The sequence below is a fragment of the Cololabis saira genome, chromosome 21 (assembly GCF_033807715.1).
Source record: "Cololabis saira isolate AMF1-May2022 chromosome 21, fColSai1.1, whole genome shotgun sequence".
Lineage (NCBI taxonomy): Eukaryota > Metazoa > Chordata > Actinopteri > Beloniformes > Belonidae > Cololabis > Cololabis saira.
Window position 1 is genome coordinate 20,041,504 of NC_084607.1, and position 144,179 is coordinate 20,185,682.

Here is a 144,179-nt window from a genome sequence, read left to right on the forward strand (position 1 = left end):
CTCGCATGGCGGCTGAGAATCAGATTCCCATATATTTACCTCGTCGCCTCGATGATGTTTAATGTCAGACTGCAGGTAAGTTGTTTTTAGACACAGTTGATGTTACTGGTTTAGTCAAACTTCCTGTATGTTGCCACCTCTCCAGAGGATAGGAAGAAAAGCCCTTCTAAGTTGATTAAACTAGAATTATTTTCTAGCCTAGATTCAGTTTGTGTTATTACAAATGTTGTTGATTTATTTCCTATGAATGAACATCCACAAAATAATTAGATTTGAACTATCAATTTGACCCAGTCGACACTATTTGTCTTTATTAAGCTACTTTGAATGGGTCTGTGAGGTTACTAAGCTTCAATAATATTGGCTTTTCTTATAAAAGGAAATGTATTTCAACCTATAGATGTATTTATTTTTTTCCAATTTCCTTCTTCACTTTTAGTCATAATGCAAGGATATTTTTTATTACTGGAAAATGTAATTGTCAGTGCACATTGGTGTCAAATTTAACTGTAAATGGAACCTAGTTGAAGACAAATTGGTTTACTTGAAACCAATATTTAGCGTGGGCTTTTGAAAATTATTATTATTATTATTATTATTATTATATATTAATGTATTTCTAACTTAACTCTTTAAAACCTGACACTTGAAATGATGCACAAGAAATGCATTGTTTTTTTTCTATTTAAAGGTATATTATATGTTGAATTAAAACCACCTCCTATTTTGTCTTTAACAGTTTGTAAGTAGTATTTTTTTTTTATCTTTTCAAGTACATTGTTTGTTTTGATTACTTTCTATTTTTTCATATATTTTTCTATTTTTTTTTATATATTTAACAAGTATTATTTAATTTATTATGGGGGTGGTGCAGAAGTCTCAGAAATTCACGGATCTATGATGCATCCGGCATTATGGGGTTGAAGTTAAATTGAATTCGACATTTTGCATTTCAGTTTAAGAGATTTCAGTCATCAATTGATCAATTGATATTAAATAATTACTGACATTTGCTCCCATGTTTAAAAGTTACCTGCTAGTTCTTCAGCTATTGTTTAGTAAATGGTTCAGTTAAAAAAAGAACAAGGTTTTGTTTTAAAGTTTCAGCTGAGAATCAACATAAACTACAGCCTTTAAAATAAACTTAATATCTTTATGACTGGGCAACTTTGAATCGACTTCGGAATTGGAAAGTTTAATTATGTTAAGTTTATAGAGCCTGACACTCTTAATCTTTTTGCAGGTCCACATTGAAATCCACTGAGCACTAAATGTCTGCTTTTGGATTTCTAACAAAGAACAGTGAGCGCTGCCATGATCCAGCCGTTCCGAAACACTGGCTGATCCTGCACGGGGATGTGTAGGAAGAGGACACGTTTCCCCACCAGCTGGTATGACAATGCAATAAAGTGACGCAGCCGCCTGTATCCGTTGGTCGTCGTCACTTGAGCCCGGTGCCTTTGCCGGTGAAGGGCAGTAGTGATGTCTGCAAACACGGGAGAGGGCGAGGATTGATATGCGGAGGGGAAGGAAGCCTGGCCGTTACAGATCCAGGAGCTGCTTGTTCAGAATGTGAAGATTTTTCCTCTGCCTTTTCCCGTCTGGATAATAGGGACTACAGCATGGAATATGAAACCAGATGAATGTTGCTGTGAAGCTGCTCTTTGTTGTTTGACATGTATGTTTAGTGGTCACTCGCAACTAAAACCTGGAAATATTTCACTTTTATCTGTCTCCACAGCACGACATAAACAAGAAACTTTTTTTTTTCTCCTCCGTTGCTCAGACACTTTATTTGACGTTAAGTCTAGTGATACAAATGGTACTTCTTTTTTTTCTGTGATAACAGAGTCTGGTTAGGGGATGACCTCACACCTGCGTCAAGTGGAAATCTTTTGAGTGCAGTATTATTGGGAACAGTGCATGTTTTCATAGTTACACACACACACACACCTGTTGTCTCATTCACTGTTGTTTCTAAAAATCAACAGCACTGGATAAGTGATTGTGATTCAAGAACTGAAAGTTTTTTTTTTTAAAAGCTGCATTCATCTCAAGATTGAATTTCAGTGATGTGAGATTTTTGCGGGGTTTTGAATTCAATGAAATGAGGGTGGGACAGATTGAACTCTGGTAGAAATAAATGAATGAAATCACAATTCTCAACCTTTTCATTCAGTGTAGTTACATCAAAACGCTGATGTGTGTGTGAAGACCTTATTTAACCCTTCTCTGAACTCTGGTCGAATTCAAAATATCAGTTAAAAGTGTAGAAAAAAACTGACTATAACAAAGGAAAATATTTGTTCCCAAATGATTCAGGACTTATCAGAAGTTAAATAATAATTGATTTAGACTGTCAGAGACCCAAATCAAGAATTAAAACATGACTAAAGATAAAGAAATAAAAGCATTTCACTTATGTAAACATGCCGTTTGGCCTGTCCTCTGATGAGTCAGCGTGATCTGTTTCTTTTGCTGAAATCACTACCTAGCTACAAAAACCTCAAAACAGGTCTGTTTTATGACAGGCCTTTTACCCAAGGGGTAAAAACACACACTGTGCTTAAATCACTGCTCAGGGTAATGACACTTTGCCATAATGATAATATACAGTAGTTCCTCATATGTGTCTGCTTGTATGGTTGTTGAGTTTCATTTTACATAGTTATGTCCACATAAGGTACATTTACAAGCCAAAAACATGTAAAACAACATGTTAGAGTCATGTGGAAGTTTGTTATGTCACTTGTGTTAGCAGCAGTGATCCACTTCCAGTGAGTGTGCAGGAAAGGCGGGTATATTCACGCTCTCAAAACTGAAACTATTACAGCATAAATGGGGAGGTGAAAAAAAAAAAAACAGGCACACGCTAATTTTCATTCCAAGGCTATCTGATAAATGTTGAAGGAGCTTGTCCAAACATGTTTCAGTGCACCCCAACCTAACAACAGCTGTACACAACAAGATCAGTTTAAATGCATATACGTAAATGGATATGTATATGCAGTCCAGTGGACAAGAAGTGTTCAGATCTTTAGTTAGGGGAAACTTTAACATTAGCTACAGAAATGCAAAGCGACACAGGGAGGGACTAATGTAATGTCCACATTTTGGACAGAGACGGGAGATGGTTTGAGAGAGGAGCTAAACAACGCCATCTAAGTGAAATGGAAAAGAACATTACACAAGATGACGAAGCCTCAGGTTTCACCTATCAAATCCCTCTAATACAACCTTGAATCTGCTCTCCAGCTAGTTTGTCACAACAAGAAAAGAAATACAGTTCCCTTCGCTCGAACCATTTAGGATTGCCATGGGGAACATACAGTAATTTACACCAACATACAAGTGATAATAGCAAAATCCTTTTAAAGTGCTATCGTAGGTGCGGCCTCTTGCTGCGAGAACAGTTTCATTGGACCTCATTATTGATTTGGTGAAGCTATTGAATGCTGCTAGGGAGGACAGTTACACCGTCCATCTATTTTGTTTGGAGCCTATCCCAGCAGCCACTGTGTAAGATTCTTACAGCATAATATGCTCCAGACAGATCACCAGTTCATCCCCGGACTAGAACAGAAACGGACAACCACACTCAACAGGTATGTTTTTGAACTGTGCAAGTGAAGGCAGACTATGCAACCCTTCAAAAGAATAGACATATTTTAGTGTAGTGGTGATCACACAGAGCAACCCTGTATTGACTTGGAGTGACCTTAACACTGAGGGAACAATTACACCCTAAGCTAGCTGCCGGCGGTTTAAAGATCTTCCCCTCCTCACTATTTATTTTTGTAATGCATACCTCCATCAAATTCACATCACAGGCTGCAAGGTATTCACACAGCGCACAAAGCTAAGTCATCTCATCAGTGGGCTGAATAAAACATTGATCTGTGCTCGTGTTAAACCCCATCCAAGATGTGACACATGCATTTAATGATAAACGGCTCAGTTGTAAAGTATAACAAAAAAGCCTTTTTTTTTTATATTAGAATTGGATTATAGCAAAGCAAATGCCAATATAAAAAGGTAGGACCAAACAAAAAGTTGCATCATACTTGATCACTAATCTGTTAGGTGTTGTTGTTGCAGCACTTGTCCACACGGGGGCAGTAGTTAATCACGGAACTCGACTGCCTTCATGTCTCTTGAAGCTGCTTTTGAAAATATGTATTTATTTATTTAGCCAGTCTATTTGAGGTAGAAACAGAGAGACAGAAGGATCACAGAGGTAATGACCCCGTGTTATAATCACAGTTCCCCTGTTACAACAAAACCAGCTATTCATGAATTTACTTTTATATTGTTTTCAAAGCCTGTCACTAATGGATGCATTTCTTCCCTGGTTCTCTTTCATTAAAGAAAAAACAACAACAACAAACAAAAAAATAATCTAGGTGATTCAATCCTGCGTGCACACACAGGTAATGAAGCCATGTGAAACGTTTGATCAGGCTCTTCTCTAATGCATCGATAGACTGCTTACAGTCAAATTCAGTGAAAAATGTTCCCAGCAAACTTCCTCTAACTAGTCACTCTGATGCCAGGCTGCAGCATAAAACCATCAGTAGTTGCCAAGGCAACTGTGTTTCTCAGCGTGATAGACAAGCCCTGTCTGCCCGCGCCCCCTTTTCTGGGGGGGGGGGGGCTTTCTGAGGGATTTGTTGGGGGACATTTTTTAATGGGGTTATCATAGAGGACTGGTAGAGAGAGAGGGGGAGAGATCTACAGATGAAAGATACATTGGGTAATCTTTGCCCTGTTTTTGCAAACCACCATTTGTACCCTTGGAAAAAGAAGGGGAGGGGGTGGTGTGAAGATAAAGATATTTAGCCTTTGGCATCTGCAGAAGCAGCTCACATGTTTTATTGAATGAGTGTGAAAGAGTGATAATACTCCAAGTGGAAATGGCTTGGATTCAATCTCAGCTGAAATGCAGCCTTGTATATATAGGGCACTTCCATGCACGTTATTTATTAACTTCAAGAAATTACTTTTTTGAGAATGAGGGATTTGGGTTCTTTCACTTAAGAAATGAATGTGTGTGTGTGTTTTTGGTTAAAGGACCATATATTTCCAGTCATTTGTTTTTTGTATCCGCTTGTCAACAGCGAGGTGCAGGGAGTGTCCTGGACAGGTCACCAGTCGGCTGTACACCCTGGACTGGTATATTGGTGGGTCTTAATTGCATCCTGTCATCAATTAATCTGACATGCACGATTTACGATGGCTTGAGGAAGCTGGAATTCCCTGCAGACCCTGGAAAAACTTCCCAAAAACTGGAGCCCTCCTAAGATTTGATTGAGAAACCTTCTAATTGTGATGCAGCAATGTAAACAGATGCATTTAATTTAATTTGGTTCAATCTGATTAAATTCTGCTAACCTGTTTTTCCATAGGTAAAGCTTCATTTAAAAAAAAAAAAAACATGTTTATTGGCTTTCTTGCAAAGCTAAATGAGGCATCTGATACAATTTTATTTGTTTGGGGAAAAAAGCCCTGTCTCAAAAACTGACTCAGAAACTTAACAATTCACTGCTTCACAACTAATGACAAACTCAACTTTAATACAGTTTTGCTGTAGAGTTAACAAAGTTGGCTTGGATGTTTCTTCCCATTTTTAGCCCTTAAACTAACAGGTCTAACTGCGCTCCATTAAAACTATCTTGCAGAGGAAAATAAAACAAATACAACAAAATCAACCCTCTGTGTAAGTAACTCTTGAACTAAACCATCACCCACACTACATATCTGAACCTTTACCTCATAGCACTTAAGTTTGAAAAGCTAAACTGTATACACGTCTACACTGTGTTTGACAACCAAACAGGAAACAGTTAAACTCGTAGCAGCTAAATGTTGAGTCCCAGCTGGAATCATTTCATGACAACCCAGCCTTTTATCGATAAAACATGAGAGTTGTCCACGCTCGGAGAATGGATTACCAAATGTAATCAAACATTAATCCAGATTATTTTAGCTCTGATGCATCAGTACTTAAATTCTGATGTACATTTAACCCGCTCACCCCCAGTTTAAGGTTTAGGTTGAAGTGTGACGAAGAGCATCACTGTGAATCGGGTCCTTCTTGTGAACAGATCCGCATCCCTCCTTCTACTTGAATGCTGTTGTCTGGAGAGAGGGAGGCATAAGCAAAGCGTTAAAAAGGATGATATCGTGTGGTGATGAGCTCCAAGCTGACCTGAAAATTAAATCAAAGGAGTGGGGGAGGAAAAGAAGGGGAAGCAAAAGAATGAGAGAAATATGGAGGAAAGAGGAGGATGCTGGAGTTCTTACATTTGCAGTAGTTGCTTAGTGGGCTTGAAGTGGGTCATACATGGTTATGAAAATCATGTAAATATGGAACTATTTTGGGAGGTGCTATTGTAACATTTGGATGCAGTTTAACATGAGCTCTCCTTCTTGTAATTAGAAAAGCTTTTGATTTGTTTTGGACTACTTTTCTTCAATAAGAGATTATTAAAGTATACTGTAAATGTTTAGCCATCAACACTAGTCCAGATGCTCCAGCTTTTATTTGACCCTCCGTGTTGAACCCCATCTATGCTGAATCGGGAAATGAGTGTTTTTAAATGATTTTTCTTTTAGTTTATGGATCAGGATATCAGATTTAGAGCTCATCTCAAAACTTGATGAACTAAATGCACAGCAGTGACATTCTTGAAAGGCATAACCTTTTTTGTGTTGTTAACTGATATCAGGTTTTGGAAGATTGTACTTGAGAAGGACACACACAATTTACAGTCTCCGGTATACACTGCTGCCTTTGTGAGTCCAAATAAAGGCTCCACTCATATGTCCCTGGATTAAAAAGAAAAATCAGCTCAACTTTGCCCTTCAGTCAGATCCTAGCAGGAAAGCAGGGCCCGAGACGCAGAGCTGGTTTTTAAACCACGCAGGGAGGAAATCCTGCCACACTTAGTGACCTCTGTCACATACAAATTAACCTTGTCACCCTCCACAACAGGAAGGATGTGTGAGACCCCGTCAAATCCCCATGTTTTAGTCTGTGTCAGGGCTATTGGTGGAATCACACAGGATGATGTTTTGGGAACTAAGCACCAGTGGAAACAGACGGAGATATCACCTACCACGAAATCTTCCTCAATAAATATTTAATTCACTTTGCCATCTCTTCCTTAGTTTAACAAAATAATATCTGCACCGTAATGTTTTGGACCTGGTTTAATACCCAGCAGCATGCTCACGATCAAATTAAGCCTTTTTTCAAACTCATTGGAAAGAAACGCATAAACACCATGAATATTTGGACCCAACTGTTTCAAGATTTAGAAATATTTCACAGAAGATTTGAGTACTCGGACTTCCTGGTGGCACTTAAACCAACAAATGCACAATAGAAGATTAATCTTCTGCTATTAAATGTTTGTGTAATCAGAATCAGAATCATGTTTATTTGGCCAAGTCAAGTCAAACAAGGGAATTTGACTCGCTTATTTTCGCTCACTGTACACTAAATAGGCAAATAGGCAAATGACAGCTCTTATTAACATATATACAATTTAAAAAAAGTGAAAGGTGCAGCAGTATGAGATAGGAAGAAATAAATAAAATAAAGTGGGTGAACTATTATAAATAAAGTGAAGCGTGTGTATCCCATAAAATCACTTCAATATTTGCAGAGAGGTTCATCTTAAATATATTTACCGGGAAATGTTTTGCTTTATAGTGAAAGATTATGAATGAAAAAATAGGGGCGGCAGGTTTTTTATGTGTGATTACATTTTAGGGGGTAGGGAGTTTTAAATGGAGGGGGTGATCATCACCCTGTGGGCATTTCCGTGGCGACTGGGGCATGTGAAGTGGTTTGACTGCTCAATCAGGTCACTTGAAGTCGGTCAGGAGTACTGCAGACGTTTTCCATGATGGTTGTCCTAATCCACCAAATGTGCTCCCCCCCAGGGGTATTTACCCCCTGCAGCTCAAGAGACGACCCACACACATGGTCACTTCAAGCCATTCATGTTTTGTTAGTGGCCACTTTTTAGCCCATGTTTTTTTAATAACCCATTGCAGCCCTTGACTTTAAAACTCAAATTTCTGCACCTGCATGTTTACTTTTGTTGATCACTGTCGATATTTGGGCCACAATGAGGCTCATTTCAGGAGTCTGAAACGCATAAGGATGACATTTATGAGGAACAGAGTGTATTTGTGTGCCAGTGAGATAAAGACTCAATATGAATGCATTTAATGAATCTTTATATATGGGGGCTCCGTTAGACAAGAGTGACATAAATCACCAGAAAAAATTGATTCATCTAACCATTTTCAAAAGCAATTACCTAAATTATGCATAAAACCTATTTACCAGTGTGGCAAAGAGAGTATTTGGATCAAAGTTTGGCATGTGTGTTACTTTGCATCGATCCTCTTAAACCTGTTTTTTGAAGTGAACAAAAACAAAACGCTTCTCATGGACTTTCCCTTGATTTTCCCCTCGCTAAACATTCCCCAATTCCCTGTTTTCTCTGGTCTGGTCAACATCAAACCAAAATGTACCAAAAAATCCAGAGCAAAGAGTGTCGAGTTTCTGTTTTTGGTTTTCCACTTTACAAAGTGGTAAACATCTCCAGGAATTAAGTTTCCTTAAAAACACATGGTTATATCTTCACGAGAGGTGCTTCCAGCTAGAGCGCAGCGAAAACAAACACTGCTTGTATTCTCCCAGCCTCACTTCCTGTCCAGCTCCCACCACTTTTATCCAGGTGCTATAGCAAAGTACATATCAGTTTTTTATTCTTTCACTCAGCACCAGACTGGATTGTATGTTGAAAAAACATGATTCTTTCACTGATGTGTATGATCCTGTCGTCCTTAAAGTCTATACCGCAAATGATTGTATTGTTTTAATAGAATGACCTAATATCTGTTTGCAGAAATGAATAGTAATTCAGCTTATTACATTCAAAATAAGAGATAATTTTCCTCCTTAATCAAAGTCAATACATGTCAGGACACAAGACACAGTGCCAGGGGGACAGATTGTACTATGGATGGATAATGCGATTTTGTTTAGCCTTAGAATTAAAACATTTTTCTCAACGTGACACCTTTGAATAAACGAATGAATACATTAAAACATCTGCTCATGCTTGACCACTTGAGTAATGTGCACAGGAAGTGAGAGCCCCTCCTTCTCTGTGGAAGCAGGAATGCTATAATTGAAACCACGTGTGTCTAAGAAACAAGCTCTGCAAATATCTGAGTGTGTGTCATCTAAAAGTGAACAGAAATTAGTCTTGCATTCTGAATGGTAAACTATTTTGGGTTTCTACAAAGTGCAGACACAATATGCTGGCTCACAGCCTTTTTCATTCATATGATATATCACTTCCTGGGGATCTGCAGTGCTCAGCCATCATAGGATCATTTCAATAAAGTAGTAGACCGAGACCTCATACTTAAATAAAGGTTTGGTATGAGAGCATACACAGTATACACACACACACGCACACATGTATATGTATATATATATATATATAAAAAATTTATTTAACTACTACACAGTTTCTAGTTGCATTACAGATTCAATTGTAATGTAAAATCATATAATTATATCATAGAATGCTGTTCATTTTTTTTAATATATACCATTTGCCATATTTACAGGGTAACTTGGGTCTTATTAGATTAAACTGCTTAACATAATACAGAGTATTCCAATAAACTGCAAAAACTACACCAGTATAATGCCTTTTATGGAATATATATAAATAATATACATAATCCACAAATTGCTGTAAAGTGTTCTGCATAAAATAATTTCAGGAGCAGATGTGACAATTTCATTGAATTACCTATATATATATATATATAATATATATATATATATATATATATATATATATATATATATATAATATATATATATTTATATATATATATATAATATATATATATTTATATATTATATATATTATATTATATATATATATATATATATATATATATATTATATATATATATATATATATATATATATATATAATTATAAAATTATAAAAGAGAGTGAGAGAGAGAGAGAGGACGAGAGAGAGAGAGAGAGAGAGCGCAAAATTGGGATAGATTAATTCCAGTGGGATATGACTCAATATCACAAGATACAAACCATACAAACATGATCGGTACAGTTGCAGTATAATTTCACCGGAGTCACGTGAGGACTGGTCAGTGATGATCGCTGACGCGCACAAGTCATGTATCGGAGCTGAGATGAGATTAGCGCCTAACGAAAGCGTTCAAAACATTATATTCACAACCATTTCCTATTAAATATTTCCAAAATAAGAGCAGCCCGCCCGACGAACCATAGAAAACTCCCCGAAGAAAGCACCGTGCTTTTATTTTGATAACAGATGGCCATACTTCCGGCATGTGTCTGACGGCGCATTGACCTGCTGCATGAGCGGCTCTCCCGACGCGAGCGGAGTGAAGGCGCATTTGAAGGGATAACGAGAGCTGCGCCCGGCCAGGGATCAGTGAAACACTGTCTGCTGCTGCACATACACGTCTCACAGTTACTGACGGACAGCCAGGCGGACGCCGGAGGACCACAACCGCGATCTGAGAGGTGTAAATGGCCACATTTCCCAAATAGAGACGCTGCTGCCTGCGAGAGTACCTGTGTATCAAATGGGTCTTGGAAATTAGGACGTGCGTTTTTCCCGTGAATTAGACTCGACGGAAGTTTCTGTGGCAGATTTTTGGGAGATTTAGATTTACTGTCTGCAGTCATGGACGAGGACAACCAAGGTACTTCATTTGTTTCATTCAAGATATGATTATACCTCTGATTTGTATCTATTTGCATCTGTCAGACAGCGCGTACCTCAGTATAATAATATTGTAATAGTCAGTGTACTACTATTACTACTACTACTACTAATACTCAGGCTATTCAGTTCATTTCAAACACATGCAGCAACATAACATCAGCGCAAACTGTATTTTCTCGTGCTAACATCCTAAAAAGGAAACTCCCTCACTAATTTAAGAGGTTTAATCGGCTATGTTAAGTTTGTTTAGATATACAACCCTGAGAGTTATAATTTACGTAGACACAACGCACGATTGTTGCATTTACTTGTTTATTTGTGTTTATCAGGCCCAACAGGTCCTCTCAATGGAGACCCAAACACAGCTATGAAATACCTATTTATGTATTAACTTATGACAAAGGCTCTGTGTGCATTAAAAAAAGGTCTGATAGGGAAGGATCATGGCAATACACCACAGAGAAAACTTTGAATAGACTTGGGGGACGTTTTAGATGGGTAGTACATTTGTGAAATACACAAGGATACATGGAGTCAATATTTTTGCTTTAAACCTTTAGCAGTGAACAGATCTGTAAAAGCTTTTTCACCCACTCTTCATAGACTGAAAGATGCTCAAACTAAAAGAAACATGTAATAGACAGTTTGTAGTTGTCTTGCATGCCTTCCTGGATGTTTCATTGAGGATCTGGTCCTGGTGATGTAGTCCTGGGACCCTGTTTACCATGTATAGTAATTTCATCTATAATATTGACCAGCCACCAGTTACCCTCAGTTTAAGAGGCCAACCTGTGCCCCCCCTTTGACTCCACTCCTGCTTCAGCAAACTCTTTTGAGCTGGTTTATCGAACCCACACATACACCGTGGTGTCAGTTTCTGTCAAGATGTAGCCCTGCATTAATCTCACCTCCGTAAATCAGTGGTCAGTGGGTTTCAGCTTCTCGTGTTCGCACCTTGCAAATCTCCAGGATATGACTAATTGCTGGAATACAGCATGCGCGCCACACTTGGGCATAAAGCTGTCATTGTGCTGTGTTGGGAGTTCTGGGGCACACGTCACCGTGGCACCACAGACAGACATATGCTGCTGGGAGAATGAGATGGAATAGCTGACAAGCGTCAGGAGTGAAGAAACACACACTCATGCATTCATGGCTGCAAGATAACACACAGAAACACAAATGGCATTTCTCTCCCCTCTCTCTCGGGGTATTTTTACTGGGAAGATAGTTAGCTGGATGGACGGATCATGACCTAGAATGATTAAAGCGTTTGTGCAATTTATTCAACAGTCTGTCCTTTCATCTGAAATAAATAGTGTCCTGGATACTGCTGGAAAGGAAAGGCTGCAGAGCTCCTTTTAATTTTGCATAATTTAGAGTTGTGTGCAGTTTCTTTCTTAGCAACTACACACACCCACTCATGAGCCCACGGCAGAGTAAAGACCCAAGTTAGTGTTTGTGTATGTGTCATGCGTCAGGGGTCAGGACCAGGACCAAGTACATGATACGGACTCTTACTGGCTTTGATTGCAGATATGAACCTGTTCTGAGTGATGAGGTCGGTGGGTGACATTTCAGTTGAGAACATTTAAGCTCTGGCTGTCATCGTTCCCAAAGTGACACATTTACTTTGCCGTGGTCACAAGTGGGGCCAGAGTGAGGGCTGAAAAGTGACAGCCATAATGAGATATCGCGTGTCAGAAGGAGTGCGAGGATGGAGGAGCATGTGTGACTGACCACACAGAGTAGAATTTAGTCACCGTAGTAGCAATGGTGGGATGTCTGAAAGGGAACGAGAGAGTTAGACTGGAGATGTGGGTGAGTGTAAAGATGAAGTGCCAGAGCAAAGATGGAAAATTGCCAGTGAAGTGTGGAGCCTTGCCAACGAAAGACGGTGAGCCAGAGTAGCAATGAACTAGATATTGTTACTGAATCAGTTCTGCAGTGTATTACCGGAGTTTCTCTCAGTAAAAGCATTTCTAGTCTGTCACAATTAACTCACTGCGCAGAGAGTGGCCATCCATAACTATCTATCAAACCAGGTCATAATTTCAACAGGGATTGGTTTCTGCTCCTATCTCTCACACTGTGCTTCTGTTCTTCCTGCTTGAAATATTTTCATTGTTTCAGAAAGATCCCTGAAACCAATATCTTGGACGTGTTTGAACCACACAGGCCGTTTACTTTTGCCGCTTCACCGTTGTGGACTGCCTGAAAGTCCTCTACAGACCTTTATAGCTTGTAGAGGGTGATTTCTGTCGACTTTTGGCTGTCTGAACTCTCCTGTCAGTGCCACTAGTTGGTTCCCATTTTTTGGATCCAGTGAAATATCTGAGAGGATTTACATTCCCTCCTTAGTTTAACATGGTTACAGTCATTTTATGAATCCCCTGTGCATTCTTCCTCCACAGCCATAAAACTCCAAATTCCAATTTCTTCAAATGTTTCCTTTGGTTTATGACCGTCCACCTCCTAACTAATGACTTTCCCATCAGTCTCAGCTGTAGTTTCTCTTCTTTATGAGGTGGCTGTTTGTCAGAAAGTAGAACAGGTCATCTACTAAATGGAGGGTTGGTGATTGACCAACAGTTTCTTCAGTTCACGTGCCAGAGAGTTTGGTCAAGATGTGAAACCCCAGAGTATCATGTGATTAATAAATGTTCTCAGTGTATATGAATTAAAGTGGTTCGTGTAAGAAATACAAACCACTTTGACTGGTTGACAATACCATAAGAGTGCTCTTGTTGTGTCCTGTTTACCTTAGAAGTCCGAAGTAGGAATGATGATCATCAATCAATAAACGTTGCAACTGGTATGCAGCCAGAAAATGATGATTGTTAGAAATAATGATTCAAAAAGAGAGAAAAAAGCTGTTAATGGCATTTAGTGGATAGAAACCATAGCAACATGTCTGCTGATTTAAAGCAGCACAATGTAACTTTCAGCTTTTGTTGAGTCTGGCGTCTCCTTTGGACAAAAGCGGTAGTGCTTTACCAGTAGTGTGGAAGGGTTCCTACCATCCACCTCCAAGTTACATAGTGCCAGTGAAGGCGATACAGACCCCTCAGTCCATGACAGAGGTGTCATTAAACCTGTTGTAAGTTGATGTACCATCACAAAGACTCTGGAAATATTATATTAAGGTGGAAAAGTTACATAGTGCTGCTTTAAAAAAAAACGGACAGTAGTATGTTTATGTATGGCTTAGTATGAATAGATTATAACATAATTTATAAGATTAACATTATTGTGTATTGAAAATGATTTTAAAGTAATGATTGTGTGCATAAACCCAGTACAAACACAGTTATGAAACTAATAAATCAAGTGCAGACCTCAGACCACAATCATCTTTTTTCCAACCACAGGAGTCGCCCCCTGCTGGCTAATAGAAACAATGCACGTCAAAGGTATCTTCACAATGGCTTCACTTTTTAGACCAAATCCACATTTTACATCCCGTCAGTTAGACACCCCCACAGAGCTGCCGGCACGGCTGCCAAGACTCACACCTGCCTCAAATCATCCCTCTTCATTTCTTTACCTTCTCTTGTTCGTGTTCATTATCTGTTGTTGCTGAAGAATGTAACAACTCATCTTTGCAACGTTGGTCGTACCGTACAAGCGTCATAGTGATTATGTCTATAGTAATCTCCCTGACATGTTTGACATTCAGCAACACAATGCCCTCTGCCACAATACTCTATCAATGAACAATAGGCCAAAAAGAGCTCGTCAGGCTTTGTGACAGAGTGTGGCTTATTGAAACACGTTCTTGCTCTGCATGAGTGACTTTGACAGTACACATATACTTCTTCCACCGTTTCACTGTACACTTTTCATTTCTTGTAGAACCATATTCAGTGTGTTCAGTGGAAGCTGTATGAATGATGCCCATATGGTATGAATCAGGGCATTTATGCGAGACACTCGCTTCACTGAAGGGCTTGTAATGGCTTGTAATTTTTGGCTACAGACTGCTCTATTTACATACTCTGTAAATCAGCCCTTTTTACTTAGCAGGTTAGTATGTGAATGTGCATTTCAGCATGTGGTGTGTAGGCTGAATGTACGCTGCAACCAAACTCAGGTGATAAGAGACTCACATGATGATATGGATGTAGAGATCTCAGTCATTGGCCGGCATCAGGACATCACCGGCAGCTTCCTGCCATGTGTAGATTTGGGATCTGGGGAGTTGGTTGTGCAGATGCTGTATTTCCCTTGTATACACTGGTCTCTAAAGAAGTTAACACGGGAACATCCTGAAGCTTTAAATAGTATTTTCAAGGATTGAATCATCCTTTGCTCGAACCTTTTTTTTACTTCTTTGTGAAGGGTCACCTGGTTCACCTGCACTAGGGATCTAGAGGATTGTGGCTTTGGGGAAACTGATAGAGCATGGATGTTTACGTCAAGCACGAGGAGGCTCCAGCAGGCAGCCTGTAACGGCTTGTGTGCTTCCTGTGTGACGGTAAAGAACCTGAGGGGCCCTGCAGGATGTCAGGGAGCAGCAGTCCAAAGTTGTGCAAAAATATTTTATATCCTGACATAAACAAGGTTTATGCACTCAGCGGGCACTACTGTCAGCTATAAAATTATAATATTTATCACTGTCAAGACTTGGTGCATTTGTCTTTGATTGATGCTCATCATCTGAGAAAAATAACACTCCTTTTTATTTTAACATCTTTGTGGTGGCTTGAATAGAGTGAAGTCAAAGACTTTTGAAACAATGAACACTTCTGATCAGGATGGATTCTGCATCGGGTTGAGTCACAGAAATGCTTTGAAGAAAGTACTTTTTCCCTAAACAAGATTCATTAACAGTGCAGATTAATCCGAAATGTGTGGATTGTAAAACATGGGTTGTATCTGCCATCACGTTCACTTCTTCTATTGGAATTAAATGACCATAAGAAAGATACCAAGGTGTACATTACATGACTGTATGAGTCAACAAACTGCAAAACTGTTAGATTGTTTGTGTCTTTGATGAATGCCTTCTGTAAAATATAAATCATGTATTATTCACTTCAATTGAATGTTAATATGCATATATGCTACACAATTACATTCAATCCATAAGTGTTGCAGGCTTCTCAAATAATACAATATGTTTAAAAAAATATCCAGAAAATAAACCAGACAACTACAAATATATGCTTTTTTACATGCTTTTCCCCTCTTGAGAAATGCCGCCATAGTTCAAAACAGCAATCACTGGACGTTTATTTTCAGTCAACTGTAACTTTTCTTTTTCTTTTCGGTGAGTGGTAAAATCTTCATTTTTATCTCAGTGTTAGAGGAACTTTGGTTAATCAATAACTCTGGTGTAGATGGACAGGTTAATTGCAGACACTGAGCCCGGTTTGCTCCCTCACACAGCTTTCTTCACCTACTGAGTTTGGTTTATATCAAGCTTAAAATGCATTCATACTTAGCAAATTAAATTTGGCTTATTGTCTAAGTTAACTAGTTATTAATAACGTGTGATATTTAGTGGCTTAGCTGGCTGGGCTGAACACGCTCATCGACTGTTATGTGTATTTGACAGACTCCATCTGGTGGGCTGCTCCTTTGTCTCTCCGAGCGGCCCACCAATAAAACCTGAGCAGGTTCAGGTTTTATTTTATGACTCATGAAGGTAGACGATTAATTGACTCTTAGAGTCTCAAACGCAACAAACCATAATAATATTTAAGATCCTTTGGAATACATGAGTGACATTTCATCTTCTGATTGAACTCAAGAGAGCAAACTTTTACGTCCCAAAATGTTGAACTTCTCCTACATAATACGACTTTACTGGCTTTAAGGAATTCTGAAAGGATGCAAAGCAGTGGGATTTGTGTTGATTTTATTTGTTTTACCAGTAAAAAAGTTCTTCATTGCGGTTTGTAAATGAATTTGTGTCATGTATCTTCAGTTAACCAACTGATGTTTTTCTTGCATATTAAGTTCTTGCCAGTGTGACTCTCCTCTGTTTACGATTGTATGTCTTCATCTGCTTTGACTGTTGTGCCCTCTGGCTTCTCTGCCACACCGGTGGCCATGCACAGTCAGACTCGTGGCACAGTGGCTGCTTCAGAAGTGAGTGGGGATATACAAAAGACGCCTGGCTTCTGTGCAAAACTACTTACTGTAAAGACACAAGTGTGCGTGTTTCATCTATGACCAAAAGGTCAGTGAACACAGAGGGCCCTTGTTGAGTTGGGCCTTCCAAGGATATCAGATAGCACATTATATCTACACGTGACATCCCGTCTGTGGCTGGAGTGGGACTCAACAGACTTTAAGACGGATTGACTGATATGAAAATCTCAACTTTTGGGATTTAAGTCTCCTTCTGTGCATGGGCCACTGCAGCAGTAACGTCTTAAGTTTCATGTGAGCATGAGATGTGTGCATAAATCCTCCTCGACCTGGATTCTGGATTAAAAAACAATTTCAAATCACTTGAATGATGACAGGTCATACTTTTTGTCTGAGGCAGAAGAGGAAAAAAACAATTAAATGGGTTTTTAAAGAAGTATCCAGGTTTCTCTTCATCGACCAATCAGAGCAGGACAGTTAAAGACCATGGCTCAACGAGGTTGCAGACTCGGATCTGCGCTTGTATATTTAAAACCATCGAGGGGCTTGCAGAGGGTAGATGTGGGGTAAAATCGGGATATTTTTCCCTCCTTTCTGAACAAATCAGGGCTTGCTTAAACTCCCAGATGGCTACAGTACTGAAGTTAATTTCAGTGGAAAGATGATCAGATCCACTTTGATCTTTGTCTGTGTCTTGATTCATCTTGGTTTTGTTTAAGAGCCGGTGTGTTTATGTGCATGGTTCAGGACTGTGTGAAAGGGAAGAGAAAGCTGACCAGAGTGGACAGGAAAAGGGAGTGTTGGAACTATTATGTAAGCGCACAAAGACAGTTTGACCTGCAGGAAAAAGGTGCATCCCCCAAAGATTGCTTATTAATCCAGAGCCCCATACTCTGTAAATGCAACACTTTAAGAGTTTAAGACTTTAAAAGTGACTTAAATTTGACTAATTCATGCTGTGTGTCCCGGAGGAAAATGTTCACACTGTCGCCCTCTGAACTTACTTCTGGTTTCTCCATCCAGTTCATCACATTAGTAATTCCTAGACCCCTAAGTTGATTAAAGCACTCTGAGGAGAGTTGTTTTATATTTCTATATATTTCTATATTGACATAGATTTTCAGTTTCTGAGTGATAACTGTGGTTCACTTTTCACCTCGGTTGTCCCCATCACACCTTTGGCATCCAACGTTAGTGTTTTGTCTCGCCTCTGACTGGCCTTTAGCCTCTTACCACCTCTCTGTCGTCCCCCTAAGGCCTGCAGGACTGCCACTCAAATGCCGGCGAAGCTCCAGAAAGGGATTTGTAAAAGTCAGTGATTTATTCATGAGGTCAATGTGTCAGTTAACTACAATAGAACATTGTCAGTCTTTACCATATCTATTTAAAAAAAAAAAAGAAAATATGCAGTCATTATTCTCCAACCCACTCCATTTTTTTTTGCTGTAAGATGCTGTTGAATGATGCAAAATTAATTAATCTTTCATACTGCAAGAGGATGAGTGTGACTGCTTCGACGGTGCTTTGAAGTAGGCTGATGCTGTTCCACGCTCCCCATCAATGGCTTTCTGAAAATGAAAATGACAGCAGTGCTCTTTTTGTGATGGAGAAAGGCTACTAAGAGCACAGCAGGAGGACTATAGAGTAACCTGTGATTGGGTGTTTATGCAGTAACGTAGTTTGTACAGTATATGCCTCGGAGATGGAGATGAAAATGTGCGGCGGTTCCACAGATTGAAAGAGAGACAGATCGCTCAGATGCTCAAAGTAGGTTAGTGGTGCAAGGCTCACAAAAGCACTACATGCATACCTTATGGGGTTCTCTAAACAGCAAAGTCACATATGTTTATATATACATGTTTGTGCAGGACGGTGAGTATGTACAACTGGGTATGTTTGTATGCTTTCTCCCACGAGGGATAAGCTTAGGACGTGAGGCCTCATACGCACACAAATATAGGAGGTCAAGTGGTGAGGGATATAGATGAGAGTTGGAGGATTAGAGGTTATGGCTCGGGCTTCTGCTGTCACTTCCCCACAGGAGCGCTGAAAAACACGTACGAACAGGAATCTGCCTCGACAAAAACGCAGCGCTGAACAAAAAGAAACGGGAAAAGAAAGTGTTTTAAGTCTGTCATGAGATTTATAGTGTGCTGTGTCACCAGGATTTTCTGCTCCTCACTCCTCATTTCAAGGGTCTTTTCCTTTGCTCTGACCCTTACATTCTTATGTTGTTTTCAAGATAGTATGACCATATTGATGTAGTGAAGACTGTGAAATATAAAATGAATGGCCTTGACATTGCGTTGGTCAGGGGGAGGGGCTCCTAAATCCATACCAGGACAACCGAAGCTTGACTCATGGCCCCACTCGCGGCGCTTTCACCTGCCCTCAGCTGCTGTTACTACACACACTTTCACTGCTTTGGGCACATTCTCACACTCATAGCACATAACTCTTTAGACATCAACATCGTAGCTCCCACAGATGATGATTGCTTATGACTGATAATCCGAACAGCTTTCAGCGGGTCACGACCATTGAAAGACACACATATAAAGTGGGTGTAAGGGTCATCTCAGAACGCTAGTGATATACTGTGGTTCCTGAGCCCAGGTTCCTCCACATATGTGTTCAATATCTTTGTTGTGATTTTTCATGCAGAGTTTCCATCAACATCTGCGGCTGTGGGTGCCATGCGTAACCTTAAAAAGGTTTATTGCTCTTGAGTCATGGTCCATCGAAAATGTCATGTGGCCAGAGGATCACGATGCCAGTGATCCATCACTGATCTACTGAAAAGCAGACTCTGGGTGATATACCTAAGTTGAGCCAAACATCAACGAGTTTTCATTGCCTGGCAACCGTTAGGAGGTCATACATATGCTTACTGCCACAAGGAAACGTTGGCTTCCTTGCACTTGTTAACCCTGGAGGAAGAGGAAACAAATGTGCTGCCCTTTGCTTAGATGAGAACATTTGATATTCAAAAAAATATGCTAAACTTTTACATAAGTGGATTTAACAAGGAAGTACAAGTTTGTGATTACTTTCCCATCCAGGTTCGGTCCTGCAATCTGTCATTGTGTTGTTTGCAGCCCTGTCACTGGTTGCTGGCTGTAAGTATAGAGCAGGGGTATTCAACTAGATTCGGCCGGGGGCCACATCTGCAAAAAGACTGTACGGACAGGGCCGCACAATTTGAAAATGTGGGGGTTTTCAAAATGTATTTTGCATTCAAAGACGAAGACTTATGTAAATATAATACATTTGTATTATACATTTGAATATATCTAGTTTACATATGAATTATGTATTAATTGTCTCCAGATTTAGTAATTGTGAATGTTAAATATAATATTCAGATAAAGAAATATTATTTTGAATGCAAGTTCATTTTGAAACCATGCATTGTGCAAACTTAATGAAATTGATATTGACCTACTTTTAATAAAACACGCCATAATGACAAAGCACCACTTTCCACCAAGATTTCCTTATTTGAATATTACATTAAGCATTGAGCACAACCATTTTAGTCCATAGTAGCCAGTTATAAAAATTTTATAAAAAAAAAAAAAAATAATTTTTCAACAAACACCCCCTTTTTGGAATTATGACCAGGGGCCACATAAAAGCTCCTGGCGGGCCGCATGTGGCCCGCGGGCCGCCAATTGAATATCCCTGGTATAGAGGATACATCATAAATGTCATGCTTACACAATCTAGGTGTATTACTCACGTCTAAAGTTTTTAAAATGTTGGCTAATCTTCTTTGCATTCATTTACTAACGTAACTGCCTCTTTTGTAGGTTTATAAGGTTACATTGAAGGGCCAGTAGTAAGTACTGATGGGATCCACATCTTGACTTACTCATTTAGCTCTACATCTTACAAATGAATTAGCCTGTCACCTAAAAACGTAACAGTGAAAGAAATGTTTGAAGAGACTGTGTACTCTATAATCCATCACACTGCACCATTGGGGAGGGATGTGACCTGCCTCATATTTTTTCTCCAGCAGGACACTGAGCTCAAACATACAGCCGGGGTCATAAAAAAAAAGAGCAGATGGTGGGTGGCCTCCAGTTTATCCTGATCCCAACATCATATTTATAGTTCAAGAGAGAAAACACATTGAGACAAGAACCGTCCCACCAAAACCCACACATTATAGTTATAAATAGGTGGTTGTAAATATTAATCCAATTTAAGTGAATGACGGAGTCCACACCAACACCGTAGACAAGAATTGACGGTAGACTGTGACAACAATGGTGCCAAATGATGTTGTTGTGTTTATTTTAAACACGTATACAGACACAAGAAGTGTTTGGCACTGGTATATTCACTCTGTTATATTTATCGTTGTAATTCTCGTAGTGAATGGCCCTTAAAGTCACAGGGAAACCGGAGATTATTGTGTGGAGTTGGCACGTCTTCCCTGTGCCTGCAGGGTGCACCAGCTTCCTCCCACAGTGTATAAGACATGCATTTAAGATTAAATGGGTTGCACGATGGATATAAGCTTTCTGTTTCTTAGTTTTGGTTCTTGATGAATGATGATGAATTGGCAATGTGTCCAAGGTGTCTTGGCCTATGACAGCTGGGATAAGATTCAGGCCTCCGTGACTTTGAACAGGATGTAGAACTGGATGGATATGTGGATGTGCTCTTGTCTGCAGAACGACAGAATCTGGAAAACCCCTTAATGCAGAACTTGGGATAGTGATCGTCTGACTTGAACCGCCCACATATTTTGTGCAATAAAGAAATCCTGGCTCAGCGTTTAACTCAATTATAAACTTTTTTTCTCTCTCTGTCCTCCTCCTCCTCAACTGCCTCTTCACCTTCCTGCTGTCTCGGAACAACATATAGTCCTAATATACAGCTGGGGGGACTCTTTGTCTTTGTGAACCGCTCTCCCTCCTGACGGTATCCTGGCGTTGTGCTCTTCTCCAGATTTTAGGCTCAAACCGTTTTAAGTTGCCCACACTGTCGCCTTGAATCAGACCTCGTGCATGTTCTTCTCATCTCTTAGGGGTCCGCCGTCTCAGACTGTGTGCATTTGTGACTTTGTTCATTTCCTGAATGGTTCATTTTTTCAGTTTTCTGGTGTTTGAACAGAGAAAGTTTCTTCACTCATGTGTCCTGACAGACCTGCACGCAGCAAATAGTCCTCTTTTACTTGAGACCTGATGCACTTTCATGGCTATAGTTACCTGCTACTTTTGCTTTGTTGTTGAGTATTTTACTCATGTTTGGCTTGCAACCAAGAATAGCAGGTCAATTGCCTGTTTGATGAATTGAGAAAAACTGGGTCCCTGATGTCAGACTGCGAATATCATAGCAGATTTGTTAAATGTCAGATTTAATGCAGACTTCCAGTGGGTACACTGATGAGTTATTTTCCTAAAGAGTTGATCCTTTCTTGTGGACGCTATGATCTTAAGGCTCCTCATATATAACAGATGAGGTCAGCATGAGAAAAGGTTACCATTGTTAAGAAGTTAAAACATTTACAGATGTACTTATTGTTACTATGGTTAGGTCGCTAAAAATGTTGGAAAAAAAACCTTAAGTCATGTCAATTGTTCTAAAGTATTTTCCCCTGGAAGGTGGAGATCACCTGAGAAAGAGTGTCAAGTATGGATTTGTCTGACCAGGGGCCAAGCCGACTAATTAGTCTGATTGTGTTTTATATTGTAAATGGGTAAACTGGCTGTCGTGATGGGTTACTTCATGTCCCCCCACCGGCAACAGACGTAGCTAGAGGCATTGTGTTTTTCGAAAGACGGACGTGTCTGTCTGTCTGTCTCGATGCCTCCAGGGAATTTCTTTAAATTTGGCACAAACTGTCGGATTAATTTTGCAATAAAGATTACATCTTGGATTACATTTATTTCAAAGGCTCTTGTATGGAATTTTTTATATTTCTTTTATGTGTGCAGCAAAGATGAGTTTCTGGTTCTTGTTAGTTTTTCTGGGATTTCCTACCCAGTAAATAAATCCAGATATATGAAGGACAAACATCTGTTTTCCCATTGTTAATAATCAGTCTCTTTCTCATCTGAAAGTCCTTCAAGGGAGAGCTCGCAAGAGTTGGTGTTAACCATTGGTGAAGAATCAATTGAGCTGTAGTGGTTTCCAGCAAAGGTGTTCGGTCCGATCCAGGTTTCTGTTAACTGTGTCAATGCAACATAATGGCTCTAATAAAGGAGGACCTGGTCGTGCACTGTAGATATAAAGCTCCTGGTAATAAAACACAGATGTTTATACAATTTTACAGAGATGAAAATATATGTATGAGTATTATATTGCATCTCTTTCAGTTTATCATCCTTGCGTGGCTACAAGTTTGAACCTTAGGGTAATAGATGAACGTAAACTACAAAAAACGTTTCATCATAATTCATATTTGGTTGGATTTGTTTTGTTAGATTTTTTTGTAACTCTTCATCTTCCTTTGCTAATATAAAAAATATGAAGAACATATTCTTTTTACATTAAAAGACCAACAAAAAGTAAATGAAAGGACCTAAAGAACATAAAACAAAGGATCAGGACTCATGTGGAGGAACAGAGCATTATCATACACGTCTGGTTGTGATTGTTGTGGTACACATCTCCCTGGAGGAGCAGTATCATCCTGGCTTACACAACGGCCTGCTGGGCTGAATAAAGTTTGCTAAGCTTTGGCTGATTAGGCAAATGGTGGTAGAGGGATGGATGAACTATTTTTTTTGGAAAGATTTTTGTTTCATGATTGTTTGCAGTAACATTCCACTACTTCTTTCTCAAGAAATAAAGACAAAGAAAAAAATATGGGACCAAACTTATGATTCTTCACCCCCAATTTAGGACTGTTGCCATTGTGTGAGGGTTTTTAACAAGGGGACTTTTCATCTCCTCTCTGCAGATCTGACTGAAAGACCTAACAAACATAAAACTCTCCAGGACTTAGTTCCAGCCGGCCCCCGCGCACGCTGGCTTTAGGGAGCTGTGTTATTGTGTAACAGGTGGATCCATCAGTTAGGAAAGTTCTTGTCTAGACAGGGTGTGGGATTATAAAGAGCATTACGTACAAAAAAGGAAGTGGAAAAGAAATTAGGGATGATCTCAAGCTGCCAGTAAGTGATCGGTGAAACAAAAATATGTTGAGATTGTTTTGTTTGCTTTCTCTTTGGTAAAACACAAACAAACAATAAAACTGTGCAAGATTATAGATTGTGTTATAATACATTAAAACTTGTTGAAATCCTTAGTTTTGATGGTCCCACAAAAAAAGCTACTAAGAGGTAGATTTTATTTTTTATTTCAAAGGGAAAAGACTTAAATCTAGCACATTAAGTACTTGTTCATGAATAAAAGACTGTCTCACTTCAAGGGATTGTGTTATTGAGTCGTCAGTGCTTTGAAGAATCAAACGGCAAAATTGTTTGATGTAAGCTCTGATTTTCCTTTATAATCTAATTTTCATAAGGGGAATGTTGTGGGTGTGTTCTCTGAGAGGAGATGGACAACAAGTAATTCCCAGACTAGGAGACAGTCATTATTTCCATTAAGGTGATGTTGCTCTTCATTCTGTAAATGAAGTAGACTTTAAATACAAGCTTTGTATAGCCTCCAGATTCATCAATAAAGCGTTGTGCATTATAAAGTAGCTTGTGTAAGCAAGTGTCCCCTCCAAGGAGAGCAGTGTGGTTGTTTTTCAGATCAGATGATGCCCCAGTTGCTCCTGGGGGTTCTAGAGAAGTTTCAAAGCCAAATGAGATGTGTAATCCTCAAGGGTTTTAGTGTGTACAGCAAGGTCTTGTTTCAGAACCTAAAAAAAATTCAGGCCAAATATACTCAGGAGATCTCCTAATCATACACCTGAACCATTTTAGCTGGTTCATTTCAACATGAATGAGTATTGACTCCACTCAGAGATAAACCCCTCAGTCTATCTTTAAGGCTCAGCCACCTCATCAACGAATCTCATTTTAGCTGCTTGTAGCCATGATATCACTACGTAGAAGAGAGAGTTGGAGGACATGTGATACAAAAGCTTTCCACCTCACCACTACGGCCCAGTAAAATGCCTGGATTTCTGCCGGTCCCTGTCCATCTCACGCTCCATTACACCATCACTTAAGTGCAAGACCAAGAGGTACTTAATGTTATTGGAAACACAGTGGAGTGGAAAATAAAAGCGTATGATTTTCAGTGTTCTGCTGATCTTCCATTGCGGAAACTAGTTAAACTGACATGTACATAAGCTCCATGAATCTATGGATAAACGATATTAATGTTTGTGTTTTTATTTCTAAGTTCGACTGGAGGACATTAGAGTGACCTTGAAAGAGGTCTTATCTGATACAGATAAAGTGAATGGTGCAGTTAGAGATTATGATCTCGAAGTATAATAATGAGCAGGAAATGTCAGAATCGCTATATGTAGAAGTGACTCAATGCAGTGATATAACTCTTCAAAAAGTTACTTCAGGATTGTAGCTTATGTCTTAATTTTAGTCAGATGTGTTCAAAACACATACAAAATTCAATTTCTAATTCCTTATTTTTTTATCCGATTCTCATCATTGTTAAACTGTATTTACATTTATTTATCAGAGCCAATAATCTAGTCTTCTAGTCACAATGTCACATGCTTTGGCTTGTTTTGTGCCTAATGTTTTTCCTTTATGACCCATGTTGCTGAAATTATTTTAGCTGAGGATAATTTGTGTTTGCTCTCTAACAAAATCAACACTGAGCTGGGTTGTATGTTTTCTCAAAGTGGTTGATTGTAACCTGCCAGAAAGTATTTTTCTGTCAGTGAGAAGACACATTGCCGTCTAATCTGATTGAAGCACAATACGTAGCACAAAAAGCACTTGCACTTCTGGAGAGTTTCTCCACAACAGGTTCCAATTGAGCTGGTCTGAATCCTGCAGTTTTTGCATTTATAACTCCTGTTGCTAATAATAAAAGCAGAAAGAAGAAATAGCAAAAAGACTTGAGAAGACTAGCAGAAGTATGTGAATTAAAAGTGCAGCGCAATGGATAAAAGACGGAAGGAGTGCAGACAAGCTGCTGGACCAGATTGGGTGGTTGTAGCAGCAGGAATGTGGACTATTTCCATACCACAACTGTCATCTGTCAGGAGTCAGGAGTTTTCAAAAAGACTGTCAGTGTGGGTGTGCATTTGCGTGTGGAAGTGCTTATTTGTGCACACTTGAGAGCTGTGTGCCACAGAAGGGGAAAAGACAATTACTATGCACAATTGCAGCTTGCATGAGTGGGAAACAAGCTGCTAAAACCTGGACCAGATACAGTATGGACTTTTACAGAGGAGATAAGCTTAACTCCTCTGCTGGCGGCTTGTTAGTCAACATAAAAGTTGGAAATTGAAATGAAAATTCAGTATGTAATTTTTTTTTAAAGGAAATTTAAAAAAAACATCCTTGGGGAAGGATATTTGCGAAGTGGGTGGGTTATGTTTTCACTCTGGCACGAATGCAAACATTAAAGTTCCCTGAATGTAAGAAATGAGTCATGTGGGGTTTTATTTGTCAGTGTCTCACCACCTCTACCAAACACACCTTACTATCTCGTATCATACTCACCTCAACTGGATTGCACATATTTGCTGGCTTTGCCAGGCTGCAATCCACCTCTGAGTGTTGTGAACTTGTGTAAGAATCCATCATTTGCGTGGGAAAAGGACTCGCACCCTTTTTGTGTTTACGTGGTTGCTAATGTTAGAGGAAAGGCCAGCCCCCGTCACAGCAGACATCCCCTCCATTGTCCTGTTGGAAGCCTGCCGAAAATCAGGAAGTGTTTCTGAGGTTGTTTTCTCTTTGCATTCACCATTACAGTCAAGACTGTCAATTTGAGAAGGATAAAGATGCTTATTGTGGTAGGATTGGCATGAAGGCCTTTCTCCTAAAATGTCCATACAGACTGGACGGGACAAGGCCTTGAGTAGTTTTCAGGAGCTACATGTACATGTTGAGTTCCAGATATAATAAGTTATTCTAGACTGTAACTTAGATAATGATCAGTGACTTATGCTAGGGACATATTTGAGATTGTGTAAGTGCATGAGTACATGACGAAAAGACCTGAAACAAATCGCTGTCATCTGCGGTATGATTATTTTGAATCTGACCTTCCTTTCGATGGTCCCGTGACAAGGCACAGTAGCACAAGCCAATAGTTTCAGTTATAAGAGAGTCATGAGATTTTATTGGAAATGATAGCTGATTATAACCATCACTGAGATGAACCTGATAAACGGAAAGTGAGTTACTAACATGTTTGAAATTCCTGAGTTACACATTTTATTTTCTGGTGATCTGAATGTCTGTCACAGCAACTGTGTTTTACTCCTACTAGTTTCAAAGACTAGGAGATATTCAATCAGCAGCCAGACTCTAAGCTGTCCCAATAATCAGTATGCTAAAATGTGAGTTCAAAATTAAAAATTAGCTATTATTCCTTTCATTAAATGATATTGTGTCTCACTTTCAGCATTTGATATGTTTTCTGATAAATCGAATGTGGGTTTATGAGATTGGCAAATCATTGCATTCTATTTTTAATTTACTTTTTTACACAGCTTCCCAACTTAAGAAAAGGGAGATTTTATTTTCCAAACAAAAACATGGCATGCTTCAGAAAAAAAAGCTGCTTTTTTGTTCGTCAATGGATTTGTTTTAATTTGAAGCAGCAGTGTCCATCTGACGCGAAATGCTCTGTGAGCAGGCTGCATCTTTTCACCAGACAGGGTGGGGTTTCTCCGGCCGGACGTAGCGCGTGGAAGGATCACGTTATTCCGGCCGGATCCCCCCCCCCCCCATCTGGCTCCCCGGTTGCCCAGAGGGGGCAGTATAGCCCAGGACTGCTGCATGTTTTTGTGAGGGTAGCTCAGACCGTGGGGTAGTTGAGCTCTGCTCCAGAAAGGATACCCGTGACCTCCACCCTACGGAGCACGTACCCCTGATACGTTACCTAAACCTAACTATTCGTGAATGGAGGTTGCACATGTCTGGTGTTCAACTGCCCCACAATCTGCAGCCAGGCACAAATCACGTCAATGTACGATGCTAGTTGCTAGGAGACCAAATAACTGTCTTGGAAGTAGTTAGCAGATATTAACTAGTTTTTTTTAATTCCACAGATGAATGCATGCTGTCTTCTCACCAATAACAGCTTTGGTGTCATTCATATTGATTAAGAGGAGAAGACAAGTTGCAGCAAAAAACACAAGGGCGTGGGGGCTGATGAATTTTTCAATCATATAGCCTACTACAGTTTAAGCTCATATAAAACCATTTCTTGTGTTGAAGAATATATGTTTAAAGACATACAGAAGAGAGCTACTGTGTGGAAAGACATCCCCAACAACTTGGGCTTAAGTGGTAGAAATGTGACTTATAAAAAACATTTTCCATGAAAATGTTCTTTTGAAATGATCTGCAGCTCCAAATACACAGTATGTTCGAACCCAGGTGCTCCTCTCCCCACCAGGATATCAAACTTCTCCTGACTCAGCCCGAAGTACACCTGGAAACAGCAGTTACACAAACACAATCAGCGTCTCGCTCAGGCCTCTAGGCCAGGGGTCGGCAACCCAAAATGTTTAAAGAGCCATATTGGACCAAAAACACAAAAAACAAATATGTCTGGAGCCGCAAAAAATGAAAAGTCTTGTATGTATAAGCCTTAGAATGAAGACAAATGGCGAAAGGCGAAATGTTGAGAAGAAAGTCGAAATCTCGAGAAAAAAGTCAAAATGTCGAGGAAATAGTCAAAATTTTGAGAAAAAAGTCGAAATGTCAAGAAAAAAGTGGAAATGTTGAGATTAAAAAGGAAAGGAAAAAGGAAGAAAAAAAGAGAAAAAAAAGAAGAAGAAAAAAGGAAAAAAAGAGAAAAAAAGAAGAAAAAAAGGAAAAAAAGGTCAAACATTTTTGAAAAAGCTCCAGGAGCCACTAGGGCGGCGCTAAAGAGCCGCATGCGGCTCTAGAGCCGCGGGTTGCCGACCCCTGCTCTAGGCCCACAACCAGTAAACGCCAGTGGCGGAGCTAGACTTTTAACCTTGGGGTGGCCAGAGGGGGGCCAAGGCTATTTCAGGGGGTCCACAGACTATGACAATGAATTAGTTTCTCGAACAATCAATTGTTATCGGAGTCGCTAAATGTTGAAATGTACATATTAAGCACAGTTTAAGTTTATTCACTCTGTACAAAATGTACAAAAGTACAAAAGAAAAAGCACCTCCCAAAAAATGTAACTACGCGTCGCGGCGACGCAGACCCAACGCAGACCGAGAGGGCTGTGATTGGTTTGCTTGGTAGCAACGCAGTTCCGGTTGCGTTGGTTTAACGCAGAACCATAAATCAGGCTTTACTCACTCAAAGTTAATCACTCACAAACAGAAACACGTAAATATAAGCGGCAACCCGAATTAAATGTAGACGTTAATGTGGAGCAGCCGTTGGAAACTGACAGTGGTGATCTGTAGACGCCATGAGATGTAACGTTAACGTTAGCTTGATACCCATGGCCCCGAGCACAACGATCTCCTATCTGAACACAAAAGTGATTTTAAAAAGTGACTGAGGACTTCACTGTCCATCAAGGATATGTATCCTTCTCCTCCTCTTCCTCTTTTTATTTTGTCAATCTCTTAGCCATTTTCAAGATCAAATTTGGCTCCAGGCACTCCAGCAAAGATAACGTCTGACCCTAATTCAAATCTTCCTCTTCTTCTGTGGCAATTCTTCTTCTCCTCCTAATAAGGTGGATTACAGATCTTTGTGGTACATAGCGCCAACTACTGTACAGGAGGGACATAGTAGTCAGGAGTCGCTGATTTCAAAACGCAACTGGCTCCTTTCGACAAGATGTGCGCGGTGCCCTGATATGTCAATCATCTGGGGTGGCACTTGGGGGGACCAATCAGATTTCAGGGGGGTCCAGTGCTACCCCAGCCTCCCCTCTAGCTCCGCCTCTGGTAAACGCTCCTGTTCTGTCATAACAGCACACGGGACCTGGCTGAACTTGCCTCCTAACCTTAACGCTCCGTCCCAGGTGTGGTCAAATGCTAGTGACCTGCTACTTTCCTGAGAAGTAGCGATTTTAGGAAGATAGTGAGATTGGAAAGGGAAAACCTACCAACTCTTTGAACCTTTGCTTAAAAATAGCAGATACCATGTGTCTTTCTTAGAAAACATCAGCTCACAGACAAACTTAGCCATCATTGGTTGACAAAAAGGCCAAGCCTGCAGGTCTGAACTTCGACGATGATGTATTGATCCTAACGGGAACAACAGCTCCCTATGTCATAATTTGAAAGGCCTGAGTAGTCAAGCATTGCTAATCTATGTGGCTGAGGCCGGGGTTAAGCAGGAGTGTTTATACACTTTTATAACCTAATATGGATTTCTCATACAACTGTCTGATCTCTATGGAAATGCACTCACATCAACACACATGCGCAGTTTCTTACACCTCCATGAATAATGTATCAGATGTCCAGTGCAGGATGTAGAGATGCAGTCGCCCCCAGAATGAAATTAGAAATTACTATTGCTTATGGTCCAAACACACAGCAGTGGTTTGTTAGCTCAAGCAGACTTTGTCTCCTGACACAATTTGTCCCATTCTCTGAACCAGCTGAGCTCTTCCAGCCAGAGTAGGAGGGATGGAGGAGTGTTTTACGCATTACAGACGTAGGTTACCCGCAGGGTCTCCTTGCTCCACAATTGCTGCTTTATGAAGCAACTTAACTGGAGCCAAGAAATGAGAGCAACTGTGACAGAGTGTAAAGATGTCCAGTTGGCTGGTATTTGTTCCTGCATCACTTTTGAGTCTTTCTTTTTCTCCTCTGTTGTCTTGGCTTTCTTTGTTTCTGTCACGAAGGCAGACGTTGCCTGTTTTCCACTTTTTTTTTACTTTTTTGCCTTTTGCTCCAGCGACCTTAACTTTAAAGAAGCTCACGAGACAGTAGTTATACTTTAAGCTTGACAAGGCAGTCTTGTTTCGTAGCTGGCCTTGCTTCTTGATCCTCTAATCTACCGTTTGTCACACAGAGATGGTAAATAAGTCATCCGTGGAAACTGTCTATAACAGGACAGGCACATCTAAGTGCCTGCCTAAGTGATTTTAGAACCATCTCTTTGACCTAACTCATGGAGAAGAGAGGTGGGAGGACAGATAAAATATCATTCTGGTTTAGAAAATGTAGTTCTTTACTGGTCTTCAACAGAAGAGACTTGTTGCAGCACTGATAAAACTGATGCTGTCTCCAATGCTGAAGTATTTATAAGACATCACTGTCTATATATTTATATACATAGATGATCAGAAGCTCGTCTACGTGACTCCCAAGAAAACAATCCCCTTCCATAGATGGATTTCACTCATTTGTAATGGAAATAAAAGAGGTTCTGATATAACTTTTACTCATAAAAGTCAAGCTTCAAGTTTCTTTCTCTAGTTAATTATAAATGTAAGGGCTAGGGGGATAGGAAAAGTGTCTAAAATAACCTCTTTTCAGCCTCCATATCACTACAAAAAATGCTGAATATTCTGTACATAACAATAGTGTATATTATAAAAGAAATGGCTATTTTCTCATTAACATCACCTGCACACATAACAAAGCCTTCTGGAACTAAACATCAAGAAACGAGGAAACAAGTGAATCCTATCAGGGTTTTTACAAGATTTTTCTTCATTGCACTCAACCGAGTAAAAGGGATTCTTTTGACATTTAGACAAATTAAGAGTGAGTCATGTCTCAGCTTTGCATTTCTCGCTAGACATGGTATTTATACCCCATTAACACTTGACCCACTTTACATTTAAGATATGACTAATCACTGCTTCAAGTTATGTTCTCTTTGTAGTTAGAGGGCTATTTGATATTATTTCTCTTTGCTTCTCTTTTGTAAAGTCTGGTGAAAGCTGGTGCGTACTGTGATTGTCAGTGTGCGTGAGAAAGACTGCGGTATCTGCACCCATCTGGATTTCTGCTCTCATGACCGACTGCTCATCTGCGATAACTTGAGCTCCCTGCCCTCAGAACATGATAACCTAATAGTCCATGCTACTTCTGTCACTTTGTCTTACAGAGGAAAACGGTCAGAAAGGATTGATTCAGACACTGGGAAAGAGAGATACACTAGATAAATACAGAGCAGCAATAACGCCCCCCCCACCCCATTTTTTTGATCATTATTTACACTCGTGGGAGGGTGTGCCTGAATCGCAAAGCTGCTTAGTGGTATGATTCAGTTTGGGGGATTTGAATCGGCGCTCACCCCCACTTGAAGCACCGGAGTGGAGGCGGACTAAGAGTGAGATGGAGGGGGAGTGGGTGCATGTGTGTGTGTGTGTGTGTGTGTGTGTGTGTGTGTGTGTGTGTGTGTGTGTGAGAGAGAGAGAGAAAAACGGCGTAGGAAAGCACAATCTGGTATAGCTCCATGTGAAAATGACCTAGTTCCTCCTGTTAGCTGGCTCTCAAACGGATTGCTGTGTTCTGCTTTGTGGAGGAGAAGGGAGAGTGGGGGAGGTCCAAAGAGGGGTCTATGTGTGTGGGGGGGGGGGTTGATGTGGCACACTTAAATGAAGGGATGAGTAGGTGACTTTTGGGACTTTTTGTGTTGAGTTAAATTAATGTCATGTGAATGAGGTGTAAATTCTGCACGCATGACTTGTGTAGCGTGTATTCACCTGTGTGTACACAGTCTGTTAGCACACGCAGCGGAGCGTGCACGCTGAGTGATGCGCAGATCTCCGTCGCTGCAGCACTAATGACACCAAAAGAGGGCTTGATGAGAGCCGACGATCAGGATTCCAATATTTGAGGGGGCGGGACTCGCCAGATGCTCAGAGGTTGGCTAGATGTGTGTCAAACACACACACAGGATGTTATTTGAGGAAATCATCTGCTTTTCAACAGGGAAGTTTCTGTGGTTCAAAAGAAAATTCTCCCGGGAAACTTCTTCCTCAAACGTGTTGGGCACTTTTAACACCTGCTTGAAAATTTGAGAAAAAAAAAGGTGCAAGATGAAGCGAATGAAGACTTTCCTTTTGAATAAGTTAATTAACCTGCATGAGACATTAACTAATTAAGCAACATTCTGCAGCAGTAATACAAGTCTAGATGTTTTATATTATTTGCTTAAATGTAAAGTTCACCCCTGAATCTTTTTCTCCCTTCTGGCCTCTCGTGTTTATACATGTTTATACATCAGGATTGTTTTGGTGTGGGCCGTCAACATTTGGACGCATCGGCAGAAGAGACATGTGCCTCATTTCCACTGTAGCATATGGGAATCAGTTTGTGCCAAAAAATGCATCCTGTTTAGAGTGTCTGGTCAGAAATTATGACCGGGTTACTCAAGAAAGTCCTTTGTTGTCTGTTGTGGTGAAAACAACATGTGCTTTCTTGGACCTGTTTTCTTATTTATGTGCAGAAGATGTGTCTTATGTTCATGACAGTGTGTCCAGGATTTAGCTCAGAAATGTACATTTACGTTTGTCAGATGACACAAACACATCTCCAGATGATTGAAACTGTTTGTGGTCTAACCGCCAAATACGGGAAATTAAGCAACTGCTTGCTCAAAATTTTGCCCTTTACATCAACTCTATAGACTGTTTGTCTATAAAAGATGGATTGTAGCCACAAGGTCTGAAGAGTTGGTCTGTGTGTATTCTGACTGCTCCACGCGATGGTCAAAAAAACCTCAGACTCCAAGAGGTTAAAACAGCTACAACTTCTCTTATAAAAAAGAAAGTCAAAAAGATGTTTTCTTAACTTTAACCGAAGTCACTCCATCTTATCAGCATGACTCTGACATTTCTGAAAAAATGTAAATTTCCTGAATTGATATTAAACTTCAAAGATATATATTTTTGTCCAAATTTCAGTTGCAAAAAAATCTAAATCTAACATTTTAAAAGCAGTCAAGTAGAGGGTTAAAATCACCGCGTCTACGTGGACCAGACATGATGAATATTAAATGTTGAGCCCCCCACTTGTGTGTGCTGACAGGACAGAACAGCCGTGGTACCTCCGATCTCAGACCTATAATCAGAGGTGGACAGAGTACTCGACCCCAGTACTTGAGTAAGAGTACAAATACTACTGGTCAAAATTTACTCCGTTACAAGTAAAAGTAGCTCAGTCAAAATATTACTCGAGTAAGAGTAGAAAAGTACTTGCTTTTAAAGGTACTTAAGTATCCAAAAGTAAATGCTTTTAAATTTACTTTAAGTAAAAGTAAGAGTAAATTTCTTATTTTCCACATCAGTAAATTACTATATTTTTTCTAAATTAATTTAAGTTGTAAAGTTTAAGTTGTAAATGTCTGTGGTTTGTCTGTGCCCTCGTTTTTTACTCGGTCGAACTCAAACATTGAGTTAAGATACGGCCAAGGATTTGGTGAAAGTCCCTGCTCCGAGTCCGACTCCTTTGACAAAAACTTGTGTCCAATAGGGTTTTAGGGAAGAAGAAAAAAGAGCAGACCTGAAAGTAACGAGTACTTTTCAGCCTTCCTAGAATTTTACTCGAGTAAAAGTAAAAATATTTGTCTTGGAAATGTATTCAAGTAAGAGTAATAAGTACCAAAGAAATCTAATACTCAAGTAAAGTACAAATCCTCTGGATATGTACTTAAGTACAGTACTCAAGTAAATTTACTCCGTTACTGTCCACCACTGCCTATAATATTAATTCTTATATCTACTACTTTCAAACCAACATCTGAGAGTTTATCCGCTCTTTCCTCAGACTAACACTCATCAATAAACTAAAATTATAGACAATAATTTCATCAAAGTGATAACACTTATGAAGAGAATATGTAATATGTAAAGCATCTTCCCAGTTGAACTGTGTTGCATTGTGTTCCCCTCAAAAGTGCACCCACCTGCTAGTTTCAATAAAATATTCACAAAACTAAAGGGCTGCAAAAATAATGGGGAACTATGAGCGCTCCTGATTTGTAGTCTATTTAATTCTACACTTTGAATGCGTCTATAAGCACACTAATCTAGGTTACTGTATATGCAATGTCTCGGACTGTTTTCATTGAACAGGTATCCTCTGTAAAGATTAATCCCTGACTCTGACTGGCTGGTCGGAGGGTGAATTAATTTAATCCATCCTCACAGCACTATTCCACCTTCTCTCTCACCCATGTGCTATTTAATTTTCCCCCACTCTCGTAGTGCCCGAGGACCTGTCTTTGGAGGAGAGAGATGAGCTGTTTAACATACGACGCAGGAAAAAAGAGCTTTTGGATGATATTGAAGTGAGTTACTCTGATAATGCTGTTGTTTGTTGGTTAATAAGGGTTAAGGGGAGGTGTTGCATGTTGGAAGATACTTGGTGGTCAGCACTGTGACCTGTATGCCACAAGGGGCCTGGTTTGATAAAGTAAACCATGTTGTTTATAAATAGGCTGAAATACAATTATAAAGAATGCAGTAAGTGATCAAATGAGTGTCCTGTGTTTGCAGCGGCTGAAATTTGAGATTGCAGAAGTGATGACTGAGATTGAACAGCTAACCTGTGTGGGGGAGAGGTAAGCTTTCATGGATTTGTTTGTCTATTAGAATGAACTGTTGCTGAACATACTGATTATTTCCATCAGGTTATTAGTTTGTTCTGAAGATATCAAACAAAAAAAGTGAAAGACCATTCCTATTTTCTGAGCAAAGTGGTGGATATGACTCGCCAGGCTGGCCTGTGTTAGCTCCTAGATCAGTTCTCAACATATAGGTAAACTCATTTTCTGGTGACTTGGTGTTGCAGATCTAAATAGTTGACTCTGTCAAGTGACAGTTTAAAGTGTGTTATAATAGATCCTAAAGCAAACACTCAAAGTTGTTTACATTGATGAACTTTGAGACTAAAATTCAGAGGAAATCAGAGGGAATTTGAAAAGAATGGAATACTATTTTTGCCTTAAAACCAGCTACTTCTCGTTTAGTTTACAGCTGGACTAATCATGAATCTGTCATTACAATAGCTACAGTATATAATAGAGTATTTTTCCAAATCAGTTACTACTTTTGCCTCACACCTGTCATTGTGTGTGTGTGTGTGTGTGTGTGTTGACATATCAATCATCCATTGTTTGAAGAGTGAAGCGGAACTGCCCGTCGACTAAACATTATCCTAACAGCCTGTATTCAGAGACCTTCGTGTGATTGGTTGTTGAGGTCGAGCAAGGCCATGTGTCGGGCTGTGTCTCAGGTGCAGCTGGTAAAGGGACTCGGGCTTATTTTTGGCACTCGCTGAAGCAACTGGGGCATCCACTGACAAATAAAGGTGGAGACTTCCCTGCGGCTTGTTTGAAAGTCTGTTAAGAAGAGGTGGAACGTTAAAACTTGAAATAATATTCTTCCAAATAGCTGCAGGATGCGTAGGGCTGAAGGAACATGCAAAAATGCACCTCTGCTTTTCGCAGATGGAAAGGGTTATTGCTCGTAGAGAATCGCATGTTGTCATGTTTAACTTTTTTGAACATTAACAGTTTTTCCTTTAATCACTTTCCAAACTCAGTGTTTGTTTGACAAAGTAGTAAATAAACTGTCTTAGAAAAGCCTTTAAAAAACTGATGTAGTGAGCAAACACAGCAGCCTGAAGGAAACACCACACCCGACTAACACGCGATGGATGTGACTGAGTCGTGTGTTTATCTCGCTTTTTCTCTTCTTTTAATCCCAGCAAAACCACACAAAGAAACAAACAGATCGCCATGGGAAGGAAGAAATTCAATATGGATCCTAAAAAGGTCAGCCAGAGCTCGAACTGTTTTAAAATCAATAAATGATACCCGTTGCGTTGCATTTTTATAGTCTGAACAACTCTTTTGAATTAGTACGACGGAGTATAAGGGCCAAACTAAGACAAGAAAAAATGGAAATTACGAGAATAAAGTCATAAAATTACGAGAATAAAGTCGTAATGTTGCGAGAATAAAGTCGTAATAGAATAAAGTCGTAATATTATGAGAATAAAGTCGTAATATTACGAGAATAAAGTCGTAAAATTACGAGAATAAAGTCGTAACATTACGAGAATAAAGTCGTAACATTACGAGAATAAAGTCGTAAAATTACGAGAATAAAGTCGTAATGTTGCGAGAATAAAGTCGTAATAGAATAAAGTCGTAATATTATGAGAATAAAGTCGTAATATTACGAGAATAAAGTCGTAAAATTACGAGAATAAAGTCGTAACATTACGAGAATAAAGTCGTAATGTTACGAGAATAAAGTCATAATATTATGAGAATATAATTTATGAGAACTCTAACAGGAAGAGCTTCTTCTCCCTGTGTTAAAATGAGGAATATTGAGCATCTTGTGAAGTTATATTTATATATTTATAATATATTACAACTTTATTCTCGTAATATTATGACTTTATTCTCGTAATTTTACGACTTTATTCTCGTAATATTATGACTTTATTCTCGTAATTTTACGACTTTATTCTCGTAATATTATGACTTTATTCTCGTAATTTTACGACTTTATTCTCATTACATTATGACTTTATTCTCGTAATTTCCTTTTTTTGTTTTTTTGTTTGGCCCTAATACTCCGTCGTAAATTAGATTTCAAAGCAAACCAGTAGAAATAACTGCAGTGTCATGTTTCAACAGGGAATCCAGTTTCTCCTGGAAAACGATCTTCTCCAGAACACCCCTGAAGACATCGCGCAGTTCCTCTACAAAGGAGAGGGTCTCAACAAAACAGTCATCGGGGACTACTTAGGGGAACGGTGAGCGCTCCGGATTTCCTTCTGTTTTCCTGCTGCCTTTCTTTTTCCAGTCTCCATCTGCACTGCCTGCACTCAGGCACAGACATAGAGCAGCAGGAAGTAGATTTTCTAGATTTATGGAGGAGAGCAGTGACGGGAGACCATGCCACTAAAATAGCCAAAGGAACATGTGGTTTTTATCGGAGGGTTGTTAGGTAGGCCTGTCAAAACAATGGAGGTGTGACGATACCTAGTCTAGGCAACTCTACAGCTTTGTGTCTGAAAGTGCGGCTGCCATGTCGTTGCAGGATTTAAACATCCCCCTGTAACCTCAGAAAGTACTGCAGCACTTTTTTATAATATTACCCAACAAGGTTTCTGTTTTCTTATTTGACATGTGAGTATTGAAAATGATCACATCTATTCTTCTTGCTCTCCAGGGATGATTTTAACATCAAGGTCCTCCAGGCTTTTGTGGAGCTTCACGAATTTGCAGACCTCAACCTCGTCCAAGCGTTAAGGTGAGCGGTTAAGAAAATACAGTTGAGAACACCCAGACTGAGAAACACATGCACGATGCTCAAGAAGAAGCAGCACGCTAAACAGCAGTGTATGCTTTAAAAACTCTGTTTTTGTGGCATCAGCATTTATTTGTCTTCATCAGAGGGGGACAGGTAGGAATGGGCGATATTTTAGCGTTCACGATATACCGTCAAAAAAATTCCTCACGATAAGAATTTGTCATCTCGCGGTAAAAACGATAAATTCCCGTTGATGACGTTTTTGTGTAAAGCTGATTTATGGTTCTGCGTTAAATCGACGCACAACGTACGTGAAGGAAGGAAGGAAGGAAGGAAGGAAGGAAGGAAGGAAGGAAGGAAGGAAGGAAGGAAGGAAGGAGAGAGTAGGAGGAAAGAAGGAAGGAAGGGAAAAAGGAAGGAAGGAAGGAAGGAAGGAAGGAAGGAAGGAAGGAAGGAAGGAAGGAAGGAAGGAAGGAAGGAAGGAAGGGAGAAAAGAGGAAGGGAAGAAGGAAGGAGAGAGCAGGAGGAAAGACGAAAGGAAGGGAAAAAAGAAGGAAGGAAGGAAGGAAGGAATGAAGGAAGGAAAGGGGAGAAAGAAGGAAGGAAAGGGGAGAAGGAAGGGAGAGAACAGGAGGAAAGAAGGAAGGAAGGGAAAAAAGAAGGAAGGAAGGAAGGAAGGAAGGAAGGAAGGAAGGAAGGAAGGAAGGAAGGAAGGAAGGAAGGAAGGAAGGAAGGAAGGAAGGAAGGAAGGAAGGAAGGAAGGAAGGGAGAAAAGAGGAAGGGAAGAAGGAAGGAGAGAGCAGGAGGAAAGACGAAAGGAAGGGAAAAAAGAAGGAAGGAAGGAAGGAAGGAAGGAAGGAAGGAAGGAAGGAAGGAAGGAAGGGAGAAAAGAGGAAGGGAAGAAGGAAGGAGAGAGCAGGAGGAAAGACGAAAGGAAGGGAAAAAAGAAGGAAGGAAGGAAGGAAAGGGAAGAAGGAAGGAAGGAAGGAAGGAAGGAAGGAAGGAAGGAAGGAAGGAAGGAAGGAAGGAAGGAAGGAAGGAAGGAAGGAAGGAAGGAAGGAAGGAAGGAAGGAAGGAAGGAAGGAAGGAAGGAAGGAAGGAAGGAAGGAAGGAAGTTAAAAAGATGGAGTTGAATTGGTATTTTTTTAATCGTCATTTTTATCGTTATCGGGATAAATGCCAGAAATGATCGTGATACATTTTTTAGTCCATACCGCCCATCCCTAGGGACAGGATGCTGTTTCTTGGTTGGCTCCAACCTTTCCTATGAGCTGCATACGAAACCTGTTTTTCAACTGAACATTAAAACTTAAGAGTTATTGACCAAAGAAATCTTTTACCTTCTTTCATCATCACAAGAAATTCAAAATGAAAGTGGTCCATGATCCTCAATAGATGTATTTATTTAAAATACATCTGAAAATAAATGACAGATAGGTCCTTTCATCTGCTGCAAACACATTGCAAAAACATATTTGTCCAAAAGTGAAAACCCCTTGTTTCAAGAAAATTAGAAGAAAATTTTAGACTTATTTTGCTACTTTTGAGAATTCTAGTTATCTAGATTTCTGCTTAAAATAAGGCAATTTTGACTAGATTTAGGAATGTTAGGCTTATTTCAAGCAGGGCTGTTTTTGCAGCTTATAAAAGTGCATGTCAACACATCTAATTTTTCACAACAGTTTAACTATTATAATGTGCTATATTTGTATTTTTGCAAATGAAAACAGGTGCATAATGTACCGACATTCAGGTGACATCAGATGTCCACATGTCTCTTACTGGTTGCTGCGTGTGGACCGGCTTGTTTGTAAGAGATGAAACTAGATTGAAAAGTTTTGATAACATCAGAGAGATGTCTCCCGCTTGTCTGAAACCGGCTCGACTAGTGTGCAGTATGAGCAAATACATGGTGTTGACAAAGTGTTGTTGGTTTTAATCACCGTCTTGTATCGTGGACTCATCCTGTTGTTATTTCTGTGTCTGGGATGTTTTCAACAAAAGACGGATGTGGATGTTGTGGATGTTTCTGCAAATGAACTGCGCGGTCAAACGTTTGTAATTGTATATAAGTCCTGCAAAAGAAGCAATCTTCAACTAAATTCTTTTTTCATCCTTTTTTAACATCCTTTTGATGTTAAGAAATATCAGAGACTTGGGGTTCTTAACTCAGCAAACCTTCGGCTACCATGAAACAAAGTTTGCGTTAATATTTCATGCCACTATCGCTTCTGTCGTTGCTGTTACAGGCAGTTTCTGTGGAGCTTCAGACTTCCTGGTGAAGCTCAGAAGATTGATCGAATGATGGAGGCGTTTGCCTCCAGATACTGCCAGTGTAATCCCGGCGTCTTCCAGTCCACAGGTACCACACTCTCTCACACAACACACACACACACACACACACACACACACACACACACACACACACACACACACACACACACACACACACACACACACACACACACACACACACGCCCCACGCACACCGCAGCAGACTCATGAGTCAGACTGGACAGATAACATGTGGCAGATAGACCACCTCAGACTCGGATCAATGCTCCCGACTGTCTTCTCCCACTAGACGGCTGGACTTGTTTGTGCTGCATAAAGCCGACCATGTGACCACAACTAGAGATTTTCCTCAAACAACTTCTGACTTCGCTCCACAGACATACACCATCAGAACGGCTGTTAGTGCTTTCAGTCAGATTCTGTCCTTAACTGAGGTCCAGTTATTTTACTTTCATTTTCCACTGCAGTTGACATATTGCTCACTTAGCAAGTTCCTCTCCAATCTGAGTGTAATCAGTATCTGTGTCTCCAGCGGTGATAATGACATCGATTCCTGTTCAATAGTTGTCATTAGTGCCGTCGTGCCTCGCTGTGCATTGTCTGCAGCTCCTGTGTTTAGTAAGGACACTGGCGATGGCTCGGGCCATGAATATTGATGCAGTGCAGCGGTGTCACACCCAGACTAAGTTATTGGTGGCAGAGTTGCAAATTACAGTCCGGAGGATGTTGACTGGGACAGTTACGGTGTGGATGGATGAGATGGAAGATTGGGAACAGGAGTTATGATGTGTGAGAGCAGTCGATCACAGAGGAGCGTGTGTGTGTTTGTGGTCATGACAGCAGGGACACTTGGCTTTCAAAGTGCTGTGTCTGGAAAAGGACTTTCTGTTGATTAAATTCTCTTTTTCATTAGAAGAATCTTATATTCGGTGATGAGAAAATGAAGTGATATATGGTTGACCAATAAATCGCGGTCCTGCTGTTGTTATGTAACACTCACTATGATAAAAACAGCTTTTTTTTTTAATTACCGTATTTTCTGGACTATAAGCCGCTACTTTTTTCATAGGTTTTGAACCATGCAGCTTATACAAAGGTGCGGCTATTCTGTGGATTTTTCTTCCACCGCTCGGGCGCTCTAACCGGAATTAGAATAAAAACTAAGACAAAACAAATGCAAAGAAGAATACGCTACTTCTTCTTTAGCAGATAGAAGTAGGTAGAAGCAGATTTCAAACAGATAAATAGATAAATAAATACCGGTTATTTTCTCTTGGTTCTGTCCAGTTTTAATCAGCAAAGTTGCTGCCGTGTTAAAAGACACTGTTAGGAAAGGATCTATTTAGGTACAAACATGTACATCATTTACAGTTCAAAATACTTCTGTACATGTAGTAAATGTCTAATCTAACAACATAAATATTTGCGGCTTGCATATCTTTTTTTTAAATAGAGCGGATGCGGCTTATATACAGGTGCGGCTTATAGTCCAGAAAATACGGGTATATGCTTTTATAAAGATGACTATGTTTTCATTTGGATTTTGAGGAAAAAAATATGTACGGACGGTTTCTAAGATTCAGATACACATATCTTTTACATAATTGTATTACATAATGATATAAGATCAACACTTTGAATCCTTTCTACTGTAATCCATAAACTCCAAGCAGGTCAAACTAAACGTTTCACTTGTGCAGAAATGAAAGTTTCCCGGTAATACTGTGTGCAATTACCTCCACAGATACCTGCTATGTCCTGTCTTTTGCGATTATAATGCTGAACACCAGCCTCCACAATCCCAACGTTAGAGACAAGCCCCCAGTGGAGCGCTTCATCTCCATGAACAGAGGGATCAATGAGGGGGGAGACCTCCCAGAGGAGCTACTCAGGGTGAGAACTCGGACAAACTTGTGCATTCGAAACATGTACAGATGAAAGTTCAGTATGGCTTTGACTGAGTGCCGTTTGATAATTTATCACATGCAAAATAAACATACACGTAGCAGAAAGTCAGATGTCATTGGAACTCACAGTTCCGTCTACATTGTTGATGTTGATGCCTCTAGCTTCATTTTCAAAAAGTACAGTCTTTGTCTTTGTCAAAAATAGAGTTCTAATGTCAACGTGCTCTTCTAATTTTTCATCTCTGCAACATCTTATCTTTTTATTCTTCTTTTTCCTAGAATCTATACGACAGCATCAAGAGCGAACCCTTTAAGATCCCAGAGGATGATGGGAATGACCTGACACACACGTTCTTTAACCCAGACAGAGAAGGCTGGCTGCTCAAATTAGGTTAGTGGAAGTCTCCTTGCTTTCAGCTGCCGAGAGAATGCACAACATCCTGGACGAGTTAATTTGTTTACTCTTTAATGTCTTGGCTTACGTCCGTGGCTTTATTCTCATAAGAACCTAAAGTGCAGTAGTGACCTGTGAGGCGTCATGCTGTAGACACATTGTACTACATCAAAACCTTCATTGGTGACATGTTTTTTTTTTTATAATTGCCAAATTAAAATCTAATCAATGTTAACTGTTGTTCCTTTAAATGTCAACAATGCAGTTTTCTGTAATCAAATAAACAGGAGCTTCCTAAATCTACCAAAATGAGCATTGACATCATGCTGTACAAGCAAAGATTTGTGAGACTGCATTCTCGGTTTTATCACACCAGTCTTTGAAAAGCAAGATATATCTTGCAATCATCATCACCTACTCTTTTTTTTTTTTAATAAATTACAACTGTGCGTGGTTCTTGTATTTTACATCCATCAGAACCACAGAGTTTGCCGAGCCAGTAAGAGCAGCTCTGTCTCTGTGGCACATGGACAAACAGCTTCTGTGGTTGTCCTGTAGTGTCAGATCAGGATGTAGGGGAGTTTTTGAGGTCAGATTGACACTTTTTGGCTTTTTGTCATGTTCCATGAAACATTTCTGAGCAGTTTTTCTTAGTGAAGTTTGGGGTGCAGTGTTTTAATGTTGAATGCTGCTTCCTCTTCCAAGGAGGAGAGTTGGTTTGACCTGCAACAGTCTTTATATATATGTTAAAGCAACATCCACATGGATGTCAGGACCCAAGGTTTCCAAGCAGAACATGGCATTGTCAAGAGATAATCTTCCCAGAAAATAATGAATGTATTCCTTTGTCTAAAAGAGCCCATAATTGATTATATAATGGGAAACATGTCCAGTCTAAATTAAACCAGTATCATTGAGCAGGCAGCGGGATGTAACTGAAGCTGTGTCTCAGCTGATGAAACAGATTGTCCTCTTGCCCTTGGGCAAAACACTCTCCCAAGTTGCCCCAGCGGTGTGTGTGTGTGTGTGTGTGTGTTTGTTACCTCATTAGGAGCTTTTTGATACAATGACTGACCTTGTCAGGTCCAGTAGGACTTATTCAAAGGGCTGAAAAGGTGCTTTGTTGAATGCAAGTTTAGACCATCCGTGTATTTACTATACTCGCTCCACTCGCTCCACCTTGGGTCACTGATGGGGCTGGTGTTTATCCTCAAATGTCATCAGGCTAAAGGCAGGGTGCACGTTGACAGGTCACCAGCCATCGCAGCATCACAGTATTGCACAGAGGCAATGAAAAAAGTTTTACATCAGTTATTATTTATTTACACCTGGAAAAAAGTCTAAGAAAGCAATGACTTTTGATGGATTAAGTGGGTCAAAAACAAGACTTTTATTATGGAGTCTGATTAAGGCTGAAAAAAATACTCATTTTCATTTGGATTTTATAAATGTAATGGTTATTAAGGTTTCATTAAATATTCATTCATATTTCCATGACTCAGATAAATTCCTTTTGTTTGCCAGTTGTACTTAGTTGTAGTCATGTTAGTTTAATATTAAAATATAGTTATCTAGAGATGTTTTTGTATATACAAACGTATTACATAGATTTCACAACAGCGATCCAGTCTGCCCAGGTGTATTCCCGCGTATAATCAGTTCTTAAAACCATTTAATGCATGATAAATTGAATATGTATAATTTTTAATGGGACATCATTTGTAGTCTGGACCTTTTTCTAACTACAACTGTGTAAGAAGTCCAAGTGCATGAGTGTGAGACGGGTCTGCAGGCGATTTTTGTCTTCCTCCATGTGTTTTTCATTTGAACCCCATGTCGTCACTCAGCAGATCCTCCAGAATTCACAGCATTCTTACGCAGGATCTTATTGCCCTTCGTGTAATTCCTTTTTTCAACACTTAGAGTTTTTATTTTATAACATAATGAACGTTTAGTAGCCTGGATAGTGTTTGTCGTGGGTTAAAGGGCACACTAACCACAGGTGGTTAGGTTTATTACCATATTTATACAGACACACACACACACACACACACACACACACACACACACACACACACACACACACACACACACACACACACACACACACACACACACACACCTGGCATTGACCTGCACATTCTTCTAACTCTGTGTAATGTCTCTGTGGCCTCATCAAGCTCGTAAGCACGAATGCAAATGGCCCCACTGCGCTTCACAGACTTAACATGATTACATTCTGGTACAGTTCCTCCCTGGAGCCATTTTCCTCACCAGCTCTCACAATAATATTTCTAATTTAACTCTCTAAAAATAAACCCTGGAGGATGAGGAGGAATACATGCCTTTTTAGTAATTCTTGCTATGCGGAGCGGAAATTTGGCCATGCTAATTCAATAGCCAGAGTCTATTGATATGTAAGGAAGCCCAGAGCTTTTGTAGTTATCTGTGGCCCATTTTGGCTCTTGTGGGAGACCAAGAAAACAGCAAGAATATGCTGCAGTTGGAACCTAAAAAGTTGGGTTGATATACTCATGCTCTAACTTTGAGGCTGTTTTCAGTTTTTATTTGATGCTTGGAGTTCTTCCCCTGTGTCTCTGCTTTACATCCGTGGTGTTTTACTCCAACACAACCCTGTGCAGTCACTGCCAGAGGCTGAATTTATACTGCAAACCAGGGTGCTGGACATTGATGCTCTCTCTCTTTTTTCTCAATGTAGTTTATACAAATTATTGCATAAGGTGTTGAATTTGCTCTAGGGTTTTATAAACGTGTATGTGCATGTGGAGTCCTTCACGGGTGCTTTTAGTGCCACGTTGGGTTCATATCAAGGGCTGAGTTTGCTCCCCTCTCCTGGGAGCCAATGAGGTTTTATCCGGTGGCCCTGAAATATGAATAGGCAAAGTAATTTATAATTCATCAGCTGCTTGAGTCATCATTTAACTAACCTCAAAGTTAGAGGAGACTGGTTGTAAATCGTTATTGCCCACAAATGAGCTCGCCTGCATGTTTCTGAGTGCTAAATTTGGCTATTTTTGTACAGTTTTCAGCTTTTCAGTGTTTTATAATTTAACTCCTGTTTCGTAGTTGAAGCATTTTTGACTGAGAACCGAACCAACACCTTCAGAGGGGTAGAGTTGAGTAAGGAAAGAAAAAGGTATCTCGTGTTTTTGAAATAAAACTGAAGCATCGTCTCAGTCAACGTTTTTAATGCTAAGGACAAATCTACAGCTTTTGTGCTGTGCCTCCAGATACAAGAGCAAACATTTTCAGCAGCGAATGTAACCGTACGTGCAGGACCGGACCCATAAAACGAGCTAGCAGAGGGACAGGAAGGCTATCAATGGACCTTTCAGTGCTATGTGGATTATGTGTTTACATGTCACATGACATGTTCATGTGGCTGAGGACGGGAAGCCGAAGGAAATTAAATTACAGCTAGTCTGAACTAATTTATAGCATCAATGTGTTTTTTTTTTTCTCTAACAAGAATAAGAAAATCGAATGGGTGGGGGTTTGCTTCATTAAAGAGGGTCACATATCCTGCTCTTTTTCCTGATGGGAGACAGCTAGTCTGTCACTGCGGCCATCATGTCACTTCCTGTGTCCTTTCTCTCTTCCTGTCAGGGGGCCGTGTGAAAACCTGGAAGAGAAGATGGTTCATCCTGACGGACAACTGCCTCTACTACTTCGAATACACAACTGTGAGTCTCACGTTAAGATGATAAACCTGCTGAAGCGCCTGTTTGTGTTTCCACAGAGTTGACTCGGAGTGGCATGTAACAGCCCCCTTTACGCCTAAAGCCAGGAAGGTTTGGCTCCTCTTTAATCGCAGGTTATTCCCTGGAACCAGAACACAGACACGAAATTTGACGTGATCAGTTAAAGTTTGGTTCACTGGCTGTGCTTTCAAGCCTGTGGAGTTCACAAAGTTCACAAACCCTCTTGAATTAATTGAATAGCAAGGCACGTCTCTTTCCTAGTGTTAGCACAGACTGCTGATTGTATGACTCTCCTGAAGCATACCAGACAAATATTTAGATGGTTTCAGGTACATATACTGTACATAAAACAACTGCATTGATCTGCAGCAACAGACTGCAAGATTTTTCTGCTTTCAGCTCCAAACCCGTGATCAACTGGAAAAACATTTGGTGAATTATGGACATTGTAAGAAATAAGACTAAAAAAACAATTCACCTACAAAAAATCAGCAACTGGTCTTCTTAGGTCTCAGAGGAGGTGATGCACCGAGTCATGCAGCTGTCGTCACTGGCTTGAGATGTGTTGCTATCACATTTTCAGAAGAAAATACGTTTTTGATTACATTTCACACAACATCCCAACATTTTTGTTTGCTTTTTATTCATTTAATAAAAACAAAAAGAAGATTACACTTTGGTAAAGTTCCTGAGAGAGGAACTTCGCTGCCCCAGTAGCCATTCTCCTCTCCTCGTTATCAGTGGTTGTAAATTGTTATTAATTACTGCTGATCAAATCAGCACATTGTTAGCCCTTCTCATTAATTCCTCGTTCTCATCTCATTGCCGTTCTGTTAGCGCTCCTTATTGTTTATATTATTTTAGGATGTTTTTCAGTGTCCCTGTGTGCTTACTGCAGTATCATCATCATCCTGGTTCTCCTTCAGAACAGTAACATTGTGTTCTGTCCTCTGGTCTGACTGCTGCGTGCTCACATTATCTAGTCGGGTAAAAAGCATCAAGGATGGGGAGGAGGGATGATGATTTGGAGGGACACTTTTCTAGCAGGACATGTCACAGGATATTTGTATCCCCTGTCTGTAATTAAACACTTATTTCCTTTTTATCACTGTTTTTATCCATTTATGGTTCTGGTCCTTTTACTCTCTTTTATGTTTCCTTCTTCTTACCGCTTCATCTTGCCTTGCTCCTACTCCTACTTCTTCATTGATTGTTTTTTTTCCTCTAATTTTCGATCAATTCTCTGTCAATTCACTTGTTTTTCTTTCTCATCTCATGTTTTTGTCTCTTGTTGTCCCTCCTCCAGGACAAAGAGCCTCGTGGGATAATCCCACTGGAGAATCTCAGCATCAGGGAAGTGGAAGAGCCCAGGAAACCTGTGAGTATTGTTTTCTTTCTTTTTCTTTTTTTTTTTTAAGATAGCAAATCCCTTGTTCAGTATCTGTCTCCCCTGGGAAACTATATTCATAAAAGTTTCCCAGTATAAAAAAATTGTATTTGAACAGAGCTAATCATCTGCTTTCTCCACATTCAGAACTGTTTCGAGCTGTACAACCCCAATCACAAGGGCCAGGTGATCAAAGCTTGCAAAACGGAGGCAGATGGGCGCGTTGTCGAGGGCAACCATGTGGTATACAGGATATCAGCACCCACGCCTGAGGAGAAGGAGGAATGGATTAAATCTATTAAGTAAGTTGCCTTTTTTCCTTATATACACAGTCCTCCGATGAAGTGGTAATTTTTTCTCTTCACATTTAAGTTGTTTTATAGATTTAAAAACACAATATAAAATGCAAATTTCATTTTATATTTGATGTGATTAGGTTTTTTCTTTTAACCCTGCAATGAGCCACGCTAACGTTTCTGTTCTAAAAGGGTAATTTCAAAGGGAAAGTGGCTGAAAGTGATATAAATCATTCAATTTAATCATCAGTAAAACAGAAAGTGAGCACATTTTCAAACTGCTGCTTTGTAATTTTAACATAATGATCCACTTTCATGATTTTAGTTGCTGTATAGAAGTTAAAGGGTAAATATGCAATATTGAGAGTCTTGAAGCATTTATTTGCAACATACGCCGTACTTGCTACCAGAGAAAGATGTTATTCTCTCCTTTGAGTTAGCGACCAAGCTCCTCTGTTTTGTGTTCTGGTGGCCTGATCAGCGACACACTTGCGCTCTGGCTCATGAGTCCATGCCATTGCAGTCCAGAACAGGCAAACTTCCAGGTTTTCCTTAAGTTTTTCTGAAAAGCCTCCTTCAAAGCGGGATCAGATCAGAGTCATCTCTGCTTTCCCTAAATAGAGATCCTTGTAGGCTCCAGTTTGGGTTTTACTCTGAATTCTGGCCTGTTTTGGACTGATTTTGTTCTTTTCACATAACACATATTTCAAGATGTGGAAAGAAAAGAGTTACTTGTATGGTTTTCAAAAGGCTTAAATACTTTATTGTACATATCCCAGCATCGTATCTTATTTAAACAGTAAAACAGACAAGAGAAATGTGTTTTCTCTTGGGTAGACGCCACAAATGATAACCTTGTTGATAGTGACCTATATTCTGAAAGCTCTGTAATCAGCTGCATAGAAGATGGTGCAATGTCAAAGACAGTTGGCTCAGCAGAACAGAGCACTTGTGTTCTGTAATATAGTGCAATCCCTCCTCCTCTCCATACATCCGAAGTGTTTTCACTGGGTATACGATGAGGGATAAGTCACTGCTTACAGCACACCAGGGGGGAGCCACCAAACATAACGATAAAATACTTTTTTATGGAAATTATGATATCCCTCCTCTTTTGAAGTGGAGATGATCGCTGAAGCAAGGCACTATTTGCTTTTTCTGACACAAACACACAGGCCGAGATGATAGTTGTTCAGTGGTTCAGTTCTGGACGTCTGAACCAATGCACGCTCTTGTAAAAGTAAAAAGTTTGTATTTTTAGACTTGTTCCATTAGATATGTCAGGTTTTCTATCCCTTTCGTGACAGTAAGGAGGACAAGGTGTTAAATTAGTCATGGCAGCCTTGCGTGGATTATATCACTTTACAGTGGAGTCATTGTTTCACGAAACTGGGTTGTTAAAACGTGACAATAAGCGGTATATAAGAGCCGCATAGTCGTCGTATGCAGACCCATTCTTGAGCATGTGGCTCTACAAAAGGGAATCGGAGATATCCACAGTGGGGGGTTGAGCCTCTGCTTGCTTTATGCTGGTGCTTAACAGGATTTAGCAGCTGTGAAACTGGGCTTCTCTGTGGAGCCCGAGTGGCTTTCCTGACTCACGCACCCTCAATTTAATGTGGTGGGGGGGGGGAAGAAAAGCCAGTAAATTTGCGCATCGTTTGTGCTCCTTAAGGCCAGTACACCTGCAGCGGAGCAGTTAGGGAACGTGTACGGGTGTTTATTTTATTACATTCTTGGCAGGGTTCTGAAAGAGGGAACCCGTGAGAGGTTCCAGCAGAAAACCAGAAAACCAAGAAAAAAACTTAAGAGGTGGGGGGGAGTGGTTGTCATCTGAAACCATGGAAACCAAACTAGGTCACTGCGCAAACTTTTTTTGATCTAGTTAAAGCAGGGGTTTGTGTAAATGTGCCGACATTTCCACATCAAACATGTGGCCTTATTTATCTCATTGCTGTGCTTTGGTTGGCTTCTCTAGGGCCAGCATTAGCAGAGACCCCTTCTATGACATGCTCGCCACCAGGAAGAGGCGCATCGCCAACAAGAAGTGAGGAGGGACACCTCCAGCCTGCTACATCTTTCTCTCCCTCAGTTCATACACACACACAAATCACAAGCTGCAAAGCTGGGTCATCACAGAAATGACTGCTGACCAAATAACTGACTTCAAGCCTGAAGACAGACCTCAGTCTCTTCCCTGAACCGTCTCCAACTTCAGGCACTTGTACGGGAGACATCACAGACTACGGAGGGGGACAGCAAAGCACTCAGAGATTAAAATACGTGGACTCGGTTCTTGTACGGAGCAGCAACACAACTCACGCCTCCACCTCCTCATCCTGCATCGTCCCTGACGTACCTCCTCCGGTCATAAGTTTCTCCATCTCCCTAAAGCACAACTGCCATGTTTCAGCTGCAGATGCATGCCTGTGGGGTTGTTCCAGACAAATGTGTTTATGTTTGTGTGTGTGCGTGTGTGTGTGTGTGTGTGTGTGTGTGTGTGTACCAGTGTGCATGCTATCAGTGCACACAGCATCTGCTGTACGGCTGCATAAGTGATGCAAATGCTCCGTCCACTGTGCTTTATTTTTTGGAAATTCAAAATGCGAGTTCAGTAAGGTGGGAATCAGCAAGATAAAACGCAGCAGGGTGGGACAGGGAGACGCGGTTGAATCAATGCAGTATAACCTCAGCTGGACTATGTTGTCATCTCACTCTGGTGCTGAATTCCTCTCTCCAGGTGCCCTGCTCAGAGCAACTTCGGAGAAAGCTGGCTTACGTTTAGGTTCCTAACGAAGGGTCACATTGTTAAATCAGCTGGGCTGATTTCATTTATTTGCGTGCAGCAGAGACCTTTGAAATGTGCATACTTTTATTTTAGCATTGGTGCTAGGGCTTCAGATTTCTGTTGTAATCCTTAAGATTTCAGAGCAGTCTGGTTACGTTCACATCGTTATACCAAACATTGACCCAGAAAAGAGCGACCGCTTTAATTGCTTACATCCTAACGGATACAACTCGGCATCACAGTTTTCCACCTTTCTGTGAAACACAAAACAACTATGATCAGCTGACACTAACTTTGGAAAAATAAATATTTTCTACTTGTACACCAACATTCAGTTTCTTGTAAATCTTTAATTTATATAAAAGCAGGTTGTAATTCAGCAGGTGATTGACAGACTCACTTTCAGGTTTATGGAAAGAAAAAAAAGAAAAAAGAAACAATGACTTGCTTTTTCTGAAAGATTTATGACATCAAAACAGCATTAAAATAGCATTTCACTCAAAATCTGATTTCATGAACATCTTAAGGGTTACAACTTTAAAAGCACTTTCATTTGAGAAAGTCTTTTCAGTCTAAAGGGTGGACTTGGTGTCTGGCTGTGCGGTGGTCCAGTAGGTACCAGTCATGTTAAGCTTTTGTTCTTTTTTCCTCTTGTCTTGTCTTGCCTACGTTAGTAAACTTTGCTGTATTGTACTATTTGCATTCAGTTTGTACTCCTAAAGATCCTTGCTTGCTTTTTGTGTTCCTCTTTAAGAATTTCTATATAATAATAAACTCTCATTTTTGTATTTATTTCTGTTTGTGAAATGGTTTAATACCACCTGTAAATGTTAAACAACTTATGCTTAAGTTATGTATGAAGAAATAATGTAAAGGTTTCTGGTCTCTCTGTTGTAGTATGCACACTCTGTGTAACAAGTTTGCTTCAGCTGAAGTTTGGGGTCTTCTTTGCAAAAGCCTTAAACATAATCGTCAAAAAATATACAAAGACAATAATGATGACAACAATGAACAGAAAACTGTGATAAAGCTGTTATAAAGCCATGACTGACAAGTGAGAAAAGATTTATGATGATGAACATTCAGTGAATATGATGTTTGACGTTAATGATGAGCATCACGGTGAAGTAATAGCAGTGAGGATGAAAATATAATTGATGATGATGATGTCAAAAACACTACTAGTTTTCTATGTGATTGTAAAATAAACTGAAAGCCTTGTGGTCAGGGCACAATATTATCTTTTATTGCCCAATGTGGGCATGTAGTTGCATTAACTTTTATATTCTCTGTAAAAGCTACTGGTCACGTTGTACATTACGTGTATCTACATAAAGTATACATAAAGCTTAAAGCGGATTCATGTTGTGTTCATTATTGATTTTGCCTTGACCTACTTGTTTGCAGAGATAACCTGCAGGCACACATTTCAATGTGACAGGTTTATGTTTCCTCTCTCGTGGGGGCTGGTGCCGTGTCATTTTGTGAGGATGAACAAAAAACAGGTAAATAAACAGGAAGAACAAGATCGATCAAGGAAGAAGACGGTGTGTTTCTGTGAAATGATTTAAGCGTCAAACGTGGGGAAATGGCGCCCCCTAGAGGCTGCTGTAAGAAATTAGTTTTAAATCGAAACTTCTCTAAAGTTTAAACGAATATCAAACTGCATATTTGTTTAGAAGTCAAGACAGAGATATTGGTAGCCTATGTAGATAATGGTAATAATTTATATGACTGATTTATTTGGTAATAACTCAATACATCCATCCATCCATTTTTTTATACCCATTTTATCTTTTGCAGGGTCACGGGAGTCTGATGGAGCCTATTCCAGCTAATATCAGGCGAGAGGCAGGGGGTCACCCTGGACAGTTCGCCAGTCTATCGCAGTGCCACATATAAACAGACAACCATGCTCACGCTCACACCTACAGGACATTTATAATCATCAGTTAACCTACTATGCATGTTTTTGGACTGTGGGAGGAAGCCGCAGTTCCCGGAGGGAACCCACACAAGCACGGGGAGAACAAACACACTATATGACACTGAATGACCTCCGCCGGTTGCCCCAAGATCAATACAGTTCATCTGAAATATCATAATGACCATCGGGAGCAATGTTAATCAGTTCTGGTCCTCAGGGACCAAAGGCCTGGATGTTTTAGATGAGTGTTCACCAGACCGGCTTTTTAATATTTTTGTGTAAGTTTTAGTTTGTGTGAAAATAATCTCTTCATGCAGCAGGGCCACTTCCAGCTTTTATGGGCCCTAACTTCTAACTATGACCCGTGATTATCCAATAATCTGTTGCATTTTATGGAAATAAACAGGCTAGATTTGTGAATCGAAAGTTCATATGTAAGAGCTCTGACTGAGCTCCTACAACAGCATTTTCAGTTCATTTGAGGAAAAAGAAAGAAAAAGAGAGACATAGTTAAATGACATTTTTTTTTTAAATCAAAACAAAAACTAAAGAAAGAAAAAATTATGACCTTATCTGCTTGCAAAATCCAAGTGAAACCCCTTCAGATCACATAGATGGTGCATTTCTGAGGCATAATATAAATGTTTCACAGTAAAGTACTTTAATGTTCTTTTGTTGGAGGCTACAAATGAACACGTTCTTTTTTTCTTTATTCAGGCTGACCTTGTAATGTTGAGGCGCTCCTAGTGGCTCCATGGGCTCCATGCATCTGCACAGCAAGAAACGGCTCTATGAAATGTGTTTTTTTACTATACATTCTTCATCCTCAAGGGAAATTTTACAATTTACAGTAGCCGTAAAATTACTTTTTAAAAAGGTTTCAACTCCATGTTATTGGTAATTAGACTATTTATTTTGTGAATCATCAGTTCACCAAACATTTGTTCTGCCACAGCACAGAGGGCACACATATGAAGAAACACCCAAAATATCAGCACGTAATATACAGCATCAACTTTACATCAATAATCTGTACATATCATATATAAAGCTATAGCTATACAAAACACAGATCTATGACTCCATCAGATTACACCTAATAATGCTGTTATTTTGTCCAAAGACCTTACAGCATGGTCAGATGTTTACCAGATACAAAAAGGAAAAAAAAAGAAGAAGAAGAAGAAGAAGGAACTTTCATATAAACACATGAATCTTGACAGACTTTATCATGTATGGTTTTGCTTTCTGAAAAAGATTTACATTTATAAGTCTAGATGGTGTTCATTTTTATTATCTTTTTAGGGGGGCATGAAAATAACTGTTTGTTCAGGCAGGCACAATATTTTTCATTGTTTGCCATAAAGGCAAAATAGATGGTCAGAGAAAGGATGGACTGTTCATTCATAAATTATTGCAGTGACCCGATACATGAACACTGCCACGGTTAAGTATTAGAACAATAAAACATCTTTTTTTAATGCAAAAAGTGAAGCAAAGACATAAAACAGACAGCTTGAGAGGCACTGAAAGGTAAATACATATGTGCAATTAAACCAGATTACAGAATTTATATTATATTATATATAATATTATAATCATCATGTCTTTGAGCTAACACCATAACCTTATAGTCTGTAGCCTTTACCACTGTCTACAAAAAAAAACAATAGTTTCTGCTACAATAAGTTCCCAAGAATCTTTCCTGACCTGATGAAAACTATAACTGTGTTGTCCTTTTGCCACATTCAAAATGGCTTGGACTCATAGTTGATTAACTTGTATCTTTGACACCTCTGAGCTTGTCTGGTCGTTTGACCCTATAAGACCCTCTGAATGACCTTCAGGTGACTCCCCTCTCAGCAGGGCGAAGATGACACCTGGTCATAGTCAGGACATTTGAGGAGGGCAGGGTAGCTGGCACTCATCTGGAGGGAAGCTTCACTCGAGATGTCTGAGGGGCTCCTTCCACGTGACCAGGCCTCCGGGTGAAGGAACTGACCCGAGTGGTCGGAGCAGTTGCTGAGGCGAGGGCGGTAGAAATTGGGATGGCGAGGCTGGTAGATCTCCGCTGCTGTGTAGCGCTTCATGAACAGGTAGACGGACATGACACCTGCACTCTGCAATAAAATTTTATGAAAAGTACTTGAGAGAAGAAAAAAAATTGCAAAAGCCATTTAGGAGAAAGTATCAGCTACAGGCTCATAAAAAGATGAAGAACTGGAGCTGTATGTATGTTATGTTTTCTGTAACTTTACATTATCAGACCATTCTTATTTAAACACTATATCACCAATGATAATTTTATTGTTCTTTGTAAAAGTTATATTGATGATTATATCAATAAAGGTTTTTATTATAAAGCATTTTGGTCTGCTGGTATTGGGACTTGAAGCGTTGCAGTTCCCAGTTGTGAACACTGGAGGGCACTGCAGTCACCTTAGCACACAAGCTCTTGTGGGAAAGATTTTGGAATAATTCATGATCCATACTATCCTACTTAAGATTTGAAATGACTGTGGAAAGAAAGATTAGCCCACAAAAACTATATTTATTCAACAGATAGTTGTATTATGACATTTATTGTGTAACTTCATCAGAAACATGGCTCCTCTGCATTCAGTTTAATGACATTTATTTCAAAACATTTATTTGCATGACAATGGCAAGTGTTTGTCAAGAAACTTTTATCTGAATGTTGAATTAATTACTCAACCAGGTCAGCTAACCTTTCAAGCTGTTTCAGCTCAAAGTCAACTTAGGGTGTGTGACTTTGAAAAAAGTCCTACAATATATATGTATATATATATATATATATATATATATATATATATATATATATATATATATATATATATATATATATATATATATATATATATATATATATATACACACAAATACATATAAAAACATAGTTCTTTTTGCGCTCTGTGTTTTACCTCAGTGAGGAGAAAAGAGATGGCAGCGAAAGCAAATGACCATCCATACTTGTACGAAAAATGAGCCTCGCTGCTCTTAGTTCTGTTCAGCATTTCATCATTTATGCTGGAGATGTACAGAACCAGACCCACCACCAGAGCTAGACCTGAGGGACAGAGTAATTGTTCAAGAAAACAATCAGAAAAAAATCTGCAGCCTAAAAGACATGAAGAGATTAATCAGGGGAGGCAAGATCTGTGCACCTGAAAGGATGAAGAAGATTCCAGAGACAAATGCCAGGATGGTGCGGTGGGGACGTACATGTCCAATGTTGTTGAGGACAAAACCGATGAACATGAAGAAGAGGCTAACCACAGGGAAGGGAGTCGCAGAGCTGATCATCTCTGAGGAGGACAGTGGAGGAACAAAGCTGCTGTCAAACCAGTTTGCATATCCACGTGCGCTCCATCTGAGGGAAAAGTGGGGTATTTGGTTGGAGATATGGTCCTATATGGTTTTAGTATCATGGACTCCAAATGGGAAACCTGTGATGGTCAAATATATGGAGCTCATGAAGGATACAATTGGGTTAAATGGGTTTATAAGCCAGGAAAAATGTCCGTCCCATTTAATTTTAGGAACATAGACCCCACACTGGAACCCTAACCAGATGGGCCCAAACCTAAAAACCAGGTACTGTAGATCCTCTCTGAGTTCAAATGGACAAACACATGTAGGGCCAACAGAAACCTGTGGACAAACCCACTTGGTGTCCATATTTTTCCCACATAAAAATGTTGGCTGTGAAAGTGCAAATTAAAGCTAGGGTCTACGATCTTTGTTCGTGTCTGCGTGAGAAAAACAAGAAAACACCAAGATACAACAATGGAATCACAGGTAAGATACCATGTTACTCATTCAAATGTCCACAGACGCAAATTGTCGAGACTGCCGGAGCCAGTGGTCTTTCGTGTTGCCGTACTTTGGGAGGCGGGGAGTAGGGTGAGGACTGTCCAATCACTGACATTCAAGCAGATTGACCAATAGGCGCCGTTCGGGCCGAATGGCGCCTATTGGTTGACTTCTTTGCAGGATTACAGCAGATAGAAGAAATATTTTCTTTTGGTTCTTTTTGCTAATATTATTTCATAGGTAACACTATTGGGCCATAACAACCTTATAAATGATTTTGATAAAAATGTACAATATGTAAAATCGTAGACCCTAGCTTTAAGCATTTTTGGTCTCCATCAGCAATAAAAATACACAAAACATTAGGGTGTTAGCTCAAGCGTGATTGTAAGCTAGAATTAAAGTCTTCCATTTAGGAGGTATGATTGCTCAAAAGATTGTGTTAGAGACGTAGTCATCTGACAGAAAGAAAAAAATACTGTCAGCTTATTAGACTGACATTAAAATGCATTCAAAGAGGCCTGCACATAAAGAAATATCATCATTATTTTATGGTTTAGCATGTAAAACAAATGGATGGTAAGCCATCTCATTATACCTGACTTTAATGGTCATTGTTCATGACAAGAATAAGAAACAGTCAGATAGACAAGGTGAAATAAACACAAATATGAAGAAGAAATTGGTTGAAAAAATAAAGAAAGATCAAAATGAGAATGAAAAGAGTAATGTTTGTAGGATGCAGACTTCTGTTTCCTCATTTCAACCTCTTTCACCAGAAATTCATACATTGTTTTTTTATTTTCTTATTTTGTGACCTAAATTAGTTAAATCTATATTGAAAATCAACACACAGGTGACGACAGATATGCAGGGAAAATTTGTCATTAAAACAATTTTTAGTGTAGACTGTATCAGTGGTTTCCGATGGGAATCTATTTAGATCCTTCTATCATCTCCACTGAATGAATAAATATCACTTTCTCCCTTGAACACTCATTTCATTCCTTGGTCCAGATTATTTCTCTGATCTTAAATATCATTCTTTAATAAAAATGTGCATTTTGACTTTGAGAATTAGGAATGCTCAGTGAAGAGTCCAGAATCTGCAACTATAAGTGAATGTTGATGGTATCGACATTGATCATGATGATTTCATAAAAACATTAACCCTCCTGGTGGGGCTTTACAGAATTACCACCTACTTAAATCATCTGCTAATAAGCAAAGCTTCACAAATGTAACACGATCCCCCCAGCCAACATGGATGCATCAGTATCGCTGCAATTAAGTGCCATTGATGTACTTATATTTCTACTACTGAGAAGCTGTTTGGCAGAGTATCAGCTCGCTAGAAAGCTAGAAATAAGTGAGGAAAGAACATCTGGGTTCTGTGGGGATCATCTCTCTATTTGTTTTCAAAAAAGGGACAACATCGCTCATGCATACCCAAAAAAATCCAAGTCTGTCAACATCTAAGAGCGTTGACCTGTCAGTCCATTTCCAGGGATGGATCACACTGCACGGAAAAGTATTTTTTTCTCCACAAAATCCCATTTTTGGAATACTTTGAAAACAATCATCACCATCTAAAAAAGAGCCAGGGTTGATTTATGTTCCTTTAAACTCTTTTCCAAACCTATACATAGTTGTCTTCTCCTTTCCTCAAGCTTTTTCAAAGACAGTGGTCACAGATTGGACCATTGCTTCTTTATACGAAACATCTTCATCAAATTCAACACGCGTCAATCTAAACATGAACAAATAAGAGTAACCATTTCTTTTGCATATATTTTACCAAGCAGACCAGAGTGTGGATGATGGTGTCATTCAGCTGCTACACCTGTTAGCAATGATCCCTAATTTCTCTTAGACCACCAGGTGATAGCGGTCTTTGATAATTAACAAGTGGAGAGCATATATATGGAAGAGACAGAGTGACTTAAGTTAGAGACCTGAGGACTTTCAGTCTATACTTGCTCTGGTGGGTGCTGGCTGTTGTAGCTGAGGTTGTTTCACCAGTAAACAGCCATGGATTTTAGGATCTGTTTGTGGTATGTTTTGTCAGTTTTTGTTTTCTCCTTTCCTTCCATAATGTCCTTTTGTAAGCTTGGCATGATTGTTTTGACTTGGTTTTATTTTAACAGGATTTGTTTGGCATCTTTGCTGTTAAAATGCAGTCCTGTCTTGTCTGCGTCAAAAGGTAACATGATTACTTCCCATCTTGAGCATGAATTCTGGCTTCATTCACTGACTTGCTATTAATCCATCCTTTACAGGGAGTGCCTATCGTCTAGCAGCTGCCTCAAGAAATGATGATGAAGAAGCTGATGATCATCCCAGCTCTCTCACTTTTGATGGTCAACTGGAGACTTCAAATGGCATTGGCTACACAAGTGACAAAAAGCCCTCGGTAACAAAGCCGCTAAACCCTTTCCCCACTGGTGAAAACCAACCTGGCACACCTGCTGGTCCTGATGTGGAGAGAACTGTAAATGGTGAATCGAGGCATTGGGGGTCACACCTCTTTGACCCGAGCACATTTCCTCAAACTCTTGACCACCAGATTCATGTGACACAATACAAGCCAGTTGCCCGTCTTGGGTCTTCTGCAGGCAGCATGTCTGGGCATACTACTCATAAACCTGCCCAAACCACATCTTTGTCTACCTCATCTGTTGGCACCGAGTCTAGGAAGCCTGCAACTACTGGCAGCGGTGGGGAGGCTGCCTCAGGTTTCAAACCCCTACATGAGCGGTTTGCCTCAAACAACCTAGTCATTAGGAAGGATGTTCCACATAGCTCAGTAGATCCTGGGTATTCGACTAATTTAGCAAAAGATTACATGGGTCAATCTACTTCAACAGTGACGCGGCCATTGGACTATTATGGGGAAGAAACCAAACTGCCTCAGAGTTTTACATCCTTGCCTACTGGGAGATATGGCCAGGACAGGGCTGAGCCAGCAATGTGGTATGCTTCCCTGCCACAGCAACCATCAGTTAATGCCAGGCCTGCTCAACGCTATGCTGCTAATATGGTCGAGGGGTCCAGCCAAGGCAGCAGTGGTGCTGGTCCTTCAACCCAGTATGCTTCCCTTCCAAAGCAGCCATCAGTTAATGCCAGGCCTGCTCAACGCTATGCTGCTAATATGGTCGAGGGGACCAGCCAAGGCAGCAGTGGTGCTGGTCCTTCAACCCAGTCTGCTTCCCTGCCACAGCAACCATCAGTTAATGCCAGGCCTGCTCAACGCTATGCTGCTAATATGGTCGAGGGGTCCAGCCAAGGCAGCAGTGGTGCTGGTCCTTCAACCCAGTATGCTTCCCTGCCACGGCAACCATCAGTTAATGCCAGGCCTGCTCAACGCTATGCTGCTAATATGGTCGAGGGGTCCAGCCAAGGCAGCAGTGGTGCTGGTCCTTCAACCCAGTATGCTTCCCTTCCAAAGCAACCATCAGTTAATGCCAGGCCTGCTCAACGCTATGCGGCTAATATGGTCGAGGGATCCAGCCAAGGCAGCAGTGGTGCTGGTCCTTCAACCCAGTATACTTCCCTACCATGGCAACCATCAGTTAATGCCAGGCCTACTCAACACTATGCTACTAATATGGTCGAGGGGTCCAGCCAAGGCAGCAGTGGTGCTGGTCCTTCAACCCAGTATGCTTCCCTGCCACGGCAACCATCAGTTAATGCCAGGCCTGCTCAACGCTATGCTGCTAATATGGTCGAGGGATCCAGCCAAGGCAGCAGTGGTGCTGGTCCTTCAACCCAGTATGCTCCCCTGCCACAGCAACCATCAGTTAATGCCAGGCCTGCTCAACGCTATGCTGCTAATATGGTCGAGGGGTCCAGCCAAGGCGGCGGTGCTGTTGGGTTTTCAACCTCGTATCCTTCTTTACCACAGCAGCCATTGGTGAATTCTGAACCATCACATTTGTATAGGGCTCCCACAACCAAACCTTCATTTCAGCATACAGTGGGAACCCTATCTTCCTCCAATGATTGGATGGGCTCATCTGATTTCTTTGGTGACTGGAACTTCAACTTTGATCAAATGAGCCGGCAGCCACAAAACATGGAAACTGGACCCCATAGAGACAACCTACCAATGCATCCCCGTAAGATTATCCAGTCCAAAAGTGGTTACATGCGACAGAGGGTTCTGCAGTCAAAATCCACTTACTCTCCAGATTATGGGGTATCAAAGGACACCCAGAAGCCGAATGCCTCCAAGGGGCTTGCATAAAGCCACCAAGCTTCGGTAGGCCCAATTTGGAGAATATTTCAGATGTATGGGATGACTCTGCATTAGATCCAACTGTTCTGGCATGTTTCTAAAATGCTTGTCGCTGTAGTTGTGTGTTCCTTCACGAAGAATAAAATGTTTAAAAAAAAAAAAGCGACATGTCTTCTGTGATTTAGTAAAGGGGCCTCTTAACATGACTGACATTTTAAATGTTAACTGCTAGTGAAATGTAATGGACACTGTGTCGGAGAGGGTGAGGTGGGGACAATTCCTGCCATGTCAATGGGGTTTGAGGGTTGCTGGCAGTGGAACTTGATCAATCCAGAAATATCACCCATCTCAACCATGCGCCCACACTGGTTGACCAGGTACTACTTTCATCAAACCAGTTTTTCTACTGATGCAGAGCTTAAATGTTGGCAGAATATCGCACGTTAAACCATTGGTCCAACTTTACTGTTGGCGTGTAACTCATACCATACTCATCTAAAAGATGGTTTAAACCACTGTAGTGCCTGCCACTTAATGTAACGTTCAAAAAAAATGCATGCTCCCCTTTGCACTTAAACTGCCTAGAAACTTGTGCTGGTGAGATGTAACCTGCTTGAAACTCATTTCAAATTGTCCAAGTGCTATCCACTGTGTCCTGGCAGTGTTTCTCTACCATCTCAAGATGTTGGCCACCCTACTGTTTTGAGATGTGAAAAGGGATCCCAAGATTGACTAAAATATGTTGCATGATCTTTTTTTCCTCCCCAGGCTGCAGTGACTTGAATTATAAATGCTTTATATTGAACTCTAGACTTAAATGTATAGGGTGATATGGATATATTCTGTTCAATGAATGTAGACTCAACTGAATTGTTTAAACATGCAATGAGACATTGGGGCTTGGGGGTTAGCAGAAGCTAGAAAGTTACTGGTTCAAGTCCTGCTTTGACATTTTATTTCTTCAGGTGTTCACGTTACCTGACACAATCCAGAAACTTGGGTGTTAGGCTCACTGACAATGCAATATTGCCCAAAATAGTAAGTCTGAGGGTGTGTGATTGTGTAGCCCTGAGACGGAATAACAACCTTGGACTATTTTCTTGCTATCTGCGGACTATGCAAATACATAGGGCCCCAAAACTGAACGTTCAGCTTCATCAAAGTAGACTTTAAACTACCTGTTTGCAGGCATTTTATAAGGCCCAGCACTCCTGAACATTTTGGAGATGCTTATGAATAGTCACATTTATTGTTTTGCTTATTTCATAAGTTCTTTAGCAAGTGCACTATGTAGGGCTCAAAGATTTATAGTTTTCTGATCAAAATTGCGATTTCAGACATCGAAAGCATGTGATTGCCAAAGCTGCACTTTTTTGCAGCACTCCTGACTGACCCAGTATCTGTTGCGTCCCTACCACGCTACAAAGCTCACTAACCAGAAAAGGCATGTTACTCTGGGACAGGTCACGCTAACCAATCAGTATTGATCTGATCATCGTGCTTTGTAACATTAGCGTATTTTGAAATGGCTTCAGCGGAACCAGAAGCGCAGTTAGGGAAATTAATTCACAAGACAAACAGCACAGCGGTCAATTAGGACTATTTTAGGTTTGAGGCTGCAGACGTGCACCAGAAACAGGTACTGCGCAAAAGTTGCAATATCCAGTGGAAACACAACCAATGTATACTGGCACTTGAAAAATCACCACAGGCATTTGCATGACGAAAAAGTCTGGACAAAAGTCTAGTGCAAATGATTCTCATGCCCATTTTAGCAAACATAATACAATTACAACATCTTTTGTCAGTGTAAATCTGTATGACAAGAGCAGCCAAAGACACTGGGAGATAACGACTGCCATCACACTACATTGCCTAGGAACAGGTGTCTAACACCGTCACCATAGACAGATATGAAAACCTCCTCCGCATGCTGGACAGAAGATTTGCGATTCCTTCCCCTTAAAGGTGACCTATTATGGCATTTAATGTATATTTTAAACAGGCCTTGAATGTCTTAAAAACAATCTAAAGCTTGTTTTTTCTACATAAATCAGAAATCCAGCCTGTGGGCCCTGTCACTAGTTTTACCGCTTCTAACCCCTTTTTCTGTGCTCCATTCTAAGGGAAGGGGGGGGTATGATAATGAGGCTCTGTGCTGATTGGCTCCCTGAATGACGTGTAGCAGGGGAGGAGAATAAACCTCGCTCCGCCAGAGCAGCCCGAGCCTGTAAATTATCACAACACTGAATTTTCACAAATGGCAACTTTATTGTTAAAAAAATAAAATATGAGTTGTATATAAATAACATTTATGCACTATTTCAGCCGGATCTGCCCGGCGGATGCTGAACGCTGGTCCCGGAGCCACGGCGGGCGCCCGGCATGGCTCTGGGGCGCATCGCCTGTTACCGGGGATCAAACCGACAGATTTCGCTGAAAGTCTCAGAGGGTGAAGCTGATCCAGCCTGGGACGTACCCCAGAAATCCCTGCTCCCAAAGCGGCTGGGAACCTGGACAATTTAGTCGGAAACCCCGCTTTGGGACCAGGAAGTAGGCTGGAGCCGCGCGCATCACTGCGACTTCAACCGGGAAATCTGACCGGTTCCGACCGGCCGGGACCGCAGGAACCGGCCTGGACTGGTAGCAGGGACTCCCGGGGACCGACCAGCGGAATTTCAGCCGGATCTGCCCGGCGGATGCTGCGCGACGGGCGCCGCAACCCCACGGCGGGCGCACAGATCGGCTCCGGGGCGCATCCGCGGCGCATCGCCCGTTACCGGGGATCAAACCGACAGATTTGGCTGAAAATCTCGGAGGGTGAAGCTGGTCCGACCTGGGACGGACCCCCGAGGACCCAGCTCCCAAACCACCCGGGAACCTGGATGATTTAACCCGGATCCGCTCCGCCGCGGCGCCGCGTCCGACTGGCTGAAGGAAGCACCGCTCCAGCAGCGGAGAGAGCTGGTTGTGGGCGTGGTTTCAGCAGCGGAGGCTGAACCTATGGAAATCTGCTCCCGTCGTTACGCAACGACGGGAGCAGATTCTAATCGGCTCAAAAAAAACCACGTGACACTGGGGGACTCTGTCCGGCGGGGGTCAGAGAGCTTGCAGAAATTCATGGTATTTTGTCTCCCCTGTGCTGGCAGGGTGAGGGGAGACCACTTTATATATGTTAAAACAAGAAAAAACGTGTTTTTCATAATAGGTCCCCTTTAACTAAAGATTTTTTGCACCATATCTTTTTAAGATATGACAGTCAAAGATGGTTCTTTTAGTTTCTTAGTTGTAATAACTGCTTTTGGTCAATGACTTTAAAGAACATACATGTTTTTCCCATTAAATACATTTGGAAGCAATTCTTTAGTTTTTATTCATCCATTTATTTATTCATCATTTATTCAATAGATAAATAGCTTTTAATGATTGTATTATGTAACGTTCTGTCATGTTTATAAATGTTACTGTACACATTGTGAATATTGCACTGAAACGTGATTTAAGGAAAAAGAATAAAAGCTGAATTGAATTTAAATCACAATTTCTGCCGGAAAAATTGCAATTATATCTTTTCCTAAACTCGGTCATTACTAGCGCTGTGCTTTATTCTGATTTATCTCGAAGAGAATCTCAGCATTAATCAAAGTCTAACCCCTGTTTTTAGATCCCTGATCACTCTGTCAACGCATAATCAACTCATTCCTTATTGTTACTAGCCCCTTTTACAGTGGCAGATGCCCCAAGATTGGTCGGGATTGGTTGGTCAGGATTTTACTGTTATTCATTATGCACTCTTATCATTTTATGATGTACAATCATTTGGAATCATGCCAATTAAATTGTAAAATATAAGTATCAATTGATCATCTGTTTTGATGAATAAAAAGTGAGATTGCAAAAGGGAGGGAGTGCAGAAATGTACAGTATACAGGTGTGGACAAATTTATTGGTACCTTTCAATTAGAAAAAAACCATAGCGGTCACAGAAATAACAGAAAACTGCCAAAACATTATGTTTTATGCTGATTGGACAACAAGATACAGATGTCACTCAAACTGTCACCTCAGTCATGACTGTAACAGAGTGTTAGTGAACGACTGAATGAATGCTGCTCCTAGTGGTGTTGGGTTGCTCCATTGTCCTTATTAGCAAATCACCACTGATCATATAATTTGCTGAATAATGGCCAATGAAAAATCTCCTGACTCTGCATGTTTTCAGCTCTTTCCACAGATGTTCAATAGGATTTAGATTAGGACTCATAGAAGAACACTTCAGAAGCAGCTCCAGAACATAAACGAGCCTCCTCCATGCACAGTTGCTTCGGTCTTTATTTTCTTTCAATGCCTCATTATTGCATCTGCGAACATAGAGCTGATGACATGCCAAAAAGCCTTAGTTTTGTCTCATCTGTCCAAAGGATATTTTCCCAGAATTTTTGTGGCTTTTCAATGTGCATATGGGAAAATTCCAGTCTCTCTGTTTTTTGTGATTTGCTTTCAACAATGGAGTCTATGGAGGGATTTTTGTTTCTTTATCATGCAAGCAAGGAAAAATGAACATTCAATCAAAAATCAGATGGAGAACAAAACTATACAAACTGAAATTATTATTTTTTTTTAAATTGCAAGTAAAAAACACCTATTTAATTGAAATATAAATCAAGTTTTTGTTTGAAAACTTTAAAGTTTTGTTTGCGAATCTAAAAGTTTTGCAAGCTTCTGTGCTGGATTTCCTGGGCGGGACCTAAACTGGAAATATGTAAGACGAGTGTTTATTTGCCACTGATGGGTCGACGATGGTCACGTCACGTAAGAGTTAATGGACAGCGGAAGCGGAGAACACAAAGTGATTATGAAAATTATATTTTCTCCAAATGTTTCTTTCTTACTGCCATCAGGACTTTCATAGTTTTATGATAAGATTAAAAAAACCTTTATTTGTCCCACATTGGGGAAATTGTAGTTTGGAACAACATACAGAGAGAGATAGATTAAGGTTAGATTAAGGTTCAGTCAGAGGGTCCAGCAGACCTCCAGATGAGCGCGGGAATTTTTTTTCTGCGTGTGATAGGAAGCCTTTGAGGTGCGGGATGAATGGTTTGCCTTCCATTGGGAGGGGAGCAGGAAGCGAGTCGTCATAGGATCACAGTTATCCAGGAAACAGGCCATGTGCCACTGAGGTGCTGATCCAGATCAACTCAGACTGAGCCAAAAAGTCACGCAGTTTAATCCAGTCGCATCGCTGTCCGCTGTTCAGGCTGCCTGCAGAAGGTGAAAGTTGTCCAGCATAAGTGTGGCGTCTAGGATGCTCAGTGTGATCCCGGTCTCAGTAAAAAGAAGGACAGTAACAACCTTTGTTTAACTACTTAAGACGATACGATGGTGCCTAAAAACGGAAAGTTATTGTTTGCTTTGCTCAGCTAGCCAGTGTCCTGCTGGCAGTAATAGAAAGATTGGAGAAAATATCATTTTCGTACTGTCTGTGTTCTCTGCTCCCGCTTCCACCGTCCATCAACTCTGACGTGACCATTGTCGAACCGTCAATGGCCAATAAACACTCATCTTACATGTTTCCTGTTTAGGTCCTGTCCAGGAAATCCAGCACAGAAGCTTGCAAAACTTTTAGATTTGCAAACAAAACATTTAAATTCGCAATCAAAACTTTTACGTTTTCAAACAAAATCTTTGGATCTGTATTTCATTTAGATATGTTTTTTTTTTACTTGCAATTAAAAAAAAAAATTATTACACTTTTTATAGTCTTCCAGGGTGGTTGGCTACAGTCCTGTAGACCCTAAACTTCTGTATGAACGTACGAACCTCACGCAGAGACGCTTGGAGATGGTTTTTCTGCCTTTACCTCTAACATGCTTGTCTAGAATTTATTTCCTGATCTCCTCAAACAACTCTGTTTTGCTCTCTCTGGTCCATGCTCAGTCTGGTGAACACCATGATAAATAGCAGAGGAACAACCTTTCACCCTTTAATAGTCAGTCTAACGGACCAAAGACAAGAAACACCTGTGATGTTAAGTACTGGACACAATTCAGTTTAACATGTCACTATGGTCACACTGTGTTTATTTTAAATCTTCTCTAGGGATACTAACTCATTTTGATCTTTCTTTTTTTAATGATTCTGTTGAATTGAAAGTAAAAACAATAAATAAATGTCTTTCTTTCATTAGTCAGTGTTTAGTCAATAATTATTTATTAATACCTTTGTCAGTTAAAATTTATTTCAGTGACCATTGTGGGATTTTCTTTCTTAAATGGAATCACAATGTTTAGTTAAAGACATAAATCGTGGTCTGAGCCATAAACATTAACTTGACAGTCAAACCGACATATATGTTTAAAAGTTTTGCTTTTCATGAAAGGTGTCACGTGGTGGCTCTCCTGATGAGCTTCTCTTCAAGATTGTTTGGTGTGTAACAGCAACCATCAGAATGACTAGATAATAAGCTAACCTGGCTATGACAATTCACTTCAATTCAATTCAATTTTATTTATATAGCGAATATTACAGAAGTTGTCTCTAGGCACTTTCCAGAGAGCCAGAACATGACACACTAATAATTTTTCAATAGATTGAAAAAAAAACTGTAATACTACTGTACTACTACTTCCTTGTAAAAACAGTTATATCTGCAATTTACATGTAGTTATGAAGAGAAAAAGAAAAGAAAAAAACTAAATTCTGACTTTCCAATTTACAGAAATATGAAGCAGGCTTTCATCTGCACACCCTGATGATACAATCCAGCGATATTAACCCTCCTGGTGGGGCAATAGAGAATTACAGCAGAATTACCACCTTCTTAAATCATCTACCAGTAAGCAAAGCCTCACAAATGTAACACGATCACCCAGGCCAACATGGATGCATCAGTGTCGCTGCAATGAAGTGCCATTGATGTACTTATATTTCTACTACTGAGAAGCTGTTTGGCAAAGTATCAGCTCTTCAGCTCTGTGTTCAAGTTTCAATTCAAATAAAGAAATTAAGAAAGATTCACAAATCCTACAACTAATCTCTGAGTTGTGTGCCCCACAGTTCTTTAACTTTGACATTGACAAACAGAAAGACCATAAAGGGTCAAAGCTAGAAATGAGTGAGGAAAGAACATCTGGGTTCTGTGGGGATCAACTCTCTATTTGTCTTCAAAAAAGGGACAACATCGCTCATGCATACCCAAAAAAATCCAAGTCTGTCAACATCTAAGAGCGTTGACCTGTCAGTCCATTTCCAGGGATGGATCACACTGCACGGAAAAGTATTATTTTCTCCACAAAATCCCATCTTTGGAAAACTTTCATCTACAATCATCACCATCTAAAAAAGAGCCAGGGTTGATTTATGTTCCTTTAAACTCTTTTCCAAACCTAGTTGTCTTCTCCTTTCCTCAAGCTTTTCCAAAGACAGTGGTCACAGATTGGACCACTGCTTCTTTATACGAAACATCTTCATCAAATTCAACACGCGTCAATCTAAACATGAACAAATAAGAGTAACCATTTCTTTTGCATATATTTTACCAAGCAGACCAGAGTGTGGATGATGGTGTCATTCAGCTGCTACACCTGTTAGCAATGATCCCTAATTTCTCTTAGACCACCAGGTGATAGCGGTCTTTGATAATTAACAAGTGGAGAGCATATATTAGGAAGAGACAGAGTGACCTAAGTTAGAGACCTGAGGACTTTCAGTCTATACTTGCTCTGGTGGGTGCTGGCTGTTGTAGCTGAGGTTGTTTCACCAGTAAACAGCCATGGATTTTAGGATCTGTTTGTGGTATGTTTTGTCAGTTTTTGTTTTCTCCTTTCCTTCCATAATGTCCTTTTGTAAGCTTGGCATGATTGTTTTGACTTGGTTTTATTTTAACAGGATTTGTTTGGCATCTTTGCTGTTAAAATGCAGTCCTGTCTTGTCTGCGTCAAAAGGTAACATGATTACTTCCCATCTTGAGCATGAATTCTGGCTTCATTCACTGACTTGCTGTTAATCCATCCTTTACAGGGGGTGCCTATCGTCTAGCAGCTGCCTCAAGAAATGATGATGAAGATGAAGAAGCTGATGATCATCCCAGCTCTCTCACTTTTGATGGTCAACTGGAGACTTCAAATGGCATTGGCTACACAAGTGACAAAAAGCCCTTGGTAACAAAGCCGCTAAACCTTTTCCCCACTGGTGAAAACCAACCTGGCACACCTGCTGGTCCTGATGTGGAGAGAACTGTAAATGGTGAATCGAGGCATTGGGGGTCACACCTCTTTGACCCGAGCACATTTCCTCAAACTCTTGACCACCAGATTCATGTGACACAATACAAGCCAGTTGCCCGTCTTGGGTCTTCTGCAGGCAGCATGTCTGGGCATACTACTCATAAACCTGCCCAAACCACATCTTTGTCTACCTCATCTGTTGTCACTGAGTCTAGGAAGCCTGCAACCAGTGGCAGTGGTGGGGAGGCTGCCTCAGGTTTCAAACCCCTACATGAGCGGTTTGCCTCAAACAACCTAGTCATTAGGAAGGATGTTCCACATAGCTCAGTAGATCCTGGGTATTTGACTAATTTAGCAAAAGATTACATGGGTCAATCTACTTCAACAGTGAAGCGGCCATTGGACTATTATGGGGAAGAAACCAAACTGCCTCAGAGTTTTACATCCTTGCCTACTGGGAGATATGAACAGGACAGGGCTGAGCCAGCAATGTGGTATGCTTCCCTGCCACAGCAACCATCGGTTAATGCCAGGCCTGCTCAACGCTATGCTGCTAATATGGTCGAGGGGTCCAGCCAAGGCAGCAGTGGTGCTGGTCCTTCAGCCCAGTATGCTTCCCTTCCAAAGCAACCATCAGTTAATGCCAGGCCTGCTCAACGCTATGTGGCTAATATGGTCGAGGGGTCCAGCCAAGGCAGCAGTGGTGCTGGTCCTTCAACCCAGTATGCTTCCCTTCCAAAGCAACCATCAGTTAATGCCAGGCCTGCTCAACACTATGCGGCTAATATGGTCGAGGGGTCCAGCCAAGGCAGCAGTGGTGCTGGTCCTTCAACCCAGTATGCTTCCCTTCCAAAGCAACCATCAGTTAATGACAGGCCTGCGCAACGCTATGCTGCTAATATGGTCGAGGGGTCCAGCCGAGGCAGCAGTGGTGCTGGTCCTTCAACCCAGTATGCTTCCCTTCCAAAGCAACCATCAGTTAATGCCAGGCCTGCTCAACGCTATGCGGCTAATATGGTCGAGGGGTCCAGCCGAGGCAGCAGTGGTGCTGGTCCTTCAACCCAGTATGCTTCCCTGCCACGGCAACCATCAGTTAATGCCATGCCTGCTCAACGCTATGCTGCTAATATGGTCGAGGGATCCAGCCAAGGCAGCAGTGGTGCTGGTCCTTCAACCCAGTATGCTTCCCTGCCACGGCAACCATCAGTTAATGCCAGGCCTGCTCAACGCTATGCTGCTAATATGGTTGAGGGATCCAGCCAAGGCAGCAGTGGTGCTGGTCCTTCAACCCAGTATGCTTCCCTGCCACGGCAACCATCAGTTAATGCCAGGCCTGCTCAACGCTATGCTGCTAATATGGTCGAGGGATCCAGCCAAGGCAGCAGTGGTGCTGGTCCTTCAACCCAGTATGCTTCCCTGCCACGGCAACCATCAGTTAATGCCAGGCCTGCTCAACGCTATGCTGCTAATATGGTTGAGGGATCCACCCAAGGCAGCAGTGGTGCTGGTCCTTCAACCCAGTATGCTTCCCTGCCACGGCAACCATCAGTTAATGCCAGGCCTGCTCAACGCTATGCTGCTAATATGGTCGAGGGGTCCAGCCAAGGCGGCGGTGCTGTTGGGTCTTCAACCTGGTATCCTTCTTTACCACAGCAGCCATTGGTGAATTCTGAACCATCACATTTGTATAGGGCTCCCACAACCAAACCTTCATTTCAGCATACAGTGGGAACCCTATCTTCCTCCAATGATTGGATGGGCTCATCTGATTTCTTTGGTGACTGGAACTTCAACTTTGATCAAATGATTCATAAGCCACAAAACATGGAAACTGGAACCAATAGAGACGACCTACCAATGCGTCCCCGTAAGATTATCCAGTCCAAAAGTGGTTACATGCGACAGAGGGTTCGGCAGTCAAAATCCACTTACTCTCCAGATTATGGGGTATCAAAGGACACCCAGAAGCCAAATGCCTCCAAGGGGCTTGCATAAAGCCACCAAGCTTCAGTAGGCCCAATTTGGGGAATATTTCAGATGTATGGGAAGACTCGGCATTAGATCCAACTGTTCTGGCATGTTTCTAAAATGCTTGTCGCTAGTGCCTGTAGCTGTGTTCCTTCACGAAGAATAAAATGTTTTTTTTAAAAAAAGACGTGTCTTCTGTGCTTTAGTAAAGGGGCCTCTTAACATGACTGACATTTGAAATGTTACCTGCTACTGAAATGTAATGGATACTGTGTCAGAAGAGGGTGAGGTGGGGACAATTCCTGCCATGTCAATGGGGTTTGAGGGTTGCTGGCAGTGGAACTTGATCGATCCAGAAATCTCAACCATGCGCCCACTGGTTGTTGACCAGGTACTACTTTCATCAAGCCAGTTTTTCTACTGATGCAGAGCTTAAATGTTGGCAGAATATCGCACGTTAAACCATTGGTCCAACTTTACTGTTGGCGTGTAACTCATACCATACTCGTCTAAAAGATGGTTTAAACCACTGTAGTGCCTGCCACTTAATGTAACGTTCAAAAAAATGCATGCTCCCCTTTGCACTTAAACTGCCTAGAAACTTGTGCTGGTGAGATGTAACCTGCTTGAATCTCATTTCAAATTGTCCAAGTGCTATCCATTGTGTCCTGGCAGTGTTTCTCTACCATCTCAAGATGTTGGCCACCCTACTGTTTTGAGATGTGAAAAGGGATCCCAAGATTGACTAAAATATGTTGCATGATCTTTTTTTCCTCCCCAGGCTGCAGTGACTTGAATTATAAATACATATTTTTCTGCTTTACATTGAACTCTATATAGATATAATGTGTAGGGTGATATGGATATATTCTGTTCAATGAATGTAGACTCAACTTAATTGTTTAAACATGCAACGAGACATTGGGGCTTGGGGGTTAGCAGAAGCTAGAAAGTTACTGGTTCAAGTCCTGCTTTGACATTTTATTTCTTCAGGTGTTCACGTTACCTGACACAATCCAGAAACTTGGGTGTTAGGCTCACTGACAATGCAATATTGCCCAAAATAGTAAGTCTGAGGGTGTGTGATTGTCTGTGTAGCTCTGCAACGGAATAAAACCTCTGACTATTTTCTTGTTACAGAAATCTGCCCACCCTGATGATACCATCCAGTGATATTAACCCTCCTGGTGGGGCAATGGAGAATTACAGCAGAATTACCACGTTCTTAAATCATCTACCAGTAAAGCCTGAATTATGGTTCTGTGTCAAACCAACCCAGAGCACACGCCGTCGTGAACCCTTCGGACTTCTCGGTCACTCCATTTTGCCGCGGTGCAGTACCTCCCGTGACCGCTAATTTGCGATCTTTTCCTGAATGGTTTATCCGACTTTTTCCGGTCACAGTGAATCAAAGAGATAAAGACAACTATTGTGCAAAACACCAAAACAAAAAAAATCACACATACACGAAGAAAAGAGCGCTGAAAGTTCACTACTGCTTCAAAACCAGAAATGCGTTGCTTCCAAGCGAACCAATCACAGCCCTCTCCGTCTGCGTGTGGTCTGCGTCGCCTGGACGCGTAGTTACAATTTTCGGGAGGTGCACGTCAGTGACGCCGTTTGGTACGCGTCGACGCGTACCACACGCCGTAGGCACAGCGTCGTTTTGACGCAGAACCATAACTCAAGCTTAAGCAAAGCCTCACAAATGTAACACGATCACCCAGGCCAACATGGATGCATCAGTATCGCTACAATTAAGTGCCATTGATGTACTTATATTTCTACTACTGAGAAGCTGTTTGGCAGAGTATCAGCTCTTCAGCTCTGTGTTCATGTTTCCATTCAAATAAATAAATGAAGAAAGATTCACAAATCCTACAACTAATCTCTGAGTTGTGTGCCCCACAGTTCTTTAACTTTGACATTGACAAACAGAAAGACCATAAAGGGTCAAAGCTAGAAATGAGTGAGGAAAGAACATCTGGGTTCTGTGGGGATCAACTCTCTATTTGTTTTCAAAAAAGGGACATCGCTCATGCATACCCAAAAAAATCCAAGTCAGTCAACATCTAAGAGCGTTGACCTGTCAGTCCATTTCCAGGGATGGATCACACTGCACAGAAAAGTATTTTTTTCTCCACAAAATCCCATTTTTGGAATACTTTGAAAAGAATCATCACCATCTAAAGGAAGAGCCAAGGTTGATTTATATCCAGAGTGTTCCTTTAAACTTTTTTCCAAACCTATTGGCCTACATAGTTGTCTTTTCTTTTCCTCATGTTTTTCCAAAAACAATGGTCACAGATTGGACCACTGCTTCTTTATACAAGACATCTTCATCAAATTCAACACACATCAATCTAAACATGAACAAATAAGAGTAACCATTTCTTTTGCATATCTTCTACCAAGCAGACCAGAGTGTGGATGATGGTGTCATTCAGCTGCTACACCTGTTAACAATGATCCCTAATTTCTCTTAGACCACCAGGTGATAGCGGTCTTTGATAATTAACAAGTGGAGAGCATATATAAGGAAGAGACAGGGTGAACTAAGTTAGAGGACTTTCAGTCTATACTTGCTCTGGTGGGTGCTGGCTGTTGAAGCTGAGGTTGTTTCACCAGTAAACAGCCATGGCTTTTAGACTCTGTTTCTGGTATGTTTTGTCAGTTTTTGTTTCTCCTTTCCTTCCATAATGTACTTTTGTAAGCTTGCCATGATTGTTTTGACTTGGTTTGTTTTTTAACAGGATTTGTTTGGCATCTCTTCTGTTAAAATGCAGTCCCGTCTTCTCCGCGTCAAAAGGTAACATGATTACTTCCCATCTTGAGCATGAACTCTGGCTTCATTCACTGACTTACTGTTAATCCATCCTTTACAGGGGGTGCCTATCGTTTAGCAGCTGCCTCAAGAAATGATGATGAAGATGAAGAAGCTGATGATCATCCCAGCTCTCTCACTTTTGATGGTCAACTGGAGACTTCAAATGGCATTGGCTACACAAGTGACAAAAAGCCCTTGGTAACAAAGCCGCTAAACCTTTTCCCCACTGGTGAAAACCAACCTGGCACACCTGCTGGTCCTGATGTGGAGAGAACTGTAAATGGTGAATCGAGGCATTGGGGGTCACACCTCTTTGACCCGAGCACATTTCCTCAAACTCTTGACCACCAGATTCATGTGACACAATACAAGCCAGTTGCCCGTCTTGGGTCTTCTGCAGGCAGCATGTCTGGGCATACTACTCATAAACCTGCCCAAACCACATCTTTGTCTACCTCATCTGTTGGCACTGAGTCTCGCAAGCCTGCAACCACTGGCAGCGGTGGGGAGGCTGCCTCAGGTTTCAAACCCCTACATGAGCGGTTTGCCTCAAACAACCTAGTCATTAGGAAAGATGTTCCACATGGCCAGAATAACATAGCTGAGCCAGCAACCTGGTATGCTTCTATTCCTCAGAAACCATTAGTGAATGCCAAGCCTCCTCCAAGCTACGCTGCTAATATGGTCGAGGGGTCCAGCCAAGGCAGCGGTGGTGCTGGTCAATCAACTCAGTATGCTTCCCTGCCACGGCAACCATCGGTTAATGCCAGGCCTGCTCAACGATATGCTGCTAATATGGTCGAGGGGTCCAGCCAAGGCAGCGGTGGTGCTGGTCAATCAACTCGGTATGCTTCCCTGCCACTGCAACCATCGGTTAATGCCAGGCCTGCTCAACGCTATGCTGCTAATATGGTCGAGGGGTCCAGCCAAGGCAGCGGTGGTGCTGGTCCTTCAACTCAGTATGCTTCCCTGCCACGGCAACCATCAGTTAATGCCAGGCCTGCTCAACGCTATGCTGCTAATATGGTCGAGGGGTCCAGCCAAGGCAGCGGTGGTGCTGGTCCTTCAACTCAGTATGCTTCCCTGCCACGGCAACCATCGGTTAATGCCAGGCCTGCTCAACGCTATGCTGCTAATATGGTCGAGGGGTCCAGCCAAGGCAGCGGTGGTGCTGGTCCTTCAACTCAGTATGCTTCTCTGCCACGGCAACCATCGGTTAATGCCAGGCCTGCTCAACTCTATTCTGCTAATATGGTCGAGGGATCCAGCAAAGGCAGCGGTGGTGCTGGTCCTTCAACTCAGTATGCTTCCCTGCCACGGCAACCATCGGTTAATGCCAGGCCTGCTCAACGCTATGCTGCTAATATGGTCGAGGGGTCCAGCCAAGGCAGCAGTGGTGCTGGTCCTTCAACCCAGTATGCTTCCCTGCCACGGCAACCATCGGTTAATGCCAGGCCTGCTCAACGCCATGCTGCTAATATGGTCGAGGGATCCAGCCAAGGCAGCGGTGGTGCTGGTCCTTCAACTCAGTATGCTTCCCTGCCACAGCAACCATCGGTTAATGCCAGGCCTGCTCAACGCTATGCTGCTAATATGGTCGAGGGGTCCAGCCAAGGCAGCAGTGGTGCTGGTCCTTCAACCCAGTATGCTTCCCTGCCACAGCAACCATCGGTTAATGCCAGGCCTGCTCAACGCTATGCTGCTAATATGGTCGAGGGATCCAGCCAAGGCAGCGGTGGTGCTGGTCCTTCAACTCAGTATGCTTCCCTGCCACAGCAACCATCGGTTAATGCCAGGCCTGCTCAACGCTATGCTGCTAATATGGTCGAGGGATCCAGCCAAGGCAGCGGTGGTGCTGGTCCTTCAACTCAGTATGCTTCCCTGCCACGGCAACCATTGGTTAATGCCAGGCCTGCTCAACGCCATGCTGCTAATATGGTCGAGGGGTCCAGCCAAGGCAGCGGTGGTGCTGGTCCTTCAACTCAGTATGCTTCCCTGCCACGGCAACCATTGGTTAATGCCAGGCCTGCTCAACGCCATGCTGCTAATATGGTCGAGGGGTCCAGCCAAGGCAGCGGTGGTGCTGGTCCTTCAACTCAGTATGCTTCCCTGCCACGGCAACCATCGGTTAATGCCAGGCCTGCTCAACGCTATGCTGCTAATATGGTCGAGGGGTCCAGCCAAGGCGGCGGTGCTGTTGGGTCGTCAACCTGGTATCCTTCTTTACCACAGCAGCCATTGGTGAATTCTGAACCATCACATTTGTATAGGGCTCCCACAACCAAACCTTCATTTCAGCATACAGTGGGAACCCTATCTTCCTCCAATGATTGGATGGGCTCATCTGATTTCTTTGGTGACTGGAACTTCAACTTTGATCAAATGAGCCGGCAGCCACAAAACATGGAAACTGGACCCCATAGAGACAACCTACCGATGCATCCCCGTAAGAAACTTATCCAGTCCAAAAGTGGTTACATGCGACAGAGGGTTCTGCAGTCAAAATCCAGTTACACTCCAGATTATGGGGTATCAAAGGACACTCAGAAGCCGAATGCCTCCAAGGGGCTTGCATAAAGCCACCAAGCTTCGGTAGGCCCGATTTGGGTAATATTTCATGTATGGATGACTCTGCATTAGATCCAACTGTTCTGGCATGTTCTAAATTGCGTGTCGCTGTAGTTGTGTCTTCCTTCATGAAGAATAAAATGTTTTAAAAAAAAAGACATGTCTTCTGTGGTTTAGTAAAGGGGCCTCTTAACATGACTGACATTTTAAATGTTAACTGCTAGTGAAATGTAATGGACACTGTGTCGGAAGAGGGTGAGGTGGGGACAATTCCTGCCATGTCAATGGAGTTTGCCGTTGCTGGCAGTGGAACTTGATCGATCAGAAATATCACCAGTCTCAACCATGCACCCACACTGGTTGTTGACCAGGTACTACTTTCATCAAACCAGTTTTTCTACATATGCAGAGCTTAAATGTTGGCAGAATATCGCACGTTAAACCATTGGTCCAACTTTACTGTCGGCGTGTAACTCATACCATACTCATCTGAAAGATGGTTTAAACCACTGTAGTGCCTGCCACTTAATGTAAAGTTCAAAAAAATGCATGCTCCCCTTTGCACTTAAACTGCCTAGAAACTTGTGCTGGTGAGATGTAACCTGCTTGAAACTCATGTCAAATTGTCATCCAAGTGCTATCCATTGTGTCCTGTCATCCTTTGTATGGCAGTGTTTCCCTACAACCTCAAGATGTTGGCCACCCTACTGTTTTGAATGAGATGTGAAAAGGGATCCCAATATCCACCAAGATTGACTAAAATCTGTTGCATGATGTTCTAAAAATATACTTAAGCTGCTCCCCAGGCTGCAGTGACTTAAATTACAAATGCATATTTTTCTGCATTATATTGAGGAAGAACTATATGGACCTAAATGTGTAGGGTGATATGGATATATTCTGTTCAACTTATGTAGACTCAATTGAATTGTTTAAACATGCAAAGAGACATTGGGGGTGGCTTGGTTGTTATACGATAGGTTACTGGTTCAAGTCCTGCTTCGACATTTTTTTATTCAGGCATTACAATCCAGGGGTGTTAGGCTCACAAACAATGCAATTTTCCCCAAAATAGTAAGTCTGAGGGTGTGTGCAATGGAATAACGACCTTGGACTATTTTCTTGCTATCTGCGGACTATGCAAATACATAGGGCCCCAAAACTGAACGTTAAGCTTCACCAAAGTAGACTTTAATTTACCAGTTAAATGTTATGAGTTAACATTTATGTAGGTTCATGATTAATGAAGCCTTACGCTTGATCTGTACTCATTCTCTTGTCATGCACAATGACAAAAAACTTCCACCGGATCCTCTTGATTAAATTCAAGTGTTTACTTCAAAAATAATCCAATACAAGAAAATAAGAGCTAGACAGAGTGAGGGGTCAAAAAACTATGTGGCTCCACTCCATGCTTGTCCTGACTGAATGCCTCCTCAGGTAGCGCCACCCTCACAGATCCATAAGTAACGTATCCCCACACATGTTATTTTAAGTGCAGTAAATCAAACTATTTTCCTATTAATACAAATATTCAACATTTCAATCTGTAAATAACCTTTTTATCAGAATAAACATAAACCAATTAACGTATGAACTTAAACTATTATCCAAATATTAAAGGGGACATATTATGAAAAACACGTTTTTTCTTGTTTTAACATATATAAAGTGGTCTCCCCTCACCCTGCCAGCAGAGGGGAGACGAAATCCCATGAATTTCTGCAAGGTCTGTGACCCCCGCCCGACAGAATCCCCCAGTGTCACGTGATTTTTTTGAGCCGATTAGAATCTGCTCCCGTCGTGAGTCACGACAGGAGCAGATTTCCATAGGCCGGCCTCCGCTGCTGAAACCACGCCCACAACTCTCTCCGCCGGCTGGAGCTTCAGCCATTGTTTAGAAGCGGTGGCTGTTTCCACAGCGAGGGGACAGTTAAGATGAGGTTTTGCATCGACACTTACCTTACTTACTTACTACAGAAGTACAGATGATCCACCATCTGTTCTCCAAGCTATTTATTAAATAAATGGTCTCTGCTCTTGACCACCGTTTGCTGCGTTACACCTACGCCGTACCCTACGGCGTAGGGCTGCGTCGATAACGCGGCAGCTCCGTGGCGGGACACGGGGGCTCGTTAACCGAGAAGGAGACGCGCCTGCCGGGGAAGCTGCGCCGCGGAGGCCCAGCTTCCACGGCAGCTTCCACGGCAGCTCCGTGGCGGGACACGGGGGCTCGTTAACCGAGAAGGAGACGCGCCTGCCGGGGAAGCTGCGCCGCGGAGGTGCAGCTTCCCCGGCAGCTCCGTGGTGGGACACGGGGGCTCGTTAACCGAGAAGCAGACACGCCTACCGGGGAAGCTGCGCCGCGGGGGCGCAGCTTCCCCGGGAGCCGCAGATGATCTACAGGTTTAGAATGCTTATGAATGTAGTTGAAAACGCAGATCTTCGGTTATGTGTGAAAGGGTTTTTTTTTTTAAACGATGTAATGTGGATACAAATTATTTTATAAACGGAGGGGGGAAATATTCGGTTTTAAAAATAGGAGAAGGACGTGGTGGACGGGGTCTAAGATCCGTTTACACCGTGTAACTGAATGCGAGTGTCCGACTATCACGTGTGACATCGGACGCTCTCTGTCCCTGCTGAAACCGTTAAACTCGCGGCCAGTTAGGACAGTCAATACAAAAAAATAAAGCAATGGATTTTATTTTGTCGCATAAGCTCCCTGGCATGGGACATGTAGCCGGCTGCTCTTCTCCCCGGAGCGAGGCTTATTCTCCTCCCCTGCTACACGTCATTCAAGCAGCCAATCAGCACAGAGCCTCATTATCATACCAGCCCCTTCCCTTAGAATGAAGCACAGAAAAAGGGGTTAGAAGCGGTAAAACTATAGACATGGCCCACAGGCTGAATTTCTGATTTATGTAGAAAAAACAAGCTTTAGATTGTTTTTAAGACATTCAAGGCCTGTTTAAAATATACATTAAATGCCATAATATGTCCCCTTTAACTGAAATTACATTTAGGCTCCTACATTACCGGCCCCTAATTGTTGTCAATGTTCTTGAAACAATTACTCCAAAAGTGTCAACTTGAATTAAAGAAGCCTAAATAAAATTACTATAAGTTGTCCCTTTGTTCATTGCCCCATTCAAAATGAGGTCTTGGCGTCAGAACAATCCATCATGTCCTCTGATTCGTGATGAAGGCACAGCTTTGTCGTTGTTCGGGCGACAAAGCTCGTTTGTCTTGGTCTTCACCTGACGAACAAAGCCATGTTTGTCGGGAAAGGTCTCTAACAATTCTTCCAAGTGGCCATGAATTTCTGGGTGAAGTGTCGTCCACAATCAGCACCACATCACCCACATGGAAGTTTCTTCCAGGCGAAGACCATCGCTGACGTTCTTGGAGCTGCGTGAGGTATTCTCTGCACCAGCATTTCCAGAATACATTTGCGAGGTATTGGACCTGTCTCCATCTGCGGCTGGCATATTGATCATCCTTATGAAATACTCCTGGTGGTAACTCAGCTTTGACCTTGAGTAACAACAAGTGGTTGGAGGTTAAGGCCTCTAAATCATTGAGGTCTGATGATGCCTTTGTGATGGGTCTGCTATGTATGACTGCCTCAGCTTCACAAAGTAAGGTGTGGAGATTTTTCTCACTGAACGAATTAGCCGCTCCCAGCTTCCTCCGTGGTGAGAGCCTGCTGGAGGATTGAAATGCCACTGAACACCTTTCTGTTGTGTTTCTCGATCATGCTGATGTTCCGTTCCCTGATCAATTTCTTCATCTCACTGTCAGCTGACCGGAGGTTGGTTCCATTATCTGAATACATTTCTCTGACTTGTCCTCTTCTGTCAAGAAATCTTCTGATTGCGTTGAGACATGTATCAGTGTCGAGTGATGATGCGACCTCTAGATGGACAAGACACGTATGGCAAGACACGTGAAAATGACGCTGTATCTCTTCACTTGGCCTCTTCCTCTTTTCACTTGGAACGGGCCAAAATAATCCATACCAACTCTTGTGAATGGAGGATCGTCAGGCAGAACCCTGCATACTGGTAGATCTGCCATGAGTTTCTTGCCAGCAGCTCCATGTAGTCTTTTACAGGTGACACACTTGGACAGGAATCTTCTGATGGCTCTGCTAGCTCCAGGGATCCAGAATCTTTGACGTAGCTGAGCCAACATGTGATTCCTTCCAGCGTGAGCTGTAGTGTCATGAACGTGACTAAGCACAAGCCTGGTGATGTGTGAATCCTTAGGCAAGATGACTTGCTGCTTGGAGTCATCCGTCATAGCTGCACGGCTTAGCTTTCCACCGACTTGCATTACTCCATCTTGGAGTACTGGATTTAGCTTAAAGAGTGAGCTACTCTTCTTTATCCTTTGATGTTCTTTCAGCATTGCCAAATCTTCCTTGAAACCTTGCTTTTGACAATACTTGACGATCTCTGTTTCTGCTTTGGTCAAGTCGTCAAGTCAGATTCTTTGAAAGCTTTCTTGAATTTGATCATCCTGCTTTCTTCATCCACGGTGTTTAGTTCCTTTCTCTTTTCTTTGAGCTCTAAAAGCAAGTCTTTAAGTTTCAGAAACCAGGCAACAGCACGCTTCAATGCTGTCCAGGAAGAGGCTCTTGTGCCTGAATTACATGCACTTGGGTCACTATCTTGATCTCTGGGTCGTCAATATCCAGCATTCCAGGATCTGGATTTTTGGGCCACTGATCTTGTGAGCTGAGGAAGAAACTGGGTCCTGAAAGCCAGCTCTCGTTTCTCAAAAATGCTTCCACTGTCTGTCCTCTTGAGACATGATCAGCGGGATTCAGAGCGGTGTTGATATATCGCCACTGTGATGTATTAGAGTGCTCCAGGATTGCTGACACCCTATTCGCAACAAACGTCTTTAACCTGGCACTTTCACAAGTACTTTAGTACAGCCGTACTATACGTCCAAAAGACCGATTCAAGAAGTTCCAGCTCCAGCTCTTTCCTCATAAGCTTGTTCATCTTTTCTGCAACTGTGGCTGCAGTCAATTCCATTCTTGGGATAGTTGGAGACTTCAAGGGTGCAACCCTCATCTTTGCTAAGATCATTGAGTTTCACCAGTTGCAGAATGCAGCAGTAGGTAGCTTGTTGTTCCATAAGCGTCTTCACTCGCGTCAGCAAAGTGATGACGTTGTGCTAAGACTGGTGCCCCAAACTGCTTTGACTTGACACATCTGTCAACTCCGAATTTCTCAAGCTGTGGCAGGCTGGAGAACCACCTCTTCCAGCTCTTAACAACAGTGTCTGGCAGATCTTTGTCCCAGCTATACTTCTGCCGACATAAATCCTGCAGAATACCTTTGGCAGGAAGTATTACTGGAGCGAGAAAATACAGGAAGTATTACGGATCGAAAATGGAGCTGACTAGGGAAAGCAGGCCTCTCCTAGTGTGTGGTCGATCCTTAAGGTAGATCTTGAACCTACACTGATCCGATTCTGCATACCACTGGATGCGCAAAGCTCTCTCCATCGGCAGGTTTTCCTCATCCAAGTCCAGATCTTGGAAACTTGTGCTCTTTCCTTTTCTGGGATTGAGTTGAGCAACTTCCTGCTGTTGCTTGACCATTTCGTCACCCGAAATCCACCTTTTTCCAACATGCGCCTCAACTCAGCACACAGGGTGATGGCTGTCTCTTTGTCAGAAGTTTTTGGCCGTCTCTTGACCAAATTCGTCCGCAAAATCTGTTGCACATTTCTGAAGTGTAAAAGTTGCAACACTTGGTGACGATGTTGCACCAAAGATCCATCCATCCATCCATCCATCCATCCTCCACCGCTTATCCGTTCCCGGGTCACAGGGGCAGCAGTCTCAACAGAGATGCCCAGTCTTCCTTCCCCCCAGAGACTTTCTCCAGCTCTTCCGAGGGGAGTCTGAGGCGTTCCCAGGCCAGCCGAGAGACATAGTCTCTCCAGCGTGTCCTGGGTCTTCCCCGGGGTCTCCTCCCGGTGGGACATCCTTGGAACACCTCCCTAGGGAGGCGTCCAGGAGGCATCCAATACAGATGCCCAAGCCCAGCCGACCTCAGCTGATCCTCTCAATGTGAAGGAGCAGCGGCTCGACTCCGAGCTCCTCCCGGGTGACTGAACTCCTCACCCTATCTCTAAGGGAGCGTCCAGCCACCCTGCAAAGGAAACTCATCTTGGCCGCTTGTATCCACGATCTTGTCCTTTCGGTCATTACCCAAAGTTCATGACCATAGGTGAGGTAGGTGCGTAGATTGACCGGTAAATCGAGAGCTTCGCCTTTCGACTCAGCTCCTTCTTCACCACAACGATCCAGTACATCGACCGCATAACTGCGGACGCTGCACCAATCCGTCTGTCAATCTCACGCTCCATCGTTCCCCCACTCGTGAACAAGACCCCGAGATACACCAATGCACCAAAGATGTGAACCAACATCTTGTGTTCAACAAGGTCCAGCTCATAGTTCCCTTCAGGCCACCAGAGAAACCTGAAGAGATCTTTGTCTTCACTGATGACTCTGACCTGGTGGAACATGGCTTCCACATCAGCCATGACTGCCACCGTCTCCTGTCGGAACCTCATGACCCCCACTAGCGAGCTTGTTAGGTCCGGTCCCTGTAGGAGCTGTTGATTCAATGTTGTTCCTTGGAAGCTCGCCCCGCAGTCAAAGACAACACGCAGTTTCCCTTTGGTTGGATGTCTGACTCCATGGTGAGGCAGATACCATGTTCGCCCATCAGTAGCTTCACGCTCAGCTCCTACGAGCTTCACTGCGTAGCCTTTCTTGAGGAGGTCATTCATGAATCCAGCATATTCTCCATAAAACTTGACGTCTCTGGAGAATCTTTTTCTTAAGTTCAATGCACGTTGCTCCGCAACTGCCCTGTTGTTTGGCATACACACAGACTTCTTCCTCATTGGAAGGCAAACACTGTAATGTCCGTCTTCAAGTATTGCAGATTCCGACACCATTCTGATAAACTGATTGTCATCCTTTGACATCTCGATGTCTTCATTTTGTCCAGCATCAGGAAAGTCCTGCTTGAACTGCAGTTGCCAGAGCTCTTACAGCTTAGCTACTGAGATTCGATTTACAGTAATTCCTGTCAGTTTGTTTGTCTCCATTATGTCGCTTCCACCTTTGAGTGGTCTATTCACTGACCAGCCCAATATTGTTCTCACGGCGTATGGTCCATTGTCCTTGCTGTTAACCACTTGCAGCGGCTCCATTGCCTTGGAAACATTTGCTCATATGAGTAATCCAAACTCTGCTTGGATAGTGGGAATTCTCGACTCCTTCAGGTGGGGCCAACTATCAATATCCTCTTGGCAGGGGATATTGTCCTTAGTCACAGGAATGGCTTTCTGTGAATACACCTCAGAAAGTTCAACAAACTTGTTGCCGTCCAAGCCGCTGATTTCCAGACCAGTCACGATACGTGTTTTCACGATTGATTCCTTCCCCATTGTTCGCAATGAGATGTTTAGAGTGCGTCCACTCATGTTCAATTGGTTTATCAGTGACTCTGTAGCGAAAGTAGCTTAGCTACCTGGATCCAAAAACGCTTATGTGGTCACTATCTTGGTTCCCTTTTGCGCCTTAACACACACTGGAATGATCGAAAGAACACAGTCTTCCTTACCGGCCCCAGTGACACCAAAGGTTTCTGTTGCTTGTACAAGAGCACTTGATACAGCTTGTTGTTCGCAACTTTCTTTTGTTGTCTCTTCTTTAGAGTTTTTATCGGTAATGTGCAAAAATGTGGGATGCAGTTTACAGCATTCTTGACATTGGAGTTTCTGATTGCAGCTGCTGCTCATATGACCGTGTTTCAAACATGCAAAACACAGACCTTTGCTCCTCAAGAAATCAATCTTGTCTTTGTGTTGCTTGCTCTTAAATTTTCTGCAGACAGTGAGGCTGTGTTGCTCACCTTTGCAATAAACACATGGTCTGCTGCTAGCATCCACTGAGACGGGTTGTATTTTTGGTGTTGTTGGATTGTCAATTTCTGTCTTGGGAAACACAACAATTGTGAATACCTTCTTTGGTTTGAATGTCTCTTCATATTGTGATTTTGGTTTCTGTCTTATAGGATCTTTCGTGCTTATCGTGGTGTCCTTTATGTTTCCATAGAGCGGGTGCAAAAGATACTTAACTTGCTGGTTCACAAAGTCAACAAAATCCTTAAACTTCACTCTTTTCTTTGTCCTTTCTTGCAGGTCGTAGGCGGACCTTCTCAAACGTTCTTTGAGTTTATGGAAGTTTATTTGCCAGCGCCCTTATATTAGCTGTGTTGTCCAAGTCTTCCATGTAGCTAATATCTGTCATGGTGTTAGAGCAGCCTGTGATGAATAATGCAAAAGACTGAAGAGCAACACCATCTTCTGGCTTAATTGTTGGCCAATCCAAAGCCTCCTTTATGTAGCTTCTGCTATCTTGAAGTCATTGCCAAAGAACTCCTGTAACATTTGTTTTGCTTTAGCATAACCTGCTGACAGCTCCATGTGGATGCAGCTCTTAACCAGTTAATGTGGTCGTCCACTTGTATACTATAGCAGAAATTGAAGGCGATCACGATAGTCACCAGTGCGGCTTTCAATTCCATGTTCAATGGCTCTAATGAAGGATTTGTATTCCAGTGGTTCACCGTTGAATGTTGGAATGGTGAGATCAGGAAGTGGGTCATTCTTCCAAACCGGTGCAATTTAGACATTGACATTCTCAAATTTTTTACCCAAATGTATTAATATTCTGAATACTTCACAACTTTAAGAACATATTAAAGTTGTAGAAAATCATATTTTCCCACCTCAGGTTGCAAATCGTAATCATTTTTGGTCATTATTGTAGGATGTGGGCACTATTTGGCCTCAACTCCGTTATGGACACTATGGAATTGGTCTGAACTCTATTAAAACATATTATTGTAATTAAAACATAATTTTTCTATGAATCAGATGTCCCTCACTCTAATTCAATAATTGAGAACATAAAGAAATGCTGACAATATCACACATTTGCTATTCCTCCACCTGAAATAGTAGGTGGCCTCCTGGACTTTGAGTTAAAGTTGTTTTAACTTCAGAATGTGAGTTAAAAAATTATATTTGTATGATCTTCTAAACATTTCAGACAACCTCCAACCATCAATAGATGATGTTTTCGTAAACAATGATAAATAATTGATAAAAAATGTATACGTGTGACAGAGTTGAGCCTTGTGTGACAGAGTTGAAAATCGTAACGGAGTTGAGGAAACAAACAAAGCTTACCATACCAATCTTTTTTAAACTGTTAAATCTACCCTCAGATTTTCTATAAACACATTATTCCATCATGTAACCATTAAAAATGACAATAAATATAAATAACAATTGAATACCGTTTTATTAATTGATGAAAAAACAACTAGGACAAGGACCGATTTTCAAGCATTAACACGCATAACATAACATAACATTAAAACAGTAAACATTAGCATTGTAAATGGATAATGATAAATCGATAGGATGTAAATTGATAGGATGTTAAAATTGACATTGTAAAGTGATATGAATGTCAAAAGTGGCATTGTAAATTGATTCTGATAACACAAACATTGAAAAATTGATAGGATATTAACATTAGCATTATACATTGATCGAACAGGAGTGTGCATTCTGTTTTCAATAAAAAAATAATTGGTCAAATTAATATGATTTAATTAAAAACTATCCTTTCAATTCATCAGTTCATCAGTTTCCATTTAATATAGTTGAGGATGGTAAAATCAATATTGTTAATTGGTAGAACAAGTCATGAAAACATAAACAAGCACACTAGGTTAATTGAACAGGTACCAGAGGATATCATCCCGAGATGGCCAGAAAAATCGGTTTGACCCAGAAGGATGCATGCATATAACCTGCACATGTCACACACTTGTGCGGAGGATAATGCCTGGATAGAGACGTCCTTCATACCTGACCAGGCACCACTGCCCAAGTAGCTCTGGTCTCTGGACTACTTGTATTGGTTGAGTGGATGTCTTGAGAGGAAAACGGAAAGACTGTGTGTTAAAACATTTACATAATAAATATCAACTTGATTAGAGCATTCATTTCTGAGACTGTCCAGAAAAAGTAAGTCTCTAGGCCATTCCAGCCAGAAGTTATAACCGTTTAAACACATATGCTCAACTCCGTCACATTCAAACACGTAACGGAGTTGAGTGTGACAGAGTTGGATTTTTTTCCTCAAGATGGCCACTGCTCCCCACATGGTGGGTAACAAAAGAGCACATGGCATGCATGAAATTAAGGTATAATATATATACTTAGAAAACAATACCTCTCTATCTTTTTTTCATGTAACTGAGTTGAGTTATGATTGACGACCACAGTATCACAGTATAGATCACTGAAATAAGTTATGAAAGAGCACACTTACCTTTTGTCTGAAGTCTGTTGTCTGAAAACTTGTATGATGCAACTTCCTGTTTATGATTGCATATGGACTGGTCCAATTTTCGGGGAAGGGGAGGGGGGTAATGATTTGTGGGACGGAGTTGAGCGAATACTAGGGGACGGGACTAAGTACTGTGATTTTACTGAATAATCATAAATATATTTTGAACAAAAATATTGCAAGCAAAAAAGCACAGACAGATGCACATTTTGATGTGGTCATTTATGTTCTTTATCTCCATTATATTGTCCATATCACAAGTACACTTTCATGGAAGGCTATGGGGGACATGAAAAAATCGGTGGTGTCAGCTGGAAAAAAGACACATAATTTCTGATAGAAATGTAGTATTTATATATTTTTTATACTGTATTAAAGGGGACATCTTTGTGCATAAGGAGAGATGTTAAACATAGATTTTGGTGAAAGATTGGATAAAATACACTTATAAACATCAGTGGGACAGGAAATGTACCGGTTTGGAAGCTGCTCCAGCCATGGGAGGAGTAGGTCGCACCACTCCTCGCTCCTGCTGCTGCTACCCCCACACCTATTCACGCACTACAACTACAACAACAAAGCAAGGTTTTTTTCTTGCAGTTTCTCCTGTTACTCCTCTGGATTACCGACTTGTATCTTAATTCAGGATGGAAGTTACATCGTATGGACAAGGAGGAATACGCGCGTGATTTGGTGGAATCACACAATGATTTCTACCTACACCATGGGACAGAAACTAAACATCTCGGCTATGGAACCGCGGCTATCCACTCATCGCTAACAGCAAACCCGGAGCGAAAGAACAAGCCCCTGACTGGTAAAATGGACAGACGAACCACGATTGTCCTTTGTTTACTACTCTCAGGAGACATCCATTTCAACCCAGGACCCGTTACCACCAGACAAACAACAGCACGCCTTGCAAGGGAGGCACTTTTGCTTCCCCAGCCCCACAACAACGGAGTTCCAGGGCACAGTGTCAACGAAACCCGGAACTACTAGGTCAGTGCATGTGTATGATGCTAAAAGCATTAGCTTCCCATCACCCCCCCCTCAGCTAAGCTGTATTCCCTTGGACATCGACGCCGACGACCGCGTCCAACCCGCCACAGATCCACTCAACAACGGAACGCGACGGGAGGAGCCGCAAAGCCCGTCCGATGAGAGCAGCGTGACCGGGGTCAGAGACCCAAATGGGGTCTCCAAAAGGTTGTCTGTCCCCAAAAGGACAGACAACATGGAAATGCATCTTCTCGGGGACTGGAACACAGACATGTCCCGTGGAGATGCACCCATGTCTAAAGCCCTCACTAAGCTCTGTTACGACCATGGCCTCACCCAGCTCATTAAGCAGCCCACCAGGGTGTGTGAGACCTCTCAAACTACCATAGACCTCGTTGTTACATCTGACCAGGCCATGATCGCCTCCTCTGGAACTATTGTTTGCGGTCTTAGTGACCATTACATGATTTTCTGTACCCGCAAAAAACAGAAGACCAAGTCTGAGGGCCAAAAAACTATTGAAATTAGAAACCTCAAGACCTATGATAGCGAGGTCTTCAATAACAAACTGGCTGAATCAGACTGGTCCTCTGTCTTTGCGTGTACCCCCTCACAGGTCAATGAAGCATGGTTGAGTTTTAAAGGCATTTTCTTGTCCGTCTTAAATGGCGAGGCACCCCTTAGAACGGTCAGGGTCAAAATCAGATCTGAGGAATGGATGAATTCAGAAATTCAAAATTCAATGAAATGCAGAGATAAGAAATATGCTCAGCTACGCAAATGCAAGATAAAACTCAACAAATGCTGGAGTATTGACCTCAAAACCCGCTATGAACAGATCGATACACAGGCCAAAAAACTTAGAAACCAGACCAATGCTTTAGTCAATGCTGCCAGAGCAGATTACATCAAAGCCAAAGTAGAAGAAAACATACACAAACCACGAGAGCTATGGAAACTACTCAACAACCAACTAAGCTTCGGCTCCAAACTCAAAACAGTGTACCAAAATATAAACCTAAAAACTGCTCTCGGCTATATCTCAGACAAGTTTGAAGTGGCTAAATGTCTTAACATTTATTTCACCACCATAGCCACTTCACTGGTTAGCAAACTTTCCGCCCCTTCTGGACGGTATGGCATTGAGCACATCAACAATCACTACAATAAACTAGGGGTACGCAAAGGTGATTTTAAACTTGCCGCTGTGACAACTGACGAGGTGTTTAAAAAACTGAGTACTCTCCCCACACACAAGGCCACAGGCCACGATACCATCCCGGCTAAATTTCTCAGAGACGCAGCTGTCACCATCACTCCTATAATTACCCACATTTTTAACCTATCTATCAAACAAGGTGTATGTCCATCAGATTTCAAACTAGCTAAAGTAAAACCCCTGCACAAGAAGGGGAGCAAACTAGACCCAGGCAACTACCGTCCCATCTCAATTCTACCATCCATTTCGAAAGTCATGGAAAAAATTGTCTACGAACAGGTTGCAAGATATCGCAAGGAGAATAGACTGATTTATGAGTTCCAATCTGGCTTCAGAGAGTCTCATTCCACTGACACATGCCTGCTTTATTTGAACGATCGCATCAAACGTGAGGTTGATTCGGGCAAATATTGCAACCAAACAACAATCCTTTTTCTTAGTACTCACACACAGTGGTGCACAACGTCCTCCGTAGACAGGTGTCAATTAACAAGCCTTCGCCAGGCAGAGAAAACTCTGGTGGCTCCGGTTTGCATTTTATTGTTTTCTTTTCCAAAAGTCACCAAATTGTTTCCTTCTTCAGTCATCCGTTTTCAGTCAGGCCGTCCCACATTCCGTTAATCCATGAAGAGCAAGTTTTTTGACTAATGTAGGTTCATGATTAATGAAGCCTTAAAGCAGCACTATGTAACTTTTCCACCTTAATATAATATTTCCAGTCATTGTGATGGTAAATCAACTTCCAACAGGTTTAATGACACCTCTGTCATGGTCTGAGGGGGTCTGTATCGCCTTCACTGGCACTATGTAACTTCGAGGTGCATGGTAGGAATTCCTTCCACACTAAAAAACTACACATTTTTACGGCTTTGACTGCTTTACGGCATACGTCACTTCCCCCTCCTTCCTGATTCATAGTCGAGACGAAAGCTGGGCGGGCGTGGAGCGCAGAACTCAGCAGAAGCTGGTATCATGGCTGAAGCAGCGAAAAAAACGAAGAAAATAAAAGTTTTATCGGAGGAAGTGAAAAATAAAGCCGGAGAGTAACAAGCTAAATGCCCGGACGAAAAAAAAAAAAATGCCCAGACAAGAATAAACATTGGCCCGGCGTTAACTCGCTGGCGTGAGCTGAAAGACGAGGAGGGATGTCCGACAAGAGAGACAGAATTGTTATGATACAAATGTAAATGTAGAGTTCTATGTTCAATAAGAATCAAATTTAGAATGTTTTCACATACATATTCGTCTTGGGTTCTAGTATTTTTCCTGAGAACTGTAAAATTGTGCAGGGCTGATCTGCAAAATATAAGGAATGGGCATTCAGTTATTCACAGGTTATAAAGTATTTTTTTATTTTGTCAGTAAGTATGTTGGACTACTCATTTATGACGAAGTCCCTCTAAAAAACGTGACAGGAAAAAGGTGCAGTAGAACAAAACCAGAGCGTTTGTAGTTTGGGGCGCATTATCTCGCTGAAACAGGACAGGGCGGCGGGGGTGACTTCACTAATAAAACCAAGTTGAACTTAGTGATTTTCAACATCGCCATATTATATTGTTTATTCAAAAATAGATACATTACCTCTTTGCTATCCATCCTGCAAACGACCGCTGAAAACAGAAAAGTAGTTTTGAAAGTCCGTCCCGTCTTCTTTCATTCAGTATCAAAACAAATGCACGCAACAGGGACAGGATCTTTCCGGCAGTACGCGCTGGTGCGCATGGGAAATGTAGTGTTCTTTCTGGTAAAGCACTACCACTTTTGTCCAAAGGAGCCGCCAAACTCAACAAAAGCTGAAAGTTACATTGTGCTGCTTTAAGCTTGACGCTCTGTACTCATTCTCTTGTTGTCATGCACACCAATGACAAAAAACCTCCACAGGATCCTCTGGATTAAATTCAAGTGTTTACTTCAAAAATAAACGACGTTACAAAATAATCCAATACAAGAAAATAAAAAAGAGAGCTAGACAGAGTGAGAGTGAGAGTGAGAGGTCAAAAAACTATGTGGATGCACTCCATGCTTGTCCTGACTGAATGCCTCCTCAGGTAGCCCCACCCTAACAGATCCTTAAGTAACGTATCCCCACACGTTATTTTAAGTGCAGTAAATCAAACTATTATTTTCCTATTGTAAATACAAATATTCAACATTTCAATCTGTAAATACTGTAAATAACCTTTTTTATCAGAATAAACATAAATGACCAATTAACGTATGAACTTAAACTATTATCCAAATATTAACTGAAATTACATTTAGGCTCCTACAATTTATTTCAGTGACCATTGCGAGATTTTCTTTCTTTAATGGAATCACAATGTATAGTTAAAGACATAAATCCTGGTATGAGCCATAAAGCTGTTGTGGTTGCTCTACTGATGAGCTTCTCTTCAGGATTGTTTGGTGTGTAACCGCAACAATCAGAATGACTAGATAATAAACTAACCTGGCTGTGCCACACCAATAGTTTTTCAATAGATAAAAAAAAAACTTTTCTACTGTACTACTTCTTGTGAATTTGAGTTATATCTGCAGTTTACATGTAATGAAGAGAAAAAGAAAAGGAAAAAAGAAATTATATATGACTTTCCTATTTACAGAAATATGAAGCAGACTTTCATTTGCGCGTCCTGATGATACCATCCAGTAATATTGTGTTTTTTTCCAGACTAACTGTGTGTTAAAGACAGAGACACAGCCATGGAGGCTTGTTTTACACCAGATTAGGCTAATGTCTTTAGGAAAAAGGATTTCCCAAACCATTCATAACAACCTTAGCAATAAGATCAAACTTTGGGGGCGACAGACTCCAGACTTTTGATTGAGGAGTAACTTAAGCTGTTTTATAAATTATTACCAAAAGATATGTCATATTTTACTTGCAACATTCTAAAAATAATATCAATTTCCTCGATCTGACTTTCACGTCAAGGAAATTATCAAAATTTCAAGTGAAGAGGACCTCAGGACTCCTAGCTCCAGACCATGGCGTGTAAATAGGGAACAGACACAAATACTGTTGGATATTTTCCAATCTAACCAGCTCCAAGAGAACAACAGTTTTGTCTAATTTAGATACATAGAAGAAAAAACACTTACAAAATATTACAAATCTTTAGAACAAGAGCACGTCTCTTTCGTCAAATTTATAGCTCTCAAGCAAATGATATATTCAAGCGATCCTATTGAGAAGAGTGATTCATACTTTTTCACAGTCGGTTCTTCATAGGGTGGTATAAAGTTTATAATGATCAATAATGGCTTTTAAAAGTCTTTAAAACATACCTGTTGAGTCATTGAATGTATGACATCCACATTTATGCATGTTTAAACTCTAAATCTAAAATGTCTTTAGATTAAAAAAAAAAAGAAAAATCTTTGTCCTGTATTGTTTTTATTGTCTCTGTTTCACTTTATGTTCATTTCATTCAGGCATTGAAAAACACAGAGGAAAGCTATATGGGGGAAAATAGAAGAAACAATCATAAAAAGTGGGCAGATGATTATGTGAAACTTCTTTGCATTTTTATTTTCATTAAGAGAGTAGAATATGTTACTGATTAAAAGAGACTAATTGAAGTGATAAGTCCTTCAGCTAAACGTTGATATTGAACTACAAAGGAAGACTTGTTATGTAAATTGTTTGTGAGGAGGCGGTAAGTATTCTGGAAAGGTCCGGGCACAATGGATCAGCTGAATGAGTGCATTCAGATAGATGTATTAGAAAACGACTGGCTTCTGCTTTAGAAATATACCAGCTAGTTGTACGAATGACCTGAAGAGGATCGGTTTAAAGCTGCACATCATTCTGCTCTAACTCACTGAGCACGTTCACTGTGGACTCCGACGTCACCTGGATGTTCATAGGCATGATGTACTCGATGGTGAAGCACCGACCCGACTCCTCACCTGAAACAGAAAGACACTGAAATGTGACAATGAAGCAAAATAGCAAACTGCCATATTGAAAGTTGTACAAACAGAACAATATGTTATGAAATAAGAAGATAAAGTTACATTGAGAATTTTCTTAAGATAGCTTTAAGAGGTGCTAATGTGACTGCCTGTTGTTTACAGTTTTTCTCAGTCGCTTTGGTGCTATTCTCAGATCAGAATGAAAGTTCTCATAACTATTAGTTCAACCTCCACAACATGTAGTCCTTTGTCCACATCATAGTAGCAGTTTCTCCTTCCTCTGAACAAATTGCAAATGCTTTTGGACATGTATCAGTTGCTCTCATACAATTCTCTGCTGTTTTACAACATTATCATTTGTTTATGTCATGTCAGTCAAAATGAACTATACTTATGGACGCTGAATAGTCATTTCCTAAAAAACTAATAGTCCTCATTTCATTGCTTTAGTCATTACATACAAAATTGTTGAACAAGTTATCAAATTGTGTCAAGCTAATTTACTGTAATACCTTTCTTTATAATTTTTTCCTGGAAATCTCTCTAAATTGATTCTGATTGAGGAGTTTTTTTCTGCTTGGAGGTGGAAGGTTTATGACCGGCGTCCACATACACAAATGGCCCTGCTAGCAGCCATGGATGCAGCATGTGACGACATCACAGCAGATTCATGCAGAGGGTGGATTCGCCACTCCAGAAGATACTTTCCTCGTTGCATTGCAAGGGATGATATCCGTTGTGATGTAGATGAAAATATGTGGCCAGACAGGAACGTCTGGATGTGCCAGAATGATTTACTATACCTATGTTCAGTTAGAATATGTACTGCTATAGTGTATTGTTCACATTTGTGCACAGCTTTACCAAAAAGGTGTTTCTTATGTTTGTTCTACAGTAAATTAGTGACTGTAGTGTATTTTTCTTTTGCACAATGCTGTAGAATTGCAAAGAGCATACAGTAAAAATGTGAAAAATACATATTCAGTGTCTTGTACTCAGTTACTCCCCTAACTACAGCAATGTGTAACTTTACTGTAGTTTTCAAATGGCTGTACAAGTAGTGTATAGTTCTGCCTTGAGCATTTTCAGGTAGTGTCACCAAGTCCTGACCCTTTTTTTTACATTAGAAAACTCTTAGAGAATATAGTGTCCTAATGAAAACATGACAAAGCCATTTGACTATCATGCTCATAAACGATGGTGACAGGACTTCTCATTTTGACGACACTGACAGTTTCATTGACATGAGTACTTGCTTTTGAGGGATAGACAATCCATTTTGAGCAAGTGACGCGCTTTTGCAGGTCATCCACTAGGTTTTGCAGTTTGTGATAATTGTTCTGAGAAATGCACTAAGTGTTGTGCAAATGTTAAGAGTGATCTGAGAATAGCACCAAAGCGACTGAGAAAAACTGTAATGTAGCAAGCTAAAAAAGCCTCTTCCATCTCTCAAAACGTGAGCCGATAAATATTTGGAAATTTGGAAGTGAGGCACGGAGGTTTGATGTTTTCTAGAAATACTCTAAACTTCTGTCTGACACATGCAGCATCTGCAAGTAACGTGGATGAACTCTCTCCACAACAACATGGACGGAAACAGCGAGTGGCTCAATGTGTGAGCAGAATATCACACAATATGTGTGATGGTTCCTCATCATAACACATACTGAACATCGCCAAAACAGTCAAAAATCAATGAAAAACAGATAGATAGATAGATAGATAGATAGATGGATGGATGGATGGATGGATGGATGGATGGATGGATGGATGGATGGATGGATGGATGGATGGATGGATGGATGGATGGATGGATGGATGGATGGATGGATGGATAGATAGATAGATAGATAGATAGATAGATAGATAGATAGATAGATAGATAGATAGATAGATAGATAGATAGATAGATAGATAGATTCTGATAAAATTCTGACCCAAACAGGGTATTTTTGAACACACAGATATTGATATATGACAATTAACTTTTCTTTTAACATTTCCAGGACCATGCTGATCTTGTTTTATCGTGCTTTTATAGAATCGGTTTTATCTTTCTGTCTTGCTTCATGGTTTGGAAATGCGTCCCTTTAAAACAAAAACTGTTTAAAACAAATTGTGAAATGGTCGAGCAAGCTGATTGGAGAGTCTCAGCTTCAGCCAGAAACCCTGTTTTCTAAACAGTTACAGAGGATAGCTGGCTCCATTTTAAAAGACAACTCCCACCCTCTTAAATGGGAGTTTCAGCTGCTCCCATCAGGTCGGAGGTTCAGGGTACCTGCTTGCAAAACGAAACGTTATAAAAATAGCTTTGTACCAGCAGCCATCAGTGCCATTAATAAGTGAGGGAACTGCAACATAACTTTGTATTTATGTTTTGTATTGTTTCCTTTATCTTGTTTTTATGAAAAGGCACATTTTTTATCCTTTTTTATCCTTTTGCTTGGTTTTAATATTTTAGTGTTTTTTTCTACTGATGTTTTAACTTATTTTGATTCTTATCTTGGGGCCGTCCTTCTTGTTCTTTGTTCTTTTAGCCAAAACACTGTTGTCACTTTATCTTATCCTGTGTTGTTGAGTGTATGGTTTTATATTGTATGAGGAGGCACTCACTGTGAACCAAATTTACCCAAGGGTACTATAATAAATCTATCTATCTATCTATTAAAATAAATAAACTATTGTTGCAGTTATGGAAAGATCTTTTCAGCCTCCAAATTTAGAAAGAAGTCATTTAGGCCCGACATGGGAAGTCACATTTAGCTGAATGTATAGACAATATTTAGGTTTTGATGTCTCATTTATGTATTGGGAAGCAAAAGTTTGGATGTTATTGACATTTTAAACAGATTTCACAGCTTTTTCCCCCTAGATTCAGAAGTACACTGGATTAAATTATTATTTCAATATGAAGACTAGGGTGAGAAAAATAGTCAAAACTGTTAAATATAAACATCATCCGAAATATCATTAACACCTGTGTTGAATTTGTTGTAGTCCAAAGTTTAAAGTTTAACTCATGATCATCAGATAAACTACAATGGAGCAGTACAGCAGGGGTTTTCGGAGATTAACCTGTTTTCATTAGGGCTTTATTTCTCTGGGAATACTGCGAGAAGAATTGCCACCAAAAGTCACAGCACACAATTCCTGGTCAAAATAGTTTTGATATATTTTTTGTTGGGGTTTCCTCCAAACTTCCCGAAAAAGTGCAAAAAATGTGAACATACGTACATAAGAATAAAAAGAAGAAGAAATCTAGGAATAGAAATAACGGAGTGCTCAGTCCTTTTTGCACTGGCGCCTTAAAAAGTCTCAAATTCCAGGCTCTTAAGTTTTTCCATCCAGTTGTGAACGAATATTTCAGCGGAAGTCTTCGACTTCTGATTCTTCTCACATGAATGTGTGTTGCTTCACAATCCTGTAGAGAGAGTGTCACAGCTGGTGTCAGACTGACACCAGCTGGCATCATCCTCTCCCCAGCCTGATGAAAAGGACAAAGTTTGCCATGTTTACAATGTGTAAATGAAACACACTTCCTGTATTTCTGATGCTTATTTTATCACCTCTTGTCCACACTTACTCACAGACTCTCTTTTTTCCCTTCCACACACACGGATGAAGTCATTCTGAATGTCATTGTGCGTGTGACGTTATTTCAGCATGACAAGATTGGCTCCTTTTTGCAGCAACAGTTACAAACAAACATCCCTGAAAGTGATGCTATAAAATCTACTGCCAGTGTCATTGTCACACTTCTGATTCACTGATGACTGATTGTCAGATTGCAGAAGTGCACAGAAACACATCTCAACATTTTTCACAACTCTTACATCACATGCAAATTACTAACCAGCCAGAAAACAGACTCTCCACAGGCCCGAGTGCAGTGAAGTCTTGATGTCGGCACTCTGGTTCAAGGGCATAATGACGCCCTCCTCCAGGTACAGCCAGTAATCTGTGCTCACTGCCACTCCCAGCAGCCCCAGGCTACTGATTGCAAAGACGCTGCTGAGCAGAGTCAGAGCCTTCCTGCTGCACACACTCATGGCGTCCAGCAGCTGGTGGTTAAAATGGATGGAGGATCCTGGAGCAATCTGGAGGAGAGAGGAGACACACAGGGCGCCTGAATGATGACATACTGGAAGCAACATGGAAATTGAAAGGAAAAGGCGAGAATACAAATACACTGTTTTCTTTTTTGAATGTGTCTTTAAATATATTGATAAGGTTTAAATAACTGACTTAAGCCATGTTATTGCATATAATAACAACAGATTATTAGGCAAATTTTTCTACAACTCAAAATACTGTCTTTTCTTGAACAGACGTAGTTAATGCTGTTTCCATGAGCTTAACAGATAAAATTTTCCCTGTCACAAAAAACAAAGTCCTTGTTAAAGTATCTTCTTTGTTTGTGTTTTTACAAAGCTCCACTTTGCACAGAACCAGGGAAGCTTTTTTAATTGAATTATTTCTCATATTTAATGTCTAAATTTGAGAAAATGGGGAGAAGTACTTCTGCTCTGAAGTTTATTTACCCATCTGTCAGCTTCTCCAGCTTCTCTTCTTTAGATTGTCAAAACATTAACAAAATAAGAGGTGTGATTGCACAAGCACGTTGAGTGAAGGATTGTGGGTTGGATATGCCTGAAGCTGAAAAGGAGGAACACCTTCTGAGTTTCAGGTCCTTCACTTGTCCACAGGTTTTTTTCAGAGAGCTTGCAGACATTTGGGAAATCAAACTTACTAATTATAATGACTAGAGTCTGAAACATCTGAATCAATAACATCTTTGTTTAATGATTTTTTTCTGTCCCTATTTTCAGTTTTTTTATAAAAGGCAAAGTTTCTATTTTGGATCGCTCATCATCTCCTCTTTCACCCTCTTTCCCAACATGCCATAACAATTATAAAGAAATGTGAGTCAATAATAAAGCTATCTGAGCCTCCAGACTAAAGGAAATGAAATATGCTGCAGCCTACTGCACTGAATACAAATGCTAGCGCTACTTGAAATCCAGGACTCAGTTTTGACATTTCATATTCTGACTTATGTAGAAAAAGTTGGCTATTAATAAAAATGTTAAAGATTACAATGGGGATTTGCTTGACAAATCAGACATGTAGAAGTCATCTAAAAACACAAATGATTTAGATCCCAGTCAGGAGTCATATGAGCAGGCGGTGATGGAGTGAGGGATTGGCTAGAGGACGGACTGACATGAACCAGTGAAAGCTAATGGATATTTGGTTATCTTTGCAAGATAAAATGACTGCGTTTGCACAACAGTCTTATAAATAACATTTGCTTATAGGTGCAGGCACCTCAAACAGCATGGAGATGGTCAATGTGCAACAGTATTGTAAACTGCCAAAAGGGATCACTAGTTGTGACTTGGAAAATAATATTCTATGAAGAAAAAAAACAAAAAAAAATCTGTCATCTACTTTGAAGGAGCCCACATTCAAAATTAATGAGCCAGGCTGAAGCTCATGCATTTAGATACTTTCTTTGCTATCTGTCTTCATCATCAGCCATATTTCATTGCCTTGGTTAGTGAAAATTGAGTGCAGAAATGAATTCAAGGATCACTACCATAATACAAGATAAATTCAAGTTTGAAATACTGTGATTACCAGATATGTCTTAAGCCCTTTGGGTTTTGACCACCGGGAAGCTCCCAAGCTGAGTAATTAGTATCAATCATAGATTTTATTTTGTTATTGTTTATTTATTTATTCTTACCACCTTTCAACTGTTTAACCAATACATATAATAGAGATATACTCTCTTCCATAATCCCTTATGAGGGGAGGTCATCAGTGTGTTGGTTGTGCAGAAGCTTCATACAATATCAACAATAGCCTATAACCTCCTGTAACCTGCAAGTTATTAAGACAGTTGTTTCTCTTTATAGATGTAAACACTGAACTCGTTTCTTTCCAATGGTTTCTAACATACTATGAACCAATGAATAACAACAATTAAAAACTAAACGCTAGATGTGCCAAAATCGTAAATCGATGGAGGTGTTGTAATACAGAAACTTGTAAAGGAAATACTGCTTACAAGTTCTTGTAAACTGTTAAAATTCTAAATCCATGCTCAAATATGCAACAATTCCCCTTTACGTTTCCCCAGTAGTAGTTATACTAATACTAATAATAATATCAACACACTCGATGTGACTCCGTTTCTTCCACTCGTGTCATACCTGTTGTCCGACCGGCGCTTGGAGCACGAATTGAGACAAAGTTGGAACAAAAAAATAAAATAAATTTCCTTCCTGCTATATTCTCGGACGAAACGTTGATTTGACAGCAAATTCCTTGGGAGAGGTCAACAGTGAAGCAGACAGATGTTAAAAAAAGGAGGGAGACGCTGCAGCTGCGTGTCGATGCTCCAATCCAACAGGACGAGGTGCGACAGATGCCCGGTACCGTTCTGCTGTGTGATCTCAGCCGCAGCTTCAACATTAGGATTCCGCGTTAAATCGACGCAGTGCCTACGCCGTAGGGTTCGGCGTAGCCTGCGGCGGGGGGTACGCGGTGAAGCGCGGCGTACGGTGCGTGTCGCCGCGTACACTACGCCGTAGGGTCTGCGTTGGTGTAACGCGGAACCATAAATCAGCCTACGACTCTTCAGCACCAAGGACAGCTCCAGTGAACTCTGGCAGGAGCTGACGACTTTCTTTTTTTTTTTTTTTTTTTTTTTGTCAAAATGGATATAATAAAACATTACAAAAGAATTTAGCACCTTTATATACACATCTACTAATTTTCATTTATTGCCGTAATTGTTTTACATTGAAGAATGCCCTCTCTGAATAGCAGCAGGAAAACTACTCAGTTTTCAAATGTTCAACGATATAAAATGCAAAAAAAAAAAAAAAAAAAAAAAAAAATGCTTCTAAAGTTCTGTTAAGCCAATTAATAAATACAAATTATCATCAAACCCAGGGGTAAAAAAGTGTATCTTATTCCCACCTTTCATGAACTAAATATGTATTTCCTCTCATTTTGTGTGTACATGTGTTGAAACCACTTCATTCCAGTAAAGACAATAGAAAATGGCAACTAATCGCATTTACATCTGTACTTAAAAATAAATAAGACTACAATCTGCGAGCCAATTGAAACCCCGGAAATTCACCAATATGTTATTAATCCATTATCCGTAAAAGATGCTATAACTTTGTAGTGGTGTTATGAACTGGCCAAAAAGTGTTATCTGAATGCTTAATAAAACGTTGTTATAGAATATTACAGTATATTAAGAGCTACAATACTGCAACACAGTTACAAAAGCAACACAGATAAGCTAAAATAAAAAGGCAAGTGGTACAAATTTTTGTAGCATATATGTATTTCATACTTTATTTATACACAGTTTTTGCCAAACCACAAAGAACAGAGGAACAAGAAGAATCAGGTTAACAAAGCAGGGGCAGTAAAAGAAACATATACAAACAACCCTGTGGCTGTGATTGTAGCCTGTAGTGGTTCTGTACCCTGACTGGCCTCACATTAAATTATCTTCCATCATGTATTCAAAGTTTAATTGTAAACGTTCAGTTTAACCTTAAGATTTCATTTTGGTCCAGACATATCTGACAGCTGCGACACCAACACGCATGTCCAGTAACTAATTCATGTGTTAAGACTTCTGGTAGTCTTCCTAAATTATTGGTAGTTTCAAGCCCTGCTGTTTTAAGTTAGTATGATTATGTAGAAAAAAAGAGTAAACATTAATAAATAAATATATTGGACACACCTAACAGAAAAAAATGGCGTTTGGCACCAGTAAACAAACAGCCATCATAAGCAATTCACACATCTGTTTACAATTCAGCTTTTTTATCCAAACATGTCAGGCTACATGAAAGCAACTGGGGACATACATGAGCAGAAAAGCGCACAATGCTGGTTGGTTGTCTTACTCTGTGCGAAAATGTGGGGAAACTCCATGTTCCACAGTAGGGTTCTCCATGTCATGCAGGGCTCTTTCTCATGCTTAGGTCAGGCCTGGCCTCACGCATGCACACAATATATTAAGAAAAGACGAGTTTCGGCCACACAGGGCTCGGGAATCATCATAAGCAGTAATTCGGTTTTGAACTCAGTTTGTTACAGGAGGAGTCGGTCCTGAGACGACCAAGGCAAGAGGGCGTACGACTGTTCCACTGAAAGTAATGCTGCATATTCTCTACATGACACTGAGTATTATAAAATAATGGATAAATAGTTGATATACTTGGAACAGGTTTTTGCTGATACCAAAGCTACCAAAGAGTCTGCCAAACTTTATATATATATATATAACTTTATATATATATATATATATATATATATATATAAAGTTATATATATATTAGTTATATAAAGTTATATATATATATATATATAATATATAATATATATATATATATTATATATATATATATACACAACATTTTTTTTTAGGGCTAATCTAAACATAGAAATGTTCAAACTATGGTAGTAAAAGCACATTCAGTTCATAGTATAAAATCTGCAAGGAGCTTCTGTTTTTGAAACATATTTACAAAAACATTGGAGGGTTACACATTTCTGGTCATAAAAGGTACAGAACATGAAACAGGAAGAAAAACCTTTCCCACTCAGAAACTTTTTTTCAGAGTAAACATACAACAATTATATATTCACATAGTTTTTATCATTCTACTAAACTTTACAGTGATACTAGACGTGTACTGCATCCTAGACCCTACGGCTCAAACAGAGTCAGAAGATAAGCATGCAACACAGATCTGCTTTGTGCATATGGAAATAGCATCTTAATACTTCAAAACACTGCCTCGATCATCCAAAGTTTTCTGACAGGTTATCCTACACAGCTGGCAACATCTGTTGCACTCGCAACAGAGACATATTTTGCTTCTGCTGAGTAGAGATATACTGTAGTTACACGTCCTACAAAACAACAGATAGAAACAACCCCCGTTTGAGGGTTTTAAGTTGCTGACACCACTGGGAAAGGTCAGAATGGAGAAACATTACAAGAACTTTAAGAATTGCAATAGAAATGTATGCTTCCACCTCTACTTTGGCACTGATGTAACAGTTTACTACCGCTTGTCTTTATTATAGAAATATAATATACATATACATGTGTAGCAGTTCAGAAGGAGATAAAGCCATGACAGAGTCAAAAAAATGTAAATCCATTCTCTTTGTGCATTGCGACTTGTTATCAGATGGGGAACATGAGCAGGAAGTAAAGGAAAACAGATCTTTAACACCAAAAGTGACAGATGCTGAGACACATTCCTTCACAAGATAAAAGCTGAAAGTTTGGAAATACAGATTCAAAACAGTATGAGATGCTAAATTATTAGTGCATGTACATTTCGTTAATCTCTGCTCAGATTGTACTTACTGTGACATACTTAACACTTTGTTCCTCACTCCATTTCTGTCCACAGTTATTGATAAGTAATAGACGCAAACCTAGAGGGTGATATCAGCCTACGGACAGCAGGAAGTTTGGATTGGAAGGATGCTGTATTCAGTGACAGTCATGCTCTTATTTCTCTCTTTATCACTCTCTGCTCCTTCCTCATACCACGCTGTGCAGGGATGGATGGATGAATTGAGGGTTGATGTAGGAGAAGCCGGCAAATTCGCTCTGGTCGATGTTGGCAATTACCAGCTGGTCCGGAGGGGTCAGGACGGGCTGGGTGCGTGTGAAAAACTTGTCAAAGTTTTCTGCTGCTTTGCCACACTAAAAGAGATGAGATGAATGTTAGATGGAGGAAGTTATTTTGATCGCTGGACAGACTGTAAAAGGGTATAAAGAGTTGCAGACGGATGACGAAAGGCTTGTCCTCTTGAGTCTTTTATTAGAAAGCTTCTCTACCGTCCCAGGGGGAAGGTGGCATAGGAAAATATCAATGTTTAGCCAGACAGAGGCTGAATTTAGATCAGGAGTGAAACCAAAGCGCACAACAGTGGAGGTCATTGGCATCCTTCTTCTGATCAGGACTGCCATTGGTGAGACCAATAATGACACCAATATACTCAGAATGCAGCTGCTCACAATGCTTTTTCTCTGGAGATGTATCAGCATGTCTCTAATTTTCAGCCGCTCCATAATATTTCAGAAGCTATGAGCCATAAAGGCTTAAATGGACTTTTTGCGAGTCCCTTCAGACCAACTTATGATGCAGTATATGAGCTCACAACTGTAATACACCACGCAGAGCCTACTGAATGGGTGCATCCGCTTTTAGCAATGTTTTCCTCCCCTGTGTGTGAATGAAATGGAGATGGATACATCTGCTACAGTATATAACCCTGCATTTACGGTGGCCCTTGTGTGGAAGTAAAGGGAACTCTGCTCTTACAGAGCTATTTTTAACCCTCATGCCAGCACTCGTGTTGCTTCAGGCTCCGTGGGCAGCGAGGGGGGCGAAAGACGCAGGGGTCTACAAACAGAAAAGTAGCATTTCTGCGGTGACAGGAGAGTAGGCGGGAGAGCAGGTGTTCCTGGCGGCTATTGAGGTGGCTGCAGCTGGAATGCATCTCCAAGCTCTGCTGGATGCATCTACACTAGGTGAAAATGAATGTGAATACAAACATGCAACGTGTACCCTTCAGTGCAAACACACTTGGCAACTCTCTGTGGGTTTGTATGAATTATTTAACAGAGGCGCAGAATAAAACACATCACCCTTTGTGTGTGTGGAGGTTGTGTAAAAGCAGAACAGGAAGGTGACAGTTTATGAACATTTTTAGGCACAGACAGTGGTTACTTTCGTCATCCAAATAGTGACATCATCCAAAATCCTTTTCTGCGGATGAAAATAGCCACGTGGTGGAATTAATTTAACAAAGCGCCAAAATGTTTTATAGTGGGATCCATTAAAACGTCTGTAACTGTGACTAGTAGAGTACTGAGTGAGCGTGCCTTAAGTCAGCCACCTATTCACCAAATATGGCTCAAATCCGTTTTTTCTTTAGACATGACTCTCACAAGATTTACTCTATCCTCTGTTAAATGCAGCTTATGACAGTTATGTCAGACTAGGTCAGACGAATCTCAAATGTATCTGCTATGGTTTGTCCAGATCATTATTGACAAAAGGCCAGTGGATTTAATATAAAAGGGGTTAAAGAAATACTATGACTCCTTAAATGTGTCCCAACAATCAGCAGGCAAGGGCTACTCTAAGGAGCAATGATTAATGCGACAAAACAGAAGAAGCCTTTAAGAAAATAGATTTTTTAAAGTAACTGTTTGGTGTGTAATGTAATTAAGACATGGCGCTTCAAAGCAACTATAGAAGTCAACTTGAGGTCTAAAAGACCATGAAAACTTTCACAAAACTGTTTGAAAGATTTCTAGAAAGGTAAATAAAAAGATCTAAGTATTGGCTACAATGAGCCAAGATATGTTTGGAGAGAAGGAAGGACATATTTCCACCAAAACACCTGCAGCTATGAAGCATGGGGTTGAATTGATGGTGATTTGGGTTTGTTTGGCAGCCGTTGGCACATCTCAGCCTTCCTAATCCAAGACCTTTGGTATCAAAAATGTGGAAACATCCCTCAAAGAAGAACTGAGAATCTTTGTTGCTGCATCAAGGGTTAAAAAGATGATCTTCAAAGTGACTTTTACTAAATGCTGACAAAAGATACGCCTAACTCACCACTTTGGGTTTAAACGGCGGCTGGATTTCTCGGTTGGCCAGTCGGTCCCAGTCGATGCGCCTGAAGAATGCCTGCTCTCTGATGTCCCGCTCACCCTCCGGGCCGCAGCCAAGACGCTTGGATGGGTGCTTGGTCATCAGCTGATGACAAACAGAGGAAGAAGATGTGACATAGGTGGTTTGGGGCTTCACAAAAACAAAAACAAAAACAAAAATATTTGTTCTTATTTAGATTTGATATTCTCGTGTGTATAATCCCATTATTTCATTATCAACATCTTGCAGAGTCCGACGGCCATCAAACCGCCTTTCTTTAGCGACTTTCAATCATTTGTTGCAAGTGAAATCTGATGCAAACAGTAAGACGAGTCTGATCTTTTTTGTCAGTTGTTTTGGGTGGCAAATAAGCAGTTTCTAGATAAATGAAAATGAGCTACATTATTAAATGACTCCATCAAACTGAGCCTGAATCTGACGTTGTAAAGGTGGTTCCCTGATGTGACAAGTTCTGTTCTCTGAATAGGGGAGCATTTTTTTTTTAAAGATCTAAGTAAATGCTGTAGCAAAGGGAATACTTCACTGAGAACATGCTGACGGAAACAGGAACAACCAGGCTGTCTGGAGAGTAAACGTTCTTTAGGAAATGTTCAGGTCAAAAAGAAGCTAAAAATCTATAAAAATAAAGAACACATTGACTGGCTTTCATAAGTGTATTAATTTGTTTTTTTTTTTAAAGAAAGTCTTGTTTGCAAAAAGTATAATTTTCTTCAAATTACTGATTGCTGCTGCATTTGCAGCCACCGTTTCTTTTAAATGGTCTATTTTTAGGATCCCCATTAATGAGAGCCAGTCTGCTGTGATTGGTCAGCTGATGGCAAAACACAGGCGATCATTCTTTGCAATAAGATGTGCCAAACTAGCCGTAAGGTAGACAATATGCAAATGCATTTCATGGTGTTGACGCATAAAGGAAGAAACTCCCACACTGCAAATGATGCGTTTAAGGAATGTCAGGAAAAGTGTCTTCTCTGGAGGAAAGTCACTCTTTTCAGGCTTTGCAACTTTGCAGACCTTTTACAAGCATAATGCAAGACAGGGAAAGAAAACGAGGGCTTGATTGATTTGGCATCAATTCTAACACTTTTATAATGAAGATATCGAACATCTTTGTATCTGGAGGGGGTTCATTTAGTCCAAGACCTGGCAAATGCAGTTTCAGATCTTTGGGAAAACTGCTTGGATAAAGTTAAACAGAAACTCTGCTGCAGTGTTGATTTTTATGAAAGGGAAACAACATTTACTTATTTATAAGGTGAGGTATAATGGAATAAAAAATGCAGGGCTGCTGCTTGTTTAAGCCCATTCTAAGTTGCATTTGTAAGTTTATTCATTTCAGTACGAAGCAACTAAAGGGTTTCTGAGGAAAGTGATTTGTTGCTGGAACCATGTCATTTATAATTAAAACACTGTAGACAAGAAAGCGTGAGTAGGTTTTTTTTGGGAGAAGAACATTGCTAAGTAGCGACTGGAAGAATGTATAAATGTGTGATGATTACATAACAGTCCCGGACGTGACTGTAACAGCACCAGACCTGTTATGAAATCACTGTATATATGTTTCATCATATGCAGTGAAGCAGACAAAAAACGTTAGTTCAGATACACGTATATTATGCTGAAGTTTTAAAAGATTACTTACACCCTTACAGATGGACACGGCCTCTTTAGACATGGACTTGGGGTAGGACACATTGTGCTCCATGATGGACTGGAAGAGCTCGTCCTCATCTTCTCCATCAAACGGCGGCTGAAGACGATGAGGGAAAAGAGTCAGAGTTTAGAAAGACAGTGGTGATGATTATTGCAGTTTGTTCAGGGAAAACAGGAGCAGGTGAAAGTGACGCTGCTTTGATGTCACAGGTTTTAGATGCATCGCCGTCAGCAGCACTACTGATGAAAGTGAGGGAGCTCGCTCACTCTTCAACATCAAGGTTTGAAGAGGAACAGCAAATCAATTTAAGATAGTTTAGGTGGGGTTTTATTTTCAATGCGAGTATGAAAAAGGTTTTGCACACCGTTGCCTTGTAACAGGAAATTTTAACATTTCAAAAGGTTACACAGAAGTAACTTGTTTCCCTCTGAATTATAAATCATCTGACCTCTGACACAGAGATAGAATGTTTTCTAAAGATTTGGACTGAAAATAACCTTTTATCGTTATTATACATTGATCTGATAAAGCAGTAATGAATGTGAACTATGTCCTATCAAGGAACTTTTTTTTAAGACCCAAATGTGCAGAAAATAACTCAGTAACTGCAATATATGCTGATTTATACTTCCAGTCAGAGGGACAAGCCTGTAAATTGTTGATATTTATTGACAAAACCTTTAACAGCATATTTATGTGTTCCACTAGATTTATTAATCTCAACCTCAAATTCAAGTTGAATTATAAAAATAAAAAGGAAAATGAATTTTGTTGATGCTAGCTTAGCTTGTAAACATGTATTATGAGTATATATTTTAGGATTTCAAATTTAAAATAAAATATCATAAAATCTGAATTTTGGGGGGCTCATGCACATGCATGGACTGCATATAGCAAGAAACAGCAGTTTTCAGATTTCAAAATGTTTTTTTACTAATATTATTTTTCCCTGTTCTTTTTTTTTATGTTGAGAGCTGCACCATGGCTGACACTCTTTCCCTGTCCGTCATTACTTGCCTTTATCATTACGTAAACTTTTAAATTATATCTTTGTTAGACAGGAGTAAAACAAAAATCTAATAGCATTGTTAATATTAGCATAAACACGTTTTAAGATGCCCAATGATGTATTGACAAATAAAACTACAGTAAAATCTGCGGTTGTGGGTTCATGTTCCCACTAATGATAAAACCAAATCTACATCCTTGCTGCCACCATAAATGATATGATATTAATGATATCGTCATCTTTCACTAGTTTTGCAGTTATATTTCAGACATAACAACAGTTCAGAAAATGAGCTGTTCTTCTGCCTCATTTGCTCCACCAAATAGCTCCTCTTTCATTAAGAGGGCTGCAGCTGAATTACTTTCTCCATCAGTTCATCAAAATGCTGAAGAAAATCAGGAAAATTTGAAAAAAGGTTCCCAGAAAATAGCAAAATAAAATAAAAGGTCACAGTTTTAAATACGAAGCTTTATTAGACCAAACCACCCGACATTGAAACAGTCATCTATAATTTGTATATTTAAGAAGCTAGAAACAGTGGATGCACAATGTTTAGTGATAAATGACTTAATAAAAGATAATAAAACTGTTGGTTCCACCATTTTACAGTTTTTAATGTGCACAAAATATTGAGTCATAAACTTTGTGAGGTGCAGGTGCCAAGGACATTACCTGTCCTGCTAACATCTCATACAGGAGAACTCCATAAGCCCACCAGTCCACTGATTTTCCATAAGGCTGGTACGCTATAATCTGACAGAATCAAAACAAGAGAAAAGGTTAAAACAATAATAATAATGAAGAAGAAATAATCACTTATTTAGCTTATTAGGAAAAAAGTCTTTCTTAGCAACTGTATTTATTTTTGCTCACAAATTATTTTTTAAATCTGCTTTTCAGTATTATTTGAACGTTGGAGGACCAGACTCAACCAGAGGGCTTAAGTGAAGATATCAAAGAAAAAGTGAAACCAATTGTTCTTCTCATCAAAACAAACCAATTCAACCCCATTAAATACAGTTGGCTATTTTGAGCTGCCATAACAAAAGGGCTTCCATCCAATTTGCCGTCCCACACTTCTCTCCCACACACCGTCTGCACACAGTCAGAATTGCACAGATGCACTAACAAAGTCTCCAGTCGCAGCTGTGTTAACATGCAAATGCAGCAATTTATAAAGCTTCCAGCTTGTGCATAAATCGCTTAAAATACTTAAAAAAATAGACTTAAAGGACAATGATGTTATAAGGCTATAAAAACTAAGATGCTGTTCAAGTCACAACAGTGAAAAGGACTATCTGTCTGTTTATCAGATCACGATGAAGTAAAAGATTTTATAAAACAAGAAGCTGAATGATTTATCTTTGCTGTTGAAGATGGAAGACTACTATACACGTTTGTTTACATGTAGTTTCCTGTTGGAGAGGGGTTTCCTGAACTCCATCCTGGGTAATACTATCCACATTGTGAGTCATCGACACAGACGGAGTGAACAGACAGCTTATATATACTCAACTCAGTGAATCATCGCTGTCTGTCACTCTGTTAAATAACTCTTTCTTTCCCTTTAACTTTCATTTTAATGTTTTATTTGTCTCCGTATCTCTCCTGTGATTTATTTACAGACCCATGGTGATGGGAATACCAGTCTTTCTGGATTATTATGATATTTTAGGAGAAATTCCCTTCACTGTTTTTAATAAAAAAGATAAAACCCTTATTTTCAAACTCACGCTTCCATTGCCATTATATGGAGTGATCCAATGAGGCCGGGGGCAACAATTACATATCAAAGTAAGAGATTCAGTCGCTAACTTGTACTAAATCAGATTAGTCAAACTCAAACACCCCCAGATAATGTGGTTTGGAGCTGGATAACTTCTTCATGTACATGTTGAGTTGAAGTAGACATGAGAGAAGATAAGATGCAGTGTTGTCATCTCATCTTTTTCTCCTTCTCTAAGGCTGCTGTTTCCTCATCTCACCTCAGGTGCAATGTAGTCTGGGGTGCCACAGAAGGTGCGTGTGGTCATCCCTTCATACATGCTCTCCTTGCACATGCCGAAGTCAGCTATCTTGATGTGGCCCTCGGAGTCCAGCATTACATTGTCCAGCTTCAGATCCCTGCAGCGGGGACACGTTTGTGAGCATTTTGTGATATAGTCTGTATATCACAGCAAAGCCAGCGTCATCCTCCACCGCTGCCACATCCATGCACACATCAGCTCATTCCTCCACCAGCCTTACTCCTCTGTGTTTTTGCTCTTCGAATTCATCCTGCAACTCTTAAGGTTTTTCATTTTCTTCCCCCCGATCGCCACTTCTGGCAGTCATTTTTGTCAAAAGCCAGAGACACGATATCAAACGAAAGGCTGTTGGGGTGTGAAGAATGGATGTGAGCTCTGTTCTGAGGCAGTGAAGAGGAACAGGGTGACCTTAGTCTTTGTCAAGCACATCATTCTTTCCTTTTTTTGCTTTTAACATCAGGCTGATAAATATGGATTTAATACCCACAGGGTTTTCAAACTCTGCAGTTTAAAGACAGACAGGCCAGAATGGTTAACACCTATTTTTAATCTAATTTCTTCCTTCATTGCAGGCCCCTTGCTTCTTTAATTTCCTCCCTCTGTCTGCCTGCGCTTCTATATTTTATCTCCTGATCCGTCTGTCTAATCAAAGCAAAAAAAAAGACAAATAAACTGCCTGTTTTTGGAATTAAAATTGAAAATAGAGGACTGCAATTCAACCACACTGACTGCATTTGCTTGAAAGCAGTGCATTGCAACGTCACGCCACCCACCTGTAGATGATTCCCTTTCGATGCAAGAAAAACAAACCGACAGCTATCTCTGCAGCATAAAACCTGTAAAATTAAAACAAAAGAAACATATACACTTACATGTGCAACACATACTGTATAATATATTGTAAAGTTAGTACAAATGAATCCCTTTGCTTAAAGAGTATATGGAAAGCCCCTGATGGGCTGATAGTCTGAACCATCTGCCTCCCCTTTATTTCCCATCATATCTCTTTTATCACCTTTTGTCAGCCCTTTAAATAAGAACTACAGAACGCCATTTCAATTATTCTTCTGACTACATGCATCAAATCTGACAACCATATCAAACAAATCATGAGCAATTTCTTCTGTTTCAGTTTAGTATGATATGAGCAGAATGAACACTGACAGGGAAAATAAGCTTTGAAAATGATGAGAATAGATTTAGCATGCCTGACTAGTAAAATGAAGCTGTTTTCTTATTATATGCACTGAATTTTTACTTCCCATTGGTATTCATGCAGGCCACTGCGAGTGAGCCATAACAAAAGTACACAGGATACGTGTATTATATTACGAGGGACACCTAACATAATCTGCAATTAGGTGGTTAAAAAAGGTTTAAGTATCAGTATTGGCCAGATGTCAGAATAAACCCATACCGTGTATCATACAGAAGTACTATTTTAACTTTATACCTTATTTCAGCTCTAAGGTACTGTTACTTACTGCTTGAGATGGCTATAAAAACCCTGAAGCCATGATATCATCCTGAAACAATGTGACCGTATAGTACATGCATCAGTGTGAGCACTTACACCGCCTGTGGCTCCTTAAACTTGCCCATGCGCTGGATGTGATACATTAGGTCTCCTCCATTAATGTATTCCATCACAAAGTACAGACGATCCTATAATAAATGAGGTTATTATTAGAAATATAAGAAGTGCATACAACAAGAAAAGAAAAGGTACATTGAATGAGCGTTAGAAAGAAAGCCTATAAATGTAATGTGGTAGTATTATTCAGGAGTTATTTTGCTTGGCTATCTGGAAAGAAATGAAATTGCTGGTTGTTATTTATTCTTTTTTTACAACAATATGGTCAGGTCATATTGAGTTTTATTTAAGTCTCCTTGAATCACTCTGTTTACTCACTGTATCCAAGAGTGGTTCAAACTCACTTCCAATTTTCTCCGCAGGAGAGTGGGTGAAAAAAAAAGGGACTACAAATACAAATCTAATGACAAACGCACTCTCTGGGATTGAAGAGACGGCTGATGAAAGATTGTTATGGAAGAACAATGGCCTCTCTTCACATAAAGTGATATTTTTTATGTGTCTGAACAGGTGCAGGAAAATCGACATTAAAAACTGCGGCCACCGTGCGGGTTGACGTTTACACACCACAGTCTGGAAGCAGGAATGGAGGTGCGTGAGGAAGGGCGGTTTGTCTCGGAGGGCCAAGACCCTCTTCTCCACCATCGTACATTCAACATCATCATCCTGGATTACGACGTCTTTCTTCAAGATCTTTATGGCGTACAGTTCCTCTGTCGACTTCTTCTCTGCCAACATTACCTGGAGTCGACAGAGACTCACATGTCAAAGGTCATATTGAAATGTGACGTGAAAGCAAACGATCAGCGTGATCTGGTTATGATTTTCAAAGTGTTGCAGGTCTCACCTTGCCGAAGCTGCCTTTCCCCAGCAGAGCCAGGAAGTTGAAGTCACTGAGTCGGACTCGGTCCATGTTACCTGACGGCAGGCTGAACCTCCGGTGATCTGATGGGGTGATCACTTTCTTACCGTGACCCAACTTGGCTTTCTGCCATGCACAACACACACACGGAGCAAAATGGCATTAAAATAAAGAATATTAATTTACACTTGAATGTGTCATTTGCAGGGGGTGTCAGTTTAAGCAAAACCTCAAACCACACAATATCATTTGCACATTTCTGTGCTGCTTCATTTCAGTCAGTAGGAAACACACAGAGGATGCAGGAAGCATGCATATTAGCTGTTAAAAAGCTGGATTTTGTGTTGCTTTGCAGCTTTTAATTGGGGAAAAAAAGACCAGAAAATCTGTTTTGTAACAACTGATAATGCAGTAACATGAAAATAATTTACAAAATTTAATTAAAAAAATCTCTTAGTGTGGTGAAGCCCTCTAAATGAAATAAAATTATTGCATGCTGGCAATCACATTAAAATATGATGCATTACGTAAGAATTACATTAAAATGCAGTTACAAAGTGTCACAGTAGATGAAAAAAGACACTCTCGTTCAGTGGCTTTTGTTTCCTCGTATGTAGACAGCCTCCCAAAGATTTATCAGGATACTGATGTATTTTGGGAAAGTGTCAGATGGGTGCTTAGTGGGGGTTTCCAAAATTTCAAGGCTCTTTGTTGTTATAATGACCAGCTTGCCAAACATCTTTGAACAAAAAGCCCAATTAAGGTCCCCACCAGCTCTCATCACAGCTCCAGCGGTTGTTTTTCTGTTTCATAGAGCAAAGAAAAGAGGCAACCAACTGGTGGGGCAATGACATCTGTTGCCAAGACAACCACTTCCCTACAATTGACTAAATGTGAAAATGTACTCTGAATGTAACTGTCATGTAACCAGGTTAAATGGACCTATTGTGTAGGTTGGTCGAGAGTCCACTGAGACAACTGTTAACCGCAGTGGTTTTGATCTGCAGCAGTGTTGGGTCAGTGCAGTCAACTTAATAATTAAGGAGGGATGGAGACAGCTGTGCAGTGTGCAAAAGTCCAAATTAAATGCAGGAGATGTAAAAAGCTATAATGATGTTGAGCTCAGGGGGTGAAAAGTCATCCTCTGAAGAAGTCTTGACTCTTTTTATTGCAGCAGTGAGCTTTTTATGACTGTTGCTGCATGTTCACCTTTGTCAAGCTCTTTCTATAATTTTTGCTTTTATTTTTCCCTGTAAAAACCTTCTTCATGAGTCTTCAAGAAATTTTCGTCACAAATGAAATGTACGCTTTGGTTTTGCTGTGAATTAAACATATTCACATGACTTTAAGGAGTCACGTTACATAAGCACAGCTTAAACATTGCAAAAGGAGCAGGATCCAAACATTATCTCTAGTATATTGACTCTTTGTTTAGGTTTGGATTGTAGATATTTTTGTGAATTTATACATACCATATCACCACATCACTGTTGCTACTTTTATAAAACAGAAACAGGAAGCCTTTGAATTTAGTGGTCATTGTCTGCACATTTTCTGTTTCCAGCTTCTCATCTCATATAAACTTTATGCTGCAGAGACACCTAGTGGTCACTTTTGGAACTTATTCACATAAACCTTCACATGACCAACACAAACCAGTTTCATAGCTGTATATTTAAATACAAAATAGGAAAACTTCACATCAACCATTCACAAAACCAAAATCTGTTTGTTTCACCTCAAACAAACGTGACCACACAAAGTTGCATGTAAACACTGATGAAGCAGCCACACACCAGTCTTACAATAAATATAACACTGCCACTGTGTGGAGAGATCGAGCACACTCACAGCAGGCACATGGAGAACCTTGTGAGTGGAACTGTTCACGCCACTACTGAGGGTTGAGGGGAACGGTCGAATAGTCTTACTATGACTGCTACTTATATTCCACATCATTTCACTCAGACGGGACCCTTCCTGTGGAAAAAAAAAAAAAAAAGACTATTCGACCGGACCCTAGGTGTCTGTCCATGGTCCATGTCCTCACAGCCTTCTATAACTCAGGCAGACTTGTAGAGGACGGTCTGTGAGGAGCAGATGTGAAGCTCTCCATGCTCGTGGCTGCCCACTGATTACAGCCGGGACGCCGGCAGAACCAGAGGCCCGAGTGCTTCACAAATTTACTAACAACAATGCTGTCTGGTGTTTGTGTGTAGTAGTGCATATGTAAAGGATGCAGTATGTTCTATAGTTGAAGTAGTAAAACTGTAAACGAATGAAACTATGATTGAGACATGTTTGCAGCTCTGATGATACGTTGACGTTTTCTTTTCACAATTGCTCCACTTGTGTTGGAAGAACGCAAGCTTCATTCCCATCCGTGCCTCAGAATATTTGTTCTCAGTCTTTTAGATCTCTCTGAAAATAAAAGCCAACTATCTGAACCTTCTTTAATAAGCACAGCAGTGCAGGTTCAGAAGGCTATAATTATTCACAAACCTTGTCATTATCCTTTTAGATGCGCATTAAACAATCTCTCTAAGGTGATGATCCAACGGTCTGAGTTAGAAAATCAAATGTGCCGTTTTTATAAACTACGCCGTCATTGTAATTTCAGAAAAGCTTCTCTTTTTTCTCCCTCTTTTTTCTTCTCTTTTCATGTGTCCTTGCTTCAGCAGACTTTAAATGTAACGGCTACAAAAAATAAGATTAACTGGCGATGATACAAGAGCTGCAAAATCCTTAAAAACCCTAACTTCATTCTAAAAAAGTTATACATTAATCATTTATTTTTACATTTACGTGCTATTATAAGTTAGGAACAAGGAAAAAGGTTAGTGTATACATGTGTGAGAGGAGTAAGAGAAAGAACTTAGTTGAGATGTTTCAACTATATGCTGCAGAAAGCCTTTGTTAGTAAATCAGATTCATTTGTGAAATCCCAGCAGAGATCCACAAACAATCCCAAATCATTAAGTGAATTAAGTGTTATGCAAGCTGGACATGAGAGAAACGAACAGAGCAGGCAGAAGAGCTACCTTCACATAGTGGTTGTTTAACTGGCAGGCCTAGAACACAGAAGAAACTCACTGATTAGTGCGGTCAAAAATCAGCTGAAGTCTCGCCGACACATGGACACGGCAGGTCGTAACTTCAGTCATCTATAAGCATCTATCAAAGACTAAAGGTATGACTGAAAAACCATTCACATCTGCTGCACTCCATCCTGGTTTCCTTGGCAACCACACAGTTGCATTAGACGTCAGTCTCAAAGGAAAACCAAGGTCAGTGTTGTGTAGTGTGGAGAGAAACAAAAAAACTGATATGACGAGTCAAGAGACAGCAACAAGTACACTTTAATAAACTTGTCCTTACTTTCTTTTAGATCGATTTTATTTATTTACATCCCACACAGTTTTGCACTTGTGTGCCTTGCACTATTCAATATTGTGGATATCTTATATTAACAATGAATGGGTTATGAGCTTTATTTAAGGCTGTATGTTGTTGGTGAAGATATGCAATCAATAAGCAAAAATGTGTTTCAACAAATCACTAAAATAAGACACACTTTTTTCAAAGCATCGTTACAACTTCTTTTTGGCATCATAGTGCTTCTAGTATCTCTTGTTCAAATGTTTTCATTCAAGGATCAGTTTACATTCTGATCGTTTTCAGAAAGTGTCACGTCTCAGTGCTGCTGGGAAGCAAACAGCTTACATTAGACTCCATTAAGGTCTACTAAATATACCACAACCTGAAGGATGTCCTTTGAACAAAAAGCCCTCCTTGGCTTAGTTCTGACTGTGGAGAGGATGTCTCTTCGCTTCGTATACTTTTCTGTGTTTGCGTTCCAGTGTAATGTTGGATCGCTTGTAACAATACACCTGTTAAAGCTGTCCTAGAAAGGTTAGTACAAACATGACTATTACACTCTGAAACCTACTACTGCCCGGTGTGACTTTACTTCTTTATATTCTGCTTTGTATTTTTTGTTCTTTCTATGAGCACTACCTATACATTTTGTTATCAACTATAATCACAGTAAGTCCTTATCGTACTCTCATTTACAGACAAGAGCATTCATTCTCATTTGCCACTGAGGGAAAATACAAGGAGCGGGAACAAGACGAGGTTACCACGGTGATGAGAGCGTAGGATAGATTTTGTTCAAAGGTGGGTATCTATATTCATTAGATGTGTGCATACAGTACATGAAAAGAGAATCTGCTCAACACTGCTCCTCACCTCAAACTTCTGTCGGAGCTCCAGATTGACATCATCCACTTCGGGAATGGGGACGTTGTAGTACTCTCCCTCCTCCTGGTTCAGTAACTTGTACCTGAGATTAAAAAAAAAAAAAAAAAGTAAATCCATGCTTTAAAAAAAAAAAAAACATTTATGTTTTTTTAAAAAAAATATACACTGTATACCTGAACACTTTTTATCCCTCATGTATAATTTCCTGTTTACCCATGCAGCTATAAATCTGAATAAGCAGTTTAGTGCTGAATGTTTGCAGGACTGTCTGTTGACTCTGTTTTTCCTCCGATGTACACATCCTCTAACCACTTGTCTAATGACCTGTAACATGCAGTACAAAATGTAGTCACAGCCACACAAAGACACAAGCACTGTAGTAGTTTCCAAGATTGCTGCCAACATTTTTACATCTACAGTAGATGATTCCTGGAGCTCCTGCTCAAAGCAGTCGATCAGGCTCGGTTTATACGAAATAGCAGCGAGTATGCAAACAGGGCTTAACAGAGACTGAGTTGACTACGCCTGTAAGTGTCTGTTTAGCAGAGTAAAACAAAGCAGCTACACAACGGCGGGGAGATGAGGAAATGACGTAAACAGGTGCTGTTCGTCAGCCTGACGGGCTGGCTGCAGATGACAGTGTTTATGTCTGTTTTACGCACAACACCCCGCTGTTTGGAAGGAACATTGGTAGCAAATCACAGCTGTGGTTACTTTTAGATCAGGCCCACAAGCAGGCTTCCTCCAATAGACTCGATTCAGAAATTCAAAATAAAGCCAAATAACAATATTACTGTATATAGAACAAGATTAGCCATTTTCACATAGTGCACGTCATGCAAAGGTTCTTGCATTTACGTATTGAGGATTGAAGACTTTGTTTAACATAGACCATCACAAAATGAACTTTTAGAGATATTTTTGACTGACACCGTAAAGGACAGCCATGCTGTTGGACTACAGGCAGCTCATCACAGTTCTTATAACGTGTGGAGGAGGCATCCCTTATTTTGTGTGTGCAGGAACTACAAAGATTGTAGAGGATCTTTTTTAGCTGCTACCTCAAAGATGGAGGATTCCCTACATGATGGGGACTATTTCTGAAAGTCTACAGAGATTGGTTGGAAAACTTTATGATGATTGGTCCAGTGTACTGGGACTGGTCCAGACGATGGAAGCGTAGATTTATTGGTCAATGTCGGAGTGCAACAGCAGATTCCACCGTTACATGAAATCTTGGTAAAAGGTTGGCCATATAAAAAACAGTTATCAACATTAGCCGCTAAAAGGATACACATTTGGAAAATGGGATCATCTGCTGTAAACTCCATAGTTTTATAAGAAAGCAAATACTATTTTCATGTTGGGACTTCTCCATTTACCTTAGGCTTACATTGATATGATGATGCAAAATGAGACGTAACACTCTTATTATCTGACACAAATATTTTCATTTTGGCCAAAGTGACACTACCTGAGAACAGTGATCACATGCAGCACCCACAAACCCTGCTGTAACTTCTGTCAACATTGTGACTGGCCAGTGGCCAGTAGCTAATGTGATGGCTAACTATGGCCAACTTTCTGAGCACATGCGATGATGATTACGTTGATTACTTCAGGTTGAGGCAGAGTACACTGAGGAAGAACTACAACTTGTGAACTTTTAAATGAAACCATGGTGAGTGGAGTAACCATGAAGCCCAGGGTTTAATGAGCCAATAAACAACAACTTGATCTTGATTTGTCAGCCACCAACAAATTAGCTATTACATTACTTCAGCATTCACATCTGTGTTGTGAATCTTAGCTAACAAAAGTCCTGCAAAGGGCTGTTATCCCTCAGGAAAGTCCTCAGTCCCTTTTAACCTCAGAGAGCCATTCAAACCATCAGGGAAAAATGTTCCTATGGGGGCACTCCTCAAATCTGGTCTTTAAGGTGGAAAGAACAGAAAGAAGCCAGTGAAACAGTAACACTTCAGTAGTTACGCATTCATTCTGAGTTTTCTTTCTCTTCACCTCCATGTAAGGCTGTAAGTAAGAATCAAGCGCTGGTTTCGCTCTCCACCCTCTCCAAAGTGCTTTTTGTTCACCAGCTGGGTGCAAACTGTATCAGATGGCGGAAAGGTACCGCTCTGAGTGGTACCGCTTATTATCAAACTCTAATATACTGCGAGTTTTCACAGCTTTTCCCGTTGCTACTAAAAAATTAATAAAACACAGCACATCTCCTTCTTGCTGAGAAAGAGATGAGAATTTGAATACCACCGACCAAGTTGTGCTTTTTACTGCCTGAATTGTCATTCTGTTGCATCTCTTACAATCATGAATCCATTTCAGCTACAGAAGTGCTGTCGAAGCCTCAAGAATCCAGTTCAGAGGTCATGCGCAGTATGGCATACTAATGGTAATTTACTGGTAGTGAATTATACACAGAGAGAAAACTGACCATCCACAGTTTGGAGATTTGATGAGTTCGGACACGCCAAACGACATGGAGCCCATGAAGTCATTCCGGGTGGTTCTGTCCCAGTCCCAAATCTCAATGGACAGACGTCGGTCCTTATCTGATGCTTTCAGCTTACTGCGTAGACAAAAACCAAGAAGGAAAGTATTTAGTAACGTTTTTGCATCGCACTCTGGAAATTATGTGTGAGAGCGTGGTAAACTTTTTGATTTTTTTTTCTTTTGTATCATTTAAAAAGACATTCTCATGCCGTTTTCACTCACAAGGTAAAAGACTCGTTCCAGCAGGGGTTGAGAGAGGATCGAATGGTCCTTGTCTTCTGTTTGGTCTCATTCTTTGGGTCTGGGATTAGTTTGAGTTTAACATAGGGGTCTGATAAACCATTTGGATCCATAGGAATCAAGTTTCTAGCTTCACCCACTGGAAGAGATGTGAAAGAATATGTGAGTGTTTGAGCCAGACTCGATGACAACATGACTGTACTGAATCAGGAGGGAAATAGTACATTAATGGAGAGCTCCAAATTGAATGAGAGTAGAAGGATGGAGGTCACAAAGTTGCGTTGATGAAAGTCATTTTGTAGCTGAGAGCAAACAATAGTTATCTGAGCTTTATTTCTTGGGACATCAACAATTTCCTTGAACTGCACTCTTTTTAGGGCAGAATAGTTGCATAAGACACAAATTTAATCAAAAAATTAATTACGGACGTACATGTAATATTTGGCTGAATGTCCCCGAGCAACTTTCCCCCTGACATAGTAGTTTCTGAAGTCAATAACAAGCCTCTGGCAGAAGACACATTTGTTTCCTGGAACAAACCTCACTTCACCTCTATTCATTGCTGTTTTAGCTGAGGTCAGGGCAGTTTGAAAGCTCTGTGTTAGCTTGTTTAAACTATTTAGCCACCAGCTTTGATATTTGTCTTGGGTCACTTGTTAGAACATCAAACATCGTTCAAGTTTTAACCATTTTAACTGATCACTGATGTCATTGAGTTTTTGTTTTCCCCCTGAAAATCTTTTTAAGTCTTTGCTCTCTGGCAATATGAATCCTCATCCTGAAAAGTTACTTCATATTTTTGATTGATGGGAGAAAGTATCAAATATATAAATGTACACTTGTGCATTTGCTGTGGATCAAATGACTGATGACTAATGACCGATGAGATGAGGGTTTGTGGTCATGCTGGAGAAATTTCACACTTTGCTCGCTTTTTGTTATCCTGTCCATTGTATAATATTGTCCAGATCCACCGGTAGGAAAACAGCCCCTGAGCATAATTCTACCACCACCAAGCTCAACTGCTGGAATAATTCTCTTCCTCCCTTTTACTTCTCCATATACCTCTGGTTACTGAAGCTGAATCAGCTACAGGTATATCTGTTCTCAGTTCCTTTCTTGTTTGATTGAGTAGAAATGGAGTTTTGCCAACTTTTATTTCATGACAGCACCTTGTTTCCTGGATTGTAGAATCAGAACAATGAAGCAATGGATAAAGGTCATGATGAAGGTAGATGAAGTGAATCACCCATCATGCCTAGTCCCTTCAATGCAAACCGGTGGTGCCAGTATTATGATATTATTATGATATTATGGTTGCTTTAGTTTGTCAAATCTAGGTTCAGCAACATCATGTCCCCAAACAATGACTACCTGAAAATACATAAAGGTTGTCCATCAGTAGATTTTTGTCCTCCCTGACATTATGGGATTTTTTCAAGATAGCATTACAAAGATTAATTGGCTTCAAACTGATAAAGAGTTTTTCAGGGAGAATAAGACAACATTTTCATATGTGGACAGGTAAACAGTCCAGACCTCAACGTTGATTAGACTGTCTGGGATGCACTAGAGGAGACTAGTTAAAAATCAGCTTGATATGATCTTAAAGAGGCCATTTTACACACAGGTATGACTTTTTATGTCCATGTAGTGCATTTCATATTTTCAGACAGTCAGAGAAACAAACCAATCAAATCGGATACCACATATACTGGTAGCAGAAGCTGTGAAGCTAAACATATTGTAAGTGTGAAAAAAACAACAAAAAACAAAAAACAGAAACAGAGTTGTTGCACTAAAAGTCACATATTTAGTTATGAAATATGAAAGTAAAACAGGTTTTTAACAAAATTACACTGCTGGAGGAGGTGAATTGTTTTTTTAGTGGACTCTTAATGCTAACTGTGCACTGAAGTTGAGCAAAGGTGGACAGATAATGTGACATGACATTTTCCTGTGTGATATTGGAAAAATTGAGAAAGAGGAGTGCTAAGGTGCTTGCAGCAGGAGTAAAGGGATGAGTTGGTGTGTAGAGGCCACGTTCACCATGGCGACATCTGCTGTAAGTTGCCACTCCCCTACTTAACATCAGCATGAGAACACGCAAACACAGGACACAGGACAGTCATGCAGTGGAAACATGAAGAAATAATTAACAGCAGGAGAGAAAGAAAGAAAGAAAGAAAGAAAGAAAGAAAGAAAGAAAGAAAGAAAGAAAGAAAGAAAGAAAGAAAGAAAGAAAGAAAGAAAGAAAGAAAGAAAGAAAGAAAGAAAGAAAGAAAGAAAGAAAGAAAGAAAGAAAGAAAGAAAAATGTGCAATCCGTCCACTCTGTATATTTAAACGTAATCATCGCGGGGCAGGACCAATAAGCTACTAGGCTGTCACTCAAGAGTCTATTCTATTTAAGTTTATTATAAAGCATACAATTGTCAAACCCACTTAATGTAATCCTCAAATCACGTGACACAAAGGTGCAGACAGCTGGAAATAAACAAACTGCATTAGATCTCTTCATTATGAGCTGTTTTGAAAGAGACCGTATGAGGCAAATGTAAAGGTTTATGTCTGATTCTACATGCCTGCTGCACCTCTTCACACCTTCCTTCACTTTCAGGCTGACCCTCCTGAAAGTGTAAATCTGCTTCAACTGATCAGTTGATAAGTCAAAAACTGTGAAGTGCGAGGCAACTGCTCATTCTTGGTTTGTGCTTTGCCAGAGGAGCCGGTAAACAGAAATCATTCAAATGTCTGCCAGTTAGTTGGGATGCAGTGTCTTCTGGGGCAGTGGTTGCAAGTCTCCTTGGTGTTGACTGTAAGTGTGCGTAATTTACTCAAACAAATATTGTACAATAAATAATCAAATAGTCCTCTGAAAATGGCAAAAATAATCCAAGATCTTGGAGGTTGACACCACTGTGTGTTGACAGAAGACATAAGAGAAACACAGCTGGGAATAAAAAAGGGGAACACAGTGCCATGTTTCCCCAAGACCAAAGAATGATTACTATATTACCTATCATCTACAACATGAAATACAACAGAAAAAAGATACAATCTTTTAAAAAGGCCAAAACAATAAGATAAAAGCTGAAGTGAAGCTGAAAAAATGAAGGACAACCAGTTGAATCAATATTCATACCAATTTTCCATTTTCCATGCTGTTCCAGTTTCCTGCAGCAGAGGGCAGTGTAGGTCTCTCATTATCCCTCTGAAGCTGTTCCCATGTTCAAGACTGTATAGATTTAACCTTATAGTTCACTCCTTGTACTGAGCAAATTCTCAGCCCAGTTATCACCCTCCGTGTCATTTCGTCTCCCTTTCTCTACTGCTCTCTCCATCACCCGAAAGCCCACACAAACATATGCATGACACTGCAGGACAAAGACACAGAGTAACACCTAAAGTATGAAGGGCATAAGGAAAATCACAGCATCCCACGTCCTCATCGAAAGCCTACCCTCTGCTGGCTGTGGTGGTGTTCTCTGGCATTAGTCACTTCCATGGCAACGCAGGCACTAAACAACACAAAAGAAACTTCGACAACACGCTAATGAGAGGACATGTGCCGATAAACACAGGCAGTTGAGGACAGATACCATATTTAGTGAATTTTAAACAAGGGGTGTGTGTGCAAGATGGATTTTCTTTGTGTGCGTTTCTCTGATAAATGTACACAGACCCCCCCCCCCCACACACACACACACACACACACACACACACACACACACACACACACACACACATAATGAAACATCATCATCAAGGACCATGCTGTCGGTTGTTGCTTAGATACAACAAGACCTGCTTGCCATCTGTGTCCTCCCTTCTCCATGCTCCTCACAAGGGAGCTGCTAATAAAATTAGTGGGAGTGTGTTTTGCCTTTCTTATTAGTTTTGGGGTAAAGCAGACACAAAGTTGACATATGCCTGTGCAGGAGATCAGAGGGTTCAGTATCACACAGGTAATTACAAGATGCTGTGGATGCTATTCAGACATGAAACCGAGTGCATCCTCGCAACAAGTGTGCAGCGCAGGTGCAAAAAACAAATAAAACCTCCACCGAACCATCACCTTATAAAAACACATATCCTGTGCCAGATATCTCCATCTGATACCAATACCTGCTTAATAAAAATGTGTCACAGCTAAAAATGACTCTCATTGGATTTGGCGGGTGCAAATGGGGCTGGGGTGGGCTGACAGCGTAACCCCCCCCTACACAAACACACACACACACACATACACACACACAACAAAAAAAAAGGCTTTGAAATTCAAATGTGTAGTTGCATAACAACACCGTGTGCCACCAATGAATGCCTGATAATCTGGGGGGGGGGGGGCTGCCAAGCCAAACGGGAGTTGGATGGATCCCTGCAGTGCAGAGTCAGGGATCCACAGGCCAACGTCACACACACAGCAGACGGATAGAGGCGGACCACAATGAACGCGGGATCCCAGTTTCTTGTCTGGACACGCATTCAAGATCAAAAATATCAGAAACAATGCACTACAATATTTAGAGGAATGATTAAAATCCAAAACGGTAGCAATATTTAAAAAAAAAACTAAAAAAACTTCAAAATTCAAAACAGAAAATAAGAAAGACATGCTATAACTATAACCGATAATATAAACTATATATTTTTCAACAATAGAGAAGTGTTAAGCAAACTTTAAGACCATTTTAAAAGAGGACAAAGGATCATTTTCAATTTCAGCTGGAACATTTGATTACTGACGCACTCTCACATCCCTGCTATTGTGATCGTAAAAGCAACTTAACCTCCACACTTACAGAAGGACCCTAGAAGCTAAAAACCGCAAAACTTTGTTTGTCATTTTAAATGCTTGTTGCTGTATTTGAAAAAAATAAAAAAATCTCTGGTCACGTCATGAAACATGTCCCCCCAAAAAGCAAATTGTAGCTTAGCAACCATGTGTTGCCAGGGAGCTCTCTCAAACCTAGCCACAACAACATGCCTGGGGATGACGGATGATGCTGGTTTTTCACTAGAACTCAAATAAAGCCAAAATCAGCAGGTCCTCCGTCCTGAATGACCATATTCTGTAAATTGTGCGTCTCATCAGATGAGTATTTCTGCTTTTAAAAAAGTGCCACAAAGTACACACAAGAAACTTGCAAACATTGGTTGGTCTAAAGAAAATTACACAGTTGTGATTACATTGTCTTAGTTTGTAATACTTCTCTTATAAAGTGATCTTGTTTCTTCAGGGAAAGAGCAGACTGGACAGCTTCCTTGCACTTTTTAACGTGGTCACTGGGGATCATTTTCAGAAAAAGCTGTTAACAAGCTTATTGACTACAAAGGCTTCTGTCAGGCTCCCGTCAGATGTTTTACTTGTCTTGGGATTTAGAAAATGTAAAAAAAAACAAAACATTGAATTATCCTCCCAGATAAATGAACTTATCTCTAATGGATAGTCTTTCTCCCCTGTGGAAGACACTAATTTGTATTCGCAATCTCGTTTTTTCAGTCCACATCTACGATTTCAGTCAAATCTCCACTTCACCATGGTGGAGGGGTTTACATCCCTGAATGATCTCAGGAGATACACTGTCCAGGGCCATTGTCGCTGCCAAGGCAAATGAACTAAAACTAACGTAAGGGTGACTCTATTGATAACAACCCCGGGCTCAGCCCAAACAAGCTACACGGGCTCACCAGCAGGAGAGGCCATGCCATGGGTCAGGTCCAATGCAATATGGGTAGCAACCAAAGGTGTAAGCCTTTGTGTGCTAACCCTTTGTTTCTAAAACTAACCATTAGGACCTATTGGGTCCTCACTTTTTGGAGACTTTCCAAGTCAGATTTGTTGCCAAAGGGAGCTTTTTATCAATAAAACAAACCGTTTGGTATTCTTAAAACCTCCTGCAATGTGTACGAGAAAATCCACTGCATGAAAATACAATTCAGATCCTTTTTCACAAAATCTGACTAGATCTATGTTATAATCCAAATATATTGCAGTTTTGGTTTTCTTTGTGAAGAACAATCCCAGTTTAATCCTGCATAACTTAAAATAAAGAGTCTATTATCAGATTTTCATCCAAGAACAGCCTTTATGGTGTGATGAGCTTTGTCAGTAGAGGACAACATGTAGTTTCATTCCACTATTCTTTAAACCTGAGGCTAGCATGTCAGCAGTGGGAGATCTCACCCCGAATAAACTGCTGCGTTAACCACCATCCTCAGACGCTCTCTCTTTCTCTGTATTTGTGTGGGCAGGTCATGGAGGGATGTTTCTATGTATGCCTGTCATTAAAACTCCAGAAGAAACGTCTGCTCCTGCCCATGGCTTTTCAAATGTCACCGTTGTAAGAGGAAAACAGTCGTTGGAAAGATGAATAATAGACTGATGAAGGACACTATCAGAGAGAGAGTAAAAGTGACACAGGCTGATGAAGAAGAAGACTATCAGACTCCACTGTCTGCTAAAAAGAGACAGGTCTCCTTTTAAGAAAGAAAATAGAGGAGAAAGACAAAATATGAGCAAATAGACAGGCGGTCAGTTGGTATCAAAGGTGATGAGAGAGATGAGGTAAGCTGAGGTCTCAGGGGCAGGAACAGGAAAGACAAGATAGCGGGAAAAGTCAACCACAGAGGAAGCGATGAAAGGGAAAAACAACGAAAAGGAGTGGATGAGGGGTTATGGAGAGAGAGCCTGAGGAGATGTGTCTGTTTTCTTGGCCGGAAAGATTTAATCAAGTTCATGTCAGTGCGGTGAACCACAAAGGCCCGCCACTTGTCTGTAGGAACCAGAGGGGAGCTGGAGAACAAGCTGTGGCTTCACTGTTCAGATTGCTGCCGTTAGTAAGAGGGAACAAGAAAGAAATCAAGAAAACAAAACCCTACAGAACGTAAGCTTCTTCAGCCCTCGTTCCCTCATGTATTGTCCCCAGTAGTGATCTTTATTCCTCCTTTTATAACCATTGTCAATCTGAAAACCCTTTACTACTCACAGTCAGACAGCCAGGAGAAAATATGATTTCAAACACCCTTGTGCGAGCACCACACTCAAACAGATGTGTGTTTCAGTGGCTGGAGTGAAACACTGGAATTGTCTGGAAAAGGATTTAAAATGCTGTTTTTGTCTATTTATCAGTTTAGACACAAGTACAAACAATACATCTTTCAATTATATGAGAAGGAATGTGAACATATTTGATCCATCATTTATTTTTTCATTTCTATTTCACCTGGATCCTTGAAATCTAACGAACAGTACTCATTTATATGTCCATACAGACTTATATACAAGAATGACAAGAAAGGCATTCACAATGCACTTCAACATTTACTCTCTTTGTACTTTTTTAAGGCTATAAAATGTGGCACCTTTATTTTTGTAAGGATATAAAATGTGGCACCTTTATTTTTTTAAGGCTATAAAATGTGGCACCTTTATTTGGGTGTTCACCTCATGCTTCTAAGACTGAAACACGACACAGAAGTTGCTGCGTTGCTTTTTCAGTGCATCAGATTTAGAGAAGCTGGTGCTGAGGATCTTAAGAGCAGGTTCAATAATGTCAGTTTTACCTAACTAACTATTAAAAACCTTTTTTTTTACGCTTATATACAGTACTTTGCTTTAGAGACATAACTCACGGCCGAGGTAGTTCACTTTGGCCTCGTAGTTGTGGCTGTTACTGAGTAAAAAGGTTGACTTCTCATGAGGTGCTTTTTTTTTAGGTAATTCAAAAAAGTATTTTTCAAAACTGCAACACATTTTGTTGTCTCCCTTTCTTTTTGTCGCAACTGTAAGACACCAATTTACAAAAAAGTGATCACATGACTGTTTCTGTAGGAACTGGCTGCCTGGATGTGATGTGTCAGGCGTAGGAGGGGAGTTTTAGCGTTACATAAATTGAAGTCACTGCTCCTTCGTGAACAATGACTGTCCTGTAATGTCTCAGATGTGGTCACTCCACCTATAAGATCCTAGCTTTGTGTCAATTCTTTGACAACTAAATCTTAAAAAAAAGAATAAATCAATAAAATAATAATGATAGCCAGAGAGGCTGCTGAAATAGAAATCAACCTGCCAGATTTAAAGAGGTTCTGGACATATCCACTGTTCTTCTTTTTCACAAGAGGACAAAATGCCAAGTCTGATGTAAAAGAAGCATCTTCATGAAAACACAGCTACATGTAAGTTTTATCAGTGCTTTGAGAAACTGGTTCATTTTTGTGCCAAAACTGTAACAGAAATGCAGCCAGTGGTTTGGGGATGACTGGGATATTGGGGTTTTGAGCTGACAGATCTGATTAAGACTCCAAGGATATTATGTACTTGTTCAGGGAAGCAGCAATGGGATGATTTGAAAATGCAACAGTTGTGTTTTTTCTTTGTCTGCATGCACCACAGGAAGTAAAGGGAGCAATATAAAAAGAACATGTGAATGGCAACGACAGAGATGGGGGAGAAGGAGGAGGTAAACTAGGAGCGTCGACAGATGTTCGCTTGCTTTAGAGCAGGGGTCGGCAAACCGCGGCTCTAGAGCCGCATGCGGCTCTTTAGCGCCGCCCTAGTGGCTCCTGGAGCTTTTTCAAAAATGTTTGACCTTTTTTTTTCCTTTCTTCTTTTTTCTCTTTTTTCCTTTTTTTCTCTTTTTTTCTTCTTTTTTTCCTTTTTTCTTCTTTTTTCCCTTTTTTCCTCTTTTTTTCTTCCTTTTTCCTTTCCTTTTTAATCTTGACATTTCGACTTTTTTCTCAACATTTCAATGTTTTTCTCAACATTTAGTATTTTTCATGAAATGTGGACTATTTCCTTGACATTTCGACTTTTTTCTCAATATTTCGAGTTTTTTCTCGACATTTCGAGTTTTTTCTCAAGATTGTACTTCAACATTAATCTTGACATTTCTACTTTTTTCTCAAGATTTCGTTTTTTTTCTCAACATTTAGACTTTTTTCTCGAAATTTTGACTTTTTTCTCAACATTTGTACTTTTTTCTCGACATTTCGACTTTTTTCTCGAAGTTCATAATAAAAAAAAAAAAATCTTCCCCCACTAATATAGAAAACATGCAGCATGTGTTGCCTCCATACTACGGCTTATACAAGACTTTTTTTATTTTTTGCGGCTCCAGACATATTTGTTTTTTGTGTTTTTGGTCCAATATGGCTCTTTCAACATTTTGGGTTGCCGACCCCTGGTATAGAGCGACACCTGGGACACTGGCTGATGCCACGAAGGCTTGCGGTACCCAAACGGGTCGGCCATAGCATCTTCAGGTCGTTTTAGTGGTGAGTCGCCTGAGTGAGCTGTGATGAACAGCTGCCACTTCTGGGCATCGAGATTAGAGTTGGTGTTGAAACCCCAGCGACAAACGTAATGATCGTCCACGGTTTTGATGTCTGATTAAAGAGACACAGACTCCGGAGGTAAAAGCCTTCTAATGTCGGAGACGACATATGTCAGTAGCAGTTTCTGGGTACCAAACTGTGGTGCAATCCTTGAAGCCAGCTCAGGGTAATGTGGTACAGACACATTCACAACAGGGTAACAATGTGCAGACGTAACATCAGGGACGACGCAAATGAGGCAAGGCAAGGCAAGGCAAGGCAAGTTTATCTGCATAGCGCATTTCAACAAGGAGGCACTTAAGGTGCTTTACATAATAAAAGTATGACAAAAAAGAAAAGTGACAAAAGGAAAGAGTGAGAACACCGATCTGATGTGGCAACATTGTAAATATGAGCCGGCTCATCTTCACTCGTGTCTGTTTCACCAAATCTTGTAACCATGTCAACAAGACCACCACTGTCATCCTCCCAGCTAACAGTCTGCTTCGTTGGCTCTTTGTCACCATCACACCACTGTAAAATTCACTGACAGATGCAAACAAGGACATGAAAGGGAGCGTGTAGCTGTCAGCGTGGTGCAGATGATCAAAGCATGTTCAGCAGTATAACAGACAAAAAGAGCTGCGTGCTTTGTACACCACAGCAACAAAAAAAACAAAAACAAAAAAAAAACCCCAGCAAGATAATCAGCTGAGAAGCCACTCTAGTACAACAAACATATTTTAATCTAAGCAATATTAAGCAATATTCTTCCATGTCAATCATATCTGCCACTTCGCTCCGGCTGAAGCTGCTTATTCCTTTCTGATTCTCACTGAGTTAGCAAGTATTTATTGGTCTCAGCAATAATATTCCCTGAGCACCACTGCCTCGACGTGCTGTGGTGTGTGAATACAAGAGCGACTATGAGTGCGACAGCGAGACAAGTTACGGAAGTGACCCAGCAGTCATGTCTCCTCCTACCAAAGGGGGTTTAACACCACAGAGTTCTCCACTCTGGGTGCTACTGCTGACTGACAGGATAATTTAGAGGTGTTGAAAAACACAGACACACACACACACACACACACACACACACACACACACACACACACACGCGCGCGCACGCACGCACGCACGCACGCACGCACGCACGCACGCACGCACGCACGCAAGCACGCACGCACGCACGCACGCACGCACGCACGCACGCACGCACGCACGCACGCACACACTGTTGTACACTCTTCTGCCAAAGCAAGTACCGTAATCAGCTAAGAATGACTTTTAGTCTAAAACCTCATCTGTTAAAGGAAACTGAAAGTATGGCAGTGCTATAAATGTTGGAACTTAAACTTTCTTCTTTTCTTTTACTTTATAAGGTCAAATGAGTCACTTCAAATGTCTTGCGTGGAGAATGTAGTGAGATCTAGCGGTGAATCAAAACACAGAATCTGCAAACAAGAACTCAAAATCTCATTTCTAAATCCGTCTCTGTTTTTCAAAGCATCTTTCTCATCCTTTTTCTTTTCGTGGTTGCGATTCTGAAACGAGCATCAATCTACAGCAGGACAGTCGAGCTCTAGTAGTTCAGTGGCTACTGGATGACTCGTGTCGATGTCAACAGAGGTATCAATGAAATTATCAATGATATTACAGTAATAACTTTATATGATTGGGGGGGGTAATAACTTACCTCCACTTAGCAGTTATCTATGAACTTGACAAGCATGTTTTTGGTGCGCTGACATCTACCCAAGGTGTTTTTGCATTGTGTTTTTGTCAGATTTGGGATTTTGATGCGCCACACATTTGATGTTGAATTAACCTCATACCATACTGTGAATAAAAGCCAATTGAGTCTTAAACTCTAAAAAAAAAACAAAAAAAAAAACAAAAGCTTCAAATGTTCCCCAGTGTTAGGCTTGTTACTGCAGTAAAATGGCATAATGTGAGGAAGGTGCGAGGGGGGGAAATGGTGGTGAAAATTATAATGATTAAAAACTGCCTGTTCATTGGTAATGACGGCAATGTTCCCGGATACAACTTGGATTATATCCTACAAGGAGATCACATACGTGTTGTGACCCCACACTGTGGATACAGCTGAATATTCTCATTTCTGTTGCCATGGGTGGTTCAACCCTGCTCCCACAGTGTGACCTTAATTCTAATATAACTCTAGTGTGACGATGTAGCTTGTTCAAATAGAAACTTCTTTCAGTCTCAAAATATACTGAAACATTTACTCACTCAATATACTGAGTGAGTAAATGCTAACTAGTCCATGTGATGCCTTTTTAAACTTGTTTAGGTTATATAAAGTACTTTGCAAAGCATTTCTCATTCATCCATTTACTCTAATGTTTATACAGCTTTTTTTATAATACCAACTTACTGGACACTTCATTATATACACCTTGATGGCACGGGTTATTCACATTAGGGCTGTTCGATTTTGCCCAAAAATTTTTTTCTCTCAAAATCCGATTTTCGATTACGATTACGATTATTTTGTGAATTGACAAAAGGCAAAGAAATGATTTCAAATATGCTGTTTTTTTATTGAAGATTTGCCCTATTGGGCTTTAAGTGCAAATTTTGCTCTTATTAAACCAAAAATTAATGAATAAAGTGCAAAACTCTGTAAAATAAGTTGAAAAAAGTTTTAAAAAATATAATAAAATATAAAGTTTTATCTCTGAAAAAGAAATCAGCAAATCAGCACTTGCAAACATACAGTAAGTTATATTTCCAATTAAATAAAACAAGACATTTTCTAATTAAACTAAACTGGGTCTTTGCATGCTAAATAATAATGCAACCCATGAAGGAGGTAGAGGTGTGTAATGTCAGTCATTACATTTGCTATTCACATTTGCAAGTTTTTTGCAAGGAACACGAGCCGGTCTACCGCATCTGGCTTGAGGGATGCCCGGTGGCATGTTACAACGCCCCCTCCTACACTAAAGAGCCTCTCCGATGGGGCACTTGTCGCAGGTATTGAGAGGTATTTCCATCAATCATTAATATGGTATCAATCATTAATATGTGTGCAGACAAGGTTAAAAAAAAAAAAAAAAAAAAAGTGAAAAATCGATTTTACGATTTTCATGTTTTAACATCATTCTAATTACATAATCGCGATTACGATTTAAAATCGATTAATCGAACAGCCCTAATTCACATGATAACATAAGTTACACTGTCGCAGATTTGTCAAGCTCACATCCATGATCCAAATCTCCCGTTGTCCTGAAGATGCTTTATCGTACTGAGGTGTGGTGTTGGAGTACAGTGATTTCATTGCATTGTATATACATAGTTTACATATTTCTACCCACTGGACAGTAAGTTACCACACTTGATAAATATCAAAGTCAGTGCAATCTGAAGCAGCCTGAAGTGAAACCGACCTGTGACGTGTAGCCGGTCCATGCTGACCTCGATCTTCAGGAACAGGCGGCCCCTCCGCTCCGTGTGGTCCGTCCCGCACAAGCTTGGCACATTGACCACACACTGGTTGTGAACGTTCATATCGCATGCTAGAGAGAGACAAAACCAAGAAACACGCATTAGTCTTGTTTGGGGGTACTCTTTAAACTTATCATGTTCAAATTAAAATCCTGTTTTCCAGCATATAAATACGAAGGTGAGTCATACATGAATCTACAGAGAACAGGTCAGAAAAAGTGTGGTTATTTTCACACTACCCTGGGTGTTAATAAGGTTCATTCAGTTTCCAAGAAACTGCGGGAAAATCTTTCTTCCTCTGGGGAAAGGGCACTAAAATAGCTTGAGGGGTGTGATGTGATGGGAAAAGAAAAAGAGGAAAATGAAGCAGAGAGCTACACTTAAGATCTTCTGTGTAAGTCATAAAATGTTTAAAATTTATATAAAATTTAAACACACAAAAAAGTTTTTTTTCCGACAATGCACTGACATGTCCACCTATACTGCTCAGCTAACTTTGCTTTGTGCTTGTATGTGTATTAATCTGGTTTAAAAACTCCAGGAAAACAACCTCATGTTGGATGCAAATGCTAAGGCTAACTGACTTATACATATTTTTATTTTTCATCTCATGGGAATATTGGTTGATCTACAGTATCTCTGCTTAACTAATTCCCAAAGACAGATTCACATTATATTTAACGTGGACATTTACACTGATACACTGATTTACACTGAGAAAATGTTGTGATCTGTCCAATCAAATACAGCAAATAACCACTCTGACCTGCTAAGACATGCACTCTACAAGACCTGGCAAAGGAAATTTCCTCTATCTATCTTTCCCCCCCCTCCTGTCCTCCTTGGCAGAGTTGTCAAGCTGACATGCTGGAAGGAGACAAGGACAGGAGAGCGAAGGGGACACAGCTTGTAACAGCGATAGTCTCCCCTCATCAATTTGTGGCGGTGTGACCTCGTTACCATCTGTGATGAGGCCACCACCACAGAGCCACGGATGGATGTGTTGATTGAGGGATGGAGGATGATGGATGATGGTGCAGTGAGGGAGACCAAAGCGGATGGGCATAGAAAGTAAATGTGCAGCAGAAATGAAAGGTGGAGATTAAGTTTGAATGAGACCATTTAAAATGAGAAAAAAAATTAAGCACCGGATGGAATCGGCCACCCAATCAAAGGAGGTTTTGAAGATTTGAAAAAGGAGTGTGGGTGGAAAGAATGGGAATGCAGCGACAGCTCAGCGGGCCAGTGAATTCTGCTTTGCCTGCAGATGTGGCTGAGTGTGGTACAGTAGCGGGCTATTCCCATCTGTTCTCATTAGGACAGGCGCTTGGAAACCAGCACAGCACATTCGGCACAGGTGCACCCGCTTACATGCTTACACATGAAGACGCACACACACACACACACACACACACACACACACACACACACACACACACACACACACACACACACACACACACACACACACACACACACACACACACTCACACTCACACACACACATACTCACTATCACATTTCATCCCCTGGTGGATGAGCCCGTACAGCAGGGATCCACAGTGGTCACAGAAGGTTGGACTGCCGTATGTGTGAATCTTGAACTTGTGCTTGCTTCTGGGGTCCTGCAAAACAAAAATATAGTCACGTACAACACCCAAAAAAACAATGCAGGCTTAGAAATACAAATCAAGGCTCTATTAAGGCAGACAGAAGTTGTTATCTTCAGAATCACATGTTGGCACGACTAAAAGGAGATTCCAATAAATGAAGCGATAGACATGTTAAAATCTTGTGTGTGCGGAGACATTCTTAAGCTGGTGCACCAAATGTAGTATTATTTCATGCCAACCAGATAAAACTAATTCAACAGAGCAGAAAAGGGCAGAGCTGTAATAGTAGAGCAGGCTACTGCAACTGAAAGCATGGCAGTGCCAAGGAGACGTCCAAGAACGGTTCCCGATGCTAAAGAAAGTCTTTGTTCAAAAGAAAAAGGAAGATATATTTCTGACATCAGAAACTGCCCTCCATTTGCCCTTTTTTGGACATGGTGGAGCTCGAAGAGAGCACTTGTGAGCTGGGAACCGGGGTGAGGTGACCCACAGGAGGAGGTTTTGAGCATGCATCACCAGTGTTTGTTTAAATATTCAGACTGTCTGACAGGGAGCTAAAACTTCTTTGCTGTAGGTTTAAAGTTACAGTGGGAAGTATCCGGGAGGATCTATTCGAAGAAGTGCAAAAAGTGCACGATGAACAATGTTTTTAATGATGTAGGTAGAATGACATCCACCATATTTTATTTTCAACACACTTGCAAGAACAAGATGGGATGAGGGATGGTTGCAGTCAGTTGCAATCTACAATATTTCCACTAGATTTCACTAACCTCTACTCACTGCAACTTAGAACATGTTAAAAAAACACAAAGCAAATGTTCTTTCCAGAGAAAGAGATAATGATGGTGTAAGATGGATGAGATTACAGAAAGGCACCCATGAAGAATGATATCACTGAAGAATTCAGTGATATCGGATATCCAGCATTCAGTTTCATGTGGTTCAAACATTTTACAGTCAACTATGTGATGGATGAGGTTAGCTAATTTATGCAATCACCACAAAACAAACGTGGCTGTAATTAAAGCCCTGCAAACGAGAGTGGATAAGCCTGCATCAGCATCAGCATCTATCTGAAGTGTTTCAGAATGGCTGCATGTGTAATTATACAGACCACTGACTGAGTAAGAAAGCACAGATCGTTCAAAAGTGCCCTTTTCTCACAAATACACTAAATTAAGCCAACAACATGATTTCAGAGATTGGGAGAGAGATGTAGGGGGGAGGTGTGTTCATGAGAGAGGGGGACGTTGTCGAGAGTCAGGGGAATCAGTCAGGGTCGTGAGGGTCTCACTAAAATCTAATTAACATGTTCGCCTTCTAGTAAGCTTGTCTGATTTTATCTTGTTCCTTTTTTTTTGTTTTATGGAAAATTGAAACTGTACTTTAGTTGTAGTGGTCATTCTCCTTGTGTACAGATGAGGTTTTCTCTCATTGGTCTTCTGCAAAGGTCACTCTATTGTGGCAACATGAATTTATCCTTAAAGAGAAGAGACAGCATCTCTCAGCCTTTTGCCTCATCCTCCTTTGTTGTCAGCTATCGTCCTCCCTTTCCTCCCAGAATCTCTGAACAGTCACCCTGCCATACTTCTGACTTCCATGCGCTTGTGATATTTTCCTCCCTCAACTTGTGCTGCTCCTCTTCTCAGAAACCACGGGTGAAGTTAACCATTCAGTGTCATCCTGAACCTTTGACTCAGTGTTGTAGAATAACGCAAGATGCAAAGACATAATGTTGCTCAGTGCCACAGGCTTTTGCATGTGTGAGTTTACATGTCTGCATCCATTTACTTCACACTTAATGTGACCTTAGAAGCCTGCATTTGTCATAAAGCATCTAAACTGATGGATTTGATAGTGACAGAGGTCAACATTAGCCATGTAGGCTAAACTGATGCCCATGAGATTAGCACAGCAATGACTGAACCTTTAAATGACCTCTTCTACTTTAAATTACATATTTATCTAATTATAAACGTGTATTGTTGCTTTCAAAGCCTAGCAGGTTATGAGATATGCAAATAAAAAACAGTGAAAGTCTGAATATGGCAGCTTTCGTTTAGGACCACCTACTGTGCTCCTGAATTGGACTGCCAGTTTGTTTTTGATAACGAGGAAAGCTCTACATTAAAGGAGCATTTCTTTCCCTTCTTTCAGGGTAATTTTCTATTTAGGGTTCTGTTGTACATGTAATATTTCTCAAACTCTCACAGTATATACCCCTTCAAGCCATTAAACTATTATGAAACACCTTTACATGCCAGCCTGGTGGCTAGTAAGTCAAACTTAACTTAAGCAGATCACTAGCATTCCAGATGTAAGGTCATTTGGCTATGTACATGTATGTGTGTAAGTAAGGACAAGAATGTACAAGAACATCCGGCTGCCCCTCAAATAAAATTGAGTAAAACATTTAAAAAAGCACACAACACAACACAAACAAGGTCATGATCCATAAAACTGTATTAAATCAATTATACTGACTTCGTTAACAACATACCAATTTTTTTTTGTTTGTTTGTTTTGATTTTCTTTAAGTCTCAAAGTAGATTCAGAGGACACATGTTGTGTTGTCAGTAACAAGCAGTCAGCGTTCATGGATCATCCCGTCATCCTCTCCAGATCACCTTTAATCAGACTATTTCTCCTCCTCTTGTCATAATCCATTAATCAGATTTGGTTGACAAATAACATGGCAAGATAATAGTCCACAGGAGAGCTGTGCTCTTAGAGTTTCTGCTGTTTTTGTTAAGTTTAGTTTCCATTTTCCTTATTCTTTTCGGTTTATTTCTTATCTTGCAAAGAGCTTTCGTTTTTCACATTTAGCTCATTTCACTTGCTATTTCATTTAGCAGATATTGTTCTCTTTTTTAATTTCAATTAGAGCGGCTCCTTGACCCAGTATCACACCGGGATTCCCTTACTGACTGGTACTGACCTGTTAAATAATCACCTCTCTCCATGTTACTTCTTCCTGGTTTTCTTTACGTTTTCACCAGATTTTCATTGTTTCCTTTTTTCTATACATGCATGTTAGTATTTCTGTTTATCACTTCCCTGCTTTGGCAGCAACCTTGTTTTTACTTTGTTTAAGTTTTAATTCATACCAGCACTTGCCTGCCTCCTGCCTCGTATCCAACCCAAGGAGCAAATATGAACCATCTGCCTACATTTCCCAGTTTTCTCTTTCAATGCCAACTGCATATTTGTATGAATATATGATAATGCAGTATATGTAAGTTTTTCTTGTTAAAGAAAGTTTTCAAGGGAAAATAGGATCAACTGGCTCCATCTACAGCTTCATTCCTTTATCTGATTGTATTAGTTTTCCATTTGTTTGTAGTGGAAAATATACTTATTACAAACCATTCCTCCAGTTCCTACTATGTGTGTGTTATACCCCAGCTAGAAAGAATAGAAAATTAATGTGATTACTTGCTATCTTTAGTTTTACTTCTTCATGCGTCTTATTTTGGCCTCTTTGCTGTTTGAAACAATGGAAACGGCATCCCAAGCTGTTGCTGTGTTCAGGTAGTATTAGTATTCGTGTCTATATAATTACTTTCACTTTTTCTCACGGCGGGTCTTGATGGTGTTGCTCCCTTACAACATCTTGACCTTAATGAAAACAAAACAGACAAGTGTTGGAGTTTCCAGTCTCATGTTTTAGATCTGCTCTGAGTGGGTGGTTTAGTTTCCACAACAGCGTCATTTCGACATTAATGTGCAAAAGTCAAAACTCCCATTTTCATCATGTACATCATGATAACATCATGATAACATGATATAAATAATCTGTTCGTAGTAGATCTTAGTATGAGGCAAAAACAATCACAGTATAATAGTATAACTTTTTTCCACTGTAACATCATTTAATTAACAATCATGAAGGTGCAAAGGTTGTTGTATGGGCAATATTAAGTACCCCTTTACCCTAAATCCTATCCTATACTTAAATCCTTCCCTCCTGCTAATCATCAGAACTTAAAATAAAATATTCATCAGCAGGTGTGAAGACCGCTATAAATGCACATGTTTTGTCATATTTACAGTGACATATTTCGAGGTCTTAGAGAAGCAATTCCAGTTGCGCATCAGTCAGGAAAGGGATAGAATGCCAGTTCAAAAAAATGTGTAGTTAAACAATATGCAGTGAGAAAGATTATTCACCATCAGAAAGCATTCGAGACAGTTTCCAATCTTGCTGGGAGTGGATGTTCCAGCTAATTTACATCAAGGTCAAATTGTGGACTGTTCACAAGCAAAACAAATGAAAATCCACGAGCCAAATGTCAGACCATGAAAGCCTCAGTGAGCATGCTAAATGTTAAAGTTGATGGCAACACAATTAGAAGAAGACTTAACACATGTGGGTTGGTGGAAGGGTTGACAAAAGAAAGTCTCCTCTGTCTGAAAAAGGACATCTGAGGTTTAGTTTGGTTAGTTCTGACCAAACAACATGGACACAATGCTTAAACAATGTACAGATTAGACATGCGGGTTTGGCCTTAATGCCACACACCATGTTCAACAAAAACCCAACTAAGGATTTCATTAGGAACTCCTAATACCCACTGTGAAGTACGGAGATGGAGGAATAATATTTCAGGTTGTTTTCACAGAATCTGGTACCCAGCATTATGGTGCTTCCTTATTCCCACTGTTCATTCTTTGAATATAGTTGATCTAAAATCTCTGAACTTGGCACTAAACCCTGAGAGCAGTGTTTCAAAATGGGTCAGAAACCTTTTGGACCGCTGGGCCTCATAACAGTGTTCAGGCATCCATCCATGGGTGAAATGCTTTGGAGCTGAGAGAAGACTGAAGAGAAAAAAAAACACTTTCTTTTGTCTTTTTTCCTGTACTTAGATTCACATACAAACATATTTGCAAAATAACTTCCAATTTCTGATTGTTTATCTACAACAGCGTTTCACTGTACACTTGCTAAACATAAAAGGGATGCATCAAATATCCAAAAAGAGATAAGACAAAGTGGAGTCAGTGGGGACATGTCCTTAAATAAATGACTGCAAAACACACAAAATAAAAACACTTAAAAATATCAAACTGGCTTGATAAGCCATTACTACCGCCTAAAATATCCTTTCAGCCATTCAAACACTGGATGCCACGCTGTGTGGGAAGGATGCAGATAAACCTCTGACACTGGAAGACAGAAGTGCTGATTTGAAACCAGGAGGGAAATCGGTGGCAGTGAGGCGAGATGATGAGTCCTTGGAGCGTAACGACGACCACATCGTGCAGGCGAAGGGGAAGAAGTCGATGACAACGACTCAAACATCAGTCATGCTAATTATAGTTTGGCATTGACAGGCACATCATCACCAGAGGTAGAAATATATCATTATCTAGCAATATCTAATTACTAAAAATTATTACCATAGAAGGGACAAGTGAAAGACTGGTGTGATACAAGTCATGATGAACAGACATCCTTTAACGCCTGATTCCACATCAGCTCCACATTCATTGGCATGAATGTGAGTAGTATCTTGTAATATAAACTTGAGTAAGTAATAAAAATGTATTCATATAGTACATTCAAACAACGCAGTCAGTACAGAGAGGCCAGGACTGGGGTAATGTGTCCAACATCCTTAATGCCGGCTTCTGAACCATCTTTAAACGTGTTAAGTGGAACTTGAGAAGACCTAAGATAAAGTGAATTACAATAATCCAAAGTTGATGAAATCAATAAATGATACATTTGTCAACAGTTCTTAACCGATTAGCTATTTTCAACAACTGATTTGTTTGTTCTAATTAACCTCAGAATTACAAACAACACCCAGACTTTCTGCAGAGGGTTAGGTGACTCAACAAGTCAACAAAAGGACTTCTGAATCTGGCAGTCCAGGAGGCGATGTAGCTGGATATATCCGTCACCATGTACAAGCTTAAGTTCAGCATTTATATACACTCATACTAGCGATCACATATTTGCTCAAAAGGCCTCTATCTTTAGTACTCTGTCCTTACACCTATTATTTAAACTAAAATAGATTAAACTTCAAGAAAGAAGAAAAATCCCCTTTTCCAAAAGATGAACAGCATTCAGTATTTTCCACCAAAATTCAGTATGTATCCTTGGACATCTATCATCTTGTTTATAGTATTTTATTCCACTAGAAACCTTTAAAAAACTGGTTTCTGGACTCTTTTAATTTCCGCATTGTTTGGATTACTGTCTGTAACATTTTGGTCTCCTTAAGAGCCTTTGTTGGCGCAGTGATATGCATCTTTTTCAGCCAATAAATGTAGGAAACTGGCAGAAGGACTCTGTATTGGTTGTGTGCAAAAGTGGGGCACTTGAAATGAAATCATGTGGACATGAAGACTGCTCACCCTTTTTATTTCACTTTGGAAACTTTAATTAAAAAAATTGTGGTGGTTAACATTTTCTGTGCTGTCTAATTCATTACTTCTTTTCTCGGGTTTGTTTAACTTAATCTTGTAGGTAGTCGAGTACAACTAGAACGAAAGTAAACCTGCAAATTCAGATTATTTGTGTTAGGACATTATTTTGTGCATATAACACACATAAGGAGAGAAACGTGTGCCTTAGCTAAGCTTCATTATCCAGTGGGGTCGGATCTCAGCATGCAGCCTGGTTGGATGGGGAAAACTTTTCTAACAAAACGCCAGACTACAAACAACCGAGATTCTTACTTTCAGAATGTAGATTAAACACTGAACGCTGAAATGGTTTAATGATTCCAACGACTGAAGCTCCATCTGGGTTATTATATTTGTTGCGCTGCCAAACAATCACCGGGAATATTTATGGACTCCACAAACAAACAGTTGATAAAAACAAAATGTTCCCCAGACATCAGTGTGAGAAATTAAATCTTTCAAAATCACACACAAATGGAAAAACACTGAGCACACAATTAAATTAAAAGACCAGAGGCATACTGTGATTGTGTGTGTGTGTGCTTGAAAGAGGCGCCTGGAGGAACAAAGTGAACAACTGTACAGTTGCTATGGTGATAATGGGTCAGAGAAAATGCAGTGATAGATTGAGAGCTGGTGGAGAGAAAGCAAGCTATGAGGAAGAGGGAGGAAAAGCACTCTGTGGCTGAATAAAACTGTTTTCCCATTTCTGCAGCTGTGCATACACACGGGGCAACAGCAGAAACACTTTCATAGAGTGTTTGGATAGAAAGTAAAGGAATGGTAAAATCTCAGAGCCAAATCCACGTGATGAAATGTTTCTTTTTCCTACAGGATGAAGGTCAGCTGTTCAGCTGAATGAAAGGACCATGGTTGGTTTTAGCCGAGGGGATTGTCAGTTATTCTCTACTGGTGGCGAGGACCTGAAACAACCAATGTTGTCAGGCTCTCCCGAACACACACCGCCCTCAGCCTCGACTGAGCAGGCAATAGTCTGGGCTACAGTGATGAAGGGCACACTGCTCAGTGAGCGGTTCAAAAACAGCGTCCATGAATGTTTGTGTTTGCATCTGTCTGTAAGTTGGAGTAAGAGAGTTGTTAACCGAGAAAGTTGTTAAGCGTAAACTGACAAAGATGCAAAGGGAGTGAAAAAGTGTGAAAAGAAATTAGCATCTTGAAACACTGATGGTTTTGGATTTGAGTAATAAAGAAAACAGACCTGGACACAAACTGAGACATGTGGACAGATCAGGAGATGGACGTCAAAGGTAAGACTGAGCAATGCAAGTGCGTGTTAGTGCGTGTGGGTGGAAAGTGGCTGGCATCAAAGTAATATGATATCTCCAGGCCAAGAGTTGACACTTTTGTCAGCCGGTCAGTGGGCCTCACTGGACACAGAAGAACGAGGGAGAGCTTTACCAGCCAAACCTTCTGCTGTCATTGCGTTTGTGCCGTTGTAATGATTTACGGAAAAAAAAAACAAATCCATTGTTACCATTGCAGTTAAAATAAAATAATTGACTGCCGTTTTTTATTGTGATGCAGACTTTGGAGATATTTCAGTCACAAGCTTCTAAAACTTCAGGTGGGTTTCCAATAGTGGGGATGAACTGGAACACAGAGAATCTCCTTTCACCTGGTAGGATCCACTGGTTTATTAAGCTGGCAGTAATGCACCTGTTTTACTGTTTGCCAACTATTAATAAAATAAATAAAGAAGATGATGAGGGTGCTGACTGTGTGATTGTGATGAATGTGAAGAAGGATGAATATAAAGCGGAAATGTAAAGAGTTGAAAAACATACCTAATTCCCTACCAACAGAATATTAAATCATCACTAAATCAATACCACTCTCCATCCAGCAGTGTTTTAGCCAAATGTACCTAACCCAAGGCAGGGACATTTCTGTAGATGTTCCTGTAAGTTTTTACCTTTCCTAGTTATGGAGATAAGCTATAAAGCCCGATACCCTGTTAAAACTACTGCAGTCCCCTGCTAATGCTGTAAGAGAACTTTACATCCACTGTTTATAGGAGTCAAATGATGCAGTGGAAAACAAAAGACAACGTAATCTACCTTCCAAGAGATCTGGGAAAAGAACTTTCAAAAAGAGCAATATCCAAAATTGATGCAGCCAACAACAACTTTTCCAGTTGTAATCCCCTGCTTTGATTAATCTCTTAAAAAAAACATACCACCTATTTTAACACTTGCGCTGGCTTTAAAATGCACACCTTTTTCACATGTATCTGGTAAGATATTTTATCAGTCTCCGAACTGTTTGTGTATGAATATGAAGGCCATAACTAGGGATGTCCCGATCCGATCACGTGATCGAAATCGGGCCCGATCGGTGATTGAAAACTGAACGAAGCTTGCGTCTGTGTATTCTTCGTCAGCTGAGCGTGTTGCGCATTCTTGCCGACTTTGCGTGCACGAGGGCTTGCTTTCTCAACGCAGCGTGATGGACACCCTGACGACCGCGAGGAAGACTGTAGGTCACTTCAAACACAAACATTTTATTCTTTAAGCCAGTAAAGGACAGTACGAAGTAACAGTACAGTCTAAAAACCACATTACTGCCTTACTTTATGACACTGTTGCTCTTTTGTTTGCTTATTTGTTTACATGCCTGCTGGGTATTTTAAGTTGGGCTGCTGTTTTTGTTTAATTCAAAATTAGCTTTAAATTTGCACTATTTTTACTAGCTAATAGTTGCACTATTATTACTTGATTGTTCAAGCTACCTCAAAGAGAACTGCACCGTTTAAGTGCAAAATGATAAAATAAGGTGAATAAAATAAAAAAGGCACAACCTTGATCTGTTTATTTTGCATTTGTTAATTTTTTTAATTTGTTACGAAAGTTCCGGATCGGGACTCGGTATCGGCAGATACCCAAAATCAAATGACCCGGGACATCCCTAGCCATAATAGTCAGACCCTTAAATAGCCTTTCAATATAATTGAAGTCAAAAATACATTTCTTGGAAACATTGTTTAGAAAGGCCTGTGATTTCTGGCCCAAGAATAAATGTAATCTTGCATAAAATCACATGAGGAAGTCATAGATTCGGAGACAATTTATTCTAACCATTAATACTAAATGCTTCATCTACCATGAACGGGATTTCACTCAGTAGTCTTGAAAGAGTATTCATTTCAGCAATTTTACATTACCATTTTACATTGCCCGTGTGAGTGTGTATGGTTGCTTGTCTATGTACGTGGCCTGTGATAGACTGTGTGTGCCCCTGACGTCTGCCTGTAATGAGGTGGGATAGGCTCCAGCAGACTACCGTGACCCTGAATAGGAATATGCGGGTATAGAAAATTGATGGAATTATCGGATGTTAGATGAGATCACAAAACCATAACTCATTTGCCATCTATAATCACTTTCTGATGTGCAATATGCCCACACATGCACACAATGAGTGAATCAAACAGAGAACCTGACAGCCACTGGAGTCTCGAACTGGAGCTCTGCTTCAACCAATCAATCACATCACTAGTAGAGACTAAGCTATCTTCTAACCCCAAAATAAACAGTAATGAAACAGCACAAAAGCAAAGACAGAGAGCAAATAGAAGGCAGAAATGATATCAGATATACCAACACCAGCAGACTATGAGAGGGAAAAAGAGAAAAAGAAGTAAAAGCTTGTCAAAAACCACTGGGACCAGGAAAGTAAAAAAAAAAAGTGAAATGAGCTCCTTGTAGTGATGTCTTGTCTTCCATTGTCTCCCTACTGGAATTTCTTACACAAGAGAAGACTTACAGTGACAACTGTGACTGTGTTTTGCTGTCCTCAGGTTCATATGTGCCTTGCTTGATGGCTCTCAAGACAGCTGTATAGACAATCCATCACTGATTTAATTAGCAGGATGACCTCTCCTTCTCCCTCTCTCCACCTGCAGCCTCCAGTCCATCACCGTCACATCATCCCTTTAAAGCTGTTATATAAAAACAAACCTACAGTGTTGAACTAAGGCGGGCTGGTGATATTCAACTCATGTGCAGTCTGTTTTTTTTGTGTTTTTTTTTTAAATATGCTGTTTTTAAGATCACTGATGTTATACGAAGTGATGGTGTGTATTTGTATGCTTCTAGCTATGGCCTGCATCTCCTCTTGGCACTAACTGCATGTCTCGTCTGTCATTGTGTGCCTCCTCTGACTGCATGCCTTTCCTCTTTTGTTAGTGAATTAAACATCAAGCGCCATTAGTATATCAAA

General features: G+C 40.5%; 3 protein-coding genes across 7 annotated transcripts in view; 1 reads left to right on the plus strand and 2 right to left on the minus strand.

Annotated features, from left to right (window-relative positions):
- Positions 1–1,274: 1,274 nt before the first annotated feature.
- Positions 1,275–52,424, plus strand: LOC133421517 (cytohesin-3). 2 transcript variants are annotated; one of them, XM_061711170.1, is made up of 14 exons: positions 1,275–1,391; positions 3,550–3,605; positions 35,154–35,236; positions 35,445–35,509; positions 36,658–36,724; positions 37,601–37,719; positions 38,139–38,219; positions 40,469–40,581; positions 42,259–42,407; positions 42,701–42,812; positions 46,443–46,519; positions 47,844–47,915; positions 48,072–48,226; positions 50,199–52,423. In XM_061711170.1, the coding sequence occupies exons 4-14, from the start codon at positions 35,472–35,474 to the stop codon at positions 50,269–50,271; spliced, it is 1,056 nt and encodes a 351-aa protein (XP_061567154.1). In that variant the 5' UTR covers positions 1,275–1,391; positions 3,550–3,605; positions 35,154–35,236; positions 35,445–35,471; the 3' UTR covers positions 50,272–52,423. The 2 variants fall into 2 exon arrangements, with proteins under 2 accessions (XP_061567154.1, XP_061567153.1); XM_061711169.1 differs by lacking the exons at positions 1,275–1,391; positions 3,550–3,605 and adding an exon at positions 10,470–10,803 and having other exon boundaries at positions 50,199–52,424.
- Positions 52,425–54,729: 2,305 nt separating this feature from the next.
- Positions 54,730–97,256, minus strand: LOC133421518 (voltage-dependent calcium channel gamma-5 subunit-like). Its single transcript, XM_061711171.1, has 7 exons — positions 97,061–97,256; positions 96,787–96,799; positions 95,828–95,856; positions 93,115–93,201; positions 56,121–56,261; positions 55,878–56,023; positions 54,730–55,055 (listed from the first exon to the last, which is right to left on the minus strand). Exons 1-7 carry the CDS (start codon positions 97,254–97,256, stop codon positions 54,795–54,797), a joined length of 873 nt encoding a protein of 290 aa, XP_061567155.1. The 3' UTR covers positions 54,730–54,794.
- Positions 97,257–101,676: 4,420 nt separating this feature from the next.
- The window catches only part of prkcab (protein kinase C, alpha, b), a 145,827-nt gene continuing 103,324 nt past the window's right edge, over positions 101,677–144,179 (minus strand). For 2 of the 4 annotated variants that reach the window (XM_061711164.1, XM_061711167.1), the window contains 15 exons: positions 133,418–133,529; positions 131,847–131,975; positions 119,097–119,253; positions 118,816–118,950; positions 116,355–116,448; positions 113,955–114,083; positions 112,089–112,229; positions 111,809–111,982; positions 111,221–111,312; positions 110,421–110,483; positions 109,606–109,744; positions 108,293–108,373; positions 106,600–106,707; positions 104,901–105,041; positions 101,677–102,973 (listed from right to left, as the gene is read on the minus strand). In XM_061711164.1, the coding sequence (XP_061567148.1) occupies positions 102,809–102,973; positions 104,901–105,041; positions 106,600–106,707; positions 108,293–108,373; positions 109,606–109,744; positions 110,421–110,483; positions 111,221–111,312; positions 111,809–111,982; positions 112,089–112,229; positions 113,955–114,083; positions 116,355–116,448; positions 118,816–118,950; positions 119,097–119,253; positions 131,847–131,975; positions 133,418–133,529 (1,860 nt within the window). In that variant the 3' untranslated portion in view covers positions 101,677–102,808. Of the gene's footprint in view, positions 102,974–104,900; positions 105,042–106,599; positions 106,708–108,292; positions 108,374–109,605; positions 109,745–110,420; positions 110,484–111,220; positions 111,313–111,808; positions 111,983–112,088; positions 112,230–113,954; positions 114,084–115,144; positions 115,175–116,354; positions 116,449–118,815; positions 118,951–119,096; positions 119,254–131,846; positions 131,976–133,417; positions 133,530–144,179 lie in introns of all 4 variants that reach the window. The other 2 variants (XM_061711165.1, XM_061711166.1) reach the window with 2 other exon arrangements.

Bases quoted from the DNA above. Each gene is read 5' to 3' on its own strand.
- LOC133421517 (XM_061711169.1), top strand. The intron at 35,237-35,444 runs GTGAGTTACTCT...CTGTGTTTGCAG, and splicing joins AGCTTTTGGATGATATTGAA to CGGCTGAAATTTGAGATTGC. The intron at 35,510-36,657 runs GTAAGCTTTCAT...TTTTAATCCCAG, and splicing joins CTAACCTGTGTGGGGGAGAG to CAAAACCACACAAAGAAACA.
- LOC133421518 (XM_061711171.1), bottom strand. From the start codon at position 97,256: ATGAGTGTGTGCAGCAGGAAGGCTCTGACTCTGCTCAGCAGCGTCTTT. The intron at 56,024-56,120 runs GTGCACAGATCT...TCTGTCCCTCAG, and splicing joins AATCTTCTTCATCCTTTCAG to GTCTAGCTCTGGTGGTGGGT. The intron at 55,056-55,877 runs GTAAAACACAGA...ATTTTATTGCAG, and splicing joins TCTCTTTTCTCCTCACTGAG to AGTGCAGGTGTCATGTCCGT.